Source organism: Pygocentrus nattereri, chromosome 11 (genome assembly GCF_015220715.1).
Source record: "Pygocentrus nattereri isolate fPygNat1 chromosome 11, fPygNat1.pri, whole genome shotgun sequence".
NCBI classification, from domain to species: Eukaryota; Metazoa; Chordata; class Actinopteri; order Characiformes; family Serrasalmidae; genus Pygocentrus; species Pygocentrus nattereri.
The window spans coordinates 8614857-8745112 of NC_051221.1; the positions used below are offsets into that span (position 1 = coordinate 8614857).

The following is a 130256-nucleotide window of genomic DNA, read 5'->3' on the forward strand; positions in this document are numbered from 1 at the left end:
TTTCTGAGCGATTTGTAGCTCTGTTTCTGAGAATGTTGATTTTCTTTGTTTTCAGAAGCTTAAGCTTCACTTGATGGGTCTTTAATACGCCCCCCCCGGACATTTTTACAAGATTTATTATTTAGTGTTTACTAATATGGAAGGTATGCAGTTATGAGAGTGAGGAGTTGAAAGTTGGATCCACATACACATCCATTAAGATCAGAGTTTAAGGGCTTCAACCTGCCAGCTGTCATTAATACTAATAATAATGTACAGTGGTGGACGAGGTACACAAGCCATAAGCACAAAACACTGAAGGTAAACAGTTTCCATCAGGGAGAACCGAGTGGCTCTGAAATCACTTTTTACACACAAGCAAAGTTTCAGTTTCAGATTTATTTACAACTTAGTTCCAAGTTTAAGTTGAATAAAAACTGGCTTTAAACTCAGGATCACAGATGAGCTCCTTTACTATGTTGATCTGTAGGCGTCTGTTCATAAACATAAACCAGCCCAAACTCATTTACTATAAAATGAAATGGTGTTTGTAGAAATTCAGAAAAAAGCCGCGTCAGTCTCGACTGCATATGTGGACATATTTCTATATTGTGCTCTATTTACACAAAGTTAGGTTAGTTCATCATTTATGTTGAACAGACTCTCCCAAAGTTTTACGCTGCTGCGCTGACGTTGAACCGCGTGCTGCACTGGGTCGGTATGACCAACAGGTCAAAACCAGCTCTAAACAAAGTGACCGCTGGGCCCTGATTGGTGCTCTGGCTTTGCGCTTCTTTCGTTTTGACATGTTACGTTTTTATACACACAGAAACCAAAAGGAACGACAGATTTCTCAGAATGTAGGAGGAAAAAGTCGGATATTAGACTCTGAAATGTAGTGGAGTGAAAGGAAAAAGTCGCTCAAAATGGAAAAACTTCAGTACAGATACACCAAAAATACTAAAGTACAGAAACTAATTACATTTACTCAGTTACTCAGTTACTGTCCACCACTGTTAATGTATAGCTACAGCTAGAGGTATTGATCACTCAGGTCTCCGTTGTATATTATGAATGTCTGCCACATCACGCTGTAATGTGCAGTCTGTATCTGTCTGTGTGCTGCAGGTGTTTGAGGGGAAGCAGCGTCTGTGGGAGAAGGAGGTGGCGGAGCTGAAGCAGCTGTACGCCACTAAACTGCGGCAGGTTTCCCAGCAGTCTCAGCGCTCTCAGCGCACCCTGCAGCTGCAGCTGTATAAGGCGCAGCAGGAGCGCAGCCGGCTGCAGGACGAGCTCCAGACCCTGCGCCTCGAGTGCCAGAGCCTGCAGGACCGCGGAGCCACGGCAGGCAGCCATGAGCTCCACCCACAGCTGGAGGAGACCCAATGGGAGGTGTGTTCCCGAGTCTAGTGGGTGGATCTGAGTTCCACAGTTTAGAAACATAACCGAAACAGGCCTCTCCATGTTTTCTGTATTTTATGGAAGATATCTTGAGAAGGCCAGCGTCTGCAGATCTAAGCTCACACTCTGAGGCACATTTCGAGCATTAAAAACATGAGTCTGTCTAAGCGTTGGCCCCGAGATCAGGAGACCGCGAGTTCGATCCATGGTGATGCTACAGCCGTCCAAGAGAGCACAACTGGGCTCGCTTGCTCTGGGTGGGCAGGATGGCCCCCCCTTCACCCCCATCACTCAGCGCGATGGTAGTCAGCGCAGGCGTCTGTTAGTTGACGCAACAGATCTGGCGGTTGGCGCTTTCCTCCGAGCGCATTCGGCTTCCAGTGATGTTGCGTAAGCGTCAGTTTGAAAAGAAGTGGTGGTTGGTTTCACAGGTCTTGGAGGAAACCTGTGTTAGCCTTCATCCTCCTAGCATTGATAGCATCGTGTGGCTGGGGGAGTCCTAACTAGTGGGTGGAATTGGAGAGAAAAAAAAGAGGCACAACACCGTCATGGTTTAAAGAAGAAAAAACGTGTAAAATCTATCACAAAAAACTTTTTATGAAGAAAACAAACACAAAATAAGAGAAATGAGGTAATGAACAGAAATCAAAACTGGGTCACTCCACTCCATGGCCATATTATTCGTGGACTGTGAATATTTCTTGTTTGTTTATTTAAGAATTGACGCTCATATCTGCGAGTAAAGCACTGTTTAAAGGAAACTATTAGCGTCGTTTTCCTAAGCCTATCCAAGACTACACAGCGTTCTGAATGGAGATTAAGTAAAAGGAAAATGCCTGTAAAGAAATCTCGGACTAGGCCTTATCCTTGTCTTAGAAACCAACCTTTAGACGTTTTTTAGCCATTTAAAATCAAGGTACTGGACACATGTTTTGAATTGGACCTCTGCTTTGGGCTAAACGTGGACTTGGAACTTAGACTGAATATGTAATTTCTAAACCAGTCCAATGACTTATGAAGGCAGAGCTCAAAGAAGGGGTCAGTTGTGGCTCATCAACACTGTCTACTAGACAGCAAGCCTGTCATTAGATGTCTATGGATGTAACAAATGTTAGCAGGACTAACACGAAAATGAACAAAACAAAAATGAACTGTTGGTGAAGCCGAATTCCTTAATTATTCCTTCTAGCTAATCCATCTCATCTAACATTGTCCCTGCTGTGCGTCCTGCAGGTGTGTCAGAAGACGGGGGAGATTTCCCTGCTGAAGCAGCAGCTGAGGGACTCCCAGGCAGAGGTGACACAGAAGCTGAGTGAGATTTTCCTGCTGAAGACTCAGCTGAGGGAGACTCGAGGCGAGGTGAGAGCCAGGGACAGCCAGATCGACCTCCTGCAGCTGGCCCTGCAGACCGAACGGCGCAAAGGTGCCGCGTATGAGGATGGCCAGGCCCAGGAGAGCCGAGCGGCATCCGGAGCTACAGAGGAGCGCCTGAGGGCGGAGCTGCTGCTGGAGCGACGACAGAGCGAAGCCCAGGCCTCGGCCTTCGAGGCAGAGCGCAACACCTGGCAGCTGGAGAAGGAGAAGGTGATTCGCTACCAGAGGGAGCTGCAGGCCAGCTACCTGGAGATGTACCGCAGGAACGAGAGCCTGGAGAAAGAACTGAGGCTGCTCAGAGGGGACGGGGCCGGAGCGGGTCGGGGTGGGGATGGAGGCACGGCTTCAGAGGAGGAAGACAGACCGCCTTCCGGGCTTCCCTGGATCGAAAGGATCGAGTCCTCTGAGATCTGAGTGTCTGTATAGAGTCCAGAAGAAAAGTGCTGCATTTAATTGGCTTCCAGTGTCTTTCTACATGTATAAAATACCACATCAGCACAGTTTTGTCAGTAAGTGTGTTGATGTAGTATAATGTGGAAGTTAAGAACACATTAAATTAAATTGAACTGCATTACTTTTCGCTGTGGAGAGCACAGTTTGGTGATTTCCCTGTTACCTGAACACCTCCACTCCGATTTAAGCTGCATGTTCACAAAGCAAATTTCAGCAACCTTTGGTCACATTTCAGCTGATAATGAAGTTCAGAAATTCAGCTTCACGATTTTTCTTGCCTGTTTTGTTCTCACGGGGTGGCATGGTGGCGAAGTGGGTAGTGCTGTTACCTCCCGGCAAGAAGGGCCTGGGTTCAATTCCACGACCAGGATCCTGTCTGTGTGGAATTTGCATGTTCTCTCCGTGTCTGCATGAGCTTCCTCTGGATTCTGTGGTTTCTTCCCACAGTCATAAGACATGCAGTCAGGCCAGTTGGCCATGGTAAATTGCTCCTAGGTGTGAATGTATGTTGCTGCTGTGGGAAGAAATCCTGGTATCTCCATTTTTGTTGTTTCTCATTTTGTGGCATAATCTGAAAACGCCTGGTTCCTTTACATTGTGTGTGAATTTCATGTTGAATGCACTAAAAGAAACGACCCAGAATGACTTGGAAAAATGTCTGGTTCCATTGACTTGCATTGAAATTAAAGTATGTTTTTTCCTTCTCCTGTAAATTTGCCAATTGGAGATACGAGGTTTTCTTCCGACAACAGCAATATGTCTGTCTGTCTGTCTGTCTGCCCTGTGAATGCCACTATCCACTACTATAAACAATAACAATACAAAAACAATACTATAAACTTTTTTTCTCATGATTTTGATCTTTTGTTCAAAGTATTCAAACAAATATTACTTTCATTTGTAAAAAAAAAACTAAATTTTACCATTAAATGAATATTTTTCTCAAATCTGTGGTTATTAATGAGGCAGCACGGTGCTGCAGTGGGTAGTGCTCACAGCTAGAAGGGCCTGGGTTTGATTCCCTGGCTGGGTGACCAGAGTCTGAACGTTCTCCCAGTGTCTGTGTGGGTTTCCTCCCACAGTTCAAAGACATGCGGTCAGGCATCAGAGTGTGAGGTGTGAGCGTACATGTCTGTCTATCTGCTGACCTGTCCAGTACAATCTGCGGTGTACTGGACAGGTCACCAGCCCTTTCATTTCTAAATCTTACCATTAAATGAATGAAAATGTTTCTCAGATCTGTTATTATTTGCATTGTTTATGAAGGGCACTGCAGCCGGGAACTCACCAAAACTGTGCTGGCTCCCTTCAGGACCAGAAGTGGAGACCCCAGGTTTATAGTAATCCAACCAACAGGCTCCAAATGAGCGAGCTGATGCTGAAAGACGAAGGCGGCCCTCAAGCTGAGCCGTTTGCTCAGAGCGTCACACTTCTTGAGACATTTCTATTTAAAATAATGTACTGCGTTTTGTCTCGTCTCGTAAACCAAAATGCGTAAGACACCTGAGAGATTATTCCGGATGGATGCAAAGGGATGTTATTTTCATTAAAGGGATGTCGTCCTGGTGTTTTTCTAAGACTCCGTTCCGTTGGCACAGACCTGTAAGGAGCCGGTTTGGTTAGTCATGTTTCTATTGAACTGTTTAGATCTTGATGATGCAGAGTTGCAGTAATACTCACTACAGTGGGAGGAGAAAAGGAAATCTGCCCAGCATCCATGCACTGTAGGCTGTTTACTGTCATTCGTATCCTGTTCTAAGGATTGTTTCATGGCTGTTGGAGGTAAATCTAAAACAGATACTGTATAACATCACACCGATTTATTCATTCAGTCACTCTCCGTATGCAGAGGCAGTCAGGGTGAGACTTAAGAAGTGAGGATGTCCTTCAGTCTGAGTTCCACGACAGGCATGTTGCACTTTAAAGAAACTGGAAATCATCAGTTTTTCACATCGGAGGAGGAGGAAAAGGAGGATGCGCTTTTCTACTGAGCTGTCCCTTAAAGGGGTACTTCACCCAAAATGACTGGAACACTTTATTTGTGTATTTAAAGGAATAGTTTGGTGCAAACAAGTGAGTTTTCCACTCACCCCAGATGTGGTTGATCAGCCAAGACAGGTCCCACCTCTGTAGTTTAGAGCTGGATCTCCAAGCTTAACATTGCTAACAAACACTAGAAGTCAATAGTCCCCCAGATCTTTTCTGTGAATGCATTAAGGTCGTGCAGACTTGTGGATGTGGTCAGTGTGATGTACTGAGCTGTAAAGATGACCAAAACCTCACTGTATAGCTGTACACAGAAAATATTTGGGTGACTATTGGCTTCTAGTGTTGGGGAGCATCATTAGCTTTGTAGCCCCAGTGTGGACAAGCGAAAAGTGAAATGAGGACACCCAAAATGACCCATCTGGACGGAGTGGAAAACTGTTCAAATGAATGGTTAAGAAGAGACGCATCGCTGCTGGCGGAAATCTCCATTCTTGTCGTTTTTCAGTTTTTGACGTATTTTAAAAAAGCCTGTTTTCCTTCACGTTGTGTGTCAGTTTCATGATGAACGGACCAAAATGGCTCAGAATTATTTGGAGAAAATTCTGGTTCCATTGATTTTCATTAAAAGTAAAGTGTGTTTGTTCTTCCTCCTGTAAAGTTGCCATTTGGGAGATACGAGGTTTTCTTCCGACAGCAGCGACGTACTAATAAACATTGTTTTATGTCATAAATGTGCCTGAGTTGATCTTAATTTACTGCATTTATCTGTTCCCTTTAGGCACAATGTCTTTTAAAAATAGTAACGTTACTTCCACAAACACAGAAATGCACACAGGATCGACCAAACCTGGATTTCACCTGAGAGACCCCTTTAATGCAGTGGATCTCAGTCTCAGTCCTGCACATCAGTCAGATCAGGGAAGCAGGGATGGGTGCGATGATTCAGTCCTGATGTGCAGTTTGGAATAAAAAGGTAAATAAACAGGGCGCATGGATTCTGACTGACATGGTGTAGAACCGACGAGACACAAGCAGCTCATCTAGACCTCTGACCTCTGTGTGACGTCATGCCTATATTAGGAAGACTTGGCCTAAGACAGGGCTGTCCAGTCTTATCCGCTAAGGGCTGGTGTGGCTGCAGGTCAACCAAGCAGAATGGACACCCCTGGTCACCCTCGTCACACACTGCGGTAAACAAAAGTGTTCATATATAGTCACACATTTTTCCTCAAAGCATCACTGGATACTCTGAATTACGGTGTTTAGCAGTCAAATCCACACCTGCTCGTGCTACACTACACAGACGGTCCTTTAAAGGTTCTTTAGTAAAGAAAATGGTTCTATATAGAACTAAGAACAGTCAAAGGACCCTTTGTATCATGAAAGGGTTCTTCAGATTGATGACGAATGTGCTGTTCTGTACTGAACCGTTTCAGAAAGGGTTCTTCTGTTGTTAGGATGTCGAGCTCGGCACAACAGAAGAACCCTTTTTGGTGTTATTTAGAACCATATACTTCAGCAAGAACCATTTCATGATGCAAAGAACCCTTTCAGCATGCAAATGGTTCTTTCAGTGTTGGTGGTTTTATATAGAATCATCAACTTTACTAAAGAACCTTTGGAGAGCCACTTTTTTTGTAGGAGTGTATGACTACAAGCAAGTTAACGCTCTTCATGAAAGTCCACAATTACAGCTCCTCAAGCTGTAGCCTAAAACTGCCAGAGGCACTTCACTAGCCAGTGTGGCAGCGCTTGGTGGTTTGCTTGGGCTATATTGTCAGGGTCATGTCGGTTCAGTGTAAAGCAGTGTTGCTTGCATTTTAGCAACATTAATATTTTGACTCTTTAAGGACCACAGAAAATGTGAAAAACGGGTCTGGAACACGCCGTTTACAGCTGGGCCCAGCAGGGCATGCTATTCATTTCTCCCATTAGTAAAAACAGCCCAGACCCAGAGTTCCTTATATGAGCAAGGTCCCAATTGTAGAACGTCAACACAGCGTCAGAGGTCTGATGTGAACTGGGGACCCTCCAGGCCAAAGTGCTGTAGAGATCAGAATTTACCCCCGTCTAACGCTCTGAATTCAGGTCGTGAAAGCCTTGCTAATTAGCTGATGAGCTGAATCGTGACAGGGTGCTGAAGTCTGCAGTGTTTTGACCCGTGAGGACTGGAGCCTGAACCTAGCAGCTGAGACCGAGACTGAGAACTACCGCCACAGTATATATCATTTCACCATGTGAAGTGGACGATCATGGTGTCGTCACGCTTATATACAGAACTGCTGAAATACGCTCATCAGGAAGAACAGATCTAGTTCCCATGTTTCTAGATGTAGATAAGCCAATAGTGCTATGATATGTTAACTACTGGAGTCGATAATGGACTTGCCTGACCGATTATCCTTTTTCTTACGTAATAAAGGTAAATATTTGTCTTCTGACCGGTTCCATTTGTTTCCTTACTGTTAATCATTAAGTAATGTAAAAATGGTGCTTGGAAAATGACTGGATTCTTTATAGCTCACTTGATGTACAGTCGATTTACATGACACTTCATATTTAATCGGACACAGTACCGTGCAAATTAAATTTTTTTATTTTCCAGATTAAAGAAGGCCAAAAAAAAAAAAAAACAGGAGTTTCCAAAACTGAAGTTGAAAAAACTGCTAAAAGATACCGAGAAAACGGCCCCAATCACCAAAACTGCCCCCATCAGATTAACAGCACTGAGAGCTTTGATCTCTGAGAGGGAGGAGAAAATCAAGATGCTTCAGATCTGAAAACACCCACAGGTGTTTCTGTCCATCCTTCCACTGTGAGAAGACCACTCAGTGCTATGGGTCTGAAAGGATGTGTGGCTGTTCAAGAAGAACCTCACTGAGAAAAAGAGACGGACACATCAAAACAAAGAAGCTGGACGATGGACTGACCACCCCAGAGTCCAGACCCTCAAAATCACCGAATGACATTTCTTGGATTCTGAGACGCTAAAAATGCTAAACCAGCTTGTAAGACTGAACTCTGCAGGCGTGTCTGCAGGTTTCTTTGAAGAACTGAAAGTGAAAAGCTGTAATAAAGGTAAAGACTGGGCACAATAAATACTGAAAATATGAAGTTATCAAGCTGTTTGTGACGCTCTCTGTTCAGTGTGTCTCCTGTTTTTCCCCCCGACACTGAAAAATCATTCTCTGTTTTGACTGAAGAGAAAATAAGCAAGGACTGGCTTCTGGCTTTCACACAGCACTGTAGTTACATAACGCGCTATCTGTACATTTGATTACGCTTGGTTTTTTTCCAACAAATGGCAAAACTGTAAATGTAAAAATGTTTGTTTTTCTTTCCTGTACACATTCCTATTCTTCAGATTCGAATAATAAAATCTCTTCTTTTTAATTTACAAACACAAGTGTGGTTATAGAAGCTGAGCTTTCCACAGAATTTCTCCAGTGAGAAACAGTGAAACACAACGTTAGAATGAGTTCAGCGAGTTTAATTCCGATTTTCGGAGAAGGAACTGGGGAAGTTCAGCTCCACACACCCACAGCACCAGCACACCTGCACATTAGCTGAAGGTTCTCTGAAGAATTTTGTCCTTGACTGATCAAGCGAGGCCGTTCGTCCGCAGGACAATGAAAGCTCTTGTTTAGTCTTCAGGTGGAGGCTTTTCTTCTCTGCTGTGCAGTTCCGGCTCTAAGCTGACCGCTAGCTTTAAGAAAAGCTCCATGCCTGCAGGAGCTGGGTGGGTGTGTTACACAGGGACCCCTAGAGGAAATGAACTAGCCCCAGGGTGTCCATTGGCATAGAATGCTCAGGGCCTTCTAGGCCTTTAAAGTCGTCCTAACGATTACCAGAAAAACAGGTCTGTAATTTCTAGTTGTTTTATTTGATAGAATCATCCTGCTTGATGTAAATGAAAATCAATCATTGGAACACCCAAAGGAAAATTGTCCACTTGGGACTTTTTTCCAGAGGTATGTGGGTGGATTCAGCCAAAGAGAAGTCTTCAGCAGCTGGAGTCCTAAGCTGTATGTGAAATAGCCTATTACATAGCACCAGAGCTGGTTTATGAGGAGCCTGGCCACTTCCTATGTCCACCGCTATATCAAAAACAGGACTGCAAAACAGCAAAGGCCACTCGCAAGTGAGTCCACAGCGTTAAAATAGTTTCTAATCACTCGCTTAGAGCTTTCCCTGATAGTACTCTCATACTGATTGTGCCCAGAAGTAGACATTAATGTGCAGCATGTGACCAACATGAATTCCTTCATGCGTCATCAGGCTCAGAGATCCCAGATGATGCCCTACTCTGGCCAAATATTCCAGTATTCCAATATTCTGCATCCAGAGCCGTCTTCATGATAAAGTAACGCAGAAAAGCAGCGGTTGCTGAACAGTGAACATAGAGCTCAGAGTATGAGGCGTCCCAGCCCCTCGTGCTGGAAGGGTCTAGTTTAGTGTATAGTGGTGCAGGATGCGGTCTACAGTTCACAGTAGTGACTAAATATGAACTGTAGTCTAAGCAGGTTTCAGTCAACTGTTAGAAATGGTAAACAGCAGCAGCTCTACACCAGCTCTACACCAGCTCTACACCAGCTCTACACCAGCTCTACACCAGCTCTACACCAGCTCTACGCTGAAAGACTCACTACAAAACTGCTACAAGCTCAAATATGTTAATGTCTGTTCCCAGCTTCAAATAAAACATACGAAATGTCTTTTACAACCTTCGAACATCGGTGTTTAATCTAGAACGGCCGAAAATGTTTCATGTCCACCAGGGCTAGCTTAACGCCAACATATTATAACTCCGTAGGGTTGCCAGCAGAAATGAGCATCGTCGTGTTTTCAGGTTTTTATGGTGTTTTGGGGCATTTTGGCATTAGCAGCCCAAACTCCAGCACTAGCTCTAAAGCTCAGTGCAGGTCATTATGAACATAATGTTTTGGGCTACCAAAAGAAAAGCCATTAGGCCCGATTCTTTGTTGGCGGTTTGACCTTGAATGCCGAGCAGGACTTCCTTAAGTCCAGTTCTTTCACAGCTCTTAACTCACACTAAAAGACAGGGTCAAGGGTCATCTAACTCAGCCAGTATAGTAGGACAGCAGGAGCTCTGTAATGGTGTTTGTAAGGGAGACGAAGACTCAAGCTCAGTCAAGCGCAACTGAATGATTTAAGTACACCAAGCAAACTCATCAGGGTCGTCAGTGTTGATTAACTTCCTAATCAAGTCACCTGCAGATTAGTTTGTATTAATTTAGTTAAGGGATGTATAAAAAGGGCAAAACGGTAGGAAATGGGCTTAAGTGAACAGCAGAAAACAACGCAGGGCCTCTGAAAGTTTCTCAAAACTCAAAAACGATAAACAAGAAGGACCCCATTAAAAAAGTATGGGAGTCTGTATTATCATCATTGCTGGCACTGCACTGGCAATTCATTAAGAAGGTTTCAATGAATTAAGCAATGAAATTTATCATGGGGCGCTTAATAATAATAATACTGAAAATCAGAGGAGCTGCAGGAGGGAGTGTCCAACAAGTTCACCCCTGAGACTAATACATCATCTGTATAAAAAGGAAACTCCACCCATTTCTAAAATTCCGCATAATTACATGGTGGCGATGTAAAAAGTCATTCAGAGTGGTCTGGTGTGAAAGTCAGAGTTGTTCACGGTGGTGCTGATAGGAACCAGACGTCTGAAGAGTTTAACGCCTCTAAAAGCTCCTTCACAGAAAGTTATGGCATGAAATAGTTGTGGATACACTGACTAATGTCCGAGATGTTGTCTTGCATCGGTTTTTTACTAAAATGCATTTTCAGAATTAATTCATGGCAGGCACACTTAAGTTGTTGTGAAGCTAAATAGCCCCTTGAAAAAGTCATTTTTTAGGTTTATCCCTATTTTACCATCAACATTACATATAAAAACTCAGAAATCCTGCCTAAACTGCAGTTTATACCCCATTATGTTGGAGCGGCTCATGCAGGTTCTCACATCCCCAAAGAAAAGAGTTTTATTTTAGATTTTTCCACTATTTTAACATCATCGACGTTGCATATCATCACTTTCTGAGTCGAATTCAGCAGAAATGCTTGAAAATCACTTGAAACAAAACCTCTTCACATTGACTGGTCAGAGTGTTTTTGACTTCTCCTGTAAAGTTACTTTGGAGATGCTTGTTTCTCTGCACAGCACCGATATGAAAAAAAAGAGACCGCATGTAAATTGGCTGGTGCTTTTGGACAGAAAACAAACAAACAAACCAACAAACAACACATTGCGACGTCTGGTTCCTGTCGCCAGCACTGTATAGAAATCAGAGTTGAACCACTTCACACCAAACCACTGTGAATGACTCTGTTTACATCTCAACCACTGAATTTCAGACAAGTTTGAAAACTCAAAACAGTTATTAAACATCATGTCACGCAGGCAGAGCTTCTTGACTGACCCTGAATATTTCTGTTCACCTGTTCTCTCGTCAGAAAGTTAACTTGTGATACAATCTAAACAGCCATCCACGCATTTTCAGCTTTGTCACCCAGTTCCTCACACGTCAACATAAACGCGGGCTCATACGGAGACATCGCGTTGCTGCAGAGGGAGAAGAGTGGAGTAAAGCACAGGAGGACCTGCTTTCGTGCAGATATTAGAAGGTAGACCATAAAAAAAACTGCACAAAACTTCCTCTGAGATCTTGACGCTCCTGCGTCCATCAGAAACATCAGCTTCACAATCACTGTTCAACACCACCAGCAACAGTGTGAGCTCTGAACGGCTGCTCTCTACACTCCTGTTATATTTGGAAATATAAATTACATAAACACTGAACCGGCGCTGCATAAATAGAGCTTTACGTAAGGCAACACTCGATGGAGGAGCGAGAACATGTGTGTGCTTTGTTGGCAACTGTTGATACATCCGCTTATATCTGAAGTGCTGTTGAATGACGATGAGGAGCGTTTTACATAACACACCTGAAGAGCCAACGTAGCTGCCGCCAGTTGTTCTCTACAGCCTGAGGAGGAAGAGAGATGAATTTAACAGCCCAATGACCAGCAAACATCACAGGTACCTGAGAGAAGTCAGGAATTACTAACTATTCAACTACTAAACTATTCAGCTCGTGTCATTTTGCTGAAGAACTCTATTCACTTGGTTGATTTTCTAAGTGAAACACATCCTTCACAGAGAACCCCCTTAAATACGGTATTTTATTCCTGTTATATATTCGTTATATATTCCTGTAATTTCCGTTTACAGGCATAAAAATATATATACTGTAACTTCAGGCCTTATTTTTTGTTAGACTCAGGCCAAATATGTTAGACTCAGGACCTAAACAGTAATGGTGTATTAGAACGTGCAGAAGTGTGTTCTCTGTAGAGGGCGTGTTCACTTATTCACTTATTCTCACTTGGAAAATCAACAAAGCATGTCATTTGACCAGGGCTGCTCAAAACACTTGCACACAGCTGCATGTTACTCACCTAATTCATTCATTCATTAATCTGTGTCCCTGACCCCAATGACACGCTATGTTAACACCGCCCTCTAGTGGTGAAGAAAGGTCTGTGGAAGATTTCCCCCAGGAAAAGAATCAAGGTTATAGTTGCTGTTATTGTTCTCCATAAAACATACAAAACAAGTTACTGCAGGTGCGTAAAAATATGAATGAAAGCGGAGTGGAGAAATATTGCCTATTATATTGCTTATATATATATTATATATAATATTACTAAAAAAAATCTGAAAAATAAACTTTTTTTTATTCCATTAAATAAAGTACAAAGTGCCTGACACAAACCAAGCAAACCCTTCAGCCTCATGCCATCATCAGACCGCATGAATCAGCTCAGTCAATCTAAGCCATTTTTAAATGAGTTGAGGTTCTGGTCTCCTGAGTGGAGAACCCCTCCACACTGCAAGACATCTCCTGAAATAATGCAATAATATTAAATCTGGTCAATATATTAATTCTCTCTCATTTTGAGAAAGTGTATTTGGTTCTTTAACTACATTTAGACTTTAAGTGAATTTATCTCCCTGTACGGACGATATGCTGCCGGTACAGTAAGATAATTAGTAAGAGATTCAGTAGGAGTCGTTCAGTAGTGAGATGACTTTTCCAAGTAGTAATTAGTAATGTAATCTTTACAGTTCGAGAGAAATTAGTAACTTGTAATTGCACGTTTCTGAGGGTTAGGGTCAGGGCTGATGTGTGACAGAAGGACAGCAGCAAGAGTGAAAGGGAAGGTTTACAAGACAGTAGTGCGTCCTGCTATGATGGATGGTTTGGAGACTGTGGCTCTGTCTAAAAGACAGGAGGCTGAGCTGGAGGTGGCGGAGATGAAGATGCTGAGATTTTCGTTGGGGGTGACAAGGATGGACAAGATTAGAAATGAGCAGATCAGAGGGACAGTGAAGGTGGAGCAGTTTGGAGATAAAGCCAGAGAGGCCAGGTTGAGATGGTTTGGACATGTGTTGAGGAGGAATAGTGGATATATTGGTCAAAGAATGTTGGAGATGGAGCTGCCGGGCAGAAGGAGAAGAGGTAGACCTCAGAGAAGGTTTATGGATGTAGTGAAGGTGGACATGGAGATGGTTGGTGTGAAAGTAGAGGAGGCAGTGGATAGGGCAAGATGGAGGCAGATGATCCACTGTGGTGACCCCTAAAGGGAGCCGCCGAAAGGAGAAGAAGAAGAAGGAGAAGAAGGAGAAGGAGAAGAAGGAGAAGGAGGAGAAGGAGGAGAAGGAGAAGGAGAGTACCTTTTTGAGCAATTGCCCACACTAACATGAACACTACACACCTGAAAACGATGGTTCCTCAAGGGTTCTTTCATAAAGAAAATGGTACATTTTGGGGGCTATCGTCCAGGATCTTTGGGGGATCTCTGCAAGGACAGTGAGAGGCGGATGACACAAAAGCCTGTCTGGCCAAACCACCAGGAGCACCAGAGGTGCTGCAGACATCAGAAACAGGACCTTGGAAAGGAATGAAGTCAGGTAGGAACGCCGGCTCCATTACCGGTTAAGGGCAGGTGCTGAGCAGCTCCTAGAGCAGGATAAGGAGGGAATCCACTGGGGAGAAGCACATATATGACCATGAACACTCAAAGACTGTTTAAATGGCTCTTGGCATCATCAAACTGTTCTTCAGGCTGATGGTGAATGTGCAGCAGATGGTTCTATACAGAGCCTTTTTGAAAGTGGTTCTTTACTAGCTTGACATAACAACCCTTTTCTAAATGATTCTGTACAGAACCATCTACAGCAGGGGTCTTTAACTCCAGTTCACTAAGGTCCAGTTAGAGAACATTTCCTCAAGCAAAGGTCTAGAACATCATAATGTCTAACTTTGCATCATGATCCAGTGCCATAGACGGTTCACTATAAACACTAGAAAAGTCAAGCAGATTAAAATAGGACTATAATCTATAATCTCTCTCACACACACAATCTACACTGCTTATCCTCCTGGGTTGTGGGGGTGCTCGGGCCTATCGAAGCGATCATCCTGGACAGGTCGCCAGTCCATCACAGGGTAGACTGACAGAGACACACATTGACCAGGCATAACATCTTAACCACCTCCTTGACCACTTTATCAGCTCCACTTACTGTATAGCTGCACTTTGTAGTTCTACAGTTACAGACTGTAGTCCATCTGTTTCTCTGATACTCTGTTACCCTGTTCTTCAGTGGTCTGGACCCCCAGGGACCCTCACAGAGCAGGTACTATTTGGGTGGTGGATCAATCTCAGCACTGCAGTAACACTGATGTGGTGGTGGTGTGTTAGTGTGTGTTGTGCTGGTCTGAGTGGATCAGACACAGCAGTGTTGCTGGAGTTTTTAATCACCTCAGTGTCGCTGCTGGACTGAGAATAGTCCACCAACCAAAAACATCCAGCCAGCAGCGTCCTGTGACCACTGATGAAGGACTAGAGGATGACCAACACAAACTGTGCAGCAGCAGATGAGCTGTCGTCTCTGACTTTACATCTACAAGGTGGACTGACTAATAGAGTGGACAGTGAATGGACACAGTGTTTAAAAACTCCAACAGCACTGCTGTATCTGATCCACTCGCACCAGCACAACACATACTAACACCACCACCACCACCACACTTACTGCAGTGCTGAGAATGAGCCACCACCCAAATAGTACCTGCTCTGTGAGGGTCCATGGGGGTCCTGACCACTGAAGAACAGGGTAACAGAGTATCAGAGAAACAGATGGACTACAGTCTGTAACTGTAGAACTACAGAGTGCAGCTATACAGTAAGTGGAGCTGATAAAGTGGACAGTGAGTGTAGAAAGAAGGAGGAGGTCAGAATGTTTTGCCTGATTGGTGTAAATACACATACAACATTCAGACCTAGAGGCAATTTTAGCGTGTCCAACACGGGAAGAACACGCAAACTCCACACAGAAAGGACCCTGGCTGCCCAGTTGGGGAACCAAACCCAGGCCCCTCTTGCTGTGAGGCGACAGCGCTACCCACTGCATCACTGTGTATTTGCATGGGGCCCTTAGGCACCTGTCTGCCTCTGCCTAGTGCAAAGACCACCCATGAGCGTGACGTTTATGACAAACAGTCAATCAAAGGAACCACGAAGAGGAATCGAACAGTCTTCAGTACTAATCTGAGAAGAACAGGCCTAGAGGGCAGCGTCATCAGAGTTCTCATTATTAAAGACAAATCTCCACATAACGGAGAACGTTCCTCTGGGCTCTTCAGCAATGAATAAGTCTTGAACAGCTAGCTTAGTTTGGGAAGCAGTACCACCTGAACAACATTACAACACTGTTCAATGCCCCCACAAACAGCACAGTCAGAAAGCGCAGTACTGTTAAATCTGGACAGTATTCAGGGACGTGCAGGGGTGTCCAAACTTCTTACAAAGAGGGCCAGATTGTACCGTGTTCAAATACCTGAGGGCTGACATATTATTCACAAATGATTCAAAATAAGCTTTCAAAATATCAGCGCATAGAATCTGAGCTTTCTGTGAGCTACTGCGTTTCCCATCACTGCGTAAAAGATGCACGAGGCTTCTTTTATTGCTGGATTGCTCATTCAGAACAGTTCAAGACTAACGATACATCATGTCTAATGTTTTTAATTACACGTTTACTTGTTGAAAAATATCATTTGTGAGATGAAATAAAAAAAATCTACACATTTTTGGTTTGATTGGGTTCTTTACACATCAAAAACAGTGTAGCCAGTTTTGTTCAGCCTTAAAAGGGTTCATATTTACTGAATTTGCTCTGAGAAGAAATCAGCAGTTCTCAGTGTTTAGTTTGAGCTTTAGGCCTGTAGTCTTGACTAAATGTCGTTTACTAAATGAAGCTGCAGGTCTGATCAGCTGCCACCATCAGGTGAAAGGAAGAACTGCAACGTACTGCCTGGCGGACCACTTATAATGCACTGTAAAACAGAAGCCGGGGGCCAATTCAAATCTGTCCGTGAGCCGCACTTCGGACACCCCTGGCTTAGTGCTTTCCATGCTCCAACACTTATGACACCATCTATCTACCAGGCCCTTTATTAATAGAATCAGGTTTTAGAGCTGAAAAACTGCAGTAAGTACTCTAGTATTAAGTTTTAAGTTTGAGGTTTATCCTTTAAAATAAATCAAGCATTTTAAAACATACGAAACGCTGAAGCTGAGTATAAACATTTTTATTTTCTTTTTATTTTAGATGCAAGTTTAATAAACATACTGTAATGATAGAAGATAAATATTTACAACAGAAGTCGCAATAAAAAAAAGCAAGAAATGCAGATTTCTCATAACCGCAGAACCAAAATGAACCCCCCAAGGCCGTGACTCCACGCTGTCTCGTTTTTGGAGCAATGCAGACGGGCGATCTGAGCAGGATTTCTGCTGTTTTAAAGGGGGTAAAATACTAGAACATTACATCATCTCGCACTCCTGAACGGTCACAGATCTCACGTGTGATATCTCGGCGAGAAGTGTAACGAAACTCACGGCCTGGTGTCCGTCTTACAAAGCACGACCAGCTTAGACAAGGTTCCTGACCAAGACTCAGCTTCACAAAACCTAACGCATGGAATCGCAGTTAGGTCAGTTTGTGACGTTGGTCAGCAGCTGCCTCCGTTAAACCAGGTCCAAACACTCCAGCCAGGATTAATCCTCATGCGCAGGCAAGTGCGACGTTTAAAACAAACAGCCAATCATGTTCAGCAGCTTATTTTACAAAGATGGAAAAATAAATCAATCCAATGAAAAGCGAAGCTGGCACTACCACCACCATGTATGAGCTTATTAGAGTAAAACTTGCTTTATAGTCTTGATATCTCTGTTATTTCTATATATAAAAAATGATTGATGCCACAAACGAAGAAAGGAAAAAAAAGTGACTCAAAAGGGTCCACCTCCATTGGAGGGCTGTCCTCGATTGGTCGAAAGCTCAGCCCTGATTGGTTCAACGGCTCTTTATGCTCCGTAATCCCAAACCTGCCCTGGAACAGGTTATGTGTACAGCATCATTTGTCATGAGAGAAAATCCAGGGTTGAACAGACTTGAGCTTAAAGTTAGCTGGCTAAAGCAACGAAGCCTACGTCGTAAGACAGGCCCCTGGTTGTTAACACCGAACGCGCCGTTTTAAAGTTAGGCTATGCAGGAAGCTGTGGCTCACGTGTCCACTTAGATGTCCATATTTAGCCCTTGTTACAAAGAGCAGCTTTCCTTGCTCCAACCCAACTCAACTCATCAGCCAATCAGCATCCCACTGATGAGCCGAGGGTCAAAGAGTTTAGTGGTTAGAGTAGCAGAAACAGTAAACTGGGCACTACTACAGCCATGCAGCGCTGGAATTACCCATCGCTGGGCTACTTAACATGGGATCAATTAGGATGCTCTGCAATTAAGATGCTTTTTAGTCCAATATGCTTTAAGATGCTTTAGTCCAAGGTAGTTGCCCTGCTCCAACATATGAAAGGGAGAGTCCAGAGTTGTTCAACCTAATCTCCATCTGCCGCATCTGTAGCACACAGTCAATTACTATGGACAACAACTTTGACACATTTCCCTGCTTTGAAGACAATAGAAAATCAGTTGTGTTATAAAATAGACAGATTTCCGATATTTTCCATTGTCAATATGTGCCAAGATTTATACAACACAAAGTGGGATTAGCATTACAGGAAAATATATTTATTTGTAGAGTTACAAACACAACAAATCAAATAAAGTGCAGATATTTCAGCACAGTATCCTGGCAACAGGCTACTCTATTACACTCTACTGACGTACAATAATCAATTACAGCTAATGTCCATCAAATTTAAACAACTATCCAATTATGTGCTGACACTAGATATCACTGTGTATCTCCAGCCAACGGGCAGATGCCAAAGCAATCACTAATTAGCTTGTAAGTCCAGAGAAATGACCATCTAGGTAACAGCCTGTATGCTGTAGGTTTTAAGGGCTTGGTAATTAGCTGTTCTATTATATTAGAGCAGGGCAAACAGTGGTGCGGACATTTAGAAGCAAATTCGACTACCTGTCCTCATACCTGCTGCAACCAACACTGCCTGCCTGCATTGCTTCCAAACTCGCTCAGGATAATCCAGGCAAAAAGCCGACCTCAGGTGGCCACGGGGACTCTCTGTGCATCTGTCCAGTGCTCAGGGAGGCAACAAACGATTGTCTACTGAAGAAAAAACACATCAAATCTGCAGCACACAAACACACAGTGAAGCCCTCAGGTGCGTCAGGCTGACTTTAAGCTCCTTTCAATTTGAGGTAAACGGCTCCATTTGGAAATTTTTAATAAACATCAATGTTCTCGGTCTGCCAATCCGTTTAGCTATGCTGGGACATTCTCCAACATCGACTGGAAGGAAAAGCTGACGCAAAAGAAGTGGCTGGGGGGCTTAGAATTTACCTTCTTCAAACTATTAGACATCCAGACACGAACACACAAAGGAACAAGTTTGGCCACTCGAAATCCCTTCACACTTTAAAGGGACATCACAAATTAGCATACCACAGAAGGCGTGTTGGCCTGAGGGCTATTTTTTCCCCTCTCCGATTTACAAGGCGTGACAGCAGACTGACTCCCATTCAGTGCAGATGGTAGACAAGGCTATGGCACCATATCAGCAGAAAAAGCTGGACTGGATACAGAGGGGAAAAAAAACCAAGAATGAATCTGAGGCAGGTCTATCCTCAAACATCATTCGCTTACACTGTATTAGCTGTGTGGTTCTGTGGGTGGGGTAGTAGAGTGGTTCCAGCATGATGGCGTACTTCTAGATGCTCATTTCAAGTGAAGCTCAATTTAAAAACAGCTCTTTTTAAAGCTTAAAATGTTCAAAGAACAAAGTATCAGGTCAGGACTGGTTTTCCGCAGACACTTAAAGATTCCATATCAGTATCGAAGAAGTGGGATCATGCCGTCTCCGCTATATTTACATCTGTGTGGCGCGATGCTGAACAAGGCGGTTATTTTTAGGGCTGGGATGATAATCAATTGCGAAAAACGACAAAGCCTGGATAAAATTACTGATATTTTCAGTGGGTATTTTACAGCAATGCTCAGCGTCTCTACGACAGTTTCCAGAAGGAGAGAAATGACCAAGCATTAAGGCCTTCTGACACAAAAAACAAGCTACAAGAAGTTCTGATTATCGTATGAACACTAAAGCCGTCTTTCACAGGCCTCATTTACACTTGGCATCAATACTTGATCAGCGAGATTCAATCCTGAGTTACTAGATCATCATCATCATCATCATCATCTACGCGAAACCCAGCCTTTGCCCTCCTGCGCCGTATATTCAGATATCAAACCCGTTCGATTGACTTCCCCACACAAGATTACATTTTTACAGGAGTGAGAAGAGCCGGTGGAGCCGACGCAGGCCCTGCAGTGTTTAACGCGTTTTAAACATCCTGCACTGTAAAAATCGGTATCGCAACAATTCACAGCTTAAGAGTCAAAAGGAAAATATGGGTGAAAAAAAAAAACGAGAAAGGTTCAACGTGGAACATGTCGCTATTCATTTCAGCGTTTAAATGTAAGAGGTCAGAGCTTTTACACAGGCTGCGCGCAGTGGCGCCTCCTAGAAGCAGCTTTTAGAAGCCTGGGAAATAAAATCAACGACAAAGAGTTGAGATTTAATGCTACATTTACGCTTCCCAGGTCTACCTGGACTGAATCAATTAATCGCACGTCAGAAACTGTAGTGTCCTTTTACTATTTATCTTTCTGAGCCAAGTAATCTGACTTTATCCATTTAGTAAAAGGAGGTCTTTAGAACTTGTTTGCTGTATAATAATAATAATTTAATAATAATAATTTCATTTGTACAGCACTTATCGTGCTGTTGGCAAAGTGCTCAAACAGTTTTAGAAGAGATCATTAGTATTTAATTAGAATCAGAAGAAAAAGAATTAGATTAAATTACAAGATTAAGAGAAACACCACGAGACACCCAGTTTTAGTTAAATGCTAATTTAAAGAGATACATTTTTAGGTGCTTCTTAAAAGTGAGCACCGAACTTGACTGTCTAATAAAGTTCCACAGTTTGGAAGCAGAGTAACTGAACGAGTCTCTCCGTGTTTTCGGTGTTTAACAGAGGGTCTCTGTAGAAGGCCACTATCTGCAGATCTTGGATTACGTGCTGGAACATAAGCAGACAGACGCTCTGTGATGTACGCAGGTGCTTTGGGGTTGTTTTGAGCTTTAAAGACGAGTCGCAAATTTATCCTGAGCCATACAGGCAGCCAGTGCAGCTCCTTCAAAACAGGAGTGATGTGATCTCTCCGTTTTTGTTAGGATGTGCGCTGCTGCATTTTGTACGAGTTGTAAGGGATGTGAACAACCAACGAGCTTGAGATGTGCAAGTCCAGCTGACGTCACTCACAGGCCGTATGTGTAAAACAGTCCTTAGTGAACGGTCAAGCTTTTAAATGCAGATCGCTGCTGTCAGAAGAAAACCTCATATCTCCAAAAACCTACTTTACTTTTAATGGAAGTCAATGGAACCAGATGTTTTTTCCCCCCCAGTGATTTTGGGCCGTTTCTTTTAGTCCATCATTATGAAATTTACACAATGTAAAGGACAACATTTTCAAACGATGTCAAGAACTTTAAGGTATGAGATGGATTTGAATGCCAAGTGTAAACAGGGTCATGTTTGCTTGTGGTTTGTTCACTCCTTTTAATTCTCCAAGAGCCTTGAAGCCGGAAAATCCGACAAGACATCTTAAATTTTAAACTAAAATTAAGAAAAAGAAAAAAAAAAAAACTGTTTCTGATGCCGTTTCTCTTCATGTGCTCACGCAGAAGGAAACTCTCTAGCAATCAATTTCACTGCCATTGTCAATGAGTGGTCCCAGCCCTAGCGAAGCCGATCATTTCTAGGCTTTAAGATGTGTTCTCTCTCACTGGCTGCTGCAGTTACTGAAGGTGATGTCATCTAAACAACACATACAATACTGTAAAACCATCGCTGACGAGTAAAACCAGGCAGTTATCGGTGTTCAAACTGTTGAGGGGGGAAAAAAAAAAAAAAAAAAAAAAAAGGTGCTTAAGCTTTTCCAACAAACATCTCTTGGAATATACTGAAAGTACTACACTGGATGGGAAATAAAGTCACAGTTCACAGCAGTTTTTTTTCTCCTTTTAAATATTTCTGAAATATATACACACAGCAAGACACATTGCTTTTACTTCGAGGAATCTGTCAACGTCTGACAAAATCTGCCCACGGAATTAAAACTTCACAACCTCCGATTTTTCACACAGACACATTATCAAAAATAAAAATAATAATAATAATGAAAAAAAAAAAAAAACCTAAAACATTAAAAAAAAAATTTCAGCCAATCAGGTCACACTTTTATTATTATTATACACCATCAGGAAGAGCGGCATCATTCGGTTACAATCGATGTCCTGTTCCCAACAGGCACAAAACTTCACCAACAAGCCCCCCACCAAATAAGTCACGGCCTTATTCAATACGTCTCTGTGAATATAACTTGCTGAAAAGCCACTTCTGTCATGTACACAAGGCAGAATGCCCCTATATATAGTTGTTTAAATATCTGGAAATAAGCAACAGCAGAAACATACTATGCAAGAGGTTCACACACCTGTTCACAAGCATACAGCCCAGTCTCGAAGTCAAAAGGAGGGGCGGGAAAAAAAAAAAAAAAAAAGGGGGGGGGAAACTGAAAAGGAAACTCAAAACAAAATTAATGAGGAGGAGGGGAAAAAAAAAAAAAGACACCACACATATAAAAGCCTGTGAGTCTGTCAAATGAGCGTGTATGAATAAATGATCCGTTGAGGTTTGTCTGTGACATTTTCACTTACTGACTCGGATCTACAGGTGGGTGTGGATGTGTGTGTGTGTGTGTGTGTGTGTTGTCATGACCACCGGCCTCTGCCAACTAAAAGCTTAGGAGGGGAAGCGGCTCCACGGTTTGAGCCGCCACAAAGGGGACTCGGCGTTCCCGTGAATGTGGATCATTCCAACTCAGCCACTCCAGTGAGCTTCCAACACAGCAGAGCGTCCTCTGCTTTAATCTGTTCTCCTCCGCAAAGTCAGAAGTAGATCTGCTTAGCGTCTGAAGGGTTCTGCTCCATTGGACAGTATGGGCACTTCAGCCTGGGAAATAAAATGAGAATCATCATCATCATCATCATCATCATAATTACAGCAGCTGTTCTTTAGGTTAACGGGTATCTCCATCTTTTGGTTTGACTGTGTATGTTAACCCTTGAAGTCTGAACACGTCGCCACAGAGACGTTTACGACACCTTTCACTTTAACTTAAAAACTGTTTGAGGTTTTAACAAACAGCCAAAGTTAAAAAGCACATTACCAAGTCTATTTGAGATTACTTAATAATTTGACCACCACATTGACCACAAAGCTTCAGGGCAAAAACAAAGCAAGCAAGCTTTGGACAGCATCCTGGCTGGTGATCAACCACATCTGAGTAAGAGGGGAAAGCCGTTCATGTTATTTTGCGCCAAGTTACCACTTTAACCCTGCATTCACACCGGCAGCGACACAAGTGGCCAACGGGAAGTGAGTGCTGAGCAACGTAGTACGCGGTTTACCTCTGCCCCTGTGAAACAGTGGGCTCCAATTTTGGTTCCTAGATATCTGTTCCTACTACAGTTGGAATAACGGCAGCAAACAGACTAACTGCAAAGACCAAATAGTGTTTTCCTCACAAACTGACTGCACAGACAAACGATTCCTCACCAGGGTTTTTATTTTTAGCAGGAATGCATCTGATTCGTGTTTGGCATCAGTGAAACCATGGCGACCAACGATCCGTTCGAGTTCAGAAAGGCCCACAGGCGATGAGTGATTTGGGCGACAACAGGTGTAAAGTCGAGGCGAAGTCGCTGCCAGTGTGAGCGCAGGGTAACAGGCAAATATGCTGGCTTTGTATGCTTTTAAAGAATCTCAGGACTGAAGTAGAGGACTGTACTCCTGTGGATTCCCGCAGGACCTGCAGGACCCACAATATCATCTTCGGACCTTTGAAGCTCTGGACATAATTTTCAGTGTTGTGTGTGGGAGTGGGTGGAAAACCAGCCCACTGAAGGCAGGAGCAGGACACAGTATGCATGAAGAGAAATCCTGCTAATTAATGAACAGGCTAAATAATGAACAATCGCTAAATCACATTTAAACAACACAAAATGATAACAGTAACAATTAAAATGAATTAAGTCATCATGAAGTGCTGCAAAGCAGTCAATCATGAGAAACTGTTGTAGCTTATAGAGACGCCAAAAACGTTCCATGGTTTAAATTCTGTGGGAATAACTGGTGTTTGGTGAAGTTGTGTGTTATTACAGCAGAAGATAAAGCATTTGTGGACAAACTGTCATATATTAAGTTAAGTGATACTTTTTTTTAAATCCCACAAACGGAGAAATTCCACCTCCGCATTTAACCCATCTGTGAAGTGAAACACCACATACACACTAGTGAACACTCACACTAGGGGGCAGTGAGCACACGTGCCTGGAGCGGTGGGCAACCCTATCCACAGCACCTGGGGAGCAGTTGGGGGTTAGGTGTCTTGCTCAAGGACACCTCAATCATGGACTGTCGGCCCTGGGGATCGAACCGGCGACCTTCCGGTCACAGGGCCAGATCCCTAACCTCCAGCCCACAACTGCCCCCCAATATTGGATGTCAGTTCGCCCTAATGGAACTGCATCGGTGGGAACGGGCCAAAACTTCTAAGGTAGTGGGGCAAGCAGAGCACAAAAACAAAAGAGAGAAAGAAGTGGAGCTGCACTCGGCTTAATATAGCAAATCTATTAAAATACGCCAATATCGGCTCCCATCAGGATGGGTCTAATTCAAGTTACACAAGTTAATCTATCCTGCATCTACTCAAGAACTAACGATCATTTTAGGAGGGTTCTTTCCAGGCCAAAGCTCTGTGGAGATTTTCTCTCATGTTGGCCTGATGAGTTAAATCAAGTGTGTTTAATGAGGCAGAATGCTGAAGGCTGCAGAGCTGTGGCCCGCAAGGACTGGAGTCTGACACATGGTCATTTATTCAATTTATTTCATGTTCTATTTGTGTTTTCTGTCTTTGTGTATTTCAGAAATGTCAGATTTCCTAATTTATGAAAACATTAATTGGCTAATATTATTCTAATTCTGGTAATAGGAGTGAAAGGGTAGAAGCACTCACTTCCCAGCGTTGGTGAGCTTGTTAAGGGCGTCTCTGGAGATGACATGCCCACAGATGAGCTTCATGGGTGGGTTACTCTCTGACGTCTGCTGCCTCAGGATGGGACACGCAAACACAGAGTGATACCAGCACTTTTTGCCCAGGTCTATTTCAATCTGCACGCAAACATGGAAAAGAGAAAATATGAATTAATTTCAAATTTTACTGGCATTATGACCAACATTTACATTCAGACAGCACTTCCCTAAAAAGATCAATTACAAGTCCAAAAGTATTCAGACAGATCATTGTTATCAGTGAATTCAGCTAGATTAAGGCCATCCATTACAAAAACAGGTGTTCACATACATGCATACACCTTGTTTATGTGTTCTCCATACACAAACATCAATGTAAAGAATGAGACGCTCTTGAGAAGCTGCACATGAGCCTAAGGCCATCATGTCCTGCTAAGCATGAGCTAGAGGCATTGGGCTGTGTTCTCTGGAGTGACGGAGCTCCATGCAACATCACTACCTGACCTCACTCATGCTCTTGTACCTGAAGGCAATCAAAACCTCACAGTAATGTTCTACCATCTAGTGGAAAGCCTTGCCAGAAGAGAACAGAGGCTATCTTTGAGGCAAAGGAGGAACAAACTCCCAATTAATTCCCTTGACTTCAGAGGAAACCCTGGAGGAGGAGCCTACAGAGGTTTGGACATGTAATGTATCTAAGAGCTATCTAAAGAGGCTTAGTAGGGTATCACCGACAAATATACACTCAATCAGAGCAAGCACTTTAGTGCAGAAACAACAAGATCTTTTATTTCATATTATAAAACTGATAGTTTTGGTCCTAAAATCTGATTGGCTGAGCCAATGAATGGAATAATCTTCGACTCTCATGCTGCTTGCAGGGACCACCAAGTGTACTGATGAAGTAAGAACGTGTTTTTTTTGTTTCAACTTATTTTCTCAACTAGAACTAGGCTGCTCAGCTAGCCAACACGCTAAAAGACAGCAAACAGCCTAAACAACTCCATCACTAATATCACAGGCTTGAATTAAAGCACTTACGGTATTATTAACCGTAAAACAGAAGCGTAAAAAAAAGTCTAAACTAAACTAAACTCGAATTTTAATAGATTACACACCAGGCTTAATCCCAAAAAGCTCTGGGCTCCCTAAATAGTGTGCTTGCTATGATAGTTTAGAAATTCTAGCCTCTACAACCAAACAGTGCACTATTTATCGAGTGTGGAGGCGCCTGTGTTCCAACTGACTGTTCATTTTTAGCTAGACTATTCACTGTTGGGGTGCAAGGTCTAGTATTTAAACTCCTACGTAGTGCACTATGTAAGGAGCAGGGAGATATTTGAGATTCAGCCCCGGCTTGAGAAGAGGGCGCCACTGGATCAGTGCTACTCGAGACTCACAGCGGTAACTGTGTGACAAAAGTACTTATAAAGCGAAGGTCTCTGCATTGAACAGTGCCGTGTTATCATATGTTCACTGTTATACACAAAAATAAAAAAATAAAAAAAGCATGAAATGATCACAATATACAGCGATGGGCGACCAAACATTCCCCTCCTCATTCAGCGGCACATGGCAACGATACAATACGCTAAAGGAACTACATTCCCCTTCTTGAAGGCATACTTATTATGTTGATAATTGTTAGTAACAGATTATTATCTGAAAGAAGGATATTTTATCATATTTTATGTTGGACAACTCTCATTATGCCTAAAAACAACCTTCCCCATCATTAAAATTGCAGTAATGCACAGCTTCTCCTGGCGTATTGTTTTATTTCACGCTTTCCAGTCGTTGTAATTTTAACAGTATAAAGTCTGGTCAATAGTGGGAGCACTGCACTCACTGCTGGACCACAGACTCCGCCTACAAGCACAGCTATCGGCTCGGGAGGCACTGAGCGCTGTCGCTTTACTGGCACCTAAACAGCCGCGCGAATCAGGGTGCGTTTCATGTAAACGGTGTGTAAATGAGGTGCTGGCAGGACGGCGCTTGATTTCACACACTGAACCCGATTCATCATTTGTACTCAAATCTCCACTTGTTCCCTTGTGGTAGGAAAGTCTCATAAATCGGATGCAGAGCAGGGTGTATTTTATTAAATCTGCTCTTTTTTACACAACTTTGATAAATAAAGCACTTTAATTCGCCAGACTTGTAAATGTGTAATTATTTTTAAACCAGTCAAATTTACATTTTCCCTTCCGTAGCACATCTGATTCCACTCCTTAAGTAATTAAAAAAACTCATTATGAGACGACTAATGCATCCCTGTGCCTTCAGGGCTGGAACAGGGAATCGTTCTGTTGAGGAAAAACTGCTGAGGTGGAAAGAGCTCTAAATTTTATTACTACTTTAAATGATGTCCAGATACAGATTATGTCCGGTAACACCATCAATGGGGATTCTTAAGTGAAAACTCTTTTTGTGTACAGCTAAGCATACTGGTGCAGTAAATGTACACAACTATGCCAAAAATAGATTTCTGGATATTTCTGTTGGATGACAGAACAGCACTGTTATTCTCCAAAGGCACTGTGCTTACTCAGCTGCCTTCTAAAGACTCCTCTGGGGCCTGGAACACCTCCAAATTTAGAGCGGCCAAAGAAAAGCGCCAGGAGGAGAGAGGGAGCGAAAGAAAGCACAGGAGACCAAGAGGGGATGGGTTTATGGCTCTGATTAAGACCACTGCAGTGAGAGCGGGAAATGCACATCAGATGCTTCATTAGCAGTGGAGCAGATGAACGCAACTTCCATTCTGCAATGACGTTTAATCAGAAGGACTCAGAATTTTCAAATTCTCCAATTTACTGCAATATGCATCTGTCCAGATATTCTCAAGTAGAGGGTAAAATATTTAGAGTGCACAACTTCTGGGACTGAGAGGCAGGAAGGTTTTGTTTTCATACATGCTCTGGCATTTTCTGCAGAGCAGGCACTGTTTGGATGGTGCATCATTCTCAGCACTGCAGGAACACTGACGTGGTGGTGAGTTTAGTGTGTGTTGTGCTGGTACGAGTGGATCAGACACAGAAGTGCTGCCGGAGTTTTTAAGCAGCGTCCATTTACTGTCCACTCTATTAGACCTGGACTGTGGTGGTCCTGCAAAGGTCCTGACCATTGAAGAACAGATGGACCACAGCAGTGTTTCCTCAATCTTGGCACTGAAGGCTGACTGTTCTGCACATTTTAGTACTTTCCTTGCTTTAAAATAACCACTTCAGCTCAGTACTGGGTAGTTAATGAGCTGCTTAGTTGCATCAGGTGTGTTGGGAGCAAGGAAGACACTAATAAGTACAGGGCACTGGGTCTCCAGGTCCCAAACTGAGATACAGTGGACTACAGTCTGTAATCGAAGAACTCCATCACACACGGCAATGAAAAAGACAATGAGTGCAGAAACAAGGAGGTGGTCGTAACATTATGGCTGACCCCATATATTTAATATTAAATATATAAAATATATATAAAATATGGAGAAAAAGAGAGACTAAGAGACTCACAGGCAGTTCGTCCTTGTGTGTCCAGACGCCGCTGCACTGTCTCTGCTCGATTACCTGCTTAATGTTCATCAGCACAGGCAGCGCCATGCAGCCAGACGCAAAACTAGGGGGGAAAAGTGCACATTAAAACAACAGGTAGCAAAACCAACGACAAAAACTCACTCCGGCTGCTTGTATTCTTATTACAAAGCTAATGTGATGCTCTATAAACTGTTTAATGACCATTTCACATTATCCAAATGACTATTTTAAAATAACACACAGGTCGATCTTTAACCACACCACGGTGTCACTAACGCGTCTTCTATGTTGCGGAAGGCCATGTCACGACCCAGAGCTGCCTCTCTGCCCAGGGTCTAGACATGTATATGAATCTCTCCAATACGTTCTGTGCTACTGCCCTAATAATCTGAGGCCTAACATCTTTAAAAGAATAAGAATAAAGAATAAAATAAATCAAAGACTAGCAACAAAAAGCAAACAAAAGAACAAAAAAGGAATAAAAGACCGGCTGCTGAGGTCTTGTGGAAGGAAGGAAAAGGCCTTCACTTTATTTAAGGTTTAAGTGGCAAGATCGCTCCCGGATAAGTACGATGCCAGTATCATCTCAAGGCATCCCTTTTTATTGCGCTTTGGGGTGGTCAAGCAATCACCCCACCCCTTTTTACACTATCCCGTATTATCTTAGTCCCTATTGTATCCAAACCCTGCACCCTTTTTGCGACCCTTAAACCCAAACGCTCACGATGTCCTGTATTAAAACCCATTCTGACCTGGCTGTACCAGGCGGCTTCATCCTTACAGGGCAATAATTTGTACCGTCATCCAACACGATTCCCCTTCTATTAGTTTTCACTTCAGCTATAGTTTATACGGTCATCCAATAATTCCCTTCATTTCAGCCCCAATTTGTATCTACAATTTGTACAGTTTCTTTTTTGTGAGTTCAAGAGTTCATTGTGTTCATCCTCTTTAGAGGTGATGTTCCAAATGCATGCAGTCTACAGCTCCCCAATGTTACCTTTTTTAGGAGGAGATCTCCAAGTTAGCCAATATTTCGTTTATTATTAATCAGGAACATTTCTTTAAATCTTTCCATCGGTATACATCAGAATCAACATGGAGCAGCATAACTGAAATATTTACAAGTATTACATATATATATTGTATATATAGTAGTGTATTGTAGTGTATTGTATATATTGTAGTGTATTGTAGTGTATTGTATATATTGTAGTGTATTGTTTATATAGTAGTGTATTGTAGTGTATTGTATATATAGTAGTGTATTGTATATATAGTAGTGTATTGTATATATAGTAGTGTATTGTAGTGTATTGTATATATAGTAGTGTATTGTATATATAGTAGTGTATTGTATATATAGTAGTGTATTGTAGTGTATTGTATATATTGTAGTGTATTGTAGTGTATTGTATATATTGTAGTGTATTGTATATATTGTAGTGTATTGTATATATTGTAGTGAATTGTATATATAGTAGTGTATTGTAGTGTATTGTATATATTGTAGTGTATTGTAGTGTATTGTAGTGTATTGTATATATAGTAGTGTATTGTATATATTGTAGTGTATTGTATATATTGTAGTGTATTGTAGTGTATTGTATATATAGTAGTGTATTGTAGTGTACTGTATATATTGTAGTGAATTGTATATATAGTAGTGTATTGTAGTGTATTGTATATATTGTAGTGTATTGTAGTATATTGTATATATAGTAGTGTATTGTATATATTGTAGTGTATTGTAGTGTATTGTATATATTGTAGTGTATTGTAGTGTACTGTATATATTGTAGTGAATTGTATATATAGTAGTGTATTGTAGTGTATTGTAGTGTATTGTATATATAGTAGTGTGTTGTATATATTGTAGTGTATTGTAGTGTATTGTATATATAGTAGTGTATTGTATATATTGTAGTGTATTGTATATATTGTAGTGTATATATAGTAGTGTATTGTATTGTATATATAGTAGTGTATTGTATATATAGTAGTGTATTGTAGTGTATTGTATATATAGTAGTGTATTGTAGTGTATTGTATATATAGTAGTGTATTGTATATATAGTAGTGTATTGTAGTGTATTGTATATATAGTAGTGTATTGTATATATTGTAGTGTATTGTATATATAGTAGTGTATTGTATATATTGTAGTGTATTGTATATATAGTAGTGTATTGTATATATTGTAGTGTATTGTAGTGTATTGTAGTGTATTGTAGTGTATTGTAGTGTATTGTATATATTGTAGTGTATTGTATATATAGTAGTGTATTGTAGTGTATTGTATATATTGTAGTGTATTGTATATATTGTAGTGTATTGTATATATTGTAGTGTATATATAGTAGTGTATTGTATATATAGTAGTGTATTGTATATATAGTAGTGTATTGTATATATAGTAGTGTATTGTATATATAGTAGTGTATTGTAGTGTATTGTATATATTGTAGTGTATTGTATATATTGTAGTGTATTGTAGTGTATTGTATATATAGTAGTGTATTGTATATATAGTAGTGTATTGTAGTGTATTGTATATATAGTAGTGTATTGTAGTGTATTGTATATATAGTAGTGTATTGTATATATAGTAGTGTATTGTATATATAGTAGTGTATTGTAGTGTATTGTATATATAGTAGTGTATTGTATATATAGTAGTGTATTGTAGTGTATTGTATATATAGTAGTGTATTGTATATATTGTAGTGTATTGTAGTGTATTGTATATATAGTAGTGTATTGTATATATAGTAGTGTATTGTAGTGTATTGTATATATAGTAGTGTATTGTATATATTGTAGTGTATTGTAGTGTATTGTAGTGTATTGTATATATTGTAGTGTATTGTATATATTGTAGTGTATTGTAGTGTACTGTATATATTGTAGTGAATTGTATATATAGTAGTGTATTGTAGTGTATTGTATATATAGTAGTGTATTGTATATATTGTAGTGTATTGTAGTGTATTGTATATATAGTAGTGTGTTGTATATATTGTAGTGTATTGTATATATAGTAGTGTATTGTATATATTGTAGTGTATTGTATATATTGTAGTGTATTGTAGTGTATTGTATATATAGTAGTGTATTGTATATATTGTAGTGTATTGTAGTGTATTGTATATATAGTAGTGTGTTGTATATATTGTAGTGTATTGTAGTGTATTGTATATATAGTAGTGTATTGTATATATTGTAGTGTATTGTATATATTGTAGTGTATTGTAGTGTATTGTATATATAGTAGTGTATTGTATATATTGTAGTGTATTGTAGTGTATTGTATATATAGTAGTGTATTGTATATATTGTAGTGTATTGTAGTGTATTGTAGTGTATTGTAGTGTATTGTATATATTGTAGTGTATTGTATATATAGTAGTGTATTGTAGTGTATTGTATATATTGTAGTGTATTGTATATATTGTAGTGTATTGTATATATTGTAGTGTATATATAGTAGTGTATTGTATATATAGTAGTGTATTGTATATATAGTAGTGTATTGTAGTGTATTGTATATATAGTAGTGTATTGTATATATAGTAGTGTATTGTAGTGTATTGTATATATTGTAGTGTATTGTATATATTGTAGTGTATTGTAGTGTATTGTATATATAGTAGTGTATTGTATATATAGTAGTGTATTGTAGTGTATTGTATATATAGTAGTGTATTGTATATATAGTAGTGTATTGTATATATAGTAGTGTATTGTAGTGTATTGTATATATAGTAGTGTATTGTATATATAGTAGTGTATTGTAGTGTATTGTATATATAGTAGTGTATTGTATATATTGTAGTGTATTGTAGTGTATTGTATATATAGTAGTGTATTGTATATATAGTAGTGTATTGTAGTGTATTGTATATATAGTAGTGTATTGTATATATTGTAGTGTATTGTAGTGTATTGTATATATTGTAGTGTATTGTATATATAGTAGTGTATTGTATATATAGTAGTGTATTGTAGTGTATTGTATATATTGTAGTGTATTGTAGTGTATTGTATATATTGTAGTGTATTGTATATATAGTAGTGTATTGTAGTGTATTGTATATATAGTAGTGTATTGTAGTGTATTGTATATATTGTAGTGTATTGTAGTGTACTGTATATATAGTAGTGTATTGTATATATTGTAGTGTATTGTAGTGTACTGTATATATAGTAGTGTATTGTATATATTGTAGTGTATTGTAGTGTATTGTATATATAGTAGTGTATTGTATATATAGTAGTGTATTGTAGTGTATATATAGTAGTGTATTGTATATATAGTAGTGTATTGTAGTGTATTGTATATATTGTAGTGTATTGTATATATTGTAGTGTATTGTAGTGTATTGTATATATAGTAGTGTATTGTATATATAGTAGTGTATTGTAGTGTATTGTATATATAGTAGTGTATTGTAGTGTATTGTATATATTGTAGTGTATTGTATATATAGTAGTGTATTGTATATATAGTAGTGTATTGTAGTGTATTGTATATATAGTAGTGTATTGTATATATAGTAGTGTATTGTATATATAGTAGTGTATTGTAGTGTATTGTATATATAGTAGTGTATTGTATATATTGTAGTGTATTGTAGTGTATTGTATATATAGTAGTGTATTGTATATATAGTAGTGTATTGTAGTGTATTGTATATATAGTAGTGTATTGTATATATTGTAGTGTATTGTAGTGTATTGTATATATTGTAGTGTATTGTATATATAGTAGTGTATTGTATTGTATATATAGTAGTGTATTGTATATATAGTAGTGTATTGTAGTGTATTGTATATATAGTAGTGTATTGTATATATAGTAGTGTATTGTATATATAGTAGTGTATTGTAGTGTATTGTATATATAGTAGTGTATTGTAGTGTATTGTATATATAGTAGTGTATTGTATATATAGTAGTGTATTGTATATATAGTAGTGTATTGTAGTGTATTGTATATATAGTAGTGTATTGTAGTGTATTGTATATATAGTAGTGTATTGTATATATAGTAGTGTATTGTAGTGTATTGTATATATTGTAGTGTATTGTAGTGTATTGTATATATTGTAGTGTATTGTATATATAGTAGTGTATTGTAGTGTATTGTATATATAGTAGTGTATTGTAGTGTACTGTATATATTGTAGTGTATTGTATATATAGTAGTGTATTGTATATATTGTAGTGTATTGTAGTGTATTGTATATATTGTAGTGTATTGTAGTGTACTGTATATATAGTAGTGTATTGTATATATAGTAGTGTATTGTAGTGTATTGTATATATAGTAGTGTATTGTAGTGTATTGTATATATTGTAGTGTATTGTAGTGTACTGTATATATAGTAGTGTATTGTATATATAGTAGTGTATTGTAGTGTATTGTATATATAGTAGTGTATTGTATATATAGTAGTGTATTGTATATATAGTAGTGTATTGTAGTGTATTGTATATATAGTAGTGTATTGTATATATTGTAGTGTATTGTAGTGTATTGTATATATTGTAGTGTATTGTATATATTGTAGTGTATTGTATTGTATATATAGTAGTGTATTGTATATATAGTAGTGTATTGTAGTGTATTGTATATATAGTAGTGTATTGTAGTGTATTGTATATATTGTAGTGTATTGTATATATAGTAGTGTATTGTAGTGTATTGTATATATAGTAGTGTATTGTATATATAGTAGTGTATTGTAGTGTATTGTATATATTGTAGTGTATTGTATATATTGTAGTGTATTGTAGTGTATTGTATATATTGTAGTGTATTGTATATATAGTAGTGTATTGTAGTGTATTGTATATATAGTAGTGTATTGTATATATTGTAGTGTATTGTAGTGTATTGTATATATTGTAGTGTATTGTATATATTGTAGTGTATTGTAGTGTATTGTATATATTGTAGTGTATTGTATATATAGTAGTGTATTGTAGTGTATTGTATATATAGTAGTGTATTGTAGTGTATTGTATATATTGTAGTGTATTGTATATATTGTAGTGTATTGTATATATAGTAGTGTATTGTAGTGTATTGTATATATAGTAGTGTATTGTATATATTGTAGTGTACGTCACAGAGTTCTGTGTTCAACTCTTCCTTTTCTCTGTGTATCTACAGTGACTTGTTTCTAGCAGTATCTGAGCTCAGGACCGTCCTTCTCTCTAACCTATTGGTAACTAGCAAAGATACTTTCTCTAGACAGACAAAGCAGGTCTAGTAAGTCGCTCTGGATAAGAGCGTCTGCTAAATGCTGTAAATACATGCAAATATGGCAATTTTCCATCCCCAAATATCCCAATATTTATCAGAAAAAAAACTTTTTGCTCAATACCAATCAGCCCTACTTCTTGACGACTATGACAATCTCAGTTGTGCTGAGCGTCCTCTTTGCCCAAATTACACCGGCTGTGTGAACACAAACCATCCATGAGGTACGAAAACAAGCCTGTAGCGGGAAATTCAACAGATGCATCGGGAAACATGCGGCTCTCAGCAGCAGGTCAGGAATGAGACACTACACAGGGTGGTAGGCGGCACCGTTCACATGTTTCTGAACACGAGCGGAGGAGGGGGTCACGTGATGTAACCATCTACTGCCTACATCTCTGGACTCAAATCCCTGCCGGCCTTTTCCCGAGATCAGTGATTTAGAATGCAGCTTATGATCCTCAGCAGCTTTTATAATGTAATCTCATTATGCAAGGCAACACCGTCTCAAACTGATGCACTATACGTCCAAAAGTTTGTACACATCCAGCGTTTCGTCTAAAACGTAGGGTATTAACAGGGCGTTTACTCCTCCTTTACTCTTCTGGGAAGGCTTTACACTAGATGTCGAAACATTGCTATGAGGGTTTGACTGCATACAGCCATAAAAGCATTAGTGACGTCAGGTACTAATCTTGGACGATCAGTTCTGGATCACTGCAACTGGATGGAGCTCCATCACTGCAGAGTGTTTTTTAAGCTGCACTATGTAAGATTTGTTGTTTATAAATAAATTAGCTTTACTGAGTCAGTAGGGACAAAACAATATGGTGTATGATCACTGCAGTGAGTCGCTCTATAAAGCCTGATTTAGTATTTTAAAAGTCAGAAGTGTCAGGTTGGATTTTGCATGATTTTTTAGACCATCTTGTAAGTATTTACATATTAACATCAAATACACAGGCTTGGAAAGAAGGTCTGACTCATTGGTTAGGGCTCAAATGCTAAATCACATCTCCTGAAGAATCCATTACTTATCCAAGTACTGAAGAGTGAATTCAACCACTTTAAGGTGCACCCATTGCAGACACTGGTGTTCAATTGCACACACACACACACACACACACAGAGCTTGTGTGTATATATATATATATATTTATTTATATATGTATTTATATATATAAAAAAAGATCAACAGAACGGGATTGAGCCTAAGGTCACCATGTCCAATGGCAAATGTTGACTAGAGGGGTCTAAAGCCCCCCACCCAAAGCACTTGGCCATTGAGTAGTGGAACCACGTTGTCTGGAGAGATAGCATTTCATCCAGCACTTGAAGGCACCGTCTAAACCTCACTATCAATAAAATTTTTCACAATATTCTGACTCAATAATTTATTCTGGATGTAATGCTCTGATTCCGATGGCAACATTATGGAGTCATAACGCCGACCACAACTCACAGCATGCATTTTTAACTGACCTGACGCTGAGGGGCGACTCCACGGACAAGCCGAGCAGGGCGCAGGCGTCTCGGGTGAAGATGTTGCAGATTTCTGCCCACTGGTTGGTCTCCAGCAGGCTGCGGTAGGGCGAGTTTTTGATGCCATTACGCAGGTAAACTAGGCTGCCCATTAACACCTGAATATCTACACAGGAAAAACAGACACAAGCTGGCTAACGGCCACTGGATCACACACACACATCAGCCACTGATCATTTGGATCCCTTAGCCAGTTTATACAGATACCCAAGTACTCCGTTAACCGTTCCAGATGCTAGTATGTGGATACTGAAATCACTAGTCTGGTGTTTATAACGTTTAAATCACTGCAAGAAAAATATACAGGCCAGCACTTCAGTGAAACACGCTGCCAAGTGTGACATACTGGAAAAACTAAAACCACATTTTACATTTAAATATCTTTTCCAATATGTTAAATTCAGCAAATGAACTGTGCATTAAGAGGTGCAGACTTGTGTCTTGTGCAGAGTGTGTGTGAACGCATTTTCATGTAGAAAACATGAGGCACCCATATGTTTGTATATTGTTTATACTGTTTACACCGGTGATTCAGAAAGATTCAACCAATTTCAAAGAGCCATATTTTTACAACCGTAGGCACGGAGGAACCAATCACATACCACCTGAAACAGGGGGTAGAGTTTCTGACCGTCAGTGGAAGACGGCTCCCTTCAGTCTGAGAGAAGAGGACCAGAGCAGAAAGCTTTCTGCCTTCTCCACGTCAATAAGAGTGAATCAGTCATAACTGTGCAGCCTGATTTTCGTGAGCAGTGAAGCTCCAACAGCTCAGAGCGCTTGTCGTTGGTTCAGCAGCACTGGATGATCGCACTGAAAGAGCCGCGAGTGTAGAGACACCCAACCTGCTCATTCCAGTATGGGATGAGTTTGACTACAGCGTCGATGTCTCTACAGCAGGAGGAGGTTCATACTGAGCACATGTAAAATAAACTTCATGCACTTAAACCATTTACAATCTACTGCACTGCTCTGTAACGATTTGCAAGTGAAATAAATCATTTTGAAAATCGGACAGATCTTTCTGAATCACCCTGCATTGCCAAGAACGTGTCGTTAAGGATGTGACTGCGACTGCTAAAGTCAACTTCAAGAAACAATGAAACTATTTTTATGACTAACAGGTTGGTATCTCATCCAAAAAAAGACGTACTGCTTAGCTCATTATTCAGCCTTTTTAGCCTTTTAAGATGCGTGCTGTCCCTTTCTCCTTCCCTGGTGTTAATAAAATGACCGTTCACCAATATTCTGATGAAGTCCTGAGGTTTTTCTATTGTGGTTCTCTGAAGACATATGCATACAGAAATAAGGCTCAATAGACTGTCTCCAGCTGTCAGAGCAGCTGTGCTATCTGCTAACAGAGAGCTCCACAAAACACCCTAAAGGCTTGTTAGCACAGAGAAGCACGTTCTACAGCTGTTAAGCCGAAAGTGGTGCCAATTCAAAAGATTTGCTGAGGACGGATTATGTTACCATTACAACAAGGACTATAAAGCACTGATTAGGAGCAGTCAATGCTGCTGATATTTACTGCGGCCTTTAGCCTGCCTCAGTCAGCTTATAGGCCCATTAAGCAGAACCCCCACAGTGCACTATGCACAGCTGGTTTCTTCACACATAGATGCGGCCCAATTATTGACTGCAAATAGATATCTACAACTCAGGGAGGTCTGCAATGGACATTTGTTCTACCGACACACACCGATGCACAGAGCTGTTTCACACAAGCTTCTCTGTGTAATAAAAACAGGGAATGGGATATTTAAACCGTGTGTGTGGTGCCAAATTAAACCAGTGGTTTCCAACGCTGGCTCTGGAGTTACCCCGTCCTGCATATTTTGGTGACTGCACCAAATTATGCATGGTCAGAAGTCGTGTAAGACAATGACTGGGAGCCAATAGACTACGACACAAATTTTAAGCCTGTAAATCAGCACTGGCAGTTTAATCAAGGCCAGGACTAGACTTCACAGACTGGTGCTGTGAGATAAGCATCACTGCTTTGTGGTTTTGCCACTTGAACCAAGTGATTCAGCTAAAACCATCAGAGGTGCTTGAAGGATCTCATAAAACCAAAGAGGACAGTGAGCCTTGGCAGCCGGTGAGAAACCCTGGTGTAAATCTGTACCCTGTGTGGTTCTCACCTCTCTGGTGTTGGACGGCGAAGGGCTGGAAGTGGCGGGCATAGTGCAATGCTTCCAGCTGGTTGTCCACACCCCCGTTCAGGAGGCTGATGAAGTAGAGCCTGTGGAGCTTGAACTCCAAACTGCTGTTCAGATCCAGCAGCCTCTGTCGGTTCGTCACAGCCCATCTGTGAAAGGCAGCATAAAAACCATGGTACTAAAACATTATGACACCAGACCTGAGCCGTGAAAAAGGCGAGAAACCAATGGAGAGCAGTTAATTCTGCGCTCAGTGGATTTGCATGATAATTCTGTTTATTTTATTTTTTTTTTATTCTGACACATCATAACTGCTGATACATCATGAATATTTCCACAAAGGCAGATTTAACTAATTTAACCAAAATCTGAATTACAGTGACGCCTGCTCAGGGACCAGCATCCACAGTGTCTGGAAGGGGAATTAGTCTTCAAATGTAAATTTTAAGGTGCAGAAAAAAGGGGGAGGAATTGCCTGAATTTAAGAACAGGCTTTAAATATCTGATTGCTCGTACGTAGCTGTCTCAGTGAGCCAGTACTTCTAACATATTCTCTCTGCTGGCAGCAGACATGCACCTTCCTCAAAATTAAAAACCCATGAAATCTTAAGAATTCATGTGAATGGAATATCCATTATTCAAAACAGTGAATTTCACTGAAAGGTGAGGAGTCTGTACGTATGGCAACACTGCAACAGACAGAGAAAGGAGCTTAGTATTGTAGGGCAGAGGTTCTTAAACTGGTTCTCAGGGACCTCTAGGCACACCACCTTTTTGCCCTGTCTAAAAGTCTAAAAATCTGGACTGTCTGTGGGCTCCGAAGACCATTTAGAGAACAACTGGTGTAGGGCAAAGGCACTGGTCTGCAGTCCTGGGGAGCACAGCAGTACATTTTAGCGTTCTTACTGCTCTAAGAGTGTCTTCACATCAGACAACGCAAGAACAGAGCAGCAGATGCATACGAAGGCACACCTTGTCTCAAAGGCTTGTGTATGGCTGAAGAATGGGGGCGTGTACCGTTTGAGATTTTTGATGCTGCAAAAGAAAGAGACGAGTTGTACATACTCTAGTGCCGGCCTGAGGTCCTGCATTCGTAACGCTTCGAGAATGCGGTTGAGCTCCAGAAACGGCTGCTTCATGCTCATGTCGATAACCACACCAGACTCCTGCAACAGGAGGAGACAAAACAGACAAGTCAGTGAAACAGTAAAGGTGCTTCATACGGTTACAACTGAAAACCTGCTGCAGTTTCACACCTGTAAGCCTTACAAGTAGAAAACTGACTGCAACTTATTTTTATAATCAATTTATCTAGGAATTATCATCCAACTACAAGGGCGCCAGCCCCACCACTCAAAGTTCCTTTTGTGAGATTTCTCCTTTTACACTGCAATGAAACAGAAGCCTTCATTGCCTCTTCCAACTCCTGCAGTTCACTGGAATCCAGAAGAGACTTTTAGTGAGTTTAGCAAAATTAGATTTTTTAACAAAAGCAAAAAACTAAAGCAGCGTTTTTAATCAGCATTGTCGATAAACTGATGCAACCCTAATAAATAAATAAATAAAAAAGCAAAACAAAACTATACACCCCAAACTCACACACCACTTTTCCAAAACACAATTTCACAATGCCAGCTACTAGTTACAGTGTGCAAAAATGTAATGATGCAGCGGAGAAACCAAAAGAAATGGTACAGACTGACTTGTAATTAAATATAGTTACATTATCTTAATGGAAATGTGGGAATACTTTATCCATTGTTGGTAACGTTATTTTTTTGGAGACACAAGGTTTTGTTCCGACAACAATCATATCTTGGTGCCGCCTCATCTCTAAGAAAACAAAGCAAAAAAAAAAACCAAAAAAAAAAAAAACCCTATATACACTCACTGGCCAATTTATTTATCAGTTTGCATCCTGTTCAATTGCTTGTTAACACAAATAGCTAATCAGCCAATCACACGGCCACAACTCAGTGCATTCAGGCCTGTAGAGGTGGTCAAGACGACCTGCTGAAGTGCAGGCCGAGCATCAGAACGGGGAAGAAAGGGGGATTTAAGGGGCTTTGAACGTGGCGTGGCTGTTGGTGCCAGACGGGCTGGTCTGAGTATTTCAGAAACTGCTGATCTGCTGGGATTTTCACGCTCAACCATCTCTAGGGTTTACAGAGAACGGGCCGAAAAAGAGGAAATATCCAGTGAGCGGTCAGTTGTGTGGACGAAAATGCCTTGTTGATGTGAGAGGTCAGAGGAGAACGGGCAGACTGGTTCCAGATGATAGGAAGGCAACAGGAACTCAAATAACCAACCAAAATCTCTGAGGAACGTTTCCAACACCTTGTTGAAAGTCTGCCATGAAGAATTAAAGCAGTTCTGAAGGCAAAAGGGGGTCCAACGTTTTACTTTATTAGGTGTGTACCTAATAAAGTGGCCAGTGAGTGTGTATGTACACACATACACACACACACACACACACACACACACACACACACACACACACTATATAATAATATTGGGATGCATCGATACTGGTATCAGTTATAGGGCTGGTACTGGATGTTCATTTACTCCTACTTGTATTCATAAAACTTCACAGATACCAACATCCCAACACTCACTAACATTGTGTGACGCAAGCGAGTCTCGCTGTCATGCTAATAAACAAACGACTCAAGCTGGCAGCGAAGGAGACCGCTGACATAGAGAAACACAGTCGGACACAAAGTCGCTGATCACATCTGCCTTCTGGTCACTCTGCCTTGGTTCACTTCCACCAGACCTACACTGTGTGATTTTAGCCCATTTTAAAACATATAATCAAAGCTGCTTCCTCAATACAGGCGGAGACGCAGAGGTCAACTAAACGAAAAACCAAGCACAAAAAAAAAACCAAGCACAACTCAACGTTTGTTACCAAAGTACATGTACTGACTTTATCGTGTCTGACCAAGTAGAATTATGAGTTATAAACATTCCTACTGCGGGTTTTTTTGGGGTAAAGCCAGCTGTAGATCAGGGGTGTCAAACTCAACCATTGAAAGGGCCATATTAAAAATCTCACAGAATCTGTGGGCCAGCTGTGTTTATTTATAACGTTTGGCCCTGACCTCAACTGACCACCGTTTATTCAAATATTAAAAAGTGCAATAAATTGTTGTAGGTAGTTTTTTTTGTTTTTGCTTGAACTAGACAGCAGGCATCTTTTCTTTTTAACTGTTTTCTCCAGGTGAAACAGGCTGATAAGAATAGAAAATATTAATAAATTTGCAGGCCGACTAGGACGGCCAGCAGCAGACGGCCAGACTTGGACCATGTTTGACGCATGGGCTGTAGCAGGACAGCACAGTCTCTCTATGAGCCTCCACACCTGGTTTTAGCGTCAGTGTTAGCAGAGCTGTTCAGTTTCTCAGTGGGTCTGCTCAGTACTCTACACACAGCAGGTTATTCTGAATGAAACCGCATTATTTGGAATTGTTCACAGACAGAGATGTCAATTGTAAAAGTTTTTTTTTTGGAAAGTGATTATGATGAGTGTATAAATCATAAAGCTTTGTCTGTACATGATGGTCTGTTCAAAAATGTTAAACAGAAAAGATTCGTAAAATCACACAGTGTGTACTTGGGCTTTAGAGGACCTTCAACAACAGCTCAACCAGCCAAACAAAATTCTCAGACAAGACAGAACTCCACACGAGCTCCTCGGCTGTGTTCGCCTCAGATGTGATTCCTGCTGTCACTACGCTACAGAGACTGATGTTGAAAGCTAGAGATATGGAGCAAAACGACAGCTGTACAGAAATGCTTTTGTGACGTGGAAATAAACCCGCTCCTCTCCGCTGCAGCATTATTCAATCCAAGGTAGGGTTAAATAACATAGCAAAGCTACCAAATGCAGTTCATTTAAAACCCGTTAAATCAAATTAAATCAAATCTAAGTAGAGAAAAGTATAAGCCCCTGGGCCATTAGGCTGCTAAACAGCCTGTCACTACACCTCTGAATCATCATGATGATCTCCATGGACAATCCACACCACATCCACACTCACTCTGATCTGACTGCACCATCCATCTAGCACATCTATACTTACACATATAGACTGGCATCTCATACTTGCATGCATCACATTTTTTACCTACCTGAGACTCACTAATTGCACATTTGTAAATGTGTACAACGGTATGTATCATAGCTCTTATTTCATAACCTATATTACCATTTCAAAAACTTTACATTGGAAATGGTGCAAAACTGATATAGTTTAATGTGTATCTTTTGTAGGACTAAAAGGGGGCTACGCACCCAGGATTCTCACTCACCTTCGTAGCTGTGTAAATGTGATGTGACAATTAACGTGATTTGATTAAGTTACCCGGTACAGTATCGGTCGCGGTATCGGCGAGTAGTACAAATATGCACTCGTACTTGGTACAAAACCAATGGTATCAATGCATCCCTATAACAATTGATGCGGCATGTTCATGCACTACTAACTCTTTACTAGAGGCAACAATGAAATAAGCCTACCTGGCAAAGGTCCTCAGCCACACTCAGCATACCCTGGCGGTACAGGTGCTCCACGATGGTCTCGCTAAGGTTCCTCTGTTTCTCAGGAGAGTCCCACACGTTCTCAGCCACCACAGCACTCACCTCTGCATCGAAGTTCTACACAGAACAGTACCTCATTACAAACGTTTGACCAAGCTACTACAGCAGAGGTGACTGACTCTAGATGAGTCAGGCATCTGCTTCTTTAATTTTGCACTGGAGCTACAAGGCTAATCTTTCTAACAGGCAGTGGAAGCTTATACACCACCAATTAGCAAGGTGCGAACTGCAAGTCTGAATCGTGTACTTGGCGCACTTTTTGAAATACTGAGTAATAATAGAGTCAAACAGACTTGCTTATGTGGTTTCTGACACTGTAATACCATGTTTATGTCTAAAAACAAGAGAGAGACTAAAATACAGACAATTTTCACGCCTCAAGACAGCTATACTGCAACTCAGCTGGGTTTGAGCCAAGCGTGATGTTATGCAGTTTGCACATTGTCAAAGGTGGCCACTGCTTTTCTTGCCTGCTATAATAGCCTCAATACAAAATGTACATTGCAAAAGCCCTTTGAGTTTAATCAAGCCTGTCAGACATGGGAAAACTGTCGAGCAGTGCAGCAGCTTTGCAGGACTTGTTAAGGACGTCCTTGCACTCACTGACAAACCTGAAAATTAGACCTAAACCTTTAGATTGAGCCTATAAACACTCCTTAAATCTGCCAAAAGGAAAGAAAAAAACGTCACCTCTATGGTGCCAATTTCTGCTCTTACCCCTAAGGGTATTTCAGCACCAACGATGAGTGTGTTTACATGCACTCAATCTGATAACTGCAGAAAATCAGATCTTTTCAGTAATCTGATCAGAATGTTTACATGTACTTGAGTAAACAGATAACGGGGAAACTCCAGGTCTACATGAGTCAGACGGTAATCAGATTTCTGCTTCGCAACCAGCCAATAAACTCACAGAAGATGTTACGTAAATGCAACATAAAACTTGAGTTCATGCTGTGGCTTCTTCTAAAACATCGTGGCACTTTACCTGAAAATATGAACATGATCTAGAAGATTATTTAAATTTACTTTATTTCAGGTTTGGTTTCAGTGCGGCTCCAAGGAGAGGTACAGTCGTGATTCTCGCGCATACACAGACTGAGGAATCAGATAGAAATCCGAGTAAGAGTTTACATGCACGGATAAATCTGATTACTGAGCTAAAATCCAGCCTCTTTCTTAATCAGATTTCTAGATTAGACTGTAGTGTTTACAGGACCATTGAAATAATCGGATAACTGCAGAAATCCGATTCTGATCGATTACAGGTGTGCATGTAAACACACTGCGATTCAAACGGCCACGTTCTGGCCGCTCTAGATAAATCAGACATCTGCAGCTTGTAAAAAACGTTCTATGGTTTTCAAACAAATCAGACTTTAATGTATTACCCTTTTCCAGGTACTCGTTCAGTTAGGAGCTCTGACATAGAGCTGCTTCGGATTTATCCGTTTCTCACATCTGGCTCAAAACTGTCCAGACTACCACTCAAAGTGACACAATGTCGAGAACTTCCAGAATGCCTACAGTGACTTTCTCTCACTCAAAGGAAATCATAACACTACGATTTGACTTCACTGTCACTTCCTTAGTCTGTTAGTGGTTCATCTGACAAGTTAGGACTTCAGTTCAGCTGCTGAAGTCCTAACCAATGGGAGAACTTGCTTAGCTATACCTATTCTAGACTTTACAGAGGGGGAAAAAAATTCAGATTAGACAAATTTTCCATTGAGGGTTAAGAATTTAACTCATTTTTCCAAACCAAGGTTTAAAAATAAAATAAAAGCATAACTACCATAATTGAAGAGTTTGTGCAACAACGCATGACAATTATATTGAATAAAAATGACACATTCAGTTTCTGTTTGGCAGAAATCACTAGGCTTTTACCGACGGTCTAGGAGGAACACTGCTTGCAGCACATGACCAAGCACAACAGCCACTCACGCGGTCGATAGCTTTGCCCACTTTGGACACGCTGCCGTGGATGTCCTTGTGGCGAGAGGCGAGCATCTGCACCGTTTCTTTGATTTCCTTACAGCACTGTGCCATCGTCTGAGAGAGTACGGACAAATCCGCATCTTGTACACCTGAGATGAAGGGAGAAAATAACACAAATGTAAAATATGTTTCAGGAGGGCAAAGTCATGCCCTGCCATTTAAACAACAGCATGAATCATCTGTGCAAAACAAAGCTAGAGTTACGTAATCAGCCGCAAGCTCGTGTGGGCAACAGGGTCAAGAGATGGTGAAACGATGAAACGTAGCATGACTTCTACCAGGTGGGCTGTACTGCCTATCGGCACAAACAAAGCACCTGTTTTTTCTCTGATGCCTTCAGAGCCAAGAAATCTACAATACACTGCTCTTCAAACTCTACAGTATAACGTACACAAAGACTCCCATAGGCTCTCACCACTCTAGCTGATAAAGGTGTATGGATCAATACTGTATTGAAAAAGAGCAAAACAGTGAATGGAAACTATTACCTAAAACCACCAATGAACCTACGACTGTCTTCTGAACTTTGTTGCTGAGGGTAATGTAGTGATAGATAATTTTATACAGAAAGAAAAAAAAAAAAAAACGATAATCGGTGTTGTCGAAAGAAAACACGGCTTGCGTATCCACGTTTTTCGTGTGTAAATCCGGCAACACTTTACTTTAGGGTGCTGTCCATAAGGCTACATGACACTTACATAAACTTGTCATGACAACTGACATAGCCCTACAGAAAGGTTTATAAATGCTTATTCCAATAGGTGACATCTCTCATAAACACTACTTTAGCTAACTTTGATCAAAACTGGCAAATGTAACCTTTATAATGAATGACGCCTACTGGAATAAGTATATATAAACACTTACGTAGGGTTATGTCAGTTGATATGACAAGCTTGTGCAGGTGTCATGTAGCTTTATGGATAGTACCCTACAGTGAAGTGTTACCATAAATTTCATGAAGAACGGACCAAAAGAAATTGACTTGGACCAAAATGACTTGGTGCTGGGGGGATGGGGGCGGGGATGGGACCGTTCTTCCAGAAGCACATTTGTGAGGTCAGACACTGATGTTGGATGAGAAGGCCTGGCTCACAGTCTCCGCTCTAATTCATCCCAAAGGTGTTCTATTGGGTTGAGGTCAGGACTCTGTACAGGCCAGTCAAGATCTTCCACACCAAACTCGCTCATCCATGTCTTTATGGACCTGCTTTGTGCACTGGTGCGCAGTCATGTTGGAGCAGGAAGGGGCCGTCCCCAAACTGTTCCCACGAAGTTGGGAGCATGAAATTGTCCAAAATCTCTTGGTGCTGAAGCATTAAGAGTTCCTTTCACTAAGGGGTCGAGCCCAACTCCTGAAAAACAACCCCACACCATAATCCCCCCTCCACCAAACTTTAGACTTGGCACAATGCAGTCAGACAAGTACCGTCTCCTGGCAACCGCCAAACCCAGACTCGTCCATCGGATTACCAGACAGAGAAGCGTGATTGGTCACTCCAGAGAACACGTCTCCACTGCTCTAGAGTCCAGTGGTGGCGCTTTACTCTACTGCACTCAACGCTTTGCATTGCGCTTGGTGATGTAAGGCTTGGATGCAGCTGCTCGGCCATGGAAACCCATTCCATGAAGCTCTCTACGCTGTTCTTGAGCTGATCTGAAGGCCACATGAAGTTTGGAGGTCTGTAGTGATTGACTCTGCAGAAAGTTGGTGACCTCTGTGCACTATGCCCCTCAGCATCCGCTGACCCCGCTCTGTCATTTTACGTGGCCGACCACTTTGTGGCTGAGTTGCTGTCGTTCCCAATCGCTTCCTCTTTGTTATAATCCCACTGACAGTTGAGGAAATTTCACAACTAGACTTGTTGCACATAAGTGGGGGGTTGTACTGTTATGCCTCACAATGTCCTGCATCTCAAGGAATCAGCTGGCGTATTCATGACCATTTCAGGTAAAAACTGAGGGAGCTTACAGGCATTAAATTCTTCAGTCGTTTGGTTCATACTGCCTCCCGTGTGATCAATTCTGACCTGTTAAGTTTTACAGAAAGCATTTGATATTAAACCACTCTGAGCGACTCTGTTCACGTCTTAACCATTCAGTTAGCAATCAGTGGAATTCCCCTTTAAAATTTCATGTATTGGACACAAACTTTGTATTGGACAGGCCCTCATTAGCAATCAGCATCTAACATTCCAGAGTTACTGCAGTTGAATCACCACGTTCGGACGGACGCGTCATAAACCACTCGTGTGTTTTACACCCTTTATTATAAAATCCTTTGATCTTACCGAAGGTGACCAGCTGGCTGCGAAGCTCACACACGTTCCGCAGGAGCTCGTCCAGACGCTCCTCAGACTGGTGCCCATACGTCACGAACCTGTGCAACACTTTCTCCAACTCTCGCTCCACACAGGCACACTGCTCCATCACTGTAGAGTACGGCTCTCTCTCTCGCTCTCTCTCTCTCACTCATACACTCACACACACTCAGCAGCAGCACCAACACCTGCAGAACAGACACAGAACCATCACCGATTATTTCACATATACCGATCATATTACACATGATTTCACAACTGGAAGGTAATTATATTAATAATTAGGTCCGTCTTCATTCTTTCATAATCATTCAATCTTAAGTATTTAAGCTGATCACAGTCGTTTTGCTTTGTTTGCTTTGACAATCAAATGTTTGCTGATCAATTCGGTTGACGCAAAAATCCATACTTGTTAAAATCAGAGACTCTGGCATGTTTATATGATGTTTAACACTTTTAAAAGGGTGATAAATGTGTTCATTTGAAGTGGTTTATTTTTTATATCTCTACCGGACATTCTTTTGGTTTCTGCCGCATTTGCAAAAGGGCAGTAAAACCAGCCACTTCCAAAATCCTAAACTCTTACATAACAGTCTTGACTCATTAGTATTTACACCCTCTAAATCTGACCTACTCCAGCCCACCATACTCTGAGCCCAGCAGGAATTGTGAAGAAAATAAAAAATAAAAAAAATTGATGACAAAGCAACAGCAATGAAAACAGCAGACAATGTGCAGAAATGCACTGCTCCAGGCCGTGAAGGGGATGTTGGCACTTTTCATTTCCTTCCCTAGGAACCAAACAGTCAACGGGCATGGCTGCGTTCATCTTTATACGATGCTTCCTGTTTACCAGCTTCTTCATCAAATGTTCCTTTCCATCTTAAATGCCGCAGCTCATCCAGGCACCAGAACGAAACTGCGGCACCCTTTAAGGCAGAACAGAAAAGTCTCAAAACAGGAGGCCAGCTTCAGCTCCCACATCTTTACCAGGACCCCCAACAGCTTCCCCAGGACCCCCAACAGCTTCCCCAAGTTGCACATTTTACTCTGGACAGCTTCCCAAACCTTGAACAACATCGAGCAGCTCGACTCTGAAGGGACTGCAGTGACCGACATCTCCAACTTCATTAGCATCTCAACCTCAACAACAGCCTATGTAGCAGCAGGTCATCTTAAAGCTTCAAGTAACTCAAACTCAAATCACAGGGTCAGAAAAGGACCCCAACCAAAGTCACATCGTTTCTATTTAGACATCAGAGAATAATTAAAAATGCTAAACAAATGCCACTGTACGGCGCATTTTTCTTCGACGTTCCTGGCGAGTCATTTCGGTTTCTTTGACGTTCGTTTATATCGTTAGAGGTCAGCGGCGAGTCATTTCGGTTTCTTTGATGTTCGTTTATATCGTTAGACGGCAGCGAGCGGCGAGTCATTTCGGCTTCTTTGACGTTCGTTTATCTCGTTAGAGGGCAGCGGCGAGTCATTTCGGTTTCTTTGACGTTCGTTTATCTCGTTAGAGGGCAGCGGCGAGTCATTTCGGTTTCTTTGACGTTCGTTAATCTCGTTAGAGGTCAGCGGCGAGTCATTTCGGTTTCTTTGATGTTCGTTTATATCGTTAGACGGCAGCGAGCGGCGAGTCATTTCGGCTTCTTTGACGTTCGTTTATCTCGTTAGAGGGCAGCGGCGAGTCATTTCGGTTTCTTTGACGTTCGTTTATCTCGTTAGAGGGCAGCGGCGAGTCATTTCGGTTTCTTTGACGTTCGTTAATCTCGTTAGAGGTCAGCGGCGAGTCATTTCGGTTTCTTTGATGTTCGTTTATATCGTTAGACGGCAGCGAGCGGCGAGTCATTTCGGCTTCTTTGACGTTCGTTTATCTCGTTAGAGGGCAGCGGCGAGTCATTTCGGTTTCTTTGACGTTCGTTAATCTCGTTAGAGGTCAGCGGCGAGTCATTTCGGTTTCTTTGACGTTCGTTTATACCGTTAGAGGGCAGCGAGCGGCGAGTCATTTCGGTTTCTTTGACGTTCGTTTATATCGTTAGAGGTCAGCGGCGAGTCATTTCGGTTTCTTTGATGTTCGTTTATATCGTTAGAGGGCAGCGAGTGGCGAGTCATTTCGGTTTCTTTGATGTTCGTTTATATCGTTAGAGGTCAGCGGCGAGTCATTTCGGTTTCTTTGACGTTCGTTTATATCGTTAGAGGTCAGCGGCGAGTCATTTCGGTTTCTTTGACGTTCGTTTATATCGTTAGAGGTCAGCGGCGAGTCATTTCGGTTTCTTTGATGTTCGTTTATATCGTTAGAGGGCAGCGAGTGGCGAGTCATTTCGGTTTCTTTGATGTTCGTTTATATCGTTAGAGGTCAGCGGCGAGTCATTTCGGTTTCTTTGACGTTCGTTTATATCGTTAGAGGTCAGCGGCGAGTCATTTCGGTTTCTTTGATGTTCGTTTATATCGTTAGAGGGCAGCGAGCGGCGAGTCATTTCGGTTTCTTTGATGTTCGTTTATATCGTTAGAGGTCAGCGAGCGGCGAGTCATTTCGGTTTCTTTGACGTTCGTTTATATCGTTAGAGGGCAGCGAGCGGCGAGTCATTTTGGTTTCTTTGACGTTCGTTTATATCGTTAGAGGGCAGCGAGCGGCGAGTCATTTCGGTTTCTTTGACGTTCGTTTATATCGTTAGAGGTCAGCGGCGAGTCATTTCGGTTTCTTTGACGTTCGTTTATATCGTTAGAGGTCAGCGGCGAGTCATTTCGGTTTCTTTGACGTTCGTTTATATCGTTAGAGGTCAGCGGCGAGTCATTTCGGTTTCTTTGACGTTCGTTTATATCGTTAGAGGTCAGCGGTGAGTCATTTCGGTTTCTTTGACGTTCGTTTATATCGTTAGAGGTCAGCGGCGAGTCATTTCGGGTTTCTTTGATGTTCGTTTATATCGTTAGAGGTCAGCGGCGAGTCATTTCGGTTTCTTTGACGTTCGTTTATATCGTTAGAGGTCAGCGGCGAGTCATTTCGGTTTCTTTGATGTTCGTTTATATCGTTAGGAGGTCAGCAGTGAGTTTAATAGCTAAACAGCTAATATGCGACTTTAGGCTTATACTTTAACAGCTGAATACAACAAACAAAAGACAATTTAAACGTAAATATTCATACAGGAAATTAACCGTCAGCTGATCTCATGATGGTGACCGGCCTATTAGTAATACAAATCTGCCAATTATACTGAAGAGTAACTGAGTCGTCAAGGACGTATTAAACATCATTAAACAGTAAACTATGCATAACCTTTCAGATATTTTAATACACTTCACTGAAAAAACACACGGATACCATTTAAAAACTCAAATTAAACACTACATGGCACAAAAGGCATTCGAATGGGCCTGTAAATTAAGCTCTGCTGCTGACTGTAAGAGACAGCAGGAGGAGGACCGGCAGCTAACAGTCACTTCATCAAACGGGTCATTCTTATTTGATTCCACTGGTCAGAGTAGAAGAGGCACTAAATTTCAGAGGAAAAGTAAAGAAGCTCTGGCTTGAAGCCCAGACCTGGTTACAACGCTCCTGTGTCAGATTAACGAGATCCTACAGATCAAAGTCTATCTGAAACGGTCATCACTACACACAACATTAACAGGCCACATGGACTCCAGCACACACTGTACTGAAGACCCGGATTTACACAGAAGAAATCTGAATGAGGAACAAGACGCATCGTGAAATTTAGTTTAAATAAATAAATAATTTAGTTTAGTTTAAATAAATAAATTAAGATAGGAAGTTACGGTCATTATAATCCCACTGACAGTTGACTGTGGAATATTTAGTAGTGAGGAAATTTCACAACTGGACTGGATGCACAGGTGGCGTCCGATCACGGTACCACGCTGGAATTCACTGAGCTCCTGAGAGCGACCCATTCTTTCACTAATGTCTGTAGAAGCAGTCTGCAGGCCTAGGGGCTCGGCTTTATACACCTGTGGCCATGGAAGTGACTGGAACACCTGAATTCAGTGATTAGGATGGGGGAGTGAAGACTCTTGGAAATATAGTGAGTGTGTGTGTGTGTGTGTGTGTGTGTCTTAACTATCAGTACCATCCACTAATTGATGATGCTATATCACAGTAAATTACAGTTGCTGTTATCAATCACTAAAACAATATATTGAAGACGTCTCAGTCTTTAAATGCCTTTACTCTAGAGGTGGGCGATACAGCAAAACATAATACCACGATACGTCTGGATGTTTTTACAATCCGCGATACGTGTCATAACGTTTCATTTCTTTTTCCTGACATCTGAGAAGTTCGAACAGATGAAGCAGTGCCACGTTTTAAAAATACTACTAACAACTATTAATCCAACTACTTGTATTCGTCTGAACAGGTCAGTTCCTGTAGACCACTGACCGACTGCATGCTTCACTATAAAGAGAGCCCACAGAACTGGACTTAGTGCCACATACTGAATAAAAATCAGTGTATTCACAGGTTTTTATTATTTAGTACTACTGACTCTCTCAGCTCCAACTCGGATCAGACGACTGGAAAATCAAATATCGTGACACATCAAGCATCATAAAAAAATAATAATCGCAACGCAAGATTTCTGCCACATCGCCCACCTCCAGAAACGGTGCCATCTTCTCAATCACAAAGATGGGAAGTGATTTTAACCCACTGCTCAAATCCATGATCTTCTCAGGAAAGCGTGCCGCGACATACCGCGATGTTATTTATCAGCTACGATAACGATGAATATCGCCATACCGTTCAGCTCTGACGCCGCCTTACCTGGTGTAGCTACACCATCAGCCTAAACTTCACCTCCAGATCTTTCAGCGGCCGATTCCTCACTAACGTTACACGCTGAACACAGATACCGCCCGAGTCCTCACTCAGTCCAGCTGGTCCTCCCTCAGTCCAGCTGGTCCTCCAAACCCGGTCCCACAGCTGCCTCGGCGCTTCTGAGCGCCTCTCAGCCGGAGCCGGACTGTGGCTCTGCGTCCTGTCCGGCTAAAACAAGGAGCGAGCAGCCCGGGAGCCGAACACCGCAGCCTGCCCCGAGCACTACCTCAGCACCGGGTCCTGACATCAGCCACCATTTCAGGCGTAAAGGGTAAGAAGCCCGGACTAAAAGTCGCCGAAGTGTCGGAGGGAGACGAGGCGGAAAGAGCCAAAACAAACACTAGCTAGCCGCGCTAGCGCTAGCCGACAGGCTAACCGCAGCCAGGCAGGAGCAGCTCGGCCAGCTTTCCGGCACTGCGGTGGGCAAAAAGCCCGCCTGAACAAGCGAACTGTCGACGGCGTTCACCAGACGCAGCCGTCTGCCTCCGTGCCTCGCCTCAAGGGATCATTTACGGGCTTCTGCGAGCGGAAAAATGGAAATAAAGCGCAGTGTGTACTCGCCTGCTGTAGCGACGCTCCGTCCGTGGAGTAGCAGCTCTCCGCGGGTGGCGCCCTCTATGAGCCGGGAGTACGATGGCCGTGTTCATAAACCACATTAACCGGCTGTGAACCAACTTCACACCGGCGCCGAGCTTCTCTCAGTGCTTTACTGAAGCCCAGAAAGGCCGTGAGACAGTTATAACTTTCTAAGACGTTATCATGAGATCATGACTTATTTTTCTTGTGGTAACGAAATAACAAAAGTTGTTTTCTTGAGATCAATTTGCCTTGGGATGTCAAGACAAAGGATCTTTTCTCAAGATCACTACTTGTTTTCTGATCTTAAGATACGCCGTTTTCTCGTGATCATAACTTATGTTGTGATCTCAAGATAACAAAGGTTGTTTCCCCAAGGTCAGACTTTTTTGCGATCTCACGATGACAAATGCTGTTTTTTCAAAAGCCCAACTTTTTTGTCTTGTACGGAGCCCTGATGATGATGTCCAGTATAAATAAATATAATGTGTGGGCACGCCTTATTTACACATGGGAACAGGATCCTAATACGTGGCCATGACTTAGTGAGGCATGGGAATGAGATCACAGCTTCCTAAGTCATGGCCATGCATTAGGATGTTGTTCCCATGCTTCACTAACTCGTAGCAACAACTTAATCATCTCATTCTCACACCTTACTAAGTCGTGGCCACGCATTATTTTTATTTACATAAAGTTAATTTCTCAAGATCATAACTTCTTTTGTGATCTCATGATAACAAAAGCTGTTTTCTCACAATCACAACTTATTTTGTCATGATCCTCATGATTTCTCATGATTTCTCATGATTTTCTCAACCCCTCTCTCTCCTCTGTGGACCCCCCCTCTCTCCTCTCTGGGCCAGTCTCCTCTCTGGACCCTCTCTCTCTCCTCTCTGGGATCCTCTCTCGGACCCTCTCTCTCCTCTCTGGACCCCCTCTCTCTCCCCTCTCTGGGATCCTCTCTCGGACCCTCTCTCTCCTCTCTGGACCCCCTCTCTCTCCTCTCTGGGATCCTCTCTCGGACCCTCTCTCTCCTCTCTGTCCTCTCTGGACCCCCTCTCTTTCCTCTCTAGGCCTCTCTCTCCTCTCTGGACCCCCTCTCTCTCCTCTCTGGGCCCCTCTCCTCTCTGGACCCTCTCTCTCTCCTCTCTGTCCTTTCTGGGATCCTCTCTCGGACCCTCTCTCTCCTCTCTCTCCTCTCTGGGCCCCTCTCTCTCCTCTCTGGACCCCCTCTCTCTCCTCTCTGGAGCCCTCTCTATCTTCTCTGGACCCCCTCTCTCTCCTCTCTGGATCCTCTCTCTCTCCTCTCTCTCCTTTCTGGGATCCTCTCTCGGACCCTCTCTCTCCTCTCTGGACCCCCCTCCCCTCTCTGGACCCCCCCCCCTCCTCTCTGGACACCCCCCCCTCTCTCCTCTCTGGACCCCCCCCCTCTCCTCTCCTCTCTGGGCCCCTCTCCTCTCTGGAACCTCTCTCTTCTCTCTAGGATCCTCTCTCTGGGCCCCTCTCTGGAGCCCCGCTCTCTCCTCTCTTGGACCCTCTCTCTCCTCTCTCTCCTCTCTGGACCCCCTCTCTCTCCTCTCTGGGATCCTCTCTAGGCCCCTCTCTCTCCTCTCTGGGCCCCTCTCTGGAGCCCCGCTCTCTCCTCTCTTGGACCCTCTCTGTCCTCTCTGCACCCTCTCTCTCCTCTCTGGGCCCCTCTCTGTCCTTTCTGGACCCACTATCTCTCCACTCTGGGATCCTCTCTCGGATCCTCTCTCGCACCCTCTCTCTCCTCTATGTCCTCTCTGGGCCCCTCTCTCTCCTCTCTGGGCCCCCTCTCTCTCCTCTCTGGGATCCTCTCTCGCACCCTCTCTCTCCTGTATGTCCTCTCTGGACCCCCTCTCTCTCCTCTCTGGGATCCTCTCTCGCACCCTCTCTCTCCTCTATGTCCTCTCTGGACCCCCTCTCTCCTCTCTGGGCCCCTCTCTCTCCTCTCTGGGATCCTCTCTCGCACCCTCTCTCTCCTGTATGTCCTCTCTGGACTCCCTCTCTCTCCTCTCTGGGATCCTCTCTCGCACCCTCTCTCTCCTCTATGTCCTCTCTGGACCCCCTCTCTCCTCTCTGGGCCCCTCTGTCTCCTCTCTGGGCCAATCTCCTCGCTGGACCCTCTCTCTCTCCTCTCTGGGATCCTCTCTCGGACCCTCTCTCTCCTCTCTGGGCCCCTCTCTGGACCCCCGCTCTCTCCTCTCTGCACCCTCTCTCTCTCCTCTCTAGGCCTTTCTCTCTCTTCTCTGGACCCTCTCTGGGCCTTTCTCCGTCTTCTCTGGACCCCATCTCAACTCTCTAGGCAGTTCTCGGTCTTCTCTGGACCCTCTCTGTCCTCTGGACCACCCTCTCTCTCCTCTGGACCCTCTCTCTTCTCTGGACCTTCTCGCTCTCCTCTCGGGGCTTTTCTCTCTCTTTTCTGGACCCTCTCCGGACCCCCCCTCTCTCCTCTCTGGACCCTCTCTGTCCTCTCTGCACCCTCTCTCTCTCCTCTCTGCACCCTCTCCCTCTCCTCTCTGGGCCCCTCTCTGTCCTCTCTGGACCCTCTATCTCTCCACTCTGAGATCCTCTCTCGGATCCTCTCTCGCACCCTCTCTCTCCTCTATGTCCTCTCTGGACCCCTCTCTCTCCACTCTGGACCCCCTCTCTCCTCTCTGGAGCCTCTCTCTCTCCTTTCTGGGATCCTCTCTCGGACCCTCTCTCTCCTCTCTGGGCCCCTCTCTCTCCTCTCTGGGCCCCTCTCCTCTCTGGAACCTCTCTCTCTCCTCTCTCGGACCTCTCTCTCCACTCTTTCCTCTCTGGACCCCCCCTCTCCTCTATGGACCCCCTCTCTCTCTTCTCTGGACCCCCTCTCTCTCCTCTCTGGACCCTCTCTCTCTCCTCTCTGGACCCTCTCTCTCTCCTCTCTCTCCTTTCTGGGATCCTCTTTCGGACCCTCTCTCTCCTCTATGTCCTCTCTGGACCCCTCTCTCTCCACTCTGGACCCCCTCTCTCCTCTCTGGAGCCTCTCTCTCTCCTTTCTGGGATCCTCTCTCGGACCCTCTCTCTCCTCTCTGGGCCCCTCTCTCTCCTCTCTGGGCCCCTCTCCTCTCTGGAACCTCTCTCTCTCCTCTCTCGGACCTCTCTCTCCACTCTTTCCTCTCTGGACCCCCCCTCTCCTCTATGGACCCCCTCTCTCTCCTCTCTGGAGCCCTCTCTATCTTCTCTGGACCCCCTCTCTCTCCTCTCTGGACCCTCTCTCTCTCCTCTCTGGACCCTCTCTCTCTCCTCTCTCTCCTTTCTGGGATCCTCTTTCGGACCCTCTCTCTCCTCTCTGGGCCCCTCTCTCTCCTCTCCGGACCCCCCCCCCCCTCTCAGGCCCCTTTCCTCTCTGGAACCTCTCTCTCCTCTCTAGGATCCTCTCTCTGACCCTCTCTCTCCTCTCTGGGCCCCTCTCTGGACCCCCGCTCTCTCCTCTCTTGGACCCTCTCTCTCCTCTCTCTCCTCTCTAGGATCCTCTCTCGGACCCTCTCTCTCCTCTCTGGGCCCCTCTCTGGACCCCCGCTCTCTCCTCTCTTGGACCCTCTCTGTTCTCTCTGCACCCTCTCTCTCTCCTCTCTGCACCCTCTCTCTCTCCTCTCTGCACCCCCTCTCTCTCCTCTCTGGACCCACTATCTCTTCACTCTGGGATCCTCTCTCGGATCCTCTCTCGCACCCTCTCTCTCCTCTATGTCCTCTCTGGACCACCTCTCTTCTCTCTGGGCCCCTCTCTCTCCTCTCTGGGCCCCCTCTCTCTCCTCTCCTGGACCCTCTCCTCTCTGGGCCCCTCTCTCTCCTCTCTGGACCCCCTCTCTCCTCTCTGGGCCCCTCTCTCTCCTCTCTGGACCCCCTCTCTCTCCTCTCTGGACCCCCTCTCTCTCCTCTCTGGACCCCCTCTCTCTCCTCTCTGGGCCCCCTCTCTCTCCTCTCTGGGCCACTCTCTCCTCTCTGGACCCTCTCTCTCTCTCCTCTCTGGGATCCTCTCTTGCACCCTCTCTCTCTTCTATGTCCACTCTGGACCCCCTCTCTCTCCTCTCTGGGATCCTCTCTCGCACCCTCTCTCTCCTCTATGTCCTGTCTGGACCCCATCTCTCCTCTCTGGGCCAATCTCCTCGCTGGACCCTCTCTCTCTCCTCTCTGGGATCCTCTCTCGGACCCTCTCTCTCCTCTCTGGGCCCCTCTCTGGACCCCCGCTCTCTCCTCTCTGTCCTCTCTCCTCTCTGGGCCCCTCTCTCTTCTCTCTGGACCCTCTCTCTCTCCTCTCGCTCCTCTCTGGGATCCTCTCTCGGACCCTCTCTCTCCTCTCTGGGCCCCTCTCTGGACCCCCGCTCTCTCGCACCCTCTCTCTCCTCTATGTCCTCTCTGGACCCCCTCTCTCCTCTCTGGACCCCCTCTGTCTCCTCTCTGGACCCCTTCTCTCTCCTCTCTGGGCCACTCTCCTCTCTGGACCCTCTCTCTCTCCTCTCTGGGATCCTCTCTCGGACCCTCTCTCTCCTCTCTGGGCCTTTCTCTGGACCCCCGCTCTCTCCTCTCTGCACCCTCTCGATCTCCTCTCTGTCCCCTCTGGACCCCCTCTCTCTCCTCTCTGGGCCACTCTCCTCTCTGGACCCTCTCTCCTCTCTGGGATCCTATCACGGACCCTCTCTCTCCTCTCTGGGCCCCTCTATGGACCCCCTGTCTCGCCTCTCTGGGACTCTCTCCGTCCTCTCTAGGCCTCTCTCTCTTCTCTGGACCCTCTCTGGACCCCCTCTCTCTTCTCTGGATTCTCTCTCTTCTCTGGACCCTCTCTCTGCCTTTTTCTCTCTTCTCTGAACCCTCTCTCCTCTCTAGGCCTTTCTCTCTCTTCGCTGGACCCTCTCTGGACCCCCCCCCCCCTCCTCTGGACCTCCCTCTCTCCTCTGGACCCTCTCTGGACCCCCTCTCTCTCTTTCGGCCTTTCTCATCTCTAGACCCTCTCTCTCCTCTCTAGGCCTTTCTCTCTCTTCTCTGGACCCTCTCTGGGCCTTTCTCCGTCTTCTCTGGACCCCATCTCAACTCTCTAGGCAGTTCTCTGTCTTCTCTGGACCCTCTCTGTCCTCTGGACCACACTCTCTCTCCTCTGGACCCTCTCACTCTCCTCTCGGGGCCTTTCTCTCTCTTCTCTGGACCCTCTCTCTCCTCTCTGGGCCTTTCTCTCTCTTCTCTGGACCGTCTCTGGACCCCCTCTCTCTCTTCTCTGGACCCTCTCTGGAGTCCCCTCTCTCTTCTCTGGACCCTCTCGCTCTCCTGTCGGGGCCTTTCTCTCTCTTCTCTGGACCCTCTCGCTCTCCTCTCTCAGCCTTTCTCTCTCTTCTCTGAACCCTCTCTGGATCCCCTCTCTCAGCCTTTCTCTGTCTTCTCTGAACCCTCTCTGGATCCCCTCTCTCTCCTCTCTGGGCCTTTCTCTGTCTTCTCGGGACCCTCTCTGGACCCCCCCCTCTCTCTCTTTCGGCCTTTCTCTTCTCTAGACCCTGTCTCTCTCCTCTCTAGGCCTTTCTCTCTCTTCTCTGGACCCTCTCTGGGCCTTTCTCCGTCTTCTCTGGACCCCATCTCAACTCTCTAGGCAGTTCTCGGTCTTCTCTGGACCCTCTCTGTCCTCTGGACCACCCTCTCTCTCCTCTGGACCATCTCGCTCTCCTCTCGGGGCTTTTCTCTCTCTTTTCTGGACCCTCTCCGGACCCCCCCTCTCCTCTCTGGGCCTTTCTGTCTCTTCTCTGGACCCCCTTTCTCCTCTCTGGGCCTTTCTCTCTCTTCTCTGGACCCTCTCGCTCTCCTCTCTAGGCCTTTATCTCTCTTCTCTGGACCCTCTCTGGACCCCACCTCTCTCCTCTCTGGGCCTTTCTGTCTCTTCTCTGGACCCTCTCTGGAGCCCCCTCTCTCCTCGCTGGGCCTTTCTCTCTCTTCTCTGGACCCTCTCTCTCCTCTCTGAGCCTTTCTCTCTCTTCTCTGGACCCTCTCTCTCCTCTCTGGGCCTTTCTCTCTCTTCTCTGGACCGTCTCTGGACCCCCTCTCTCTCTTCTCTGGACCCTCTCGCTCTCCTCTCTGGGCCTTTCTCTCTCTTCTCTGGACCCTCTCTGGACCCCCCCTCTCTCCTCTCTGGGCCTTTCTCTTCTCTGGACCCTCTCTGGACCCCCTCTCTCTCTTCTCTGGACCCTCTCTCTCCTCTCTGGGCCTTTCTCTCTCTTCTCTGGACCGTCTCTGGACCCCCTCTCTCTCTTCTCTGGACCCTCTCGCTCTCCTCTCTGGGCCTTTCTCTCTCTTCTCCGGACCCTCTCTGGACCCCCCCTCTCTCCTCTCTCAGCCTTTCTCTCTCTTCTCTGTACCCTCTCTGGATCCCCTCTCTCCTGGGCCTTTCTCTGTCTTCTCTGGACCCTCTTGCTCTCCTCTGGACCCTCTCTGGATCTCTCCTCTCTGGATCTCTCTCTCTTCTCTGGACCCTCTCTGGACCCCCTCTCTCTCCTCTCTGGGCCTTTCTCTCTCTCTCTTCTCTGGACCTTCTCTGGACCCCCTCTCTCTCCTCTCTCGGCCTTTCTCTCTCTTCTCTGGACCCTCTCTCCTCTCTAGGCCTTTCTCTCTCTTCTCTGGACCCTCTGTGGACCCCCTCTCTCTCCTGTCTTGGCCTTTCTCTGTCTTCTCTGGACCCTGTCTCTCCTCTGGACCTTTCTCCGTCTTCTCTGGACCCTCTCTCTCCTCTCTAGGCCTTACTCCGTCTTCTCTGGACCCTCTCTGTCCTCTGGACCACCCTCTCTCTTCTCTAGACCCTCTCTGGACCCCCCTCTCTGGGCCTTTCTCTCTTCTCTGGACCTTCTCTGGACCCCCTCTCTCTCCTCTCTCGGCCTTTCTCTCTCTTCTCTGGACCCTCTCTCCTCTCTAGGCCTTTCTCTCTCTTCTCTGGACCCTCTGTGGACCCCCTCTCTCTCCTGTCTTGGCCTTTCTCTGTCTTCTCTGGACCCTGTCTCTCCTCTGGACCTTTCTCCGTCTTCTCTGGACCCTCTCTCTCCTCTCTAGGCCTTACTCCGTCTTCTCTGGACCCTCTCTGTCCTCTGGACCACCCTCTCTCTTCTCTAGACCTTCTCTGGACCCCCCTCTCTGGGCCTTTCTCTCTTCTCTGGACCTTCTCTGGACCCCCTCTCTCTCCTCTCTCGGCCTTTCTCTCTCTTCTCTGGACCCTCTCTCCTCTCTAGGCCTTTCTCTCTCTTCTCTGGACCCTCTGTGGACCCCCTCTCTCTCCTGTCTTGGCCTTTCTCTGTCTTCTCTGGACCCTGTCTCTCCTCTGGACCTTTCTCCGTCTTCTCTGGACCCTCTCTCTCCTCTCTAGGCCTTACTCCGTCTTCTCTGGACCCTCTCTGTCCTCTGGACCACCCTCTCTCTTCTCTAGACCCTCTCTGGACCCCCCTCTCTGGGCCTTTCTCTCTTCTCTGGACCTTCTCTGGACCCCCTCTCTCTCCTCTCTCGGCCTTTCTCTCTCTTCTCTGGACCCTCTCTCCTCTCTAGGCCTTTCTCTCTCTTCTCTGGACCCTCTGTGGACCCCCTCTCTCTCCTGTCTTGGCCTTTCTCTGTCTTCTCTGGACCCTGTCTCTCCTCTGGACCTTTCTCCGTCTTCTCTGGACCCTCTCTCTCCTCTCTAGGCCTTACTCCGTCTTCTCTGGACCCTCTCTGTCCTCTGGACCACCCTCTCTCTTCTCTAGACCTTCTCTGGACCCCCCTCTCTGGGCCTTTCTCTCTTCTCTGGACCTTCTCTGGACCCCCTCTCTCTCCTCTCTCGGCCTTTCTCTCTCTTCTCTGGACCCTCTCTCCTCTCTAGGCCTTTCTCTCTCTTCTCTGGACCCTCTGTGGACCCCCTCTCTCTCCTGTCTTGGCCTTTCTCTGTCTTCTCTGGACCCTGTCTCTCCTCTGGACCTTTCTCCGTCTTCTCTGGACCCTCTCTCTCCTCTCTAGGCCTTACTCCGTCTTCTCTGGACCCTCTCTGTCCTCTGGACCACCCTCTCTCTTCTCTAGACCCTCTCTGGACCCCCCTCTCTGGGCCTTTCTCTCTTCTCTGGACCCTCTCGCTCTCCTCTCTGGGCCTTTCTCTCTCTTCCCTGGACCCTCTCTGGACCCCCCCCCCCGGCCTTTCTCTCTCTTCTCTGGACCCTCTGTGGACCCCCTCTCTCTCCTGTCTTGGCCTTTCTCTGTCTTCTCTGGACCCTGTCTCTCCTCTGGACCTTTCTCCGTCTTCTCTGGACCCTCTCTCTCCTCTCTAGGCCTTACTCCGTCTTCTCTGGACCCTCTCTGTCCTCTGGACCACCCTCTCTCTTCTCTAGACCCTCTCTGGACCCCCCTCTCTGGGCCTTTCTCTCTTCTCTGGACCCTCTCGCTCTCCTCTCTGGGCCTTTCTCTCTCTTCTCTGGACCCCCCCCCCTCTCTGAGCCTTCCTCTCTCTTGTCTGGACCCTCTCGCTCTCCTCTCTCAGACTTTCTCTCTCTTCTCTGTACCCTCTCTGGATCCCCTCTCTCCTCTCTGGGCCTTTCTCTCTTCTCTGGACCTTCTATGGACCCCCCCTCTCTCCTCTCTGGGCCTTTCTGTCTCTTCTCTGGACCCCACCCTCTCCTCTCTGGGCCTTTCTGTCTCTTCTCTGGACCCCACCCTCTCCTCTCTGGGCCTTTCTGTCTCTTCTCTGGACCCCACCCTCTCCTCTCTGGGCCTTTCTCTTTCTTCTCTGGACCCCCTCTCTCTCCTCTCTGGGCCTTTCTCTCCTCTCTGGACCCCTTCTCTCTCCTTTTTTTACAGCACCAGCCACTTTATTAGAAGCCCCTGCCCTGAGCACCACCTTGCTGATGGCAATTTTCTCACTTGAAATATTTTGATAACGTAAGCCATAATTTACAAAGGTGCACTCTTAATTTGACTTTCATATAAAACGGTTCTTCCTTTGGCTCCAGGCCAATGACCGGTTTCCGGCCACAGAGCTGCTCTTGGCTAGATGTTACAGCAGTGATGCTGGTGTTTATGTAAAACTCCCAGCAACACCGCTGTGCCTGATGCATTTGTATTAGCCACTACCACGTGTGTGTCTCTGCGGTGCTGAGAATCGACCACCAACCAATTGTTTTCAGTAACCAGCTGTGTTTTTTTTTTTTTTTTTTAGCTGGGTGTTCAACAGCAGTCCTGCAGTCAGAAACCAACCCTGGGATGGGATGGTCACTGATCTTCAATATATAGGATAGGTAGAGGTTTCTAATAAAGTGACCAATAAGTGGACTCGCAAGGTCGGTGTTTCTAATAAAGTGGCCAGTGTGTAGAAGCACCATGTGATTCTAATAAAGCGGCCAATGTGTAGAAGTACAAGGTCGGTGTTTCTAATAAAGTGGCCAGTGTGTAGAAGCACCATGTGATTCTAATAAAGCGGCCAATGTGTAGAAGTACAAGGGAGGCGTTTCTAATAAAGCGGCCAGTGAGTAGAATTATCATGTGTTTCTAATACAGCGGCCAGTGAGTGGAATCACATGGCAGGTGTTTCCAATAAAGTGGCCAGCAAGTGTTTGCTAGTATTTACTATATTCATTTCACTGAATGTGGTGCAGCTGATCGGAGATGCAGTACATATTAATCATGCCAGTAACTTTGCCAGCAATAGCAAACGTCGTAAATATGAGCCACAATCTCTCAAGTCAGTGTTCTACATCATCTATAGCAATATGCAAATCATGGCATGAACCGTTTCAAAATTTTTTTGAACTCCCAGTCCAGCATTAACTATATATATATACTATACTAACCTTGTTCTACCTTCAATGCAGTCTTCTAATCTTATAATACCCAACTCCATGTATGCATCATCAGTTTTACCATATGCAGTGAAAAAGCATGACTATCAATAAGGTGTTTGCGTTGGTGCAGCAGATCAGAAGAACGAGCAGATGCGGTCCAGCAGGAGCAGCTCTTTCTACTGTAAAATTTTACTTATAATATTTAATATACACAAAGGAGTACAGTACAGGTTCATGAGTCTTCTAAAATGGCAGCAAACGTTTCGCCCCAGATCACCCCAGAACATCTGATTTGTGTTTCGTTTTCTTCAGGGGGCCGAGGGGGGCCGGACGAGGCTGGGGCGCAGCAACTAACATCACAAACACAGGCACAACGAAAGAGTAAAAAACAAGTACACGAGTGGAAAAAGGTTCTACAAGGTCCATAAATATAAAGAGACTAAAGAAAAACGAACATTTTTTTTGTTTGTGGAAGGATATACAGAAGACGAGAAAAAGAAGTTACAAAGATGGTCGCTGCAAAGTCCAAAAGATGAAGAAAAAAAAAAAAAAAGAAACAAATAAACGTATGTGGTGCGAAGATGTTTCACATTGCATCATATGGGTGCCCTTATCAAAATAGACTGATTGTAAGGCTAAAATGCTTTCAAGCACATTGTTCAAGAAGGTACAGCGATGCCTCTCCTTCATTTAAAACAGTGTCTCCTTACTGCGGGGAAGGTGCTCCTCATCACAAGAGCTTCCAAATCAGATGTGCACGTCCCACAAATGATACGAGATTCAGACGTTGGGTTTCCGACACTAAGCGGGAGATTTTTCATTCTAGCTTGTTGGTGCAAAACATTAAGGTGCACTACAGAGTGCTTTGAAAAGGTGTTAAACATACGCAAAAGCCGAAATTTCGCTGTTTAACCTTCAACATAAAAACGACCACATCAATCCGTGACCGTCTGTTCGGTACTAAAACGGATACACATCATCTCAAGGTGTGAGAACCACCAAGGCATCAATTCAGTCAATATGACGGTGAAATTGCTCTTAAATTTCACACCTGGCATTAGATCATGCGAACCGGCTTCCACCTGCTGTCAGTCACAAAAAGCCGTTAGCTTTTTTACTACGTTTACTCAAAAGGAAAGCTTGAATGAAAAGTTAGCCAGTAGATTCTGTAATAAAGTACTTTGTATTCCTTCAGTATCTGCACCTGGTAACACTTTAGAGAAGGGTATGGTTCTTAGAGCTATATGACACCTACATAAGCCTGATATAACCCTACATAAAGTGTTTATAAATGCTTGTTCGGCGTCACTCGCTATAATGGTTACATCTGCAGATCTTGATCATAGTTAGCAAATGCAGCCTTTATAACACGACACTTATTGGAATAAGCATTCATAAACATTTATGTAGGGTTCTGTCAGCTGTCAAAACAAGCTTATGTAGGCATCATGTAGCTCTAAGAACAGTACCCTAAAGTGTCTTACTTGACTTCTGTAAAGTAATCCTGAAATGAGAACATGACTTTGGAAAAACAATCAAGCCCTAAGCTCTGTTAGCACTCACTTGTATCCAGAACATGGACCAGGGAGAGATCTCCACACTGGCTGTGTCCAAACAGCTAAATCAAACATAATATATTTCATATAAAATATACTGGCAGAGCTGATTCGTAAGCGAATCCAAAGGCTACCAGATCAGGCAAACTAGCCAGACGCAGCCACCGTAACTTCTCTATTCTTAACTATGCCAGACTACTTTGTGGATTGAACATCAGAAACCGAACTGAACAAAGTCACAGAGTCTGATTAAAAGGTTAAGATGGTGCTTGATTGTTTAAATGTGGAGACAAACAAAGCAAAAGCCCCAGCGTGAGAACTACTCAGCTTCTGTATCGCGGTTCCTGTAAAAACCTGAAAAAGTGCGAGAACATTTTTAGAGGCAACTTCTGAACTACCGGTATGACGTGGACAAATCGCCGATATTTGAAAACTAGCAGCAGGTTGACTGTATATGTTCTGCTACTGTGCAGACATAATTCAATATATCCTGCAAAGGAGGAAGCAGTAGGGTGCTTTAATTGGCTTCACTGCAGGGTATCGGATGAATGAATGTTGACTTATTTTGCGAAGTGAAGAAACACTAAAGTAAGACACGATGAGTAGGGGGGCAGTGTCGTCACAGAAGATTCAGCTGTAAAATGGACTGAGCTGAGCTGCTTTCACTAGTCCTGAAGCACACCTTAAAAGAGTTCATGGGAAATGACTCAAGCGATGAGAGAAACGGGACACTCTCAAATGATCAAGTTATTCAATGCCTGGAATGTCAAAGCTCTCAGGAACTGAACGTTTCCCTGTAGTATCGCAGAGTCATCCTGAAGCCGTCACATAACTGACCATGTCAATTTATATTTATTATTATTTTTACGAATGCAGCCTGGAACAGCTGCCGTTTTCTTTGCTCATTCATCATTTATCAAAATTGTGTGGCCAGTTCTGGTGGTAATGAACCCGGTAACACTTTACTGTAAGGTACTGTTCATAAGGCTATGCGACACCTACATAAGCTTGATATAACCCTACACAGATGTTTATAAATGCTTATTCCAATTGGCGTCACTCGCTGAAATGATTACTTGTGCCAATTTTGATCAAATTTAGCAACAGATGACGCCTAATGACTGGAACAAGCATTCATAAACATTAATGTAGGGTTTTGTCAGTTGTCTTGACAAGTTTATGTAGGCATCATGTAGCTTTATGAGCAGTACCCTACGGTAAAGTAGGGTTTACCGTAATTTTTACCCTAATCCTAAATCCCGAAATGAGAACATGATTTGAACAAAAACCAATCATGCCATAAACTCTATTAGCACTTGCATGTATCCTGAACATGGAACAGGTACAGAGGACATGTGCATGGGCAACTCATGATGACTGGTCAGTCATTTGCGAGTTTTTGGATGATGGTATGAGGCCATTTCTGTAAACACTGGGCAACTAGAGACACTGTTACTGCTGTCCTTAAAGACAAGATGTCATCTTCTACTCATCACAAGTGTTTAGGGCTTCCACTGCAGTTTACTGTGTTCATAATCATCTGTTTTGTCTGTTTTTAAAAGGGGTGACCTACCAGCTGGACAAAAGCATGTCCGGAAGTGCATCACAGCGATCATAAGAGTATTATTTCTTAAGACACTGCGTTAAGTGTTCCTGCCCCCCAGTGCGCTGGATGTCACCTGCTGTGTTCATGTTTTGAAAAATGTAAACAGTTGGTGGAAAAACAAAACAAAAACCAACACAAAAGAGCACCAGACAGTAACTTTACACCCACTACTGGACTTCTGGCTGAAGAACTCAGCCAAAGGCCCACAGCACCACTTCCAGTCCCCTTTATGGAGCTGTTAAAGAGGACTTGAATAGAGAAGGCAAGCTGATCCCCATAATCAACCTCAGCATGTTGCACATGTCCGTTAGATTCAAGAGAGTCACTCTGCATTCAGGTGAGAACTAACTAGACAATCTCCAGGGCCTGTATTCACTAAGCGTCTCCAGGTATCAGTGCTGATCAGTTTTCCCTGCTTTTGTTACTATACGCTACAAAAGCATGACTGACCCAGAAACAGCACTCTCACAAGGTTCTTTGTGAATATGGCCTCCAGTACTGTTCCTGCTTCTCTCTCGCTGCTCTCTAGCGCCCCCCTGCCGGCTGTGGCCGGCTGAGGAGGCTGCCTAGTCAGAAAGAGCTTGCGATTGATGGATGGATTTGAGAAAGGAAGAGATTTCACCTCCTCCTAAGACGCCTCTGGCTCCATTTCCACCTCTCCAAAGTCTTCGTCCACACACTCGTCACCCCAGTCTTCAAAACCCTCTTCGTCTTCCTCGTCCTCAAACCCCAAGCCTCCGTAGTCCCCATCATCCTCCTCCTCATCATCATCATCATCCTCATCCTCATCATCCTCCTCATCCTCATCCTCATCACCTATTACCTCCAGTTCCTCATCCTCACCCTCATCCCCAATCACTCCGTCTACCACCTCTCCTTCTTCCGGCCCTACATCTTCTTTCGCCTGTTTACAGCAAGAAGAGGCAGCGGGGATCATTGTGCGGTCCATCACAACTTCATCCTTGAATGCCCCTCGCTGGCTGCCGTAGCCAGGTCTACTGGGGGCAGGGATGTAAAGATGAGCGGCTGTTGCCACGACAGCCTGAGGTAATCTGGCAGCAGAAAGTCCAGGGCCTCCTAGATTGGGCGGGGGTTGCAGAATGGGAGTCCCGGGAACGTACTCGCGGATCTCGCCTGGCTCCAGTGGGTCAGGCCCGCACGGGTCATGCTCGCTGCAGGACAGCTTGCCGTCCAGCTTGGAAATGAAGAGCATGCCGTCGCGGTGCTGCTTGCAGTAAGAGCTGGGGCACATTTCACAGAAAGAGGCCGCCTCACGTCCACACTCGTTACACTGATGCCACGGGCACTCCCAGCGTCCTGCAGACAATGATGACGACAAATGTGTAAGTCCAGTTTCTTGGTCACAGATTAAAGACTCACTGAATAATAACTGTTCTAGACTTTGAGGTAATAATCACGTCATCCTACATGACGTACTCGTTTTCTACACAAACAGGTAAAAGCATTCTGCATATCTAAAAACAGTAAGAGCAAATACCAGTATGTCATACAGTGACTTAACACCACATAAGCCATTATATTCAAGTTTACACTCTTAAAACGACGCTTTAAGGGTTCTTTAGTAAAGAAAATGCTTCTATAAAGAACCATGAACACTGTAGCATGACATGTGCTACCCCAGGCTCAAGGAGGACACTGGAGGCAGGACTCAGAGCTGCAGCAGCCATTACTTTAATTGCATCCAAATAACAAGGTAAATACAACCAAAACTATGTTGGCCACTATTCAGTGGCTCAAGCTAGACTTTTCAGTCCTTTCTTCACTGGAGCTTTTCAGCTCTTCATTTGGTCTCTTGCTGCTGCTGTTTGTCCCTCTCTGCTCTTTTTAAAAGCACCCGAGCCGAAAGGGAACGAGAGCTCGCCGCTCCGCCTCCTCGTTACTGCCCCCAGCTGGCAGCTCGGGACTTGCACTTTGCTCTAGTGGCTCTCAGCTTGGGCTTTGTGCTCCGCCCCCTCCACACTCCTGGCTCTCTCCCTGGCGTCCCGCCGAGGTTTGTTGCCACTGGGTGTTCGGGCCCCGCCTTCTTCCCGGCTCTCACAGACGCATTTTCGGGGGCGCATGCCACAAACACTTAAATCGTTTGCATAATTAAAGGGATCTTCAGACTGATGGAAATTGTGTATTGTAGATGGTTCTGAAAAAGGGTCTACATAGCACCCTAAAAGGTATCTACTGTTACAAACTTGACATTGTAGCAATGGAACCCTTTGCTATATAGAACCCTTTGCAGAAAGTTTCTACGCAAAATCTGGATAGGAGTACATTCTCCAATAATCCGCAGAACCCTTTCACACTGCAAAGAACCCTTTAATCATGCAATGGGTCATTAAGTGTTCTTAGTTCCTTATAAAACTATTTTCTTTACAAAAGAACCTTTGAAGAACTATTAATGTGTATACCACCTTTAACAGCTTAACAAGGTCAAGGTCAAGGGTCTTGAAGTATCGTGACAAGGTACACAATATGACAGTTTTCTGAGTAAATAATATCAGTCACTCTTTTATTTAATCACTTTTTAACTTGAAAAAGTAAAGTAACTGTAAAGTTAAATCATTAGAATGTAAACAAATTCAATCAAATTCAAATTGGTTTGAGGTGAAATGCTCCAGATAAGAGAAGTTTACCAATTGAGGATTCACAGTGGTTTTAATAGGAACCAGACGTCTGAAGAGATTAATGCCTCTAAATGCTTCATTAACACGGTTAAGAATATGCTGCCTGATGCCTGAAACATTGTTTTACAGTAGTTTGTTTTGTTGTAATATGTACTTGCGATACACTCAAATCGTCGAGTGGCGAAAGCAAGATTTTGATTTATTGCTATTTTACCATTTTCAGCATCAGCACAAAAACTCAGAAGGTTCTGGATAGTAATTAAAATCGCTATATGTGTGTTGTAGACCTTGTGACCCCTGGTTCTCATCATCACCACTGCAACTCCGCAATGTATCATTTCACATAAAACCAGTCTGAACAACTTTGTTGAGACATTTCAACAATTAAACTTAATTCATTTACTGAACAGATTTTTTTCAGAAACGGGTTGAATTTCACTTTAACACAAAATATCTTCCTCAGCCACACTCTACACTCCATGTTGCTCACTAAGCGACAGGCCCTCACCTGCAGGCCTCCTGGCCAGGTTCAGACAGTCTGCGTGGTACACTTTGGGACAGCCAGGCTTTTTGCAGGAAATGATTTGGCCCCCGTCGCCGCAATAAAAACACTCGTCCTCTCGCTCCTTAACCACCTCCAGCTGACTCTTCCGCTTCCCAGTAACCTTCCTCCTCAGCTTGCGGCCCTTGTCTTCCGACGGTGGCTGGTTCTTTAACAGACACCGATGTGCGTGTCAACAGACAAGACCCAATGCACGAAACTAACACCAGTTTACGAAATAAATGAACCTGTAATCAAACTACCTGCACCATCCGCAGGTCAATTTTTCCTTCTAGTGCCTCTGCCTGAAGTTTCTTTAAATAGAGAGGAATATTAGACACCCACCAGTGTCCGATATTCACCATTTTAAACACTTGTGACGGGTGTTGCGAGGCACTTGATCAGGGGTCGCAACCCAAATTTTCACAAGAGCCATTTTGTCCTCTCAACAGAAATCAAAACCACCTTGGGAGCTACAATATTTTGTCTGTTTTGCCATCTTGGCTGTAAATACGTCTCAGTATGTGCTAACGTACCAGTACAAGCTAAAAAACAAACGAAAACAGACTTACTTTGCTCTGCTTTAAGCTTTAGCTCAACTATAGCCTCTTTTCTCGCATCTCTGACAGGAAACTTTTCCTCAAAAGTAGAAAAGCTTCTTGTAAAATGTCTCAATTATCAACTGAAGTCAGCTTTTCATTCACCAGCTTCTGGTTCAAATGTTCCCGCTCCACCTTAAATGATGCATGTTGCGCTAGAATGTAACCGCTGCACCATTTAAGGTGGGATGGGGAAATCTGAACAAGAGGCTGGCGAATGAGGGGCGACTTCAGCCTTGTGACTTTTTCAGTGTTCGACAGTTTCTTGTTGCAAACTAACGCGTCAGGAAACTAACTGGAGTGATTATAAATACAAATAAGCCCTTTCGTGTTCAAATTATCGAGGTTCATCCTAAATCTCTCTCTTCACCCTTTCGTTAGCTACTAGCTAGGCCAGACTGTTGTCTTTGCTATGGTGCCAAGCAGTTGGAGCACCACCCTTCAGGGTTAAAGGGTAAATAAGCTGTTACACATTAACTCCAGCGCTTAAAATCATTTATTGTTAAAATTGTGTTGAACGATCATCAAGGCTTTATTTTACTTTATTTAACCTAAAATCTAATTCTGCTGTGGAGCCACATACACGGTCATCTTTTTAGTTTCCTGTATATATTTGGGCTTGGAACAGCTCCCATGTAAACTGTTTATGTTACCTAATATACTTGAACCAGTGCTGTATATGGTTCTTATTAAATGTTGTGTTTGGTTTAGTCTTCGATTCCATGACCTTGTAATTTCTCATACAATAAAATCATTCTGAAGAACGCAGGACTGCCCATCTGCAATCCATCATCAGTGACCAATAATCACCACTTACCTTAGGTCGCACTCCGAGGAAGCCGCTGCAGTTTGGTGCCCCACATTTACAGACCGTCTTGCCGTTGCCCAGGCACTCCAGGTTATAGTTGAAGGTGAGCTCAACGCCTGCAAAGCAGTCAGAAACAACACCACCACTGAGCCAGTGACTGCAGTCTGTTCCAGCACTAAGCTTCTCCACCTACATCAGCAATGTAAAGCATTTTAAACTATTTATCTGGTCTGATTGGCTGAGCTGCAGTCGAAGCTGTGGACCGCTTCACAACAGCTGAACTGTATCACAGCACGAAAACCCTTTAGCTGTTAATGGATTAATCTTCGACTCTAAAACCGATCACACGGAGCACTGAGCGAACTCATGAGGTAAGCACCCGTTTTTGTTCTGAGGGGCTGAAAACGTATTTTCTTATCTAGAACCAGGCAGGTCCGTTAGCCAACAGGATAAAAGATAGCAAACATGCTAAATAACCCCAACATTAATATTACAGGCTCAAATTAAAGTACTTAGAGTATGTTTCGCTGAAAAACAACAAAATGAAAGGCCTAAAGAAAGTCACCTGAATGTCGTACACGCTTAAAACGGCCGTGTTTCAGTCGTAAGTAGCGTTAAACCCAGGCTGAGTCCCAATCGGCTCTGTACTCCCTAGATAAAAAGGGTGCTGTGTAACAAAGTTTAGAAATTCCAGCTTCTGCTGTCAGATAGTGACTGCCGTTCGAGTGTGAATGTGGATGAATCCCAAATGACCCTTTTTAGCGATATTTTGCGTTGTTGGGGTGCAGGAGTATTTAAATTCCTCTGTAGTGCACTATGTAGGGAGCAGGGAGGCGTTTGAGATTCAGCCCCAGCGTGAGGAAAGTGGAGTCGTCAGACTCGTGTCGGGACCAAAGAGCTTCATTCGACGATGTGGAAGAATGTTACTACTTAATTAAAGTTTAATCAAAGTTTTAGTTTTAATTTAATCTGTTCTCTAATGTAAAAAGTGGGTAGCAAATTAAAAATATTGAAAAAGTGTTCTTGCAAAAGTTAAAGAAAAGTCAATGTTGCAAAAAAGTCAAAGTGAGATGAAAAATGGGGCCAGTCGTGGGCTGGAGGTTAGGGATCAGGCCCTGTGACCGGAAGGTCGCCGGTTCGATCCCCAGGGCCGACAGTCCATGACTGAGGTGCCCTTGAGCAAGACACCTAACCCCCAACTGCTCCCCGGGCGCCGTGGATAGGGTTGCCCACCGCTCCGGGCAAGTGTCCTCACTGCCCCCTAGTGTGTGTATTCACTAGTGTGTATGTGGTGTTTCACTTCACGGATGGGTTAAATACGGAGGTGGAATTTCCCCGGTTGTGGGATCAAAAAAGTATCACTTATTACTTATTAAAAACCAAACTTCAGCTGCAGGTTCGGTTCCTGAAATCACCAATCAATAGAACTGTTCTTCTAGCTTTCTTAGGAATCCTTCTTTCCTATATTTTATATAATTCCCTTATCCTGGCACATGAGGTCCTCTTAACCAAGTGTTGGGTGCTCTCCTCATTAGTTTTGACTGATGGGCCGGTTTCTACCAGTTGTTATCCATTTTGCTCACTAACGGCTGGCTTGTTTTCGCCGAATGGGCAACACTTCTCAAGGCTCCTAGGCCAGGTGCACTCACTGTCAAAGATCTCCTTTCATAACCTACACTATCTGCTCATGGAGCGGAAAATCCATATTTGGAAGTTTTGGGCCTGTTGTTCCAGTTCCCGTCTGCCTGCCTCAGTTAAATGCTTATAGGCCTGTCTGTCTCTGTTTTATGCTCATAACTCCGTCTTTAATCATTTCTATGGTAATAATTATTACAAAGGTTTTATTAATAATAATAATAATAATAATAATAATAATACATTGGATTTATAACGCACTTTTCATTTATAGTAAATCCCAAAGTGCGTACAGTGTAAAACATAAAAGATAATAACAATAAAAAAAAATAATAAATAAATAATAATAATAATAATAATAATAATAATAATAATAATAATAATAATAATAATAAAATATAATACTTTATTGTCCATATGTCCTCCTAAAAAGATGTGTCTTTAGTCCCTTTTTAAAAGAATCAGTTGTCTGAGGCTTCCTCAGATGGTCAGGCAGGGCATTCCAAAGGCGTGGAGCTGCAGAACAAAAGGCTCGGTCACCCATGGTACAAAGTTTTGTTCTGGTTGGAAGAAGACGGTGGAGATGCACAGAGCGAAGGGCTCGTAGACATGTCTGTGGTACTAGCAGTTCTTTTAAGTAAGAGGGAGCCTGGCCATGAACACATTTGTGTGTGAGGAGGAGAACCTTGTATTCAATCCTCTTAGTCACAGGGAGCCAGTGAAGAGACTGAAGAACAGGTGTAATGTGCTCATTTTTGCGTACCTTCATCAGGACCCTGGCTGCACTGTTTTGAACATACTGTAATCTCTGAATACTCTTACTAGGGAGCCCCAAGAGAAGAGCATTACAGTAGTCCAGTCTTGAGGACACAAAAGCTTGGACCAGTCTTTCAGCATCAGACAGACTGAGGATAGGACCCAACTTGGCAATATTTCTGAGATGGTGGTAGGCAGTCTTACGAATATGTTTAATATGACTATCAAAGGTGAGTTGTGAATCCAGTTTAACACCCAGGTTGTTGACTGTAGAGGATAAGGAAATGTCTTGTCCAAAGAGTGTAATTCTGGAAACATGGGATAGCCGGATCTGTTGTTGGGTTCCAACCATAATTACCTCAGTTTTTGCACTGTTCAGCTGAAGAAAATTATGAGCCAACCACACTTTTATTTCCTCCAAGCAGTCATGAAGTTGAGTGAGAGGGGTTGCTGACTGAGAAGTTGATGACAGTAATGATGGTGAAGAGCCAACTTTCAGGTAAAGTTGTAGGTCATCAGCATAGCAATGAAAAGAAATTCCATAGCGTCTGATAACATTGCCCAGTGGCAATAAATACAGAATAAAAAGGATAGGGCCAAGGACCGATCCCTGAGGAACTCCACAGGTCACTGAGTGAGTCTGAGATCTGGCTTTCCCAAGCTCAACAAATTCTGTTCTGTCCATTAGATAAGATTTAAACCAGTCCAATGCAGTGTCTTTGATGCCAATGATGTAACAGAGCCTGTTCAGAAGTATGCCATGATCAACAGTGTCAAATGCTGCAGACAGATCCAGGAGGACAAGAAGTGAAGGGGAGCCAGTATCTGCTGCCATTACTAGGTCATTTGTAACTCTGATCAGGGCAGTTTCAGTGCTGTGGGCAGAGCGGAAACCTGATTGGAACTTCTCAAAAAGATCATTATGCCTGAGATGATCCAGAAGACAGGCTGCAACTGTTTTCTCCAAGACCTTGGAGAGGAAAGGGAGATTTGAGATTGGCCTGTAGTTTCCAATGACATCAGGGTTGAGGGAGAGTTTTTTTATCTGTGGTTTAATTATAGCAGTTTTTAGAGCAATAGGGACTTGACCAGTTTGGAGAGAGTGATTTATTATGGTCGTAATCAGAGGACTAATAATGGCGATGTTAGCTTTCACCATGGCTGTGGGAAAGGGATCCAGATTACAGGTGGAAGAGTTTGTGCCTCTGATCGTGTCTTCAATCTCTCTCTGTGAGAGTACAGGGAAACAGCTCAGAGGCTCAGAGACCTCAGACTGTAACGAAGCAACCTGCACAGGTATGGTGGAAGAGGTTGATAATGCACTGTGAATTTTGTCAATTTTCTTTGAGAAGACAGTCAGAAATTCATCACACTGCTCATGTGTGGTTTTAAGTGGCGGGAGAGCTTGGGGTTTGAGGAGGAGGTTTATTGTTGAAAACAGCTGTTTGGAATTTCCCATTCCATTTGTAATAATTTTAAGGCAATTTAAAAGGTGATTTAAGGACATATTTCTTCAAAAATCCCACACTGGCAAAAGAATCGCAGCACTAATTTGATGACTAAAAAGTACTTATAAACTGAAAGTATATTTTATGTTTGCCTTCGTTTTATAAAAGCAATAAGCCACTCGAGGCAGTGCATTACGCCGCCTTGCCTCAGGCCAATGAACACCTTTCCCCATGATAAAAACTCATGGCCTCTTGTGGCTTATTGCCTTATTATTGCTATGACTTACAATAGAGCAAATTTGTCATGACACAAAAGGGAAATGTATCATCTCGTCAACACATCAGGATTTCAGGTCAAGATCCGCTGCTAAAGTCAGCACTTGTGTTCAGTCGCCCTCTCACCTCTCTGAGGCCTCACCCAATATGTTTCACTTGAACTAATAAAGCAACGGAACGGTTCTTAAGATCATTTGGGGGATTTCCCTGAGAGGAAACAGTGAGGCCAAATGGACGAGAGCTGGTTAAAACCAGTACCGAAACTGATCTTGGTGCATCCCTAAACTGAATTAATACTGCATCTGCTGTAGTTTGAAGTCACTGGATGGGGTTGTACTCTCACCTGCACCAACATCCTCCAGAGCGAACAGCCCCACTCGCGTGTCCCCGTTCACCGTCCACTTCTGCGTCTCGCAGTTCGGCTGGCAGCAGTGGTTCATGAAGCGCGCCTGGTTCCCCTTTGGCCCTGCATCAATGATGCGGTCCTGCAGGAGGGAAAAGGGCACAACTCAGCAGGACACAATGAGGGGAAGGGGAGACTGTGGCTTAGCACCCAGTGGCACCCAGAGAGAGCAATAAAATATTTAGATACAGATCTCGACAGAGAGCAGTACTGCATGCTAATGAAGGCCGGAGAAGAAACATCAAGTAGCGTCAGTGTCATCACGTGCTGCCTGTTGATAACACAACGTCGCTGTTGTAGGAACAAAACCTCGTATCTCCAAAACGATAACTTTACAGGAGAAGGAAAAAACCCACTTTACTTTTAATGCAAGTCAATGGAACCAGATGTTTTTCCATGTCATTTTGGGTCATTTCTTTTGGTCCATTCCTTTTGAAATTTACAAACAATGTAAAGAACAATGGGTACTTTCAAATTATGTCAAAAACTGAAAAACGACAAGAATGGAGATGCACAGCCTTTACGGTTATATGATCAATAGCATCAATTGAAGGAAGTCTTAGCTTGTGTTATTCTTGACAAACAAGTTGCCGTGTAATTATTGCTTTTACGGTCAAATGAACTGATATTCAGTTCAATACAATGCAGATGAGGCTTCTCACTTTTTGGCTATGGTCTGTAAGCTTTAGCCTTGATTTTTAATCTTCTTTAAAGCTGCTGAGGGGTCAGCATGCTAAGTATGTAGACTTCAAAAGCATTCTGGAGACCTTTTAGTTTACAGCTTTCTGAAATTTTGGGTGTACTGACAAAGATAACTAAAAAAAAAAATTCACACGGTCTTCTGCCATTGAAGAAGCCCTAGGGGACACCGTTCAAAAGCTTGTCAGGCCTAGCAACAGTAACCAAAGGAAAGGGGCTTAGTGAAGGGCCAGCTGGGCAACTGCAATTTTTGTTTTTCAGATTCTATTCTAATGCGCGCTGGATTAACTGTAAGGTTAAATCAAGGGTATTTACATCTACACTGAATGAACCAAATCTGACTTTGCATACACAGCCCCTCTGTTTCAACTGAACATTAGATTAGACATTTGACTGCTCAGCTGATTTTTGGCCGGCTGTGTGTTGCTGGATCATTAGTTCATGTACAAGAGCTAAAAAATGATCTAGAGTTGATTCTAGATGTGGAGCTATTGTTGCTGCCTGTCAACAGGCAGACCAAAGGAGAAGAAATGACAGGGGTAGTAAAGCAGGTAAATCAGACAGACTTGCCTTGTCTAGTGTGAGCATATAGAAGTTGCTGATGTCGTTCTCCTGTGCGTGTTTGATCCTGGCACGACACTCCTCCTCATCGATGACCTCACCCACATACTCGCTCACAAAGGCACCCTGAGAAAGCAGAAAAGGGTCATGTCAAACTTACCATTTCTGACCTACAGCTTAAAGAAGTAACCAGTGAAGATACAGATAGGAGGATCGACAAGGTTAACGCTGATAAGAAACACTGGAACTCAATAGTCACCCAAACAGACCACACTGTTCCTGTTCAAATACATTCCTCAAAACGTTTCTCGGCCCGCTCAGGTTTTAGTCAGACTTGTAGATGCGGTTTGGAGCACAATATGACTTACTGTGAATTAAAAATAAACAAACAAAACAAACAAACAAACAAACAAACAAACAAACTACTTCATCGCCAAGGGCAGCAACTCCAGACAACAAGGCAGGACTGATCTTAAGATTACATTCCTCCACATCAATGATCACTGTGGATGATGGTCAGTCACAAATATGGATTGTAGATCAGCACTCAGACTGCTGAGGTGGGTTGCATATACAAACCCGACCATTTAAACTGCCTGCAGTTTGGTTCATTTTTATAGTTCATAATAAAATCATACTGTGTCCTAAACCACATCGACAAGCCCGCACGACATTAATGACAACCTGGATGGTTTGAGCGGGTTGGAAAAGTTTTGGTGATGTATTCTGACCAACATGAATTGGGCGATCTTGTTGTCTATTGAGCCGTAGTGTTTGTCAGCAATGCTAGATGAAGATGAAAACTGTCAATATTATTTATTTAAAGGAGCAAAATCCCCCACCTTCTTGATTTCGGAGATGGTGCGTAGCCCCCAACCACGAGATAGCGTGCGGAAGATCTCCACTGGGCTGTACTGGCGTTTGGTGAAACACTGGTTCTGACAGCGTTCTCCAGCCGCGCACACCTGCGGGTTGCACTCGTACATCAGCATTCGGTTGATGCACTCGGAATCAATGCCGCACGGGTTCTCGTCCGAGGCCTTGCAGTTACAGCGCGGGATCTCGGACAGGTCCGCTGTCAAAATCTGCACCTTCCCTATTGGTCGGTTTACCTGAAAGGAATTGTTTGGGCAACAGGTACATAACCTGGTGAGCCTGAGTCACAGCTTAAAACATGAATCACCTACATATAAAGCATGAAATAACACAACCTGGAGGAAAGGTTTACACCAAAGTTACACCAAGTTCACACCACCAAACAAACTCCAGTAAGACCAACACATTTGCTTTAGGCAAGGAAAATATAATCATCATCATCATCATCATCATCATCATCATCATCATCATCACGTTAGATACGACACAGGCATATGGAGTAGGATGCAGCTTTGTTGGTCTTCATTGGGGTGGGATGATTTCTACACTTCTATAGACACAAGATGGGGACTGCAGAGTGAGAAATCTCAACAGAACTATATTTATCATTTTTAATATTGTTACACTTTTTCCGTTGTGGGGTTTTCATGTATTTATCAACGCTCGATTTCTCGTTTAAGTTTATTTCAATTGTTTCTTTTAATATTGTTTCCAAGTAGGAAATATACTTTTAATTCTATTAGGCATATTTGAACTCTTTAGTTGTCTTGTACTTTGATGTAAACACTATAATACGAGTAATATGAAGTTGTGTTTGAACATCCTAGATCCAATCAGGTTTTATTCATTTTCTAAGTGAAAACATGAGAACAGGCCTATGCCGTTTAACTTCTATATGGCCGAATTTAATCTTTGGGTGATTTGGTAGTGCGGGATGTACCTTAATGTGCCTGTACGGCGGCGGCTTTTTGTCATTTTTCCGGTCCTCCTGAAGCTGCCTCATCTCCTTCTCAGCCTGCAGCTCTCTGAACCGCTCAGCTGCTTCATTTAAAGCTAAACAAAATCACAAAGAACATCACATCATCAGCATCAGTCTTCTACTCAGCTCGCAGGTCACTATTAAAACTGAGTGTCCAGTTCCAGCAGTACTGTCCCTGCTCAGGCAGTTCATTAGCAAACGTGTCTCTGAGGGATTCACTGAGCTGGCCAGGACTGAACTGGCACCCCCCCTTCAGTGAAAGTTCACCTTTCTTGTAAACGGCGTCTGTGCCCCTCCCCATTTTCTCCTTGTTGTTGGCGTCGCCCTCCATGTAGGGGAAGCAGCGGGCCTGGTAGGTCCACAAGTAGTCTTTGGAGCCGAAGAAGTGCACAGGGAACTCGCCCACCTCATGCCTCATGCGGATGATATTCTCAGGAACGTTTTTAGGTAGGCTGACCTCAGCAGGCCACCACCTGCACAGTCCAAAACCCATGGCAGTGGAAAGTTTAAAACGCAGTATTTGAATGTCAATAGGACATTGTTTGTTTTGGAAATGAATGCTGGCGCTCAGCCAAGACAACACCAACCTGTAGCGGCCTACTTTCACCCACAGGATGTCCTTATAATGGGGTTTCTTGCCTGCTCGACAGTCATTGCAGTACCAGCTGCCCTGAGGCATGTCGATGTTCAGACACTCGCGATGGAAAGCAGCAGGGCAGGACTCGCAGCACAGCAGACTGCCCCCTACAGAACAGGAGACATATTACACCAGAGTACATTACAAAAAGCATCCTCCAAATTGAGCTCGTCACCAACACCAAAAGCAAAATATCCCCGCAGTTTCAAACATCCACTGAATTTAGTTCTTAACACACTCTAAAAGGTATTCAGGGTCTAATATTCAGATGGTCCTCAGTTTTATCGCTTCTAGGGCAACCATGCTGGACAGACCTTAAACCACCTGTCCTTAAATGATTTCTTAACAGCTTATTGAAACATGCAGAAGAAATCAGTTGTAAATGTGGACGATAAACTTTCAATTCAAACCGCATTCGTGTATATAAGCACAAGAGCAGATGTTTTATTATGATCTGTATATGAAAAGGCTTATTTTTGTGAATTCAGTATGTTTTTGCAGAAGAAACAACGACGACGACAGACATCCTTTACCCCCAACCCCAGTTTGTTTTTGCCGATCAGACTGAACACAGATTCAGACTGAGGTGTTTATGCTCACTCTATTCAACAATCTGACAGAAACAACAATCTGACATGCCGCGCATGTGTGGAGCAGCGCTTAGAGTGAACGTTACCATGACAGCGAGCATCATGTGAGGTCCAGTCAGAGTGAGATGAGCAGCAGTGAGCAGTGCTCGTGTTTTTATTTGCTTTAAAATGATGTCAGACTCAGAAAAACGTCCCTCACACATCCTTATTAAAGAAGGCCCAGAGGAAGACGCCGTGTTCTGAGACACGTGAGCTGGACGTCCGTCCCACCTCCGTCTTTTAAAGATCAGAGCATGAACTTCGTCTCTTCTGCAGACCAGTTTCTGCTCCGCCATGTTGAATGATATAAACCTTTCGCTATGATGCGACACGCATACGCAGAACTTACTTACACGTTCTGATTGGAAATGTAATCAGATACAGGCGTTTACACGGTTATTATTCCTCTATTTCACAGATTATTTAGAGGTTTACCCACCTCGTTCAATCGGATAGAAACTGTATTCCGAATGGCCTGAATCGGACTAGACTATTCCGATTGAGGTGTTTACATGGACATATTCTATTCTGATTGAGCTATTAGTAGGATTATTAACGGATTATTAGGCTGCATGTAAACGTGGCTATTGAAACAAACAGGAACGAAGTACAGTAAGACAACACTGCTCACCATTATGGGTGTAAGAAAATACTGATACACTTGAGTATCACGACATTATGCTTTGTGATACTGTATTCTCAAAAACTTAGAAACGATTTTTATTGTTAATTATTAGTTTACATGCAAAGATTTGTGGCAGACCGTGGTTCATTTGTGTTAATGGTGCCAGTCTTCAACCATTTGACTCTTCCACTTTAAACAAGCAGCGTAAGGGCACAGTGCTAACATTAGCTATAGCAAACCTACTTGTTTGCAAACCACTAAGTTGCCCAGCTTATCAAGGGAGCCTTCTTATACCATTACTAAAACAGAAACTTGTTTATTGTTTGTACAGTATGCTTGAAGTACAGCTGAATTATCTTTTGTACTGTCCAGCTTAATATAATCTTTATACATTTCTTTATACATTACAATACATTTCGGCAAGGCAGAATAACGTGTCAGAACAAAGTGTTCTGTAATATGGTGACCACGGTGGAGCCTCATCACACCATACCCTCCTGAAAACACATCACTGACATGGCTGTGACCAAGTTGTCCAAGGAGGTAATCGAGCTTATTGCTTTTCCGTTGTAGGCAAATATTAATATATTTGCTCAGATTGCACAAATAGTGCTACAATGTCGGATGTTACAGGGACTGTGGTCAATGCAAATCCCACTGTTCCAACTGCATAAATATTTAACCATTTCTTTATACATAAATATTCAACTTTTTCTGCTTAAAATTTTTAGCTATGCATTTTAGCTCAAAACCGGACTAGGAAGAACCTGGGAAGAAGTCAAGAAAATGCCTGAGAAAGAACTGGATGTGATGAGATACCTTCAGAGCAGACAAAGCACCAGCTGACGTTGATGTGCTCGTGGTTTTTGCAGCCTTTGCGGGGAGTGAAGTGGTTCGGACAAAGAAAGCTGTTGTTGGCCAGCGGGACACTGCCAGCAGCCATGCAGTAGTCATTAGCGTGGTAGGCCACCGGACAGCGCACACAGCGGGTCAGACGACCTGCAGTGCACAGACACAGGACACAGACAGTGAGACACAGAGGAAGATCCTTTCAAGACTCCAAACAGGAGAGATGCTAAAACTAACAAGCCACAGTCCCTCTTTAACCGAAAATGAGCACAAAGAGTGCAGAGACCGGGACACTTTTCAGGCACACACAAAACGCTCGTCAAAAGCCAAACGGTTTATTTTGTGTACTTTCATTCTCGCTGTCCTCACAGCAGCATGCAAGTTTGGGCACCCCTGGTCAAAATTTCTATTACTGTGAATAGCTAGTAAAAGACTACCCCAAGGTCCTCCTTAATACTTAAGCAAGAATTTTTATTTCTTTTATATTTCAGATAACAAAAGAAGACAAGGGCCTAAAGCAAAAGTTTGGGCACCCTGCATGGTCAGTACTTAGTAACACACCCCTTGGTAAGAATCACAGCTCGTAAACACTTTTTTGTAGCCAGCCATAAATCTTCCAATTCTTGTTTGGAGGATTTTCGGGCCATTTTTCCCTTGCAAAAGGCTTCTACTTCTCCGAGATTCTTGGGCTATCAGGCATGCAGTGCTCTTTTGAGGCCCATCCACAGATTTTCAGTAAGGTTTAGGTCAGAGGACTTCAAATGGCGTGCCGAAAACTTCAACTTATGCCTGTACTGTGGATTTTGAGGTGTGTTTAGGAGCATTATCCTTTTGTAGGAGTCATCCTCTTTACATCTTCAACATTAACAGATCATTTAAATGTTTGCTTTCAGTATTTGGTGGTATTGAATTGAATCGATTCTTCCTTCAGCCAGTGAAGTGCTACCTGTGCCACCAGGTGCAACACAAGCCCAAAGCATGACCCGTCCACTCCTGTGCAGAACATCTGGAGAGGTGTTCTTTCCATGAAATTCTGCATTCTTTCTCCTCCATATATACCCTTATTCATTATGGCCAAAAAGTCCAATTTTAACTTCATTTAACATGTTTTCCAACCTGTTTAGATCAATTAGCTGCATTTTCCAGTGAGGGCACAGGAAAGTTTTTCTTCTGATGACTTCAATGAAGGACACATTAGTGCAGGTGTCACTGCGCAGTGAAATAGTGCACCACTGCTCCAGAATCTGCAGATATTCTGCAGTCAAACGGGGGTTTGATTTGTCTCCCAACTTGACTTCCACCGTTCCTGTTTTCATTGCTGTTTCTAAGCTACGTTACAAAGTGAAGAAACAGCTACCTGAAATTGCTTTGCATCAGAGGTTTTATAGCCTTCTCCGCTCTGTGGGGATCTATTATTTTCATTTACAGAGTTCTCGGCAGCTGCTTAGAGGCCTGTTTTGACAAGGCTTTAGGAGTCAGAGTGCTTCTATAGCTTTGAAACTAACATCACAGTGCAGTCATCCTAACCATGACTGAACAAGACAGAGCCCTGAAAAGCTAATTAAGGCCTGAGACTTTGGCAAAAGTTAACTAAGAGCTCAAATCTTTTGGGGTACTCAAACTTCTGCATGTTCCTCCTTTTCTTTTTTCACTCTAAAACTGTACAAAAAAAAAATAAGACACGAATCTTGATTATAATGTAGAAAACAATGCTGCATCTCTAGCTTTACACCTTATGGCGTCAGTTCATCCTACGCTCTCTTAACATGTCATGCTATCCAATTTTGACCAGGGTGCTCAAACTTTTGCACATCACCGTAGCATTAATTAGCAGCTTAGTGTATATCACCTACATTGCAAGGCTGTATTGTAACTATGCAAACGCAAACACTGGCCTTTACTTAGATGAGAAACTGGACACTGACATTCCTGTCATCCGTTGTTGCAACTGGTTCTTTTTTTTTCCACTGTGTTCGTTTGAATCCCTTTGCTTCCTCACCCAGATAAAGTGCATCGAATTTCATTCTTTTCGGAAAATGGATGGATGGATGGATGGATGGTTGGTGTTGCATATGCACCAACTAAGTAACCTCTACCTGACCTCAAATGCTTAAAAAAAAAAAAAACCTGGCACAGCTCACACATTCTCTAAACCTATGCTCAACGGAGCATCTCTCACCCTTGGAGATGGATGGGTTGTTGGGGTTGGTGATGTAGCAGGCCAGGCAGACGTGGAGAGCGCAGCGGAAGCCTCGGTTCTGTGGGACGGTGGGGGTGTATTTCAGAATGCACTCCGCGTGGTAAAACTTCCCGCACACCGGAATCATACACCGCCTGACGTCCTCGTCGGGCTTCTTGCACACAAAACACGTGTGCACACCTTGAACAGAGCAGAAGAAATTCAGAGCTTAACAACCTTGAAAACGTATTTCAGTAACGGTGATGATAAAATCGGCACTAGTCGCTTCCCACATATATAATCTGGTGAATAATTTCACCTGCTTTTAATCATTTCATTGTTTTTCGAGGACACACATGGAGTAAGCCCACCTGTAAAGCTCTACTGAGGACACTCAGTGATGGTCTTATTTTCCTAATTCCTCACACATCAGTGTGAGACAGCAGAACATGCTTGGAGAAAAAAAGCTAACTAGCCAGTTCCGTACAGCCTTTTATTGACTTATGAACTAAAACACACTGAAGTGACCATTTAGCTAAAACTTTCCTAACATGTTTGTGAGATTTTTGGCAATGGATGACAAAGTTACCTATTAACATGGTCAGAAGTACAAAATGGTGACTTATAATGTTTTTTAGCGATGCAAGGAATTTCGGCCCATTTTTATTCATAACAGCACATCACGTGAAGTCTCTGAGATTACTCAACACTGCTTGAAACAGGTGAGATGAGCTTGCTTCTTAGCCTCGTCATTAACAACCACCCACCAGTCCAAAATTAGCTCGAGGAAAACTATTAAATGTTTTTGCCAACTATCACTTCAACTACATGTCGGTCGTAGCTTACCTGAGCACTGAAAGTGGGTTATACTTAACATACGTATTAGACTGAAGACTAATCACGAAGTGCTGAGGTAATTACCTGCATACAGACTATATTTTAAACAGCTAACCAGCAGTCTAGATGAAGAATGAGGGGGGGCTTGGGTGGGCTTACCTGTAGCGCACTCCTGGCAGATGAAGCGCCCTTTGGGCATCGTGCTGAGGCCGATACACTGTAGATGAAAGGCTCCACAGCACTGCCCCTCACACAAGAGTAGCTCACCTGTCTTTTCACATACCTGAAGAAAACACAAAAACACACACACACACACACACACACACACACACACACACACACCTTTGTTAGACAAAAACTCTGAACAAGGCCACCTTTAAACGCTAATGCGCATTTCTAAAGCCATCTACTACTGAATCTACTGAAGAATGAAAGCCTAGACCCACAGAAGGATCCTTACAGTTTAAGGTGTTTTAAATATTTCACTTGCTGAATCACCGTATTACTACAAATGTTTAATGATTTTCCATTTTAATTCAAACTCCTATGCAACTGCAACTGAGCAAGGCTACATAGTATAAACTGTGCAGTTCATTGTGTTACTAATATGCGTCTAGCCACTGTGCTCCAAACATGTACACCGATCTTAGACCAATTACCTGACAAACATTCTCTTTCAGTGATGCAGCTCCGCTTTTCTCTGACAGTTTCCTGCCGTAAGACAGACCTACATCAGCAGCGAAAGAATCCCTGGCGGAGAGAAGCCCCTCATTCAGTGTCGCCTGCACAGGAAAGCAAACAAGATCTTTACATCAGTGTCATTTCTTTTTTTACATTCTTTAAGCCATCCGAGTAATTTAAAACCCTACTAAGGCTGCACAATACAGACACAGCACTAGCGTTACAATCTTACAGCAATTGGATTTAAAACCTATTGGTAATTCCATAATGGAGTGTTTTTAAAGACCTGAAGAATAATTCACTTTTTCTTTACATTACATAAATAGTTCCACCTATAAAAACACACACAAAAGCAGCAGAACTATGATTGGTCAGGTTGCTCACAGAAAACTCATGGACTGGTCAGAGGGGTCATTTGCATCTGTGGCATCTGTTTTACAAAAATGACTGGCCATCGTTCATTTTATCATCAGTACCTAAACCAAGACCGTGGCTGCTTGACTAGAGATGCCTAGAAAAACTCTTTCAATTCCTGTTAAATTACAAACAGAAAGTACGTGTGGCCTAAACGTGAAATGAATGCGAGCTGTTGGAAGTGAATAATATTTACAGTTCATGACAGACTGCAGACTAATCAAGAAGTGCTGACGTGTTTTCTTGCTTACAGAATGTATTTTAGACAGCTAAGCAGCGTGTTAGATTTTGCCAGATAAGGCACGCTGCCAACTGGCCCACAGAAGCTGATAAGACTGACTGCTCGGGTTTTGAATGAGGAGTCTTTTAACATTATATTATCCTATAAAAGAACTGAAATTCAGAAATTAGCCCTAATTACATCATGTCATCATAACAAAGCACAACTCGTGCGATTCTACTAGCAATAATAATAATTTTACATAGCAGGAACATCAACATACTGTTAGCATTCACATTAATCTGGCACCCTAACACTATGAACCTCTGACCTCTGTTACAGGCCCCGGCGTTTCGGGCTGGTTCTGCTCTGCTGTTTTGGGCTCAGCTGGACTGCGGGTGTGTCTAGTTTCACGACTCCGGAGGACGCTGGGAGTTACAGGGGGATTCGAGGAGGGTGTCTGTGCATCACCTGGTCCAGGTTTGATACCTTGCGACAACAAGCGACACATAGAATTTAACGAAATTTGGCAGAAGAGCAACAAAATCAAACCACTATTAATATTAATGGTTAAACGGCTACTATTAAACAATTGAAAATGTAAGGAAAGCGGGTGAATTACCTGACATGGAAGGTGGGCTGGACAGAGTGGTTCCAGGCACTTCATTTTTCTATGGTTAAGAAGGAGGAAAGGCCAAAGTAAAGTCTCAAAATATCAGAACAAAATCAAGCTCAAATTAAAAGAATTCATTATTATTATTAATTATTATTATTATAACAACTCCATTTCCCCAAAAGTTGGGAAGCTGTGCAAAATGTAAAAAACAAAACGCAATGATTTAAACTTTTTTTTTTTAATTGAAAATACTATCAAGACAACATATCGCATGTCGAAATTGAAATTGTTGTTTTTTGAAAAATATTTGCCCATTTTGATTTCGATGCCAACACGTTCCAAAAAACTAGTAAAGTTGGGACGTTGTGTAAAACATAAATAAAAATAGAATACGATGATTTGCAAATCCTTCTCAACTTATATTCAATTGAATACACTACAAAGACAAGATATTTAAAGTTCAAATGGATAAACTTTATTGTTTTTTGCAAATATTCACTCATTTTGAATTTGATGCCTGCAACATGTTCCAAAGAAGTTGGGACAGGGGCAACCAAAGACTGGGAAAGTTGAGGAATGCTCAAAAACACCTGTTTGGAACATTCCACAGGTGAACAGGTTAATTAGAAACAGGTGAGTGTCATGATTGGGTATAAAGGGAGCATCCCTGAAAGGCTCAGTCGTTCACAAGCAGGGACGGGGGAGGTTCACTACTTAGTGAACAACTGCGTGAGCAAATGTGGTATGTGAGGAGACACAGGAGCTCATTCCGTCTAAGACTCATTCTACCAAAATGCACCACAGAGCACCACAGGAAGTCATTCTTACCTGTGGCCATCAAACTCTATAACTCCTCCCTCAATGTGTGATTCACAAAGTGTGGTTCATCTGTGCAAAACTCAATACTAAACAGTACTGCTCATGTGTGCAATAACTCAGAGGTACTATAATTTGAACTGCATTATACTAGATGTTTAATATTTATTATCAGTCACCGCCACTTTACTGTATTCATAAGAGCTTAAATCTTGTGTACATACTGCAAATTTCTCTTTGTTTTGAATTATTAAAGTGTTTATTCTTTTAAATAAATGGTTGCAACTGTAACAAATGCAATTTCCCTTTGGCATCAATAAAGGATTCTGATTCTGAAATAGTCCAACAGTTTAAGAACGTTTCTCAACGTGCAACTGCACCAGGAATTTAGGGATTTCATCATCTACAGTCCATAATATCATCAAAAGATTCAGAGAATCTGGAGAAATCTCTGCAAGTAAGCTGCAAGGCAGAAAACCAACACTGAATGCCATGACCGTCGATCCCTCAGGCGGCACTGCATTAAAAACTGACATCATTCTGTAACGGATATTCCCACATGGGCTCAGGAACACTTCAGAAAACCACTGTCAGTGAACTCAGTTCGTCGCTCCATCTACAAGTGCAAGTTAAAACTCTGCCATGCAAAGTGAAAGCCAGATATCAACACCACCCAGAAACGCCGCCGGCTTCTCTGGGCCGAGCTCATCTGAGATGGACTGACGCAGAGTGGAAAAGTGTCCTGTGGTCTGACGCGTCCACATTTCACACTGTTTCTGGAAATCATGGACGTCGTGTCCTCCGGGCCAAAGAGGAAAAGGACTGTCCGGGTTGTTTTCAGCGCAAAGTTCAAAAGCCAGCATCTCTGATGGTGTGGGGGTGTGTTAGTGCCCATGGCAGGGGTAACCTGTACATCTGTGAAGGCCCCATTAATGCTGAAAGGTACATACAGGTTTTGGAGCAACATCTGCTGCCATCCAAGCAGCGTCTTTTTCAGGGACGTCCTGCTTATTTCAGCAAGACGATGCCGAGCCACATTCTGCATGTGTTACAACAGCGTGGCTTCGTAGTAAAAGACTGCGGGTACTAGACTGGCCTGCCTGCAGTCCAGACCGTCTCCCATTGAAAATGTGTGGCACGTTATGAAGCGCAAAATACGACAGCGGAGACCCCGGACTGCTGAGCAACTGAAGTTGTACATCAAGGAAGAATGGGAAAGAATTCCACCTACAAAGCTTCAACAATCAGTGTCCTCAGTTCCCAAACGCTTATTGAGTGTTAAAGGAAAGGTGATGTAACACAGTGGTAAACACGCCCCTGTCCCAACTTCTTTGGAACGTGCTGCAGGCATCAAATTCAAAAGGAGTGAATATTTGCAAGAAACAATAAAGTTTATCCGTTTGGACATTAAATATCTTGTCTTTATAGTGTATTCAATTGAATATAAGTTGAAAAGGATTTGCAAATCATTTTATTCTGTTTTTATTTAGGTTTTACACAACGTCCCAACTTCATTGGAATTGGGGTTGTAAAAAAAATCCTGCTGGTTACAACATGTCAGTAACATGATTGGGTATAAAAAAAATAAAAAATTAATAATAATAATAATAATAATAATAATAATAATACCTGAAAATCTTTGACATCTGATTGCTCTGTCCAATTACCCTGTTGCTTAGACTCCTAATAAAAAAAAGTAAAAGTAAAAAAAAAAAAAAAACCCAACATGGTAAGAAAAAAATTACATATGTTAAGTTAAAATTCATTGACTTCTTAAAATGAACAAAGGCTTTCACCTTCTTCCTCTGGGTCCTGGTATGTTCCTCCTCGACGGCACACTCCATTACTTTATGGGTGGACTTCCTTGGTCTTTTTCTTTCTGAGGATGCTATAAGATTAAGTTCTAGTTATAAGATTAAGTTCTAGTTATAAACAGCGTGGGACGTAATACTGGGACAAAGCAAAATACATACACCGCTGTCGGAACAAAACCTCGTATCTCTACTTTTCAGTTTTTGACATAATTTAAAAATACCTGTGATCCTGTGATCCTATATATTGTGTGTAAGCTTAGTGATGAATGGGCCAACACAAATGACCTAAACATACTTGGAAAAGACTCTGGTTCCACTGCCTTACATTAGAAGTAGAGTATTTTTCCCCTTTCTCCTGTAAAATTAGCATTTTGGAGATGTAAGGTTTTGATCCGACACCAGCGATATGTTAACACAAAGCACTTACCAGCTTTCTTGTCAGGCAATTCTGCTTCTTGTGCGGGAGCTTTGTCAGGTGTTGATAAGGGCAGTAAAGCAGGGATGTTATCAGGCTCATCTGGAGTTGGCTGCTGTTGATGCTGTGAAGGTTCTGTTACTGAAGCCTCTAACAGCTGACCTGCAGCTGAGCTTACGCAGTCAGCCGTCTGAGGTTCTGAAGGCTGCTGGCCAAAATTAGTGTTATTAATCCAAGCCCCCTGCAAGGAAGCGTGAGATGTTATTAGTGTACGGCACAGTTGCCTGTTCTACACACCACCAAAGCAGCCAAAATATTTCATTCATAAAGTCCTGCATTAAGAAACGGCACGGAAAGGAGCCTCGTCTCACCGTTTTAGAGCACTCGGTGGTTTTCTTCGTTTTCTTCTTTGGAGTAAAAATCTGCTCATACCCCTCACCGCACTCGATCAGCCGCTTACTTGGTTTCCGAAGCCTTTTGTTCTCTGATACTGATGGCGCAGAGAAGAAAAAGGAGAAGAAAAGTCAAACATCATGTCTCATATTGCTCAGTCAGACTCTGTTGTTCGTGGGTCATTAACACAGAATTCAGTCAAATGCTCGGTGACAAAAATAATGTTCATTCAATGACGGCAAAATTACTCAGAGGGCCTACATAACCCCTCTAAAGCAGCCTCATATGAAACAGTGAGGGGAAGCAGCTATCCTGGAGCAGGTGGCATCTAAAACACCAAAGCGTTTCCAACCTGTTGACTGCTGTATTTAATTAAAGCATTACAGCATCAATTAGTTTAATTTCTCACTTGCTCAAAATGGAAAAACCTTATATTCATAAAAGGAAAATGTCAACAAAAAGCTTCAAAACTTCGAAGACACCTCACTGCAGCAGGACATAACAGGCCTCAGCTCTCATCCAATTAGATTTTCAATATTTTCCACCCTGACGTAATAAATTTAACGCTGCACTGAAGGGGAAATTTTATACACCGTTTAGATGATGCTGGATTCTGCTCACCATTAATTGCTTAGAATGTTTTCCAACCGTCAGTGTACAAAATTAGTACTCTGGTGTTTAATATGAGGTGGCTGTATTGGTCAATAACGCTGGGCAGTTTAATCCAAATAGGTAAACGAGTCTGTTTGGGCTTTTACCGAGATGAATTTGGTGAAATGAACTTCACTTTGTAATGTGACAACTCATGTACATTCACAGAGCTTGAGACTTGACAGCTATGCAGTCTATCAGTATTCACCACCCATGCTACTGGAGATCTACCTTCCCATTCCAACTCCAATCCAACATGCCTCTCGCCCTTACCTACCACTACTGCACCTAATTCAGCCAATGACAGACTTAATTAGCTGGAGCAGGAGTGACTGTGGTTTGAACTGGACTCTGCAGGACCAGGTTTGGTGACCACTGCGCTACACAGGGTGATACAAAAAGATTCATCCGATTTCAAACTGCCATATTTTTACAACCGTGAGGCGCCGAGGAACCAGTCACATTCCAACTGAAAGAGGGGGTCATAGAGTTTCTGACTCGGTGGAAGAGCTCCCTTCAGTCTGAGAGGAGACTGAGACCCCTGAGCAGAAAGCTTTCTGTGCTCTCCACTTCCATAAGAGTAAATCCGTCATAACTGTGGAAACTGATTTTTGTGGGCAGTTAACCTCCATCGAGTATGGGATGAGTTTGACTATGGGGTGTTGATGGCATCCGTACAGCTGGAGGAGGTTCATACTGAGCACTTTACTTTTAAAGTTTACTGCATTGCTCTGTAATGTTTTACAAGTGAAATAAATCATTTTAAAACTGGATGAGTCCTTTTAAAATCACCCTGTGTATAATAATTTTCTTTGCAAGAGCCACAATGTCTAGTTTCAACACCAACCTCTGAGAAGTAAAGGATGCAGTCACTAGCAGTGATGCCATATGTCCACTCCAAGAATTCACTGCCCAGTTGAGCAGTTACAGGTATCAATCACTGATAATGTAGCCTAACAATATGATCTTTTAACCATATATAACTACAGCACTCACCAGAGCCCTCTTTCTTCTCTGCAGAAGTGGACTGAGGGCTTTGGAGGGTCTCCTCAAACACTCCATTGAGCCTGGACAGGAGCTTGGTTGCGTCCTGTTCAAGCACGCTGCCCTCACTGCTCTTTGGCTTGGCACTCTCTCCAACTTCGGCCTCAAACGTCTGCCAGCGCTTCTTTGGGGCCACAGTGGAGATGGTGCACCTACCACCAGCCTCAGGGACCGGCTCGGAGTGGCAGTTCAAAAGCTCCTCTGGTACAGTCGCTTTTGCTTCAAGTGCTTCAGATGAGTTCTGGTTCTTAAGTGGCTTGCAGGAGTTTGAAACCTGACAAAGCACATTGCTCGCATCATCACGCTTCTGAGCCTCCTTTTTCCCTGTAGCCTTACTTTTGGATTTGCTCTGCTTTGAGCTGCTGCCAGGAGCCTTCACATGTGGTCCGTTCTGAATCGGGACAGTAACCTGGTCCTTCTCGAGAACGCCGTCATCTGGAGTCGTGGAGGAGTCAGAGAGCAGTGTGGGGATCAGTGAGGGCTCCTGCTTGATGAGCGCGGAAGGCGAGGTTGGCGGAAGGGTCAACGGCCTTCCCTCTTTCTCTCGGCTGTCGTGCAGGTCCTTCAGCAGCATGAGGAAAGTGCTGAACTTGTAGTTGGAGTCAGCGCGCAGCGGGGGCTCGTCCGGAACACACTCCTCCTTCACCAGGGACTTGAACGACAGCTCTTGGGCATCCCTGAATGAAGCTTCAATGGGCGAGGGGGATGGAGAGGGGGCACAGGAGGAAGAAGAGGAGCAGGAAATGGCTGCTTCTTTCTCTGTTTTAACCAAGCTGATGAGAGAATCTGAAGGTTCAGCCTTGGGCTCTTTAGCCTTCAGATGAGATCCGTTCTGGGTGCGCTTCTTTTTGGACTGAACTCTAGTCAGCTTCAGGAGGGTGGGGTTTGGGGAGCCCCCACGGTGATCAGAAAGGGCTGGGTGCGTAGGGTCCTCTAAAGCCTCCGTTTTCACCTGCCAATGCTGCTCTGTGCTCTCAGGCACGTCTGTGATTGGAGAAAATGAATCGTGGTCAGTTGCAGAGGGCGGAGATGGAGATTCATGGCTGGAATTGTGACCATCTTTGTCATCAGGGTCGTCACACGCAGCAAGGGCCCTGGACATGAGCCCACAACTTGCTGGCAAGTAGAAAGAATGCATCTCAAACGTCCCATCCGACAAGCTTGGGGAAGTGCTTCCCAAGTGTTTGCCGTTTGAAGCCTTGTGCTCAAGCAGAGCCTTGTTGCTCGGTGTGCGTTTTAAGGCAGATGCATTTCCTTTCGCAATCTTCTGGACTTTTTTTTGTCTTTTTCTTGCACGCTCTACCTTCGGCTCAGGGCTGGGCTCTTTCTCCAACCCTGCTTCGGGTTGCTCCTCCGAGCGTTTTGGACACAGTATCCTTGGAACTGAATCAATGTCCAGGTATGGACAATCCCTGGCATCTGATTCCAAATCGTTTGCGGGTGGTTTGTGAATGTCTGCCGTGGGGCTGGACATCAGCCTAGAGAACAACCCATCTTTCATTTTCAAGGGACTTTTCAACAGCGAGTTGTTTTTCTTCTTAGCTGCCAATTTCTTTTTGCTTGCCTCTTTGCTGGCTTTGGTTGGGCTAGGGACATGGAGGTCGTGTCCATTGGCAAAAACCGGACTGGGTGAGAGCATAGGACGTATAGCAGAGCAGGTTAACGGGGTGTGCGTCTTCTCCTCTGTAACAGTGGTGCGTACATCCCTGACAGAGGCAGGTAGTAGCTTACTGCTGAGAGGCTCTGGCAGAGCTGCCTCTGCCTCCTGGACACCAGCTTTCCACTGTGGCATCAAGCGCTTTGGAACCTGTGGCAAAGGCAAAGAAATTAGGCCACAAGCAAGAAAATAACTGCCTGTCAGGCGTTAATCTAGGAATATGTAACCTTTCAAAAAGTCTTTAACAGAGTCGGTCTGAAGTAATTCTAGCTTGTCAAAACCCACGGTTTCAATAAGCAGTGAATGAATGGATAAGGCGATCAATGTCAGACATTACTGTGTATTTGTAGCCCTTGTCTCTCTGTCTGCCTCGTCGTCTGAGCACAGGGAGTTTCTCAAACTGATGACCTCCTTCAAAAGGATAAGTGGCTTTTCCAGAAACCCATGCTTGGTCCACAATGTCCCCAAATGTCCTGACGAAATACAGACGGCACGGCCTGCGACTTGGCTCTGAAACATCACATCACACGAAAACCAAAACTGTGAGAATTTTAAACTTAACAGACCTAATGCCCAGAGCTAATAAGACTCACTGAAATTATAGCTCCAAATACACTGTTAGAGAAAAAGGTTCTGTGCTGGTACATTTGGTCATCAAGGTACAAACAATGTGAATGTAGCCTCAAAAGGTACAGCAGTGGTTTTAAGGTCTGATTGTGAAGCTTAAATCAGTTTTTCCAGGTGCAAAGTTAATATTTGTACCTTTTCATAATCAAATATTTTAAAACAGAACAGTAAAATAAAGTCCTGGAGGTGAGGCGGGGTGTGCGGAGTCAACACAACTTAGAAAATATCATGGTTCAGTTATATTCCCTGGCTAAAGAAACTGAGATGTACTCTTGAGGGTCCCACCCCAGTGACAAAAGGAGTACCACCCCAGGGACAGTTAACCACCTTGATTTCTGATGAAGGTAGTATTATTGGTACACTAGCAACAGCACAGGACGAAATACCCACAATATCACAGGCACAGAAGACATCAGAAGCAGTAACCTTTCATCCTGGTGTGGCTCTCACTCAGTGGCTCTATAGACACCCGGCAAGGCCACCAGGGCCTACGGTTAAACTTCGCCCATACGACATCACCTACTGCATACTTCACTCCCGGGAGAGGCTTCTTCTTTGGGCTGTTAGACTGTAAAGAATAACAAGGAACAGTAAGTCCATGTAATATAAACAACATCCTGCTCTTACAGACAAAGGACATAGATAAATGTCAAAGAAACAATCAGCCAAACACTGACCAACCACAGGCTGCATAAGATCAGACGAAACATACCTCTAAATATTTCTGTGGCAAAACAGTCTTTGTACATCTGCTTGCCTTTTTAAAATAAAGTGCAGACTCTTTACCCACAGTGGGCTCTGTCCACAGGAACCTGCCACCAGAACTCAGTAAGACTACATATTACTTACAGCAAATCACATTACACTGTAATATATGGTTATATACCACCACAATAAAGTATGCTCTCATTCAATTCATGTTTGTTTACTACTCCCTCATTCACTCACTCCACTGGCAGCTCTCAATCAGGGGGAACTCCCCCTGTGAAAGCTCCAAGCGGCAGTACGCTCATTTGGAGAGAAGTTTCGTTTCGGTTTGCGTGTAGCAGAGTTGACGTTAACAGGCGCTCATTTGCATGTCTGAGCCTATTTATCCCTCAGAAAAGCAAAGTGTGATCTTAAAAAGTTAAATAAAACGTTGGTATAAAATGTTGATTTGGTCACCAAGCCTGCATAATTAATGCATGTCATTTACCACAATGACATCTTCAACAGCTTCTAACAGACTATATCAAACAACTGATCAACTGAGTGTTCCTCAAATGAGTTGACGGATGAATCACAGGTATTTTATTTGCGCAGAACATCACCACACTGACGAACCTGCTGATTCCAGTAACGATCCTGACGAGCAGATCACAGAAACATACTTGCATGACTTTTCATCATTGGACTGTAACTGTAAACTAGATGGCTGTACAAAAATAACAGCACTTAAAAACAGGAGATACGACTTCTGACATTTTTTCAAGCTCTACCTCACGATGTGCGAATGACAAACAACAGATCATATGAATGAATGGACGTAGAATCCTAACCAGCTGAATACGTTTCTTAAAGTGTGCTGGAAAACATCCTACAAGGCAAACGGAAAGAAGTGACCTCAAGCTTGGGCGATAAGCAAAGGACAACACTTCAGCAATTCAGTCAGTATTGACCTCTGAGATACGCGAAGCATGGTTTTCAATATTTCTGCATTATTAAGTTGTGAAGACGTAAACAAAGTCATTCGGAGTGGTTTGAGGTGAAACGCTCTGTTCTAGAGAAACATATCAGCTCAGAGTTGTTCACAGTGGTGGTGATGGGAACCAGATGTCTGCTTCTAAAAGCTCACTCAGTGAAAGTTATTACATTAAAATGTTTACCACACTGCTTGATTTATGACCATTGCTGGACAAAGGTTTCGTGATAGGAGTTTTGGTCTAAAAACTCATTTTTGAAATCAGATTGAATTAGCCCTCTATTGCATAATGTTGCTTCAGGGCAACAAACTAGTTCCCTTATTTTACAAATACATTAGACATGTTTAAAGACAGCAGGGTTAGCTAGAAAGAAAGTTTTAATAAGCGAATAAAACGCCTGATCTCTTAGTGGGCACACTTAAACCACTTTTATAACATTAAGTATCAATTTTTTGGAGAACTTGCAGAAATATGTTTGTTGCCTAGAAGCAACACTGTGAGAAAGTGGAATGGATTTAGCCAGTCACAAGCCAGGTCTCACCACTTCTGGGAACATGGCTCTAGATCATTTCTTCCCATTGTCGCACAATGTTACCTCCAAAGGGAACCTTCCTCACATTATTATTCATTTGTATAACATAACGATTGAAACAGGTCCGAAAAAATAATTCAAGGAAGGAGGAAGGTTCCCGTCACCACCACTATAAAGAAATCCGAGTCGACAAGATTCTCCATCATTGCAAACCACGCTGAATGGCTTTACCCACCACCCAACAACTGAATAATGTAGACATTCTTGAAAAAGTCAACTGTAATACTCCATTTCTGCAGTGTTTTCCTTTGGTACGCTCATGGTGTGCATGGTTAGGCTTCTTTCCATACTTTTGTTATTCCACCACTCTTGCACACCTGACCCCACTATTCAGCTAATTAAGCCCTTCCTGAGTTTCCTGTGAAATGAAACCGATACAAACAGGGCTTACAGGATTTGAGAGAGTGCCGCTAGGTGAGCTTGGCCTTTGAGACAGACCGGTGCTGAACAGTGATGCGCAGTTTTCAGTGCTGGGCAGGTCACAATCACTGTCCGAGTAGTCATCCATACTGTCAAAATCCTCCAGCATGACCTCGACGGGCAGCGGAGGGGGGCTGGCTGGGGGTTCTGGCCGTGGCGTATTTCTATGTACTGGGTTAAAGGGTTCGTGTCTGTTGGAGTTGGAGCTCAGGTCAAGCCCTGAACCACAAGAGCTTTTCGCATTCATGAAGTCCCTTTTCAGGCATTTCTTTGATGAGGATTTGAACGACGCCATGTCCTCCTCCTCCTCCTCCTCGTCATCATCTTCATCCTCTCGATCATCCTTGCTGTCCCCGCTGTCAAACAGACTTGATTCGAAATGCAGGAATCCGTTGGGAATGGGTGAGAAGTGTTCCAGGCTGTCGGAGCTCACAGGGGAGAAGCCATTTTTGTCCAGGTCCTGGACGCTCCGATACGGACCCTCATCTGCGCCGTGGCTGTGGGACAAAGGCGAGCGGACCAAACCCAGGCCAAAGTCGGAGCCCACATGTGCTTTGCTGCGCCCATGGAAGTCCTTGTCCTGCAGGCTCAAATCCGGCCTGTTGACCATGCTGGTCAGGTCCTGGAGCCTCCGGAGAGGGCTGTAGCTGGACGTGGACTCTCTCTGAGGGTAGAACAGCGGCGAGGGTTTGTAGACGGAGTTCTGCAACCGCACGGAAGACGACTGGTCCGGCTGCCGCTTCGCACTGCTGTGGAAGAGCCCGCAGGTAGCGATGCGGCTATCGTGGGCCTGCTGATCCTGCGGGTCAGGAAGACACCCCGGGCCATCCCTGGCAGCCACTTTGTACGACTGATTCATGTTGTCATGGCTCCGTCCTGACGGAAACAAATATATACAAAAGGGAGTTAAATATACAACCAAGCATTACAGTAACTACGATACATCAACTATTACTGGCACCTCTGCTTGCTTTTAATACTACTATACCATATATAACATGGCACTGCGCAAAGCGGTCAGGCAGCCAAGAAAACGTGTTTAAACCTAATAAGAGCAGAAAAACGAATAAGAACAAAAAGCATAAATACAGTAAAAGCTTTTCTGCCTATTAAAAAGTTGGTCGTGTTTCTCAGGGCATGATAGGTTGGGTTCCTGCACTCCAGCCGCTGTACGGATCTGTTCCATTAGCAGCACACCTGATTTAATGTAATGCAGCGCTGATTAGATGGAGGTAACGCATGACAGTGGGCTTCCTGAGCTGTTTACTGGTTTACTTCAGCTTATTCTAACGTTAGAGGTACTTTTAAACAAATTAACCGTTAACGCCCCGATAAAACGCTTTAGATATTATTTCTCAGAAGATTTTTTGCATAGTACTGTACTTGGTATGTTACCCTTCCTACTAATATTCTGCCTTTCTCTTTCCTGTTACTCTGATATTGTCAGCAACAGCACATCAAACTGTCTTGTCTGCTCTTATCTGTCCAGTACTACTTATCTGCCAAGTTAAGCGCAACAATGGCTTAAAGGTCTGTAGCTTTAACACTCGTCTGCACGCTGACCCGTCCTGCACGTTTCTAGTGTTGTGCAAGTCTTGCATGTTTATGTCAAAACAGTGTGGCAGCTATTTGTTACGCTTGTCCAGTATAACGATAATAAAGCTGAACTGAACTGGGACGGACGGACTGCTCTTATCAAACGTTATAGCACCTATATCACGGATGTGGTGAGCCGTATGATCGTAAAGGTGATCAAATGTGTCACGACGTGTTTCTAAGCACATCAAGCATATTGTATTTAAACAACACTGACCAACTGCGTGTCTGGCCACAAAGTGAGCATCACCAGTCACTGGATTTAGCCCAGTGCTGAAGACTATCAGATGTCAGAAAAAAAGTCCTGCGGCGTTATCACGTATCGTGATACTATATATCTGCCATATCGCCCAGCTCTAGGCCAGGGGTGTCCGGCCCGGGACTGGAGGGCCTTTCTCCAGCACAGGCCGAGCCCATGGCTTCCTTGCTCAAACACACCTGAATCAACTCAGCACTCAGTTACTCGCGTTTAACAGGCGTTTGAGCAAAGGAAACCACCAAAAAGTGAGCTGCACTCTCTGGCCTTCCTTCCCAGCACCAGCACCAGCACTGGACACCACTCAGGGAGGCCTAATGACACACACCGACCAGGTAAACGGAACACAGGTGATTATATGAAGCCAAACCCGCGCTGAAGACCAAGTCCTGGCACTTGCAACGTCCACACGGTTCAGCCTGGCCGGCTTACAGCCGTGCACATGTTGTTTTCGGGGCTGCCGGCTGTGAGCACCCTTGCTTAGGCCGTCATGTCAGAAAAGCCATCAGGGCAAGACAAAGACAGCTTCAAACCCCGGCACTCACACACAGACACACACACTCACTGAGGCTGTCGCCTTCTCCTCAGCAAGGCTGACCTTCTGATTGAAAGTGACCACTAAAAGGCAGGCAGGCAGGCCGTGTTGTTGTTGGGGTGTTCAAGGAGGCTCAAGCGTGGACTAACAGCCAAGTATGTAGGGCTAGTTCACATGAGGCACGTTCACACGGCACATACACATGCAGGGGGGAAAACAACAAGACAGGACAGATCGAAGAACTAAGCCCTGAAATCAGCCGAAAACACACTGGAGTAGGAAAAACGTGCCGGAATCTTACAAATCTTACCATTTACGGACAAACCCGTCGGCCATCCTCTCAGATTTGGACACGTCGAGCCACTTTTTTGTCGATTTGTGAAAGGCCAGCGGGAGATCTGTGCTTAGGCCGGGCCTCGGCACTCATCCTTCCCTTCTCTCACTGTCGCCTCGTCGCCAGAAAACAGCATTAATTCATTCGCCCCCCCCTAAAAAATGAGCAGAATAAATAATACACTAACACGCCGGTGCACCGCCTCGCCTCCCACAAACTCATCTAGTTCTGTGCCAATGTCGGTGCATCCAAAGTGCGGGGAAACACTACACTGCTGGCTTCTCCTGCTGCCCTGGTCATGTTAAAGCAAGCCCTGGTGGCTGAGAGAGAGTGTGTGTGTGTGTGTGAGCTGGGAAGAGGGTGAGACACACACACACACACACACACACACACACACACACACACAGACAGAGCGAGAGCTAAGCTACCCAACCCCCCGTCCGTCTCTAAAACCTACACACACCGGGGCCACTTTACTTCTTGTTCGAATTTCCCCGTTCCACCTTAAACGTGTAGCAGTTACATTCTGGCGCCTGCAGCGTCAGAACGTAACTGCTGCACATTTAAGGTGGAACGGCGAAATTCGAACAAGAAGCCGGCTTCGTCCACAAAACCCCACTCAGCCACCCGTTTGCTCTCGTTTACGCGCACAAATGAGTGTCATATCATGTCGGGGGTAGCCTTACCACACACAAAAGCGACATTAATGTGCATTTGGGGCGTGAAACGCGAAAGACGAGGCGTCTTTTCGAAGCCCCAATCGGCCATTTGTTTCCTCGTCCTGAACAAAGGCGTAGCTAACTTCCTCCATTTTACACCGCCGCTGCTGCCTTCGCGCGACTGGTGTCTGCCAACGGTCACAACGACCAGATATTTGTGGGGGGAGAAAAAAAATGCTTATTTTAGTCACTTCTGTCCATCTTTCTAGCTCATTTGTCGCTAATGGCGGCTCTAACTACCAAACTAGGCCACGCTAACGTTACTAGTTACCGTAGCCCAGTGCGTCCACAGGCGGAACCAGCCAGGGCTACACGACGGCCCTGACGACGACTCGCTCCCGTCTGTGGTCGTTAGCTCGGGAAAACTGATTTATTCGAGGCGAGATTTCCTATCAAGTCTGTCTTTCTGTCCAGTCCAGCCGGGCCTGGTGGTGTTTATAGCCGTTTCTGACCGTTTAGTGAGCAGGACATGAGAAAGTGGGTCCAAACCAGAGAAAGGGAGAAGCCATGTTTTATTACTGTCGTCCGGCCTCCTTTATGAAACGTACACACTCAAAAATGTTAATCCCTCAGCCCCTCACGACGGCCCAGCAGGGCAGCTATAGTCTAATATAGGCCATTTGTCTGGCTAATATTTACCTTTTTGGATCTTTCCGCTGGTTGAGGACAGATTTGCCCCAACACGACTTGCTGGAGTGCTTGTAGAAATCATTCAGTCCTCTCAGGGCTTTGCACTAACAGGGAACTCCTCTGAGACCAGCATGTAAACACCTGTGTATTGATTCAGAATCATCCCCAGCTCTTACTCTTAAAAAAGGATGGTTCTTTAGTAAAAGACATAGAGAACCATGAAGGCTCAAGTGACTATCCGCATGCGTAAATGGTTCTTCAGGTTGATGGAGAACGTGTTGTATGTGGTTCTACACACAACCTTTCTGTAAATTATACTATATAGCACCAGAAAGAGTCCTATTGTTTTCTAATGTCAAGCTCGTATCAACAGAAGATCCCTTTTTGGTGCTATATAGAACCATAAACAACACCCCTAGAAATCCCAAGAACCATCGCACATTGCATTGCGAAGTTCTGTTTAGGTATGAAATGGTTCCATATAGAAATCATGGTTCTTGAATCAGGTTAGGAGTGTAGGCTGCACTGGGATTAACTCAAAGACATGACCACACTAATCAACCATGCTTTTTTCATGCAAGTACCATTGCATTGGAGTGATACTTGTTTATTTTTTTGTTTTTGTGTGTTTTTTTTTTAGCAGACTGGGTGTAATTGCTCACAACACTAGTTTGTCCATTTGGTTGAAAAACAAAACTGAACCAACATGACATTGCAGACTCTGAACGGTGTGTTGTGGGGAGCAGAATACTATGGGTTATACTAGGCTACCAACTCACATTTACACTTACAAAAAAATGTGTTAAAGCATTACAGAAACTTTTTTTCACCGCCCCCCCCCCCCAATCTATCCCCACCCCGCCCCTCGCCAAAATGATTACTCATAAAAATGACTCAACACTCTATCTCGAAAAAAGGGCATCACATTTTTCATAAATACAAAGGAAAAGAGAGATCTTACCAAGGACAGTACAAGCATAGCACTTTCACATACACGTTGGAAAAAAGAAGGATAAATATGTCTGGTTATCGAGTTTAAAATCAGAGTGGAGATCAGATGTGGCTACAGAACAGCAGTGACCTCGTCCCAGACGGTCACGTTATCAAAAGTTAAAGTAACAAAGATTTAAAAACAACACAAAGCGTTTATTTTCTTGAGTGAGGACTACTGGTCGAAAGGTCTAACATAATCGCTTTAGATACTGTATTTGTATTTCACAAGACTACTATCATGCACATCTGTACAGTAGGTTAATAGAAGGTTTAAAGGAGCAATAAGCAGCTAGGTGTGTGTGTGTGTGTGTGTGTGTGTGTGTGTGTGTGTGTGTGTTTGAGGTGAGGGGTTGCTTATCAGTCACGCTACTGACTCTCGGCCAGTCACACATCATGATACAAGAACAGTAAGTAGAAAAGAAAGGTCCGCCATGAGGCTGCACTTGTAATCACAATATATCTGTAATTCCACACACATTACTGCTATATTATTATGTAGGTTTAATATTTTATTCCATTTCAACAGGAAAATATGTACTTATTGCTCCTTTAAGAGTGAAAGAGAATGGTAATGCTCTTTGGATATAGATACACAAAATGATCATAACGCAACACGTAGTAAGTGTCACGCCCAGGTATCAAAATTCAATTCTTATTATTTTTTTCATTTCGCCCTCCTCTGCCTCACAAAAGTCCTGCCCTGTCGCGGACGTCGATTCGTCTCGATTTCAGACATACGCTCCCTCGCGAATAAATAGAAAAGCTTGCGGTCACTCGCTAGCGTTTTTGTCTTTGACAGCGGCCTCACACAGGCCCCGTTTCTGCATGAGGGAGTAAGGGAACGGCGCTCCGTTGCAGGCACTATGGTCCAGTTTGTTGAGCTTTGCCAATGTTTTGATGCTGCCCGGCGGCCTGCCGGGGCTGACCTTGTAGCCGGCGGCTCTGGTGGTGCCCAGAGGCCTTCCTGGGCTGGTTTTGAACCCTGCTGCCCTGGTGGTGCCCGGGGGTCTGCCGGTGCTCGTCCGATACCCGGCGGATTTGGTGGTGCCCGCAGGCCTACCTCGTCTTCCCGTCTTCCCGAGTCCTTTCTTTTTCTTGGATCCCTCCGGCACCTCCACGCCCCTCATCCTCACGGACTGGGGGTGAAAGTCGTTCTGGGCGTCCTGCATCTGGCAGGACATGGGTTTGATCATGCTCTGCGGCAAAGGGGGCAGGCTGGGCAGCGGCAGCTGCAGAGGCGGAGGCGGACCGGACGGGTAGAACTTGCTGGACTGCGAGGTGCATAACTCAAAATGACTGCTCGGGTGCTGGCCATCTTCGCCTAGGCCGCCCAAGCCGTAGTCGTTACTGTTGCCGGCTACCTGATGCATCATTTTCTGCAAGGGAAGAAGATAAAAACAGGGAAGAAAGTGTCAGAGCAACACGTTCAACCACGTTGGGGAAACTCAAAGTTCTACTCTACGTCCAGTACGTTACACATTATATACACGTTAGTCAGTAAGGCTAACAGCCTCTGCTCCTCTGAGAGGGGCGTTACACTGGATGTTGGAACACCACTGTGAGGATTTAACTGCGTTCAGCCGCAAGAGCAACAGTCAGGTCAGGCACTGATGTTGGATGATTAGCTCTTGATCACTTAAACTCATCCCAAAGGTATTAGGCGGAGCTCCATCACAGGCCTGGGTTGTTTGTTTAATGCCTCTAAAAGCTCCTTCACATAAAGCCATTACACAATATGTGTACGAACACGATGCTTGATGCCCGATGCAGTATTTCAGAGAAGATTTTGGCTTGACACGTATGTTAAAGAATCCAGTCAGGGTGGAGAGGCGCATGCAGGGCACTGTAAGGCAAAATAAAACTTACTTTTTCAGGTTTACCGCTCCCACCATCAAAATTACACATAACGCTGAGAAGGAAGGTGGTACTTTTGGAGAGCAAATAAAGTGGCTGTTTTTTGCATTTTTGCCACCCATCACCGCCACTATAAAGAAATCTGAGAGGTTAGGATTCTCTACATTGAGCCATTTCACACCAAACCACCCTGAATCACTTTGTTTACGCCTCAGTGGCTGAATTAAGACAGTTGGTGAAAAATCCCTGCAATACCCTTTAAAAAACACAGCCCAGTTTTCCTGAAATAAGGGCCCTGTGGGTGCTTTTGGACCAGCCAGGCATTCAGTGGTCAGATTTCATGCGTTAATCAGGTTAATCAGCCAGGTCAGTCCAGGACATCCGTGCTTCGCGTGCATATTCTGCACCAGCAGCTCTCAGACTGGCCCCGAGCTAAGCTAAAGTTCGAATTTCCCGTTCCACCTTAAATGGAATATGTAACTACCGTGCCATTTAAGGTGGAACGGGGAAAACAGAACAAGAGGCAGGCGAATAGGAAGCCGACTGGCGCTGTTGTTTTGCCCGGCTGGTTGAGTAAAGCCGAGGGAAACGCTGAGTTTACGCAAATTGCCTACACAGCGAACGTCACGGCGCATTCATAACCGGGCAGAGCGGCCCGGTAACGCTGTGACACGGCGAGGCCGACAGGCCCCGCGCTCAAACCCGGAGCCGCAGAAAGCCGTACAAAGACGGACGGGAGCTTCCTACCCAGACGCGGCGGAGCGACTGCTTTTCTCCATCCGTATCTCCGTGCATGGGCTTTAACGGGTTCCTCCGCCTCCCCGCACGCAGACAGAGCGGACAGTGAGAGCGAACGGCTCGGCCGGGGCGCTGGACGGAGCGGCGGGTGAAGACGGTACTGTACCTCACTGGTCCGCGGAGCTCGGGCTGCGAAGGGTTAACGGCGAAACGCACACATCTCCCATCCCTGGAAGCAGAGCTCGGCTCTGTTTATCGACTAATGTCACCGTCCGGACGACCGGCGGCCGCTCCCGGACTGCGGATGGCGGTTGTGCTGGGCGGCTGAAGAGATCTCCTCTCCGGAGCGATGAGGCTTAAATCTGTAGGGCAGCCATTTTCACTCAAATGTTTTTTTACAATATTGGAGGACAGAGCAGCGCGCATGCGCGAAGGGGACTGAGAGGAAATCACGCTGCTGCTCTTGTGCTGCATATTGTCAGTGTGTATATGTACATATATAATGTGTGTGTGTGTGTGTCTGTGTGTGTGTGTGTGTGTCTGTGTGTGAGACATTCTGACCACCTCCTTGTTTCTACACTCACTGTCCATCTTATCAGCTCCACTTACTGTATAGCTGCACTCTGTAGTTCTACAGTTACAGACTGTAGTCCATCTGTTTCTCTGATACTCTGTTACCCTGTTCTTCAGTGGTCAGGACCCCCACGGACCCTCACAGAGCAGGTACTATTTGGGTGGTGGATCATTCTCAGCAGTGCAGTAACACTGACGTGGTGGTGGTGTGTTAGTGTGTGTTGTGCTGGTCTGAGTGGATCAGACACAGCAGTGCTGCTGGAGTTTTTAAACACCTCAGTGTCGCTGCTGGACTGAGAATAGTCCACCACCCTAATAGTACCTGCTCTGTGAGGGTCCATGGGTTCCTGACCACTGAAGAACAGGGTAACAGAGTATCAGAGAAACAGATGGACTAATGGTCATAATGTTATGCCTAATCAGTGTGTGTGTGTGTGTGTGTATCTCTCTCTCTCTCTCTCTCTCTCTCTATATATATATATATATATATAATCTCAAATTTCTATTTAAGGGGGAATTCCACCCATTTTATACATTAATAATTAAATGTTTACCATGTGAAGAAAGTTACTCAGAGTGGTTTGGTGTTAAATGCTCTGTCAGAATTGTTCACAGTGGTGCTGATAGGAACCAGACGTCCTAAGAGTTTTAACACTACTATAACTTCACCTGTTGGCGCTTGAACAGAAATAGTTAATGAAATAGCTACAAATACGCTGTTTAATGCCTGAGGCACAGCGTTACAATAACGTCGTACAGGCGGGACGTGACACGATTTTCCAGATTTTCTACTGTTTTACATTCACTATTACACATGAAAACCCAGAAGATGGCAGGTCAGCTGGTAAATAAATGGCTGTGTTTGTGTTGTAGACACTAGTTTTCAACACTTCCTGTACACGATGCAAAGGCATGAGCAAACAGACACGACCAGCAAACTGGGCGAAGAGGAGAACCTGCGTGGTGGACACTCCATTCTGTAGCCTGCTTCACTGTAGGACACATGGCCTTCAGGGCACGGAAGAATGGACCGTTGTTATGAAGCAGTACGCTGCTCAGACTGTGCCTTCTTTTGATCTAGTCTCTGCCTCTAATTTGTGGAGGTAACGGGAGGCCTGGTCTGTAGCTCAGTGACGGAAGTGTTGCGCTGTACAGTAGGGGGCTCCACTGTGTTGGGGGGGGTGTTCATACAGAGCATCCATCTTAAGCTGAATGAACAAAACCTTGGAAGCTGATTGTTTGCCGTGTGCCGAGTGGCAGTTCTGAGTTCTGGTGGGTGATCATTTGCAGTCAAGATGGACAAACTGGTTATTACACTTGTAGAACTACACAGCTGTACCTCGAGATAAAATCATGCCTTATAGATTGATAATAAAGCTTAAGCACGGTGTTTGTAATAGAAGCTGCTCATGGCATTGCATCGTCTATTATATACCTCAGTCTTTAATTACTCGACTAGAACATCGTAACCAAGCAAATCCTGCCATCTGCACTGGGCCTTTGGTGACATATGGCACAACTGAGAACCAAACTTATACTTTTACTAAATTTGTGAACTGCAGGGCGATTCAAAAAGATCCGTCCGATTTCAAAATGAATTATTTCACTTGGAAATAGTTACAGAACATTGCAGTAAACTGTAAACGGTTTAAATGAGAATGAAGTTTATATATATATAATATCTCCACCGCATGCGCTGGGGGGTGAACTGTAACCATGTCCATATGCTACATCAGACTTTTACCTTGCATGACAAGTTGTTTTGGTCTAATGGCAGAGAAAGAGTTACATGTGATCAGAATCCTTTATGCTGGGTTTGATTTACACAGATTTATTCAGGGAACTGTTATCAGGCAGCTCCTCCCCTTTACCTAAGGCAGCAAGTTTTCACACACACACACACACACACACACACACAGGCACACACACATGCACGTACACAACCCCAGGGGTACGTTCAAGCACACTGCCATCAAACTCAATTCAGTGTTGTGTGCACTGCATAACAAACCTTTTTTCGTGTGTGTGTGTACATTTTATTTATATATATATATACACACAAATATGATGATACTAATAATAGCAATAATAACAATACTATCATATAAGGTTTTTCTTGCATATAATAATAATAAATCATAGTCTTTTCAGTTAATTATGTGCATGTAAGTCACACCATTAACCGAAGGATGTCCTTAAATGAGTTAAAAAGCTGGATTGTGGACTGTGGTACTAGAGCTGGTCAGTATTAATAAAACAAACTGGGCCGGGAACTAATTTTGATATATTTATTATTTTAATATATTGGACAAAAGTCCAGTTCCCGTGGGGACAAATGAATGTACTTCAGTAAAATATGTAGGGGTGTGCTCTCCTGAGTATCTACACAAATCATAGTTCACTTTTTCTCAAGTATATTAATGAGTGGAATAATCTCCTGTGCACTCTTTCATTATTCAGAGTTACAGACTAATTCCTTCTGTTGTGTTTATGCGCGGTTGCTGACGGCGTCTGTACTGCTTTGAAATCGGTCGGATCCGTGACTTTGGACTTCAGCATTTTAATTTGGAGCAAAAGAATTCAGCAGCGCAGACTTCAGTGCCTGTACTGACAGGCGCTGGATTTGCTAAGGCACTCCACTGCAGCTCTAGATATTTTTGACCCAGTACTTTTGTACTTCTACTAAAGTTGTTTTTCTGGAAGGTTCTTTTACCCGAGTCATTAATTTACCCAATAATTAATACTTTTACTTAACTATGTGTTCAAGCTACTTTACCTACCTCTGTAAATTAGGGAGCCCTGCTGATGACATCCTGTCTAAATAAAAATAAGGCGTGGCCACGCCTTATTAACATGTGGGAATGAGGTCCTAATGTGAGGGAATAAGATGATTAAGTCAGGACCATGAATTAGTAAGGTGCGTATACGCCGTACTACGGAGCCCCGCTGGTGACATCCTATATGAATAAAAATAATGCGTGGCAACGCCTTATGAATGTGTGGGAACAAGATCCTAATGTGTGGCCACAACTTAGTAACGACTTCCACGACTTCTGTGAACCTACCTTGTGACCAGAAGGTCGCCGGTTCGATCCCCAGCACCGACAGTCCGTGACTGAGGTGTCCTTGAGCAAGACGCCTAACCCCCAACTGCTCCCGGGGCGCTGTGGATAGGGCTGCCCACCGCTCTGGGTAAGTGTGCCCACTGCCCCCCTAGTGTGTGTGTTCACTAGTGTGTATGTGGTGTTTCACTTCACAGATGGGTTAAATGCAGAGGTGAAATTTCCCCGTTTGTGGGATTTAAAAAGAATCAGTTAATTTAAGGCGTGGGAATGAGATTGCGGCTTGCTGAGTCGTGGCCACACATTAGGAACTTGTTCCCACGCTTTACTAAGTCGTGGCCAGGCATTACTTTTATTTATACAGGATGTCACCAGCGGGGCTCCGTAGTCAATAACGCAGAACGACGCGGAACGTTTCGCGCAGTGAAGGCAGCCCACATTCCTCCCCGGCTGGCCGAGCGCTGAGCAGCAGGCCCAGTCCTGCCCTGCCCGCCTTTATTCTCATATTTACAGCAACATTAATCCAACGCGCGGCGTCTCGCATCATTTCAATCACCGTTTTTTGGCCTTCCGAGCGGATTCGCTGCTCTAGAGTCTGTATTTGGGCCCGGATACCCGGTTTAAGCGAGTGAATAGCCTCCCTGAGTTTCCACGCTTTCTACGCTTGATATTTTTTGATATTATTGCTCCTTTTTGCACCGCAGCTGACGGTATGGAGGACAAGGTGTTCACCAAAGAGCTGGATCAGTGGATCGAGCAGCTGAACGAGTGCAAGCAGCTCTCGGAAAATCAAGTGAAAATCTTATGCGAGAAAGTAAGTAACCCTCGTTTTCCATTTCATTCCTTTTCCAAAAGCCCTCCTTCTGCTATAAAAACCTGCGTTTGTGCTGCGCAGTTGGCTGCGAATTCTCTGAAAAGCGCAAAGCCGAATACATTTATTCGAAAACATGAACTACCGCAGTTGCAACTGACGGCGGCGATTTCTGTGTTCATTGGCTGCCGGTCCACCGGTGACCCTCGCTGTTGGCTCCGATGGCTCTCCTCATTGGCTGCCGCCACACCGTAGACGCACGCCATTGGCTCTTGCCAGCGCGGTGCGGTTAGCAACCAGAGCTCGTCCTACTTTCGGCGCTGCTCGTTGTCAGGCAGATATTTTGGTGTTTTGTTGAAACAGAAAGGGATGAAAATCGTATCTTGGCGTATTTGAGCACAACATAACATATATACCCACGATGTTTGCAGCAGTACGGGGTTAGAATGAGGGTTTGGAGTTGGAGTTTGTCCTGGTAAGACTGAAAGAGGGCAGAAAAAGAGACCTGGTCTGTACAGTAACATTACAGCGCTTTGCTAACGGCCTATTAAAGAGGAGGTCTTTCAGTGGCTGAGATCTAAACAAACTATGGAAAATATGTATAAAGCCATTTAGTGAGTCATAATAATCACTTGGCATCTCATGCTTATCACACTTTTTCCTAATGAGATTGTATCTAACAGTTATGACTTAATATCTCATAGGTATGACTTAACATCTCATAATACTGAAGTTACTGTTATAATTATGACTTAACATCTCATAATACTGAAGTTACTGTTATAATTATGACTTAATATCTCATAGGTATGACTTAACATCTCATAATACTGAAGTTACTGTTATAATTATGACTTAACATCTCATAATACTGAAGTTACTGTTATAATTATGACTGAATATCTCATAAGTATGACTTAACATCTCATAATAATGGAGTTACTGTTATAATTATGAATTAATATCTCATAAAAAGATTCAGTCTCATAATTATAACTTGATGCCTCCAATTAATGGCTGGCATTATGACCTGGTTTCCATAATTATGACTTAGTATCTCATTATCATCACACTCTCTAGTAATTATGAGATTCTATCTAATAATTGTCTTAATATCTATGTATGTAAGTATGACTTAGCATGTCATAATAATGAATTGCTGTGTTATAATTATGACTTTGTATCTCATCACACTTTTTCATAATTATGAGATTCTATCTAATAATTGGCCTTGCCCAGGCGACCTGTCCAGGGTGTATCCTGCTTTCCACCCACTGACCGCTGGGATTGGCTCCAGCACCTTGACCCTGAGGGAGAAGCAGCTTAGAAAATGTGTGTCTGTGTGTGTGTGTGTGTGTGTGTGTGTGTGTGTGTGTGTGTGTGTGTGTGTGTGTGTGTATCTAATAATTGTCTTAATATCTCATAGGTATGACGTGGCATGTAATAATAATGAATTACTATGTTATAATTATGACTTACTTTCTCATAATTATGGCTTAATATCTCATAAGATTCAATCTCAGAACTATAGCTTGATATCTCCAAATAATGACTGTCATTATCTTATAAAAATGACTTAGTATGTCATAATAATGACTTGGTATCTTATAATAATGACCTACTATGTCATAACTATGAACTAGTGTCCCATAATTATCATTTAGTGTCTTATAATTATACCTTTGGAAAAAATGTTCTCATTATTAATTACACAGTAAATCAGAATTATGGAAATTTTCCCGTTATTTTTTCGTAATGACTACTAATTGGCAGAAACAGTCATTCAGAGTGGTTTGGTGTGAAATGCTCTGTTCTAGAGAAGCTTCCTGAGTCAGAATTGTTCACAGTGGTGGTGACAGGAACCAGACGTCTGAAGGGTTTAATATTTCTAAAAGCTACGTAACAATTTGTATTTTTTTTTTTGTAAAGTTATTCATGGAGGAGAGGTAAATGTAGGGTGTTGTGAGGCAAAGTAGTCCCCAGTTTTGTTTCCCCATAGTCCAGTTTTAGCTTCATCAATATTTCATATAAAACTCTGAAGACTTGTGTAGGTTCACTGGTGGTTTTGGACAGTAAATAAAAGGCATATATTAGTGTTGTAGTGTTGTTGTGACATCTGGTTCCTATCACCCCCAGTGTAAAAAGATCTGTAAGTTTCTGTACAATGAGCCAATTCACACCAAACCACTCTGTTATGCTTTGATCAGTCTGAACTATTGGAAACCGCAAGTTCTGAAAATGAATGTAGTTTGAGAAGTTCAGAATGAATCGGAGCTTGTAAATAAAGTGGGAATAGATGAAATGTGGAAACAGAATAGGAAGGTATCTAGAACCGAACCCGGTCATGACATGTCCCAGTACATAACGTCATTTTTCTATTTTCATGTTTAAAGCTGGCGTAATTCTGATGCGGAAGAGCAGAGAAGTGCTGCGGCTCTCCAGGCCTGAAAATAGAAACGCTGCCGGCCTGTCCTGGCTGAACTCCAAATGATGAGCAATTCAGTTCCAGCGATTTAGCTTTGTAACAGTTGGAGCTCTGATCAGGGATCTGTAGAGCAGTGCTTGATTATGTGGTACAACCCAGGGGCCGCATCACAGAAACTTCTTAAGTCTGAAATCTGATCTGTTTAGTCACCATGACAACTTCAGTTAGCACTGAATTTAGGACAGAAGCGAAAACAGAACAACGGTTCTTAGGTTCATAATCTGATCCTCTAACTCCAGATTAGAAAATAGTACTACAGGAACATCCTAACTAGACTAAATCTCCTAAACGCTGTCCTAACTTTAAGATTGCGGTGACCGTCAGCACAGCTCACTATCACTGGCATATTGGCCTTACATTTATCTACGCTGAAATAGTTTTTTAACAGCGTTTTAAAACCCCCAGACGCTGCAGACACTATCCCCGCCGTCCCCTCTTATTACCTCCGTGTGTTAATTACTCAATAGAGTGTGTTTTTGCTATAACATCATGGCTGTGATTTGGTCGCTGTAGATCATCACAGCCGTGATGTTATAACGTTCTACTGCTTTAATACAGCAGTTAAATAAATAAAGCAAGAAATTAATAAACTGCGGTGTTCAATATGTTTTAATGTTCAGTTCCTTCCTCAGATTATAGCTCCTTAGCAAGCAGCTTGTTGCTACATCAGAGTAACGAGCTCCGCCCACTCGCTGCTCAGCCGGCAATTCGTTCTCCAGCTCCTCACAGAACAACTGACAGGTTGGGAATTCAGTGTCGCCTCGTCTTCAGAGTCGGACCAAATCGGCTGTCGGTCAAATGTGATCTTAACAGTGTCCGTTTTCTTTTTGGGGCAAAGTAAAAAGTAAAAACGTTTAAATGGCTGTCCAACTTGTTGCTTAGCAACAGCATCTCAGTGGAGTGAAACCCCTGATGTTATGGTGAAATATCAGTACCATTAGAAAGTCTCTCAACCATCAGCTTGTGTGGCTGGAACTGTTGTATAATGTTTGATAAAAACTCATCGGATAAGATATTACAGAGATGGTGGTGAATAATGAGGAGGCGGAGCTGAAGATGTATCTGTTTATTAGTAGGAATATCGTTAGCGCGCTCAGCCAAAGAGTTTGGGAAATGAAACTGAAACTGTAGAGCGGCAAGTGATAAACAGCACAGAGCACTGATACAATATTCCTAAGTTTCAGTTTATCTCGCTTTAGTTTTATTTGACCATTTTACCTCAGTAACAGTAACGTTAGAGGACATACGCTTGTCCTAACAACTGACGTAACCCTACATAAATGTTTCTAAATGTTTATTCCACAGACATCATCCGCTATAAAGGTTACGTTTGCCAAATTTGATCAAAGTCAGCTAAAGTAGCCTTTATGAAAAAAATGACACCTGATGGAATAAGTATTTATGAACAGTTATGTAGGGCTATGTCAGTTGTTAGGACAAGCTTATGTAGCTGTCATGTAGCCTTATGAACAGCACCCTACAGTAAAGTGTTACCAGAGTTCCTAATTTGAGAAGATGCTGTACGATGAGAAGATTCTTAAATCGAGATAAGATGTGCTTCTGAATTTGTTCAATCTTATGTCGGATCTTAAGTTAGGAAGGTTCTGTAAGACGGCCCCGGATTCCTAAACGGCTCTTAATCATGGAGCACCATGTTTTCCTCACTGTGATTTGAATATGAAAGTTTAATGGAGCATGTAAACAGTGTTTAAGCTCCAAAGCATACAGTCCATATATGTATACTAAGCAGGAAAACAGCCTGTATCGATGTGGTTGTGTTTGCATGGTCAGCCCTGTGACTGTATTCAGTAACTCCTCTAAACGGCACTACTGTGAATGGCTTTTAATAACAGCCCTTATCATTTCAGATCACTGTAGGCCAAAGCTGCAGCAAATTCATTTCAGTAGAAACGACCTGATTTCTAAGTATTAATCCTTGTGTTTATTTTTGGGTTTTCAGGCAAAAGAAATTTTATCGAAGGAGTCCAATGTTCAGGAGGTGCGCTGCCCCGTCACAGTGTGCGGAGATGTCCACGGCCAGTTCCACGACCTCATGGAGCTCTTTAAGATCGGTGGAAAATCACCAGATACCAACTATCTCTTCATGGGAGACTACGTGGACCGAGGCTATTACTCTGTAGAGACGGTCACACTTCTAGTGTCTTTAAAGGTAAAGAGGTCTTTTTTAAGGAGAGTGAAACTCGTCTACATCCTCACACTTCAAGACGTTGTGTAGATACAGCTTCCACAACATTTAGGTTATAATCCATTTTTACAGGACCATTTCTATTTATGTCTCTTTAACCTCTTATTCACCAGGGTGTATTTTGGTTTGTCAATCTGAATTTACGTGACCAAATTCAGCAAATTATTCAGTAACTGCATTAAATAAATGTAAATTTTTATTTTATTTTATTTTTTTGTTAAAAGCTCCCCTCAAATGAACAGAACATGTGTTTTATGATCTACTCATGTTGCTTTATGCTTATAATTTACTGCTGAAAGCCAAAAATCTCAGACGCTCTTTGTGTTATTTTATAAAAGTAATGTTTCCAGAGCAGATCACTGAAGAGACGCCCTCTGTTTATAGTTTAGAGCCCATAGTATATATAGTTCAGCTTCTTTTATTATGAGGGTTTAAAATCACATCACCGTCTAGCTTCTGAATGGAGCTTATGAAATTTGAAAGCTATGAAGAAGATGACGAAGTGCGTTTTGGAACCAGTGGTGGTCCCAAGGAGTTAAAATGGTTAAACAGGCTGTTTCTATTACTCTGCCTTTAAGACTGTGTACTGAGAAGCTCCTTTCTGTTTGGCTGCCCTGTATTACGTCTCTTTCATAAAGCAGCCCAGAAGTTAGTTAAATGTTGTCAACAAGGAACAAACAGAAAATGTAAGTTTAATGTATTGGAAGAAAAAGAAATATAAAATATACCATATATTTTTATTATTTATTTATTTATTTAGCTAGCTAGCACATTTCTGTCTTATTTTTCCCCTCCAATATGTCAAATTCAGCAAATGAACAGTAAGTTCACTGTTCTCTGTGGAGGATTATTCAACAAAACATGTCATTTGACCAGAGGCGCCCACACTTGTTCATGTGACTGTAAATGATATGTTTACTTACTACATCAATTTTATTGGAAAACAAATGAGGAAAATTCCGTTTTCCCATGTTATGGGCCTTTTAACACGCAGTCAAGAGATCCTAGCTGAGAAATTTCTGAATCATATAAATGTAATAGACTTCATTTCCGTTCATTTCTTTATTCCTCAGGTTCGTTACAGAGAGAGAATCACCATCCTCAGAGGGAATCACGAGAGCAGGCAGATCACACAGGTGTACGGCTTCTACGACGAGTGTCTGAGAAAATATGGCAACGCAAACGTGTGGAAATACTTCACAGACCTTTTCGACTACCTTCCCCTCACAGCACTGGTGGACACACAGGTAACCTGCTACATGAGCACCTGCGCCTAGAGCTGGTATATGAAATGCGGCTTTCTGCCATCGGAAGAAACCCCTGATTGTTGGTTTTCAGTTTTTGCCATAATTTGAAAATGCCTGTTACTCTTTACATTATGTCTAAAGTTTATGATGAATGGACCAAAAGAAACATCCCGAAATGACGTGGGGAAAAAAATCTGGTTCCATTGACTTGCATTGAAATGAAAGCTTTCTCCTCTAAAATCACCGTTTTGGAGATACAATTTTTTGTTCTGACAACAGCAAGATGTTTAAGCATGAGTGTCTTCAGATTTTGACATTAGATTCAGTATTTTTTTGTGTGTGTGTGTGTGTGTGTGTGTGTGTGTGTGTGTGTGTGTGTGTGTGTATTTTTTGGAATGTGATGCTTTAGGAAAACTCCAAACCATGAGCACAAAATCACTCTCTCTCTCTGTTCCTGTAGATATTCTGTCTCCATGGAGGACTTTCTCCATCCATAGACACGCTGGACCACATTCGAGCACTGGACCGCATTCAGGAGGTCCCACATGAGGTCAGCATCATCTCTGGGTTCTGTAACCCTCACAAAGCTACGATCAGATATTTACAAAGTTGTACTGTTGGTGAAAGCCCAAGCGAAGCGGTGATTACATCTCCTGTTACATTTTTTCATTTTCTGACCCTCTGAGTTACAGCACTGAAGGTAGGGTGGACCATATGGCAAAATATATAGAGGAGATTAAGATACGCAGCACTTACCACAGTATTTTGACACACAGATGCAGCTCAGTAGTAGAGCTGCATTTAAAAACAGCCATTAAAACTCTATATAATGAATATAGACTGCATTAACCCAATAACTACATTAAACCAACAAGTAATTTTGCTCATTTTTTAAGAAGCAGTCAGCTGGTTAGTGTTCCTTAGGTAGGGATTATATCCACAAACTGCCCAGAAAAGCACACTGTTTATCACGATAACACGATTTGTCACAAAAATGATGAAGTACTGTCATATTTTCTGCCTCTGATTGGTGCTTTGATTCCTCTGTTAACAAGCAGCGCAGATAAGAACGTGACTGTTGCATGACTTATGATTTGAAATTTAGAAAACCCACCCCCTCTAAATAAAACACACCAATAGACTATAGATTAAAATATGGATTTAATAATTCATCACTTTAATTAATTGTATTAATTAAATGTAATTAAACATTTAATTACACATGTTTAACAAATGTTATTAAGTTATAAAACATAAAAATATAATTATATAACATTGTTTTAACACGACAGTGTAATACTACTGCTAACAATAATAATAGTATTCTGTTGTATATAATAAATTGCATTAGATTAGTGTTTTGATTCTATTAGGTCACCACCACAGTGTTCAGTTATTTATTTTAGAAATAAAAAGTCATAACTAAGGTAGAGGGCCACTCAAATAAAAGGATTTTTGTGTAATGTTTGGATTTTAATACGTTTAAGCATTAATACATAATTCAGTTCATGCGTATGGCAGGTAACTTTTGCAAGAGCTTCTGCACAAAGTATGGCTTTACAGTGGGCCTCTATGATCATCTATCCAGACAAAAGCGTTCTGATTGGTTGTGAAATGCTGGTTGCTGTGTTCTAATGTCCAGCTGTGATTGGCAGGGTCCTATGTGTGACCTGCTCTGGTCAGACCCCGACGACCGCGGTGGCTGGGGAATTTCCCCCAGAGGGGCCGGCTACACCTTCGGCCAGGACATCTCCGAGACTTTCAACCACGCCAACTGCCTGACCCTGGTTTCCAGAGCACACCAGTTAGTGATGGAGGTAACAGAGAAGGACTCGGAACAAATGTTTAAAGAATCAAATCAAACGTATGCAACTTCCCTCCTACCTCAAACATAGTCGCTCAGTCGAGATGCGTTTAATGTAGGAAGTTTGTTTCTTCAGTTCTGGACTGGAGATACAAGTCCAATATAACAGGAGTTTATGAAACCCATGTTTCATCCCTACACTAGAAAACTTCAGACACCAAGCACATCTGGACTGATTGACTATGGCGAAGGTCAGGGGGAAATTGTGCGCTTTTGATTGGGCCTGACATTTTGGTCAGAACTGACCAAATCTGGCACAAACCAGACCATCAGATTTCTTTACAGTGTGGTGGCAGGAACCAGACGTCACAGTGTCTGCAACACAAATACAGACAAAACCACCAGTGAACCAACACGAGTCTTCTGAGTTTTATGTGATGTTGATGACAGTAAAATAGCGGTACATTTAAAATTGTCCTTGGGGGATTATTTTGCCTTGTAACAACTTGCATGTACCACCATGAGTGGATTTGAAAAATACGTTCTAGGCCTGAACCTACAAAACAGACATCAGGCAGTGAATTCATAACCACTTCATGTAATAACTTTCTGTGGGGGAACTTTTAGAGGGGGACTTCTGGTTCCTGCCGCCTCCACTGTGAACAATTCTGAGTCTATGTTTCTCTAGATCAGAGCATTTCACACCAAACCACTCTGAATGTCTCTGTTTGCATCTTAACGATGTAATCAGGCCAGATTTTTTAAAAATTAGTTTTATGTTCTGGCCATTGAAAACAAAAACAGGTGTGCAGCGCTCTGATAATTCACAGTCCATATGAACAAATGAATATGATGAGCTTATTCATGATTATAAATGCGAGTCAAACTGTGTTATTAAATGCTGTTATTACTCTGTAGTAAATGTGATCAATAATGTGTCTTTTTTAGGGCTACAATTGGTGTCATGAGAGGAACGTAGTCACCATCTTCAGTGCTCCAAATTACTGCTATCGCTGTGGAAATCAGGCGGCTATTATGGAGCTCGATGACACGCTGAAGTATTCATTGTGAGTATAAAGGCCTAAAGGCCTGAGGCGGATTTACTGGTGTTTTGTGCACCTTGTTCTGGTACTAAAATGGGGCAGCAGATCTTTAGTGTCTGTATTTAGATCAAAGAGGCGGTCGCTGCCTTTTCACCTCATTGCATATGCATTTATAGGAGCTTCCCTCTGAAAGCCCAGAAGACTGGGAGGAGGTTATTATAAGGAAGCACTTATTCTGGTAGTAAACACTGACTGTGAAACACGTCATCCCACACATTTATTATTTTCAGCTTGAGGAAAAAAACCATTTCGCGAACTCTCGCCGCGTCATATTATTCTTAATAAAATGAATGATTAAATGTGGCATTTCCTGATATCAGAGTGTCTTAACCTCTTCATGTTCTTCATAACGTTCCTATTTCATAAGCTACATTCAGAAGCTGGGCGTCGTATGAGGCTGTAACTGTCCTATTCGCAGTCAAATGGATGGTGATGTCGTTTTAAACCCTTATAATAAAAGAAGCTGAACTTTTTTTTTTCTTCTTCATTCCCATTTATCCACAAATCTGGGCTATAAATTATAAACAGATGGCGTCTCTTCAGTGATCTGCTCTGGAAAAATTATTATTATAAAAAAATCCAAAGAGCGTCTGAGATTTTTGGCTTTCAGCGGTAAATTATAAGCATAGGGCAATATGTGTGATCATTAAACACATGTTCGGTTCATTTGAGCGGAGCTTTTAGAAAATGAATAAATAAAACTAAGATTTGTGTTTATTTCATGCAGTTACTGAATAATTTGCCTTACGATTTGGTCACGTAAATTCAGATGGACAAACCAGAACATACCCTGGTTAATAAGAGGTTAAGAGCAGATTTTGTCTAACTAATGATTTGACCGTTTTCTTTCACATACTCTTGTGAAACTCTTTGACTCTGTAATCCTCTGCATCACTAGCTTCTCAGTACGTGTTGACGTTGCGGTTTCGGTTACAGAAATGTCACCACCATGGCTGAAAGGACACCTCCAACAAGAGACAAAATCACGCAGTTCTCAGTAGAACAGGAAGCTCTCAGCGAAATTAATCAGGGATTTTACAGTAATGAGTTATTAGTCATTATTTTGGCCCACCTAGTCAAACTCATGAGTTACAGTTGGAACCAGAATCTATGAAGAGCATACACTTTGGCTGTGTCCCAAACCACATATGTATACGCTTTCTCTACTACACTACTGAGAACACTTCAAATAGTGTTTTTATTTACCTTCCATACAAGAAGCGTGTGAGTTATATTGTGCTGCTCGTATGTCAATTGCGAAGTTGCTCCGGTCGGTGTTCATTTGCATGGATGATGGCAGAAAAGCCACCCCCGTCAGCACAAAGTGACGGCAGGCTGTCAGCATGTAGTGCCTCTCTTAGTAAATCTGCCCTACAGTCTCTTCTGGCTTTTCATTCTACAGCTTTTGTCATTTTTAACCCATTTTTAATGATTTTCATACCTTAATCTAATGCATGCAAGTTCAGAAAGATAGTAAATGTATGGCAACTTGCTGTATGTGTTTACTGCCAAAGCCAGAGAAGACAATGAAAGCACAGCGCATTAGAGATGATGCATATATAGTCAAAGTCAGTTTAAGAGGAGCCTGTCCACTTCCGTGTTCTTCAGTTATACACTCCTTATCAAAAACAAAGATTTGCACCCAGAAGGAATCAACAGACAAGAATGAAACTTGGTGGGTAGGTTTGACATTGCAAGACATGAATAATTCAAGTTTCACGCTCAGCCGTGCGTGTGACATAAGCAAGGACAGGCCTTATCGCTCTACCTGACTACATAAGGCCATCCCAATATGCGTGCTTCAGATTCTGAGACGGGCGGTTGGGTCGGTGCATCCTTTGCAAGTGAAGTCTGCCTCGGAGAAGAGTTCAAAAGCAATTTGAGAGGGGCCCTGGGAAGAAGGACGGTCTTATCAACGTATTACATGGCATACCAGTCATGCGGGTATTACCATAACACGCTGTTGGCGGCAGTGGGTAGAAGAAGGCATGCGACATTGTCATGAAGGATCTGGGAGACCTACATAAACCACGGACAGGGAGAACTGGCAGTTGTCGTGACCCAACAGCCACGATTGCGGACATTCAGCGAGGAGTGATGTCCTCTGTGAGTCATCCTGTTGGTGCTAGCACCATTGGCAGACGGCTGGCGACTGAGGTGCCCTTGAGCAAGGCACCCAACCCCCGACTGCTCCCCAGGAGCTGTGGATAGGGCTGCCCTGGGCAAGTGTGCTCACTGCCCCTAGTGTGTGTGTGATGTTTCACTGCACGGAGGGGTTAAATGCGGAGGTCCCATTGTGGGACTAATAAGGGTAGAGAAGGATCATATGACCATGTGTGATACAAACATCCAGGTCTGTAGAAATTACAGCACAAACCTTGGGCTCCTGTAGGTCTGATGTGTTGTGAAATGCCTTTAGATGAAACGTTTTGTTTGCTTTGTTTTTCATATTTACCTCTAAATTGATACGTTTTTTGGAACTGTCTCTGTTTCTCTAGTCTGCAGTTCGACCCTGCGCCAAGAAGAGGGGAACCACACGTCACCCGCCGCACCCCAGACTACTTCCTGTGAAGTTTCTGTGCCTGATCAAAGTGAACATGTTCCACAGCGCCATCTAGCTCACTGACTGAAGAGCTGACGAAAGAAAAGAGCTTTCATTTCAATAGTGGGTTGAATTCCTAAATTTGTCCATGGACCAAAGCGTGTGCCATCACCTAAACAAGCGATGAAGGGTGGTCGGGAGGGTTCAGGTCTTCACACGTGTACAGTTATTAAGAATTATTTCATTGATGTCAGAACTTCACACTTCACCCACCCATGCAGCTTAGTTGGTTTATCTGTGTTACTTTACTTTAAAACGTTCTCTCTGGTTCGTGTACAGTAGGCGCTTTGGGCTGGACGCTATTGACATTGTGCTGAATAAAACAAACTTGCCATGCATAGAATCATCTCCAGTTAGCACAACCGTACATACCTAACGTCATCTGATTCATCTCAGACTTACCGAGATTCCTTTTCTGTTTGCTGTTTTAAAGGGAAGGCGTGATAATGAGAGGTACTGTCCTGCACTTTTCTGGTATAGTCTCTGTCAGTGTTATTAGACTAGAGAACGGCTCAGTGTGGTTTCGTTTTACCTGCTAATTTGTAAAACCAAGCACTTACTTACTTTTAACTGAGGTAACCACAAGCTAGGCCCCTTTTGCTACAACAGTGTAAAATGTAAAACCTGTTTTTAAGGCTGAAGGTCCGAGATAAAAGCTGTTTTTAAGTGAGACGACTGCAAGAAATCTCTCTCTTCTGTGTTCGTGTGTTTCTGTGCGCATGTGTGTTGTGACCTTAATAAGGGAAGATTTTATTGCCTTGTTCAGTTCTCACCACAACCAAACTCGGCGGGTTTAATTCAAAGGGGAATTCCACCCATTTTGACAAATTCTGAACAATTCAAGCGTTTAGATGTGAGTTATTTTGTGTAGTTTGAAGAAAAAAAAGCAAGTACTTAAAAAAAGTACACTTTAGGCCAAAACCATCATAAAAATCATGCATCAGGCATCAGACAGCGGATCCGAATGGTTATGTGTAATAATTTTCAGTAAGAGAACTTTTAGAGCCATTAAACTCTTAAGGAGGTGCTGATGGGGTTGCGATGTCCACAATGCAAATATAGCCCGTTCATTTAATATTCAAACCCACCAGTGAACCTACACTTCTGAGTTTTATACGTAATGTGAATGATGGTAACCATTCTTTAGGGACTGTTTTGCCTTACAAACACAGTGTCTCAGGCATCAGGCAGTTTATCACTGTATAAATCGACTTTGTGATGTAGCTTCAGGAGGCATTTAACTCTTCAGATGACCGGTTCCTATCATCACCACTGTGCATCATTAAGCTTCTCTTCAACAGGGCGTCTCACAGCAAACCACTCTGATTGACATTGTTTACATACGAGTGAATTAATTTGGTACCGTTCTGCGTGGGGGCACGGCTCCAGTCCTGGAGGGAGGGACAGTGTCCAGTACAGCCTGTTGATTTCTGTGCTCAGATACACCGGATTCAAATTGACTCATTGCCAGGTTTAGTGGGTTTGTTTGAGCAGGGGAACCACCAAACTGTGCTGGACCCCAGCCCCCCAGGTCTTGGAGTTCTGCATCCCTGTTAAACAGGCTGGTGTAATTTGTCAGTTTACCCTCCATCCAGAAGATGGCGCCTTTTTACAGTTTTGCAAAATAATGAGGGCCTGGTTGGAATAACACCACAGGAGCACACAATGATTCCTCTTTACAGCAGGTATTCCCATCCTAATATGCTATGCAGATATTTTGGGAGTGTTTAGGTTACCCTGACACTAGATGTAGGAACATTGCTGTGGGAATTTGGTTGCATTCAGCCATGACAGCATTGGTGAGGTCAGGCACTGACGTACGATGATCAGTTCTGGATCAGTCCAACTCATCACAAAGGTGCTGGATGGAGCACATCTCTCCAGAGACGACAGCCCCGCTGCTCAACAGCTCCGTGATTGGGGCTTTATACCCCTCTAGCCACCCCTTAGTCATATACATGCACTGCATGGCAACATTTTGGAGGCAACTTGTTTTCCTTCTGAGTGCTGATGTGACATCACAAGGGTGTAAGATGAGTAGGTTTCGGCAAGCTTAAAAATATAGCTCAAATATTTATGTGTGATGTGGTTTTGCTTAACATAAGCCTTTATTTTCAGTATGTTTAATATGGATTCTGGCAAAATCGTTGCCTTTAGTATGTTATTTGTCATGTTATGTAATGTTCTGTAGCACAGTATTGCATCCCTCAGCCTCATCAGTCAGACAGAATTCATGAATTACTGTGTTTTGTTTTTGTTTTGTTTTTTTCATTCAGCATTCAACATGCTCAGACTACAATACCCAGCATGCATTGCTCAAATACCACATACAACCTTTGGGAATCCTCTCCATGGTGATAAAGAAATAATGACTGCTATTGTAGCCCCTGATAAACACAGACATGCTACTGAGCCTCCTAACAGTCAGCTAAAAAAAGACATTTCAAACAGCCCACGCTTAAAGGGGAACTGTTGTTACGAACAAGATGTTATCTCAAGATGAAAAACTCTGTGTTTTGGTATTGACATGAAAACATGGGGCAGCATTTTTCAAACAATTTTAAATTAAAAACTTAAATCTTTTGACTTCCCTTTAAAATAAATCAAAGAGATCTATTAACATTGAAAACAAATATATTGTGGCTTATTTGTTCACAGTGGAGATGATCGGAACCAGAGGTCTGAAGTGTTAACTCCCTCACAGTAAATTACTACATGAAGTTATTGTCAATAGTTTTGAGATCTAGAGTAAGAGACCCTTATTAGTCCCACAATGGGGAGCCCTGTCCACAGCACCTGGGTAGCAGTTAGGGGTTAGGTGTCTTGCTCAAGGGCACCTCAGTCACATACTGTAGGCTCAGGGGATCGAACCGGCGACCTTCCAGTCACAAGGCTGGCTCCCTAACCTCCAGTTCAAGATATACACTATTTCCAAAAGTATTCGCTCGTCTGAATGAACTTGACATGCCATTCTTAATCCATAGGGTTTAATATGATGTCGGCCCACCCTTTGCAGCTATAAGAGCTTCAACTCTTCTGGGAAGGCTTTCCACAAGGGTTAGGAGTGTGTTCATGGGAATTTTTGACCGTTCTTCCAGAAGCACATTTGAGAAAAAGAGAGAAAAAAAAAGTGGGGCAGTCATGGGTTGGAGGGAGGTTAGGGAACTGGCACCTGTGACCGGAAGGTCAATAAAATGGTTATATTGGTGTTGTAGACATTGTGATATCTGGTTCCTATCAGCACCATTGTGAAGACATCTAAGTCTGTACGTTTGTCTACAGTGAACCATTTCACACCAAACTACTCCGAATGACTTTGTTTACATTTCAACAGTGGAATTATTTCAATTTTAAAGCTTGAACAAGAGGGGTCTTTCCTAGTTTATTAAACCAGGAAATCTCATAAAGACAACTGCGTTACCACGAAGGTGAGTAGTCACAAAAGGTGAGTAGACGTTTCAATTTATTACATTTTTAAAGCTAAAAATCCCCAAACTCTGAAAGAACTAATAGCTAACAACTACTGCACCCGCCCGCTCCATCTGGACTGGAGGTTTGGTTTTCGGATATCGTGTTACTGCAGATGTATTCGTGGATTCTTTGCTCAGAGGTGCTGCAGGTGAAACTCCAACTATGTTACCAAGGGCTAGTGCTGAATAAGGGGGAGGATAAAAATAACCTCCAGGGAAAACCGCAACATAATGCAGGCTGAAGGAAAGGCCAGGAAAGGTGAGCTTAATTACAGTATAACGGAAGTATCAGTGTTCCTCCGCTCCCACGCACACACACGCTGTACAGTACACACCAGCATGGCACACACCAGGACCAGATGGAGAGCAGCTGACTCAGCAATACGATAGAGGAGAAAGAGGAGCAGAAGGGATTGGTAAATTATCAGCAAACAATGACTAAGGCCAACAAATGTTATGTTATACACGGTATAATGTCCAAAAGTCTGTGGACACCTGCTTGTCCAGAGTTTCTTCTGAAATGAAGGGTATTAATAGGGAGTTTGTTCCTCCTTTACTGCAGTAACAGCCTCTACTCTTCTGGGAAGGATTTACACTCTGAGTTGGAACATCGCTGTGAGGATTTGATTGCATTCAGCGAAAAGAGCAATCATAAGGTCAGGTACTGATTGGATGATCGGTTCAACTCATCACAAAGGTACTGGATGGAGCTCCGTCACTTCAGAGAACACCGCTCCACAGCCTAATGCTGGGGGATTTATACCCCTCTCGCCAGGACTTGGCCTTGGACATGGTGAGGTTAGGCTCATGTAGGGCTGATCCAGAGCTTCCATTCTATTGATCATTGCTTTTCTATGGAGATTATACAAGCTGTGTGGCATTGAATGCACCTTAAAGCAGCTTTTTATTCATTACAAAGCCTATACTTCACAATGTGAAGGTATACAGTACTGTGCAAAGTCTGAGAAAATGCTAAGTAAAGTCATTTATCTGGGCAGTAAACATTTATTTAAAAAAAAAAAACTACAAAAACATTAAAATATTATAAATGCACATAAAAATACATTGTGATTTGATGTGTTTAAATGTCAGCTGAACCATTTCAAAGCTGTCTTTAAAACATCCTGCATTTACAGCTACCATCCAAGACCTAGTTTGGTTAACCCCTTAAATGTCCAGGGCCCACTGGCAGGCCCAAAGCGTTATTACACACTTCTGTCATCTAAGAATAGCTCAGCCAGTTTGCACTGAAGTCCCTGTAGTTGCTGAATATTAAGCCTTAGTGTGTAAGAAGCCTGGGGTTTTAAGGGTTTAAAGGGATAGTTTGGTGCAGGTGCAGACTGAATAATTTCCTGCTGGTCTGGACGGCTAATTACCACGATATGTTATTAAAGAAATCAAATCTACAGATTAATCTAGCTTAATCTGTGTCTGAGCATTATAACAGAGCAAATTAGGTGAAAATCGGTTGAGTTATAAGGAAATTGTGGCTGATTTAATCCAGAGACTCATCGTCTCTCAGTGCAAGGGAGTTTGTTCACAAGTGCATCTTGACCTCTCCAACATGGCGGACGCCCAGACGTATCGTCTCAGATAGAGAACAACAGGCAACACGGCATCTGGGTTAATATATTTATGAATCCAACACTTCGTATTCATGTCCGTAATGCAGACAGTAGATCCTAAATTTTTTTAATTTGTATTTGTTTTTTTTAAAGGTATAAACTTATATCTTCAGTTAAAAATTCAAGATGAACAGTTATTTATAAAAAGAAACAACAGAACGGTGAATGTACTGTGTAGCATCCATATATCTGCATAGCATGCATGTACATGATGTACAGCTAAATGGTGGGACAACACCTGTTGTCCAACTGCCCACAGTGTTCAGCTACAGGGTACAGCCTACACAACCTTCATCATGAACGTGAACGTGGTTTGAACAGGTTAAAAGAAGTTTTGGGAATAGGGATTTTACAGGAAATGATTTCGGTGACTATTGACTTCTAGTGTGTTGTTAGCATTAGCATCATAGGTCCAGCTGGACAATAAATATGTCTTGGTTATCCTTGGTTTTATATATATATATATATATATATATATATATAAGGTATATAATGTGTACAGTGCTGAGCAAAACTTGCAGGCATCTGAGAAGATGCACTATTGGCAAAGTTTTCACTCCCCCATCCAAATCATTGAATTCAGGTGTTCCCATCACTTCCATGGCCACAGGTGTATAAAGCCGAGCCCCTAGGCCTGCAGACTGCTTCTACAGACATTAGTGAAAGAATGGGTCGCTCTCAGGAGCTCAGTGAATTCCAGCGTGGTACCGTGATCGGACGCCACCTGTGCAGCAAGTCCAGTCGTGAAATTTCCTCACTACTAAATATTCCACAGTCAACTGTCAGTGGGATTATAACAAAGTGGAAGTGTTTGGGAACGACAGCGGCTCAGCCACGAAGTGGTCGGTCACGTAAAATGACAGAGTCGGGTCAGCGGATGCTGAGGGGCATAGTGCACAGAGGTCACCAACTTTCTGCAGAGTCAATCACTACAGACCTCCAAACTTCATGTGGCCTTCAGATCAGCTCAAGAATAGCGTAGAGAGCTTCATGGAATGGGTTTCCATGGCGTTCACAAACAGACAAATAAACAGTACATTGAGTTGGTTGTGATAGTGTAACCATTTCCAAAGCTCTTTGAGGAAGTCCAGTATTTACAGTTACTATGCAACATCCACTTTATCTAATCATTCCTACATTAAATTAAATCAGTGCTGCTGATGGAATTAAACTCGATGACTGGAACGCAGTGAGAAGTCAGGAACAAAGCCTGCGTTCTTCTGTGTTTTCTTCTATCCAACATATTCAGAACTTCTTAAAAATGAAGCAAATGTTATGTTATACTGTATTTCTGTTTATTTCTATTCTAATATAATACAGTGTTTATACTGGACTGATAAAAACACACTTGGTGCCTTTGGTTCAATAGTGTAATTCTGAGGTGTGAACTTTCATACAATTTGATGTATAAAACAGGATGATTGTATTATGTTGTTCAGTGTCCTCTGTGACTGAGAAGAAAAATGACGTTTGCAGAGTGAAAGACAATCTTCCAGATGGCTTTAATGACGTTGCCTGTGTGTGTGTGTGTGTGTGTGTGTGTGTGTGTGTGTGTGTGTGTGTGTGTGTGTGTGTGTGTGTGTGTGAGAGAGAGAGACAGAGAGACAGAGAGAGAGAGACAGAGAGAGAGAGAGAGAGTTTTATATTCACTTATTATATAAAGACTCTTAAACAACAAAAGCCTTACTGAGACCCCTCAAATCCACACTTTCCCTCTCTCTCTCTCTCTCTCTCTCTCTCTCTCTCTCCCTCTCCCTCTCTGTTGCTGTTAATTCTCAAAATGAATTCCAAGCTGTCATTAGGTTGAAAGAGAGAGCAAAAACATTAGGTGTGACCAAATCAACTATTTGGTACATTCTTCAAAAGAAAGAACTCACGGCGAAAACAACTGTGATGGATGACAGGAGAATACTAGGTAACAATTTAAGTGGAGTGGTCTTTTGTAGATGAGTAAGAAACACTTAACATTATCAGTTACAGATCAACAGCATATCAGTGAAGTATCAGTAGTGAAGCATCTGAATCTGATCTGAATCTGAAGTAAATATCTTGCAGATGTTCTGTTGATACATTACTCACTTTAAGTAGATGTACTGTTAATATGTTACTTCCATTACGCAAAACCTAACCTTACCAACCTTGACCCTGATCCTAACGCTGCACTCCATTCCTCCCTCGTCTTTTATCTTCAACTATCCTGACCACCCTTCCCCATCCTGGCTCATTTTCTTCCCTCTCTCTGGACACAGCTACAGGTATTTTCCTTTTTTCACTCTCATCTTCAATTAATCTTCTGTGTCCTCTTTCCTCTAGGCCAGCAAAGTCCTCCCCACCTGAACCCTGGCTGACAGGTGTCCTGTGCAACAACCAGCAAGAGTTAAGAAAGGCTGAGAGATGGTGGAGGAAATCCCAGCTTGACTCAGATCTTCACTCCTACCAATCTCTCCTTTCTAAGTACTCACTTGACGTTGAAAGAAAAAAGTCCAGGACTCCAACCCGCCTGGCCTCAAACCGGCACACCCAACAGAAACTGCCCTTATAGCAGTGACTCAGAAGCTCCATTTAGCAAGATCAGTCTGCAGCAAGAACTGTCATGGTCAACCTTACAGGCCTGCTTGATGTCCTCACCAACCTTGGTATCACTGGCTCTGCATAGAAGTGGTTCAAGTCCTCTCTGAAGGGTCATTCTCATCAGGTAACATGGAGAGGGTCCACATCTTCTCCATGCAGGCTCTCTACTGGCGTCCCACAAGGCTCGGTGCTGGGTCCTCTTCTTTTTTCACTATACACTCGTTCTTTTGGTGATTTAATATCCTCTTATTGCTTCTCTTACCACTGATTTGCTGATGACATTCAACTAATGCTTTTCTTTCCACCTTCTGACACACAGGTTTCCAGTCGGACCTGGGCATGTCTGACTGACATCTCTTCATGGGTGGCAGCTTACCACCTGAGCTTCCACCTGAGCTGCTGTTCATCCCTGCAGCTCCAGGTCCTCATCATGATCGAGCCTTCTCAACTGAGAACTCTCTGATTGTTCTCTTAGATGCAAGAAGTCTTGGCGTGATTCTGGATGGCCAGTTATCGTTCTCGGCTCATATTGCAAACCTAACTCGGTCATGCAGGTTTCTCCTGTACAACATCCGGAGGTTCTGACCCTTTCTCACTCAGGAACCCTCCCAGGTGCTCGTTCAATGTCTTGTCATCTTAAGGCTTGACTACTGCCACTCGCTCTTGGCTGGTCTTCCTATGGGGCCATCAAGCCTCCGCAGCTCATCCAGAATGCAGCAGCTTGGCTCATCTCCAATCGTCCTCAGTTCAGACATGTCACCCCACTGCTGCGCTCCCTTCACTGGCTTTCTGTAGCTTCATGCATCAGATTTAAAACCCTGATACTTGCCTACAAAGCCGAAAATGGACCAGCCCCTCCTGACCTGATGGCAATGATCAGAACTTGAACTGTACCTCAAGCTCTTCGAGCTTCAAGTGCAGCTCGGCTTGACCCACCATCCTTCAAGATGCATGGAAGACAAGCATCAAGACTTTTCGCTGTCCTGGAGCCCAGGTGGTGGAACGAACTCCCACTGACTGTCCGAACAGCAGAATCTCTTGCGATGGTCAAATGCAGACTGAAGACTCATCTCTCTATACAGCACTTAAATGAGCACTGGCTTAAGTTCTCATTGTATTGTACTGCACTTATTGAAATGTATTGCACTGCGCTGTCTTTAACTCTGTTCCTTTTTCTTCAGGTATTAACATGGACTTTGGTTTCTTGCAGTTTCTGAGCTCAGGACTGGATTTTTCTCCAACCTATTTGTAACTAGCAAAGACACTTTCTCTAGGTAGACAAAGCACTTTTTGTAAGTCGCTCTGGATAAGAGTGTCTCCTAAAGGCTGTAAATGTAAATATAACCTTAACCTCAACCCCAAACCTAATCCTAACCCTCAGCCTGGCCCTAATCCTAACCCTAACCTTAACCTTAACCTCACCCCAAAACCTAAATACCTTCAAATTAAACCTGAAAGTCAATAACTAACCATATAATATCTTACTTTACACCAGTGTACAAGATTTTCTGTTTCTGAATCATCACAAAACAAACCAACAGCTCTGGCTTTCAGAGGTCATTATCCGAAACTCTATACCGTGTGCTCACATGAATAGTCACGCAGACAGGAGACGTGACTTAAAGCAGAGAAACGTCACAGAATCCACAGATGCACCACCTAAAGAAACAGAATACTCTTTTAAAAAGGCTTCTTGAATGGACCTTAATGAATTAGATGGGTTTTGAATTAGTCTAGTTAGTCTGTAACGTTTCCTCTAGAACATTATCTTATCAGCCAGATAGAGAGAGAATTTTACTTAATAAAATGGCCTAAAACAAATAAAAGATTCTGAGAATAAGCTAGATAACCTTAGAATAAGTGCACAACCGTCTCAAAATGGGAAATATTAGATATATCAACTAGAATTAAGATCATTTTACTTGGCAAGATAACATTTTGCAGTGCAGGGCACATTTTGGCCTCTTTGAAGGCAAAAATAGCCATTACATGTGGGTAGCAACCACTTTCTGCTTTCCTCTTCTTTTAATACGGCCTGACAACTGTGGCTTGTCAGTTTATTCCAGTTAGATTTAGAGTGCCAGAGAGATGCATTTGACTCTCCTTTTTCCCCCCTAAGTAAGTTTTAATGTTTAAATGGCTGCAGTCAGAATCCCAGTACACTGTCAAGCACTATTCAAGAAGCCCCTCCACTTATGAGTAAACGACTCGAACAGTGTAAAGTTTTTTCCTGCACACAAATGCGCTGGTAATGTAATGCAGTGTTTTACGAGGCACATTGAATGAAAAAGCTGCCATTCTTTCATTCTTTGCCCATTATGGAAATTTAATGTAGGCATACAAAATACATCACTGTAGAGCTCTGCTGAATGTTTTAAAGTGCATTAACTCAGAGAGCTTCACATCTGTAAGTGACTGAGTGTAAAGTGAAGCGAAGGCAAATTGCAGCTCTACATAATGCACTAATGCTGCGCTGGAGGATTTCTAATGGTGGTTAAATTCAGCTCCAAAATGGACTAAAACTTCAAACTTCAAACTTAAAAGACTACACTGGTACTCACTGACCTCCACACACATACACACTCAAAAAAGGTTATTCCTTACATTCGATTTTCTTTCTGGATTTTATTTTTACTGCAGTAATCATTTTGATGTCCGAGTTGGGTCTTGAGTCTCTGGGGTGTGAGTGTGTGTTGAGTCTTAAGTCTCACATCTCTGAGGTAAGAGTCTGAGTCAGGTATTGATTCTCTGAGGTGTGGATCTGAGTTGCTTAATGAGTCTGAGTTGTGAGTCTGAGTCACATATTGAGTCTCTGAACTGTGAGTCTGAGTTGCTTATTGAGTATCTGCGTTGTGAGCCTGAGTCAGGTATTGAGTCTCTGAAGTGTGAGTCTGAGTCAGGCTTTGAGTCTCTGAAGTGTGAGTCTGAGTTGCTTATTGAGTCTCTAAAGTGATTGTCTGAGTCGGGTATTGAGTCTCTTAAGTGTGAGTCTGAGTTGCTAACTGAGTCTCTAAGGTGATTGTCTGAGTCAGGTATTGAGTCTCTGAAGTGTGAATCTGAGTTGCTTATTGAGTCTGAGTTGTGAGTCTGAGTCACATATTGAGTCTCAGAAGTGTGAGTCTTAGGTTGCTTATTGAGTCTGAGTTGTGAGCCTGAGTCAGGCATTGAGTCTCTGAAGTGTGAGTCTGAGTTGCTAATTGAGTGTCTAAGGTGAGAGTCTGAATCAGGTAAGGATTCTCTGAACTGTGAGTCTGAGTTGCTTGTTGAGTCTGA

At 43.3% G+C, this 130256-nt stretch overlaps 5 protein-coding genes across 13 annotated transcripts in view; 2 read left to right on the forward strand and 3 right to left on the reverse strand.

The window, feature by feature from the left end:
* n4bp3 (NEDD4 binding protein 3) overlaps positions 1-8011 on the forward strand; it is a 66317-nt gene extending 58306 nt beyond the window's left edge. Inside the window, exons 4-7 of one of the 4 annotated variants that reach the window (XR_005130970.1) lie at positions 1108-1371; positions 2614-3263; positions 4474-6169; positions 7802-8011. Coding sequence is in view for 1 of the 4 variants with exons in the window: in XM_017718412.2 (XP_017573901.1) it covers positions 1108-1371; positions 2614-3168 (819 nt within the window). In the remaining 3 variants the exon portion in view is untranslated. The other 3 variants (XR_005130971.1, XR_005130969.1, XM_017718412.2) reach the window with 3 other exon arrangements.
* Positions 8012-22061: 14050 nt separating this feature from the next.
* rmnd5b (required for meiotic nuclear division 5 homolog B) lies at positions 22062-52865 on the reverse strand. 2 transcript variants are annotated; one of them, XM_037542875.1, is made up of 10 exons: positions 52766-52865; positions 47335-47552; positions 44990-45132; positions 42962-43099; positions 39502-39602; positions 38419-38585; positions 36218-36383; positions 28447-28549; positions 24924-25078; positions 22062-22858 (listed from the first exon to the last, which is right to left on the reverse strand). In XM_037542875.1, the coding sequence occupies exons 2-10, from the start codon at positions 47471-47473 to the stop codon at positions 22795-22797; spliced, it is 1176 nt and encodes a 391-aa protein (XP_037398772.1). In that variant the 5' UTR covers positions 47474-47552; positions 52766-52865; the 3' UTR covers positions 22062-22794. The 2 variants fall into 2 exon arrangements, with proteins under 2 accessions (XP_037398772.1, XP_017573900.1); XM_017718411.2 differs by lacking the exon at positions 52766-52865 and adding an exon at positions 52151-52750.
* Positions 52866-62752: 9887 nt separating this feature from the next.
* nsd1a (nuclear receptor binding SET domain protein 1a) lies at positions 62753-100672 on the reverse strand. 4 transcript variants are annotated; one of them, XM_037542327.1, is made up of 25 exons: positions 99177-100672; positions 98467-98644; positions 95741-96645; positions 93502-93643; positions 92786-92958; positions 90744-92598; positions 89075-89193; positions 88716-88944; positions 88271-88377; positions 88104-88157; positions 85665-85713; positions 85374-85531; positions 84387-84509; positions 83887-84010; positions 82891-83091; positions 80682-80861; positions 78559-78715; positions 78239-78444; positions 77933-78045; positions 76959-77228; positions 76126-76242; positions 74797-74938; positions 70348-70454; positions 68899-69100; positions 62753-67071 (listed from the first exon to the last, which is right to left on the reverse strand). In XM_037542327.1, the coding sequence occupies exons 3-25, from the start codon at positions 96626-96628 to the stop codon at positions 66383-66385; spliced, it is 6405 nt and encodes a 2134-aa protein (XP_037398224.1). In that variant the 5' UTR covers positions 96629-96645; positions 98467-98644; positions 99177-100672; the 3' UTR covers positions 62753-66382. The 4 variants fall into 4 exon arrangements, with proteins under 4 accessions (XP_037398224.1, XP_017573895.1, XP_037398222.1 ...); XM_017718406.2 differs by lacking the exon at positions 98467-98644 and having other exon boundaries at positions 88271-88362; positions 99849-100672; XM_037542325.1 differs by lacking the exon at positions 98467-98644 and having other exon boundaries at positions 99849-100672.
* Positions 100673-100746: 74 nt separating this feature from the next.
* On the reverse strand, positions 100747-103833 carry si:ch1073-44g3.1 (UPF0461 protein C5orf24 homolog). 2 transcript variants are annotated; one of them, XM_017718410.2, is made up of 2 exons: positions 103591-103833; positions 100747-102208 (listed from the first exon to the last, which is right to left on the reverse strand). In XM_017718410.2, the coding sequence occupies exon 2, from the start codon at positions 102203-102205 to the stop codon at positions 101603-101605; it is 603 nt and encodes a 200-aa protein (XP_017573899.1). In that variant the 5' UTR covers positions 102206-102208; positions 103591-103833; the 3' UTR covers positions 100747-101602. The 2 variants fall into 2 exon arrangements, with proteins under 2 accessions (XP_017573899.1, XP_017573898.1); XM_017718409.2 differs by having other exon boundaries at positions 103434-103833.
* A 3633-nt stretch (positions 103834-107466) lies between these two features.
* ppp2caa (protein phosphatase 2 catalytic subunit alpha a) lies at positions 107467-119992 on the forward strand. Its single transcript, XM_017718408.2, has 7 exons — positions 107467-107873; positions 112316-112525; positions 113635-113808; positions 114269-114358; positions 115464-115625; positions 116561-116679; positions 119214-119992. The coding sequence occupies exons 1-7, from the start codon at positions 107772-107774 to the stop codon at positions 119284-119286; spliced, it is 930 nt and encodes a 309-aa protein (XP_017573897.1). The 5' UTR covers positions 107467-107771; the 3' UTR covers positions 119287-119992.
* Positions 119993-130256: the final 10264 nt, after the last annotated feature.

Coding starts and splice junctions, on each gene's coding strand:
- rmnd5b (XM_037542875.1), bottom strand. CDS start 47,473: ATGGAGCAGTGTGCCTGTGTGGAGCGAGAGTTGGAGAAAGTGTTGCAC. Junction 38,586..39,501: donor GACCTCAGGCCGGCACTAGA/GTATGTACAACT, acceptor TGCCTTTCACAG/ATGGGCTGTGACGAACCGAC. Junction 25,079..28,446: donor CACACAAGGACGAACTGCCT/GTGAGTCTCTTA, acceptor GTTTGCGTGCAG/ATTGAAATAGACCTGGGCAA.
- nsd1a (XM_037542325.1), bottom strand. CDS start 99,921: ATGATTTCTACAAGCACTCCAGCAAGTCGTGTTGGGGCAAATCTGTCC. Junction 84,510..85,373: donor CGCCGGGGCCTGTAACAGAG/GTCAGAGGTTCA, acceptor TTTCCTGTGCAG/GCGACACTGAATGAGGGGCT. Junction 84,011..84,386: donor TGAAAGAGAATGTTTGTCAG/GTAATTGGTCTA, acceptor TGTTTTCTTCAG/GTATGTGAAAAGACAGGTGA.
- si:ch1073-44g3.1 (XM_017718409.2), bottom strand. CDS start 103,481: ATGCACGGAGATACGGATGGAGAAAAGCAGTCGCTCCGCCGCGTCTGG. Junction 102,209..103,433: donor AGTCGCTCCGCCGCGTCTGG/GTAGGAAGCTCC, acceptor CTTCCCTTGCAG/AAAATGATGCATCAGGTAGC.
- ppp2caa (XM_017718408.2), top strand. CDS start 107,772: ATGGAGGACAAGGTGTTCACCAAAGAGCTGGATCAGTGGATCGAGCAG. Junction 113,809..114,268: donor CAGCACTGGTGGACACACAG/GTAACCTGCTAC, acceptor CTGTTCCTGTAG/ATATTCTGTCTCCATGGAGG. Junction 116,680..119,213: donor GACACGCTGAAGTATTCATT/GTGAGTATAAAG, acceptor CTGTTTCTCTAG/TCTGCAGTTCGACCCTGCGC.